General features: G+C 35.9%; 6 protein-coding genes and 1 long non-coding RNA gene across 12 annotated transcripts in view; 2 read left to right on the plus strand and 5 right to left on the minus strand.

Annotated features, from left to right (window-relative positions):
* Nucleotides 1-10,072: 10,072 nt before the first annotated feature.
* On the minus strand, nucleotides 10,073-13,172 carry LOC128025334 (uncharacterized). The gene is made up of 8 exons (XM_052611583.1): nucleotides 13,083-13,172; nucleotides 12,894-12,968; nucleotides 12,679-12,744; nucleotides 12,525-12,587; nucleotides 11,898-11,967; nucleotides 11,203-11,637; nucleotides 11,024-11,119; nucleotides 10,073-10,909 (listed from the first exon to the last, which is right to left on the minus strand). Exons 2-8 carry the CDS (start codon nucleotides 12,966-12,968, stop codon nucleotides 10,506-10,508), a joined length of 1,209 nt encoding a protein of 402 aa, XP_052467543.1. The 5' UTR covers nucleotides 13,083-13,172; the 3' UTR covers nucleotides 10,073-10,505.
* Nucleotides 13,173-16,855: 3,683 nt separating this feature from the next.
* LOC128025335 (pyruvate dehydrogenase (acetyl-transferring) kinase isozyme 2, mitochondrial) lies at nucleotides 16,856-23,888 on the minus strand. Its single transcript, XM_052611584.1, has 11 exons — nucleotides 23,662-23,888; nucleotides 22,704-22,845; nucleotides 21,540-21,611; nucleotides 21,046-21,230; nucleotides 20,876-20,965; nucleotides 20,631-20,708; nucleotides 20,393-20,469; nucleotides 20,199-20,297; nucleotides 19,182-19,292; nucleotides 18,576-18,689; nucleotides 16,856-18,216 (listed from the first exon to the last, which is right to left on the minus strand). The coding sequence occupies exons 1-11, from the start codon at nucleotides 23,777-23,779 to the stop codon at nucleotides 18,073-18,075; spliced, it is 1,230 nt and encodes a 409-aa protein (XP_052467544.1). The 5' UTR covers nucleotides 23,780-23,888; the 3' UTR covers nucleotides 16,856-18,072.
* A 2,706-nt stretch (nucleotides 23,889-26,594) lies between these two features.
* LOC128025336 (TANK-binding kinase 1-binding protein 1-like) lies at nucleotides 26,595-71,450 on the plus strand. Of its 2 annotated transcripts, none has more exons than XM_052611585.1 (10): nucleotides 26,595-26,749; nucleotides 45,231-45,472; nucleotides 50,743-50,868; nucleotides 52,128-52,232; nucleotides 54,344-54,488; nucleotides 58,331-58,530; nucleotides 60,585-60,646; nucleotides 65,072-65,187; nucleotides 67,327-68,111; nucleotides 69,121-71,450. In XM_052611585.1, the coding sequence occupies exons 2-10, from the start codon at nucleotides 45,248-45,250 to the stop codon at nucleotides 69,250-69,252; spliced, it is 1,896 nt and encodes a 631-aa protein (XP_052467545.1). In that variant the 5' UTR covers nucleotides 26,595-26,749; nucleotides 45,231-45,247; the 3' UTR covers nucleotides 69,253-71,450. The 2 variants fall into 2 exon arrangements, with proteins under 2 accessions (XP_052467545.1, XP_052467546.1); XM_052611586.1 differs by having other exon boundaries at nucleotides 52,134-52,232.
* Nucleotides 71,451-94,900: 23,450 nt separating this feature from the next.
* LOC128025339 (eomesodermin) lies at nucleotides 94,901-111,182 on the plus strand. The gene is made up of 6 exons (XM_052611592.1): nucleotides 94,901-95,672; nucleotides 105,192-105,346; nucleotides 106,451-106,572; nucleotides 106,732-106,890; nucleotides 107,231-107,292; nucleotides 107,600-111,182. The coding sequence occupies exons 1-6, from the start codon at nucleotides 95,140-95,142 to the stop codon at nucleotides 108,393-108,395; spliced, it is 1,827 nt and encodes a 608-aa protein (XP_052467552.1). The 5' UTR covers nucleotides 94,901-95,139; the 3' UTR covers nucleotides 108,396-111,182.
* Nucleotides 111,183-111,188: 6 nt separating this feature from the next.
* On the minus strand, nucleotides 111,189-122,373 carry LOC128025338 (oxysterol-binding protein-related protein 6-like). Of its 4 annotated transcripts, XM_052611588.1 has the most exons (24): nucleotides 122,269-122,373; nucleotides 122,094-122,193; nucleotides 120,270-120,482; nucleotides 119,806-119,949; nucleotides 119,664-119,717; nucleotides 119,463-119,576; nucleotides 118,804-118,959; nucleotides 118,477-118,579; nucleotides 118,253-118,371; nucleotides 118,084-118,170; nucleotides 117,761-117,784; nucleotides 117,060-117,210; nucleotides 116,802-116,932; nucleotides 115,951-116,043; nucleotides 115,570-115,735; nucleotides 114,914-115,200; nucleotides 114,181-114,318; nucleotides 114,032-114,095; nucleotides 113,863-113,941; nucleotides 113,629-113,773; nucleotides 113,373-113,523; nucleotides 112,534-112,660; nucleotides 112,284-112,406; nucleotides 111,189-112,206 (listed from the first exon to the last, which is right to left on the minus strand). In XM_052611588.1, the coding sequence occupies exons 3-24, from the start codon at nucleotides 120,399-120,401 to the stop codon at nucleotides 112,098-112,100; spliced, it is 2,697 nt and encodes an 898-aa protein (XP_052467548.1). In that variant the 5' UTR covers nucleotides 120,402-120,482; nucleotides 122,094-122,193; nucleotides 122,269-122,373; the 3' UTR covers nucleotides 111,189-112,097. The 4 variants fall into 4 exon arrangements, with proteins under 4 accessions (XP_052467548.1, XP_052467547.1, XP_052467549.1 ...); XM_052611587.1 differs by having other exon boundaries at nucleotides 122,094-122,341; XM_052611589.1 differs by lacking the exon at nucleotides 117,761-117,784 and having other exon boundaries at nucleotides 122,094-122,341.
* A 4,419-nt stretch (nucleotides 122,374-126,792) lies between these two features.
* Nucleotides 126,793-133,640, minus strand: LOC128025340 (uncharacterized). Its single transcript, XR_008186134.1, has 6 exons — nucleotides 133,287-133,640; nucleotides 128,597-130,531; nucleotides 128,018-128,180; nucleotides 127,764-127,928; nucleotides 127,544-127,681; nucleotides 126,793-127,028 (listed from the first exon to the last, which is right to left on the minus strand). It is a non-coding gene; the product is annotated as an uncharacterized LOC128025340 (long non-coding RNA).
* A 7,503-nt stretch (nucleotides 133,641-141,143) lies between these two features.
* LOC128025341 (uncharacterized) overlaps nucleotides 141,144-144,179 on the minus strand; it is a 5,307-nt gene continuing 2,271 nt past the window's right edge. Inside the window, exons 4-8 of one of the 2 annotated variants that reach the window (XM_052611594.1) lie at nucleotides 143,990-144,095; nucleotides 143,797-143,906; nucleotides 143,659-143,757; nucleotides 142,458-142,644; nucleotides 141,144-142,367 (exon numbers count right to left, since the gene is read on the minus strand). In XM_052611594.1, the coding sequence (XP_052467554.1) occupies nucleotides 142,201-142,367; nucleotides 142,458-142,644; nucleotides 143,659-143,757; nucleotides 143,797-143,906; nucleotides 143,990-144,095 (669 nt within the window). In that variant the 3' untranslated portion in view covers nucleotides 141,144-142,200. Of the gene's footprint in view, nucleotides 142,368-142,457; nucleotides 142,645-143,658; nucleotides 143,907-143,989; nucleotides 144,096-144,179 lie in introns of both variants that reach the window. The other variant, XM_052611593.1, reaches the window with a different exon arrangement.

A 144,179-nucleotide genomic window follows, 5' to 3' on the forward strand; every position in this document is an offset into this window, starting at 1 on the left:
TAATTTTTTCTTAACAGCAAGGTTAAGCATAGAAATGGCAAGAAGGGATAAGATCTGAGATGTTATTTAACCAAAAACAGGAAACAATCTCCCAAAACAACAAGGATAGATCTGAACCCTTTAAGAAAAATAAAATTAAATAAAAAAATAATAACTATAATTTTCAATAATAAAACTGGTAAATCGTAATATTCAAAACTGCAGATATATAAGTACAATTACTATATGACATTTTTTTCTGATTTGACATATATTATTGCAATTGCAACATAAACCTGAACAGTTTTGGATACTTAGATTTTTCCCTATTCAAGTAGACAGAAGCAGTACTTCCATATCTAGTTGTACTTGCATATCAATACCATTTTTGTAAGCTAATAAGTAACAATCTCATCTACTAGGAGGGTTATACTGTCTGTGTTTTTATTGATAGAAAAGAATCCATAGCTGCAAGTAAGTGTGGAACTCAAAGCAGGACAAGAAGTACCATGCATTTGTCAAGATCTATTAGAGTATCACAGAACAAATCCTTTGGGCTTGTAAAATTTATATGGAAAGTATTTTTCCAGTGGCATTCTTTCTTCATCTTTTCATCTTTCACACTGAGGGCCTCTAAAAATGAGCAGTGCTGGTCAAAGTACCTAAATATACACATAAAGCACTGACCATAAAAAGATATGTAAATGTATCATTATTCCTTCCTTGCAGGCTAAATCATATCTTAGGAATATAAAACCTTTGAGCTTGTTTCTGGCCCTGCGCAGTGCACCTGAGCTCTGAGAGGACTTTGATCCCTGCGCAGTTCGCTGTGCAGGATGGGAATTGGGTTGCCATGTGTGGCAGCTGGACTCAACGTGGCCCTGCTGTTAAAGTAACAATTGAGCTTTTATACTGTTGACATGGGAGAGGCTTAGGTTTATTCAGCCAACACATTCATAGAACTGAAATTCTCAAGATATGACAGGAAGATCAAATTCAAACAACACTATTATAAATGGTGTCTTTGTGATCTTCCCATGAGAACATATAAAAGGTTCATTTCATTCAAAGTCACATAGAGGTTGGAATTCATTTGCTTGCTTGAGGTTATATTTGTCTCCAGTTTGTATTTGTCCAGTGGCACCATACTGTAAATACGGAACAGAAACAAGGATATGGGCTCAATTTTCACGATTTCCTGTAGCATTCTTTAAACCTAACCTTAGACCACTATTTACAGTCATCATCTGGCTGATTTTGCTCAACAAAGACCCTGATAAAAAGCTGTGAGGAAACTGCACAGATTTACAGCTTCTTCTTTAAAAGTCTCCCTCATTTGACCACACAACACAGCACGTCAATTTTTAAGCAATCATCTGCACTAGATGTGTAATTATTATTAGAAAAGTGGAAGAAATAGACCCCTGTGACTATAAAACTGAAAAACAGATGACTAGCAAGATATATTACAAGTGTGGTTTTCAACTTTGCTTCAAGATGCAGATTTTGTGTTTCACATCTAGTTACAAAAAGTTGGCAAAAGTTATCTAAGTCAATAAGATTAAATATTAACTCCATAACAATTTGTAAAATTACCAAGATGTTGGTGTATTGTTTTAAGTGGGACCATATGAAGAAACAAATACCCAGATACTGTAATTTTACTAAGTGAGAAAAAAAAGGTTGAGGTTTTCAAAAAAATGTTAGGCAGCACAACTGTATTCAAAATTGATAATAATAAGAATCATGTGGCCCTGAAGACTGGAGTAATGACTGCTGAAAACATGAATTAAAATGAATTAAACAGGAAAATAGTTGTAATAAATTTTAATAATTAATAATTTCACAAAATAACTTGTATTATATACTGTATTATTAAAAAACGTGGGTGTGTTCTCTTTTCGGTCAAAGGTATAAGCCTAATATATTCTGCCTTTTGAAATATGCATAATTACATGGTTAGTTGCTTCTTTATTATTTGCATTCAGAATAGTTTTTTCCCTGCTGTCTGTGACAACCATGACACACAAGTTAAGAACCACTGCAATATACAATAATAAACATTCAGTCAATCAGTGGTCAATTTTTTTCCCAGTTTCTCACTTTAAGAACAACCAAAACAGTAAGACTTCAGAACAATCAAGCCCATTACACTAGCTGCTAGTACCTTAAAGAACTGTGAGGGTCAAAGTTTACATCTCTAGTACAGGAAAATGTCAATAGGAAGAGCTGTGAGGTCTCATAAGTTGCCAATACTCTTTTCCTGAGGCCATTCTTCCTGTCACTTCTAGCCACTCAGTGCAACTACAAAAGAGTCAAATGTTAAACTCATCGCGAAAATGTCAAGACTACTGTTTATTTATACATTACATAAAGTATACAGTACCACAAGTTCAAACTATGAAAATTACTAGTATGCTGAAGACGTATTTAGACTTGACTTTCATCTGAATGATACATAAAAAAGCTGGAAGGCTCTGCCATGGCATGCTGATTATCAACTATTTAATCTGCAGTATCAGAGCCAGTGTCTGGGAGAAGTTGGAACATGGTCTAAGGCAGCACGAAAAGTGCAGATGATTGCCAAAAACTTCCCCAAGATCCTAGGGCAGACAAAACAACACTGCCATATAAAGTCATGCCATCGGTGCACATCAAATTAAGCTGTTATTTCAGAGTGCCCACACAAACTCTTGTTCAAAAAATGATGTGTAAAAAGTCATGAGCAGAGTTCAAATCATGTTGCAGTGTACAGTAGTTTTCAGCAGTCCTGACATTTTTAAAGAGCTTAAACCCTAAAACACAACTAAACAGACTAAAAAACTGCTTTAAATATTTTTGTTAAACGTTCTGTTAAAACTTTTCATAGAAATGCTGCAATTCCCAGGCTGACTATAAACAAAGCTTATTTCACTGGATAAAATGTATATTCATTATCCAAATGAGCTTTCCTTTGACATTACATATGTTCTTCCTGCATTCAAAGCAAACGGCCTTCAAAAGCCATCACATAAATAGGGATTTCCAGTTCAACAGCACTCTTGTTTATCACTCCAGAGGGCACAGGATGTAATTTGGCATCACATAACATGGTGCTCTTCCAGCTGAAGCCCCAGACACAGATGTGGAGACTGAAGAAGCAGGAAGCATGGCCGGGTCACACCCTCTGCAAATAACAAACTGCACACGCCAGCTCACCCAGAAAGGGAGAAAATCAGGCCATGTCTGAGATGTGGGAAAAAAACAGGCACCTTGTGCTTTTTGAGTCGCTGGAACCAATATGCTTCCCCTGTTGTTAACTAATGGCCAAGTTGTTTATTTGCATCCACATGGTGTTTGAAAAAATATTTTTTTAAGCAAATGTTGCATTATAATCAAAATGATGATCGAGTCACTAGGGATGTAACGATATCAAAATCTCACAGTACGATACAATTTCGATATTGACCTCACGGTACGATATTTATTGCGATATTGTGTAAATGCTCACGGTATTGTTAAATAGTTTACGATAGTGTTTGTGATGATAATAGCGAAAAATACTGACATTTATTCTGCATTGCCAGTCAACAGGTAATTTATTGTTGTATTTATGGATCCATGACAACATAAAACGCTGATCACATAGTGCTTTTAAAGTTCAAGTTGTAGTCAGGAACATCAATATTCTGTATGGTAATATTTGGTTGCATAACTGATTCTTCTGTACAATGTTCAAGTTAAGAAGCAACTAGAACAATTGTAAACAATAGGGAATTCCCTTAAAGTGCAAACAAAGATCAAGATAAGTCAGGTTTAAATGTGCAAGGCAAATAAAAGCAGCCTTTTAAAACTGGTATTTAGGAACATAACTTAAACTTAAATAAAATAGTCAGTATAAAAGCCTTTTAAAAAACACTGACCTATCATTTAGCTTATGTTCACGTTTTTCATCAGAAAGATCAAAATATCTACATTGCAAGGGAGAAGAGAAAAACAGTAAAAAAAATCCTTAACAGTCTGGCAAAAAGCCTTCAGAAAAACACTGAACTATCCTTTAGCTAATGTTCAAGTTTTTCTTTAGACACTTTCTTTTCCGCTACGAACTCCCGAAGTGATTAAAATGATTCGCGAACCCGCTTTGGACTCCCGAACTGACTCAAATGATTCGCGATCCCGCTCCGAACTCCCGAACTGATTCAAATGATTTGCGATCCCCAAACTGACTCAAATGATTCGTGAACCCGCTACGAACTCCCGAACTGATTCAAATGATTCATGATCCCCAAACTGACTCATGTTGCTTGTGTTTCCTGTGTTGTATCGCAGTTTACTGTGGCAGTGCTTGCACATAGTCCATTGTCTGTACACAACCTTCTCTCCTTTTTGCGTTTTTTGACCCGGCGAAACCAAAATGTTTCCAGACATCTGATTTAAAAGCTGCAGGGGCTGGCACAATCTCAACTTCGGTTTTGTTGTTTTCATCCAGTATCGCTGTCGGCCATGCTGGCTTGCTGTGAGCTTGTGTGGACAGCGTGCAATCCTATTGGCTTAACAACGGTTGCTGTGACGACGCAGCGCAAAGGATCATGGTATATGTAGTTAACAATGATTTGTTCCGCGGGACTGTGTTTATTCCTCTTGCTTTTTGGCGGAGACCTGTCCTTTTAATATTGTAACCCAACCACGACGATATCGAGACACGTTTACCACCGTGATCCCTACGAGTCACATGCCACTTAAACTGAGGCGAACACAGCGATCTGTCATGCCACATTAAAGAGCATGAAAAACATATTATTGTAAGACATATTGTTTGTATTTGCAATAAAACTGACAGAATTTAAAAGCTAAGACTTTGTTTTATATAAATGTACCAAAAGCAAAAGCAAGTATTCGAAGACTTATATAATCCCACATATATTCAAATTAGTTGGAAGGCCACCAGAATTTCTCCAGGTGCTCCCAATCCAGACCATTTGCATGTGCAATATAGCCTATACTCACAAAATATGATAACTTTAATCTTGTAATTGCTACTAGAGGTCGAACGATGTATCGGTTTTGCCGATTAATCAGCACCGATAGTTGATTGCTGGAACAATTGGTTATCAGCAAAAATCCATGCTGATAGTTTTCCGGCACCCATTGCTGGAGCAGCTGAGAAGGGCCGGTTTTCATGGTACACTGCAAGAGCTGCCTCTAGTGGTTGAAATCACTGACAGTATGTGCGGTTTGTTTACTGTGCGTTCACACCGCCGGCGTCGAGGGCGTTGAGAGCGTCAAAGCGGCCGGAAGTCATTCATTTTCAATGTAAGCCGGCATCGAGCAGCGACGAGGAGCAGCGGTGCGACTTGGCCATTGAGAGTGTCGAGGAGAGTTGAAATCAAGGCAACTTTATGGTAATGAGCTATGGGCAGCTATGGGTTGGGCAGCAACCAATCGGAATGTAGAAGTCCACCGCTTGAGAGGATTCCAGAGAACGCAGCTCCGACCATTAGTTCCCAAGCACAATGGAGGACAGGTTGATTATTGCTGTTTCAAGTTTGCAATTATCTATGAGGTGTCCCTGTTTGCGTACAGGGACATAGCGTACAGGGACATAAAAAATAAATTAAAAGTGATACGTTGACCAAGGTGCCTGATATTTGTTAATTTTAAGTAAAGGATCTTAATAGTTCGTCCACAACAATATGTAATGAGGTTAACTTATAACGTTACCCTCCTTGTGGTTAGTCTGCACGAGATCAACAAGCGTGTTTGCTTTGCGGCCACTTTAAATACAAAATAAGCATTCGATCTACGTCAGAGCGTCTGAGCGCTCACGAATCTTTCTGCAGCGTCGTGAGCAGAGCGGCAAGAGCGCTTTTTGACGCTCTCGACGCCGGCGGTGTGAACGCACAGTTAGACACGCGATGATGCACGCTGAACAGAGCAAGAAACTTCAGACCCAGATTTAAATGCAGCTGACAGATCCTGCCCTGCCACAGACAGCCATTCACATAGTTTTCAGTTAAACTACATTATATTAGCCTGAATTGTTGTTAACGTACATAATAAATTGTATGTTGAGCATTTTCATCAAAACGTTTGTCTTTCTGTGGCTCTAATAAAGTCTGTATGCTTCATTCATAGGGCAATAATATAGATTGCTCTTTCTGTTTGCTCCGTTTTTTTAAACACTGAACTTAAAACTTATCTATGCCTCATTGTTCATTCATGAAGTAAACTTGTGTCCGTTTGGTGGATAAATAAACTGTTTTAGTTCTAAAAGTTCCCCTAGACTCAGCGCTGGTTTTATTTTGATTAGATAATCATTAAGTGTTCAAGGATAGAAGCAGTTAAAGTGTGAGAGTATACATTGTGCTGGAATAATTACGCGTACGAAATCGCAAAATCCAATCATAAAAATGATTTCACAGTTTAGCGCGGAATGACGCTTGCGGTGATTTCAGCGTCTGCCGTCTCACTAAATGAGAATGAAAACACATGAACAACATCTCCAGAACTGCTCGAAAATCACTTCATGAGCATTTTACCATTTGATATGAACAAAAGCATCATATCACATGCACAGAATTGTAAAGGTATTCACGGCAACCCATCAAAATAAAAGTTCGGTTTGATTGAAAGTCTATTTTTTCAGTAGAATGTACATAGCATACTACTAAAATGAAACAGACATTTTTTTTTAAGGAATAATCACAAAAAAAATTCTTCCATGTTTTAATTTTAATAGTAAACCCCCTTTGTTTGCCAAAAAGTTTGCTTAATTTTCAGTAATTAAAAGATAAATAAAAATTAATGTTTCATGCCTTGATTTGATAACAATAAAAATTTAAATACACACAGAATTTTTAAGGGGACAAAATCATTAGGCTTCTATAAGAAAAAAAATTATTAATTAATTAAGTTGTTTTATGTGTTCAAATAATTATACATACTAAAACACAGAATTTGGTAACAATCAAAAATATGGTGAAAAAATAAAATAAAACATAAAACATTCATAGGGCCCTAAAAATGTAATTTTTAAAAAACTTTTATTAAATTGATGTGAAAATTTATGGTTTTAATTTCATGGTTTTAATTAATTTGACTTGCTTTATGATTAATAAACTTTAATTTAACTATTAAAAAGGAGTGGAGAAAAATTTTAATAGAAAAAACAGAATCCAAAAAAATTGAAATGGAAATAACGGAATTTGAAAAAAAAAAAAAAAAGAATTTAGGAAAAAATAAACGGATTTCAAAGGGCCCAATTAGAGTGGGTAATTACAACATTTACTATTATTATTATTATTATTATTATTATAACTACTACTACTACTACTACTAATATGGTTCAGTACTGTTTTTTTTGTTTTTTGTTTTTTGTTTTTTTATAAAGCACTATTTTAGTTTTTGTTTAGTATTCATTATAAAACTATTGGTTAATTGATCGGTATCAGCCAGTGTGGTCCAACCTTTGTATCTGCAAAATCCACTATCGGTCGACAATTTAATTCTTGTAATATTGACTTTAATAGTGTACTTTGGATTGTGTTCTGAAAATATTTTGACTTTATTCTCAAAATATTAACTTACAACTTTCATTTCACAATGTTTATTTTTTACATGGCACTAAAATGCTGTTGTACAACATAAATTATAGAAATAAATTATATATTTATATATATATATATATATATATATATATATTATAGAAAATAATTTTAAGCAGTAATCATGATTTTCAGTATTACTCTTTTTACTGTATTGTTACTGTAGCATAAGACATGAAAACATGAAATATTCTAACTGACCTAAATCTTTGAACAGTAGTGATTATGGTTTTAAAAAGCAGCTCAACTTTATGACTGACTTCAATTTCAGTGGTATATACATTTTGAAATTATTATTATTATTATATCTTATTATGTACTCCCAAAAATATATACCTCAACTACCTGGAAAACACTACCTTTACTATAACCAGAACTATAAGTTAATTAAGTGTCATTGTAAGAAAACAACATATAGTTCACTATCACAAGAGACATTACAGAGAAGCGATATTGTGATTTTATGACATTGTTATATATTAACCATTAACGAAAAAGTGCCGACTTGTCAAAATACATTCACCTTTGTTTTATAAGAACCTGCAAGTCATTTATTGACACTGTGCTGATTAGGAAATGTAATCCACATCAACAAAAACATAAAACACAATAGCAGGATATCCAGTGCAAACTTGTTGAACAAGAAGGCTCATCAGAGGGGGGTGGTGCCATGGCCAACACACCTCTAAAGCTTTCATACAGTACTCTTCTGGCTCAGCAGGTGCAGCAAGTTGTATTAAGTTATTTATTTATTTATTTTTTTGTATTATTTATTATATATATTGAGATTCGACTTGAAAATCCAAAGCAAAAATACAGAATACAGGTGTCACTATAAAAGCACGTGGCAACTGGGATCCCAGTGGGTGAATTATCTTACCTGAGTTTGAGGTTGCCCATAAACTCTTCCGAAGACACATTGTCCAGAAGAACAAAGTCCGCCTTTCCGAACTCCAAACTTTCGTGCTCTGCCATATTAACGCCTTAGTAATAAAGAAATGCCTAAATGTAAAGCTAACTATTAAATATACCACGAATAAACAAATCACTTGAATAAACAAGTCAATTTGACAACACCAAACCGGAGGTATAACGCATCTCCATTCATTTGTTTACATTTGCCTAGCGCGCTACTCGTCGGCTTCTTATCATGTTATTAGTAAATGATTAAATAAACAAACATTGTTTATTAATAGGCTGTTGTCGTCTTTCCAAAGACTGAAATTCCTAAAGCTACACGCTCCTCGGTCGCCTTCAGACAACTTTTCGAGACTCCCGGTGTTTAGTGATAGTCCGCTACATCGAGCGTCGCACCTCTCATCCGTTTTTCCACGAGCTTCACTCGTCTCGCCTAAACATACAGTGGCTTCGGTATCCTGCCTGTCTCGCCGAAGCCCCTCCCCTGTTGGGGCGCGAGCTAACCCGTTCGCGCTTACCTCAAAACATCACAAAGGTAGATTAGATACGTTTAGTGTCGAGTCGACTATGGCCAGCAGCAGGCTATTCACATCTCTTACCTAAACCTATCAACTTTTTTTTTTGTTTTGTTTGTTTGTTACTAGCAGGCTACCTATTTTTATCACGTAGGCTAACCCAAAATTTACAACAATCATAAACTAGTCAGAAGTGAAACTTGCGCTGAACTCAATTCGCCATAAAATTAAACAGCGAAAATGTGCGTTAATGCTAAAATCATTAGCCAAAGTTAACATTAAAATGATCAGTAATTTTAAGGTGGTTGTCACATTTGAATTGTGCAAAGTTAGCATTTCTTTTAGACTAGTCATCATCGATGAGTTTTGAATATCCCTGGAATGTCCGTCTCATCTCTGGCCATATAAGGAAATGGATAAAATACCATTCGAGTGAACTGTCTCAGGGTGGTTCTGCATTTTACTTAATTACAACAAATCTGACAACAGAACTAACCAAAACCACATTTACAGGTGCTAACATGCAAGCACAATAATGGTTAAAATTGAAGTTAATAAAACACATCTAGCCTACTTTCTTAAGTGATTTCGTCATGACACGTGCTGTCAGCATGTCTGTAGTGACCTCAAGACACAAGGTGTTTAAGTTTAATGAGGACTGAAGATCATGTTGCTCTTTGCAGTTATCAGTGGCCAAGTGACATCCTCCCTGCTTAAACACAATGGGAGGACTCTGCTGCCCCCACCTGTGTCTCTATGAGACTGGGACTATTATAAATACTATTCCTGAAAGTTACATAAAAGATTTTCATAGTACTTATCTACTACAATTACATTGATAATAGTGTAAAAGAAAAAACAAAAGTTGTTAAAAAAAATATTTACACAAACTTATTTTTTACAAAAGATAAAAATGTTTATATTGTATTATATATTATTGATATCAGTAATATATGATATTTTAATTATATAAAAAATTTATACTATAAAATGAATATTTGTTGATAATATTACTTACAAAATATAACAACTTTAAATATAATTAAAAATATTACATATAAACAAGACAAGAATGTTTCATGATCATTTTTAATTTAAAAAAAAACAATGTAAGAGTATATTCATTTGGAAATATATCTTTCAGCAAGGGATTTTGACAAATGTTGTTTTATTTTACAGTATTATTATTGTTTTTGTAATAATTATAAGTATTATGTGTACACACACACACACACACATAATAATAATGACAAAAAGTTGTTGTTTAGTCTAAAATTCAGAAGATTTATGGCAAAGTAATGTTTATAGAAAAAATTTAAGGGTTAAAAAAGTTAAGGGTATTTGCAAGTCTCAGCAAGACATGTTTAAAGATAGTTAAAGCAATGCATAAACACATATTTTACCATTGTGTATATTACATAAGTCAATCCAACTAGTTGGTACTATTAAATTGACCTATAAATAAACTATAAATGTTCAGATTTTTGTCTCAGATGACTTTAACATTCCTTTATATTATTCTCTCCATAAGCAATGAACCACCAAAAACGATGGTGTTGGATGCACTACTGGCCCAAGAGCGGCCGCGGTTATGGCTCACATAAACCGTAGCACCCTTGCGCAGTGTCGTCATGTAGGTAGAGAGATTCCCAACCGAGCTGTTGCCCTGAACATTACTATGGGACATAGCCACAGAGTAATTATTCACAACCAGCCATAGATCAGTTGCCCCATTCCCTCCATTCTGTGTGGAAAAGAAGAACTGATAGACGCCAGAAACTGGAGCTTTAAATATCCCGGTGCGAGTGTCGAAAGCCTTGCCTTGATTCACATACACTTTCCTGTACATAATCCTATTCACTTTTCCTGAGATGCTGGCCGGGTGGGTGACAAAAAAATGGACGTTTACTTTAACTACAGGAAAGAAAATGCAGCATTATTTTCCTTAAAAGGTAAATAATTGTAATAATAAGTACTACATTTCACAGTGTTTAGTCATTTAAATACTGATGAAGAAAAATTACTCACTTCTCAGTTGGTTTTTCTTACACATCCAGGTGATTTTGTTGCTGCTGATGCAAGACTCAGTTTTTCTGCACTTTCCACAGACAATCGTGTTAATATCTGAAAGTATGGTGTACAACAGTCAATAGCTTATATATAAATACCAAAACTTTATCTGAAAATCCATGTACACCATATCTTACCTGCACAATATGCCATATGGCAAGCTACGGGTTTGACAAACTTGTAAACGTAGTAGTTTCCCCTACATGCTTTCACTTGAATGGGAGGAGATTTGAACAAACAGCAGTTGTTTTTCCAGTTTCCACACACCTGGCGGGTGACAACCCCGTCTCGTTTCCGGGGATGATCTCCGACGAGCCACAGTGGAGCGTGCGTGCCACACATCTCTTTCATCACACACCTCTCAGGCATCTGAATGGGCTTCCCATGATAGAAGAGACGGTACCACCCCTTCCACTGGACACGACGGTCACAAGTAACATACTTGCTGGTGTAGTTTGAGGCTCTCCAGGCTTGGTCCAACACTGTATAGTGATAGCAGGGGTCAAGGGCCTCATGACTGTCTTCATCTCCATCTCCATCCTGGGTGAGGGTATACAGCAAATGGTTGCTGCCTGTTAAAGACAGACATAAATAGTCCTTTTTTGATGAGAAAAAAACTGGATAGTCATGAAACAAGTGTGTCCAAACTCATCAAAGTAATTCATTGATATGCTCACATTTTTTATCCTTTGAATAATTTTTTCGAATGATTTATTATTTCATAGTATTTAATATGAATAATATGAATTTAATATGAAGGTTTCTTTCTTTCTTTCTTTCTTTCTTTCTTTCTTTCTTTCTTTCTTTCTTTCTTTCTTTCTTTTTAACTTACCTGTTTGTAGTGATGTCAAATTCATCTCCACATCTGTATCAATAGGCTTTTGTGAACAGTCTGCAAATGCCTACAAAAAAAAATCATATTAATTTCTGAAGAAAATCATTTGTCTCACAGTAGGATCATTTTTTGACATTGAAATGTACATTTAATGGAACAATTAATTTGTAGGTAACACTCTAGAATAATGGTCCATTAGTTAATGTTTGTTAAATACTTTAATTAACATGATCCAAGCAAGAACAATCCTTCTACAGCATTTATTATTCTTAGTTGATGTTAATTTCAACATTTACTAATGCATTATTCAAATTAAAAGTTGTGCTTGTTAAAATTTAGTTAATGCACTGTGAAATAGCATGAACTAACAATGAATAAATGCATTTTCATTAACATTAACAAAGATTAATAAATACAGTAATAAATGTATTGTTCATTATTTGTTCATGTTAATTAATGAATTAACTAACATTATCTAATGGGCCATTATTCTAAAGTGTTACCAATTTGCATATATTATTCATAATATATTATTTTTTGTAACTTTTGTTTGAAACTTTTTGGAAATCTTTCTTTCTTTCTTTCAACCAGCAAAAAGTCTTGAATTATCGTCTTTCATTTTACCTGGCTCAAAGCTTCTTGCTTTTGTATCATTACTGCTTGTTCATGTTTCAAGCTTTCCATCTCCTAAATAAAAACAAAGAAAAGTTGCTTATACCACTCTCCCATTAGATACTGAAATGCTTAGAACACAAAAGCATTTTAGATTCACCAGTACCTTATATACAACAGCAAGTTGCTCCTGCAAAGGCTGGTCAACCATAGTCCAAGCTCTGAATGTATACTGGAAGACAGTGCAATGAAATATAATGAAATAACGCTCTCTGCTACATAGCACAGTTACTGTGCAAAGAAAATTATAATGTGAGAATATTGTAAAATGTTGGTCTTATTTTTTTGTACTGTTATTATATTATCCAGATTAATGCTTACTGAAATATCTCTGTTTGCAGCGTCGGCTGCACAGACAACCAGCACGGCAAACACTTGAACGCATAAGGAAAGCATCTAAAAGTGAGAGTAAAAAAACTGCATTAGACTTTGTATTATTTATCTATATAAATATTTGTAAATAATAACTTGAGGTTTTCAGATTTTTAATTATAAACATTTGAAGCTTACCTTTTCACAAAGAGCAGATCTCTTTGCGTTATGTAACTCAACTATATAGAATAGAGTTTATATACTGCACCGTATAATGGGTGGACACTACTGCCATGCAAAAGGAAGTTTCTGGTTTGACTTTCACACCAATTTTCTCTTACATGAGACTCTTCACAAATAAGGTGCTAACATGCACATGAAAAATGGCCACAGGCAGTTTTTGAGCTCATGAGGTCAGCAAAAAAAATTATTGTGCAAAAATCTATTTGCATATGTATAGGCAAAATATTGAAATAAGTTGCATGAGTCAAACTTGTAGAATGCCAATGTAAAACAATAACAAAAATGCATTAAAATATTTAAAAGAGATCAAGATCGATTACTAGGTTAATATTTTACACTTAACTGTGTATAAAAACTAAACTCTTCTTTGTTTTAATTTTTTTTTTTAAATCAATTAGCTTTTTATGCTTGACTATGTTTTATTTATGAATTACCAAGTTAACCCTTACTTAAACTCACATTGCAATTTAACAAGTTATTTGACGGTTTGAGTTATGCCATTGCAAGTATCATTCAGAAACCACATGTTAAGTGGTTAAAGCAAAAAAAAAACAAAAAAACTATTCTTGCATTATCAGCAGAATAGTGACAAAGCCTAAAAAGTAAAAAAATAAATAAAAATTGTGCAACACATGCATTGTGCATTTTGTTTAAACATAGTATATTAAATAACACTTTAAATATGGCATGCTTTGCTGTCTGATGTGTTAGCACAAATGCATTTAGATTTCTATGAGATTACTTTAAAAAGATGTAAAAGCAACGAAAAAAGTTTTCAAAATTACCAGCTGGGAGAAATACACCCACTGAGGAAGATCTAAAGAGTAGCAACAAAGCATAAATGATAGAGAGTAGGAAATAATTTAATGGAAAATATGCACAGTGAGTGAAAGATGCGATTGCTTTGACTGGTGCAAATGACTGCCAGTGTCTGGGGAAAGGATGCAGTAAGCTCTTGAAATAATAATCAGTATTTGCACCACCAAAAGTCACCACTAGGTGGTGACCTCTAACTTATCTCAAAACATTGGGTTTTACAATTATACTAACTATCCACTTTATTTAAAAATATAATGGTGAATTTGTCTTATTGCTGAATGATCACAAACCAATAATGAATAATATTTATTAGTCTAGTCCACATTATTGTCTTTGCTGAGAATTTTTTGCACCCTTTTTTATATTGTATATATTGTTCAATTTTATTGATGTATTGTTGTACTGTTGTATAACAGATTTCATGAGAAAAATGGAAGTAATGCATTTTACTGGTGGCTTATTAAGTGAAAAATAGGTATAAAGATGTTGCTAAAGCGGTTCTCTAAGGTACAAAAGCTAAAACATGCATTTGTGTATCGTTTTTACAACTAAAGATATTAGTTATAACTTAAAATTGCACATAAGTGCCTAAAATGTACATACTAATACTTTTAGAAAGGTTACCACAGTAGTGATAATTTTGTACCTTTTATTATGAGTGTTCAGAGTTCTTTTAAATAAACTGAATCCACTCTTATCTCATCTGGGCATATTAATGGAATAGAGTCACCAGAACAGTGTGCTTTCTGGCTCATTCCTTAACTGTAAAAACTATGCCACACATCGTTTGGTAATGCATTGAAGCATTTGGCAGTAACTTCAGCTCTCACTGTCAGCAGAGCAATGAGCAATCAATTGTGTGATTAGATAAGTACAGTCCAGTCAGTTCAATAGTCCACCCAGGAAAACTATGTTCATGTTTTGATGTGAATCACAGGCCTCAGCCTTTTTTACATACAGTAAGCAGGAGACATCAGTAAACAGCCCTGGGGAATGTCATGCCAGAATGAGAACAGCTGCCTGGAAAAAAAACAGTTATATATGTTTGCATACATTACCCCACCTGCTGCACATGTGCACTCCGTTGTTTACGGCCTGCTTTGAGGGTTGTACTTTTCCTATCAAGGTTCCTGGAATTGTAGCCTATATGGTTACTCATTGCTATTCTCGCACGTCTCTGAAGATTGTAGCACATGAGGGTTCAGTCTTTAACAGCTATGTTACAGGGCACTCTATGGAGGGAAGCCATCTGTTTGAGGTTTTGGAGTGTGTTTCTTTTAATGCTTCGATACCCATGCAGTCTTCGGCACCTTTGTGGGTATATAAGGCAATTAAATCTATGAAGCACAAATATTACTAGGGAATATCAGTAAAATGCATCAGAAAAGTTAATAAAATTAGTATTTACTTAACCTCATGTTGCTCCAAACCAGTACAACGTTCTTTTAAAAGAAAAGAATTTGAGTAATGTCTCCAATGTTGTTGTCCTTCCAGTGAAAGTCAATGGGGTCCAAAACAACATCAGATTTTTCTTTGTATGGACAAAACACTGAGACTTTTTTGAAAATATTTTCTTTTGTGTTTTACAGAAGAAAGAATGATATGAGTGTGAGTAAAGGCCAGTGCACACCAAGAACAATTACTATATTAGCATCCCCACCAACAGATGATTCAGTTTATTATATTACAGTTTTAGTACATTATATCAAGGTATTTAAAGTGTGGTGGATTCTGATTGGCTGTTTTTATTGTTTATCAGTTAGAAAAAAAAAGCTCTGAAATTGATTCTAACAGTATCACTACTGTGGCACTATCATTGTAGCCTTGGTGTGAACAATATTCTAACAAAGTCAAAACTATTAGACAGTCATAACTATTGCATAAATTTTGAAGGATAATCCATTAAGAACAAAGTAGTCTCTGTGGGCACAAAATGATCCTGATGTTATTTTCACATTCAGCAGGAAGCAATTTAGTTCTATAACTGTATATCTGACCTTCATTTACTGCATGACAAACGTGCCAAGTTCAATGTTTCTTCCAGGCTGTAACCTCTGACCTCAAGTGGTTTGTTGTGTACTATGAAATGTAACCTTTGCCTTACTGGGCAAAGGATCAATGTGTAGTATCTTGACACCCATCAATCATCTTTGAAAACATGCTTGAAAATGTATGCATCCTCAGGCAATCTAACATCTAGAATGATGTTTCTTTATCAGAACAGTTTTAAAGAAATTTAGCATTAGATCACTTGCTCACCAGTGGATCCTTTTTAGTGAATCTGTGCATTACAATGATCCACAAGTAACCCACATGACTCCAGTTCATATGTTAACATCTTGAGAAGCAAAAAGTTATTAAGAGCATTTTGACTTTAAACCAATGCTTATTGCCAAAATACCAGTCCTTAATCCATGATCCATAACGCTTCCAGTGGAAAAGTTGCTTTTGAAGTGTAAATTTCTGAAGTGCATATTTCTGATTCAGATGAGACTTTTTCACTGGAGAAAGCAATGTTATAGATATAAGCCAGAAGCAAACAGTTTGGAGTTAAAAATGTCTTGATGGATTTGTTTCTTATAAATGCATTTTTTTATTATTATTATTCACAAGACGTTAATTGATGGACTGGAGTGGATTATTTTGGTGTTTTTAGCTGTTCTGAACTCTCGTTCTGATGGCACTCATTCACTGCAGAGAATACAATGGCAATTAAGTTATATAATTTCTCAAAATCTGCTCTGAAGAAGAAACTCATCTACATCTTGAATTGCCTGAATGAGAGAACATTTTTCACTTAGATGGGTTAAATAGATATCAAAAATTCTGAGTATGGGTCACCATACTTGGCCACATGTCTCTTCACTCACTCATTCAATCTTTAACTCATAAATGACTACACTGCAGTGTAAAATTTCTCAATTTTTTTTTATTTAAATTCTATACACATAATATGCTTAACATGAAAAAACTTACAAAAATAAAGTTTAGCTTTTGAAGGGAAACATGACAAAAAGCAAAATATAAATACACAAAATAATGGTCCTTACATGTAAGGTTGTATGGTGCAAGTTCAAAGCAAATGGTTGGTTTAATACAGATCCAATACTGTTCTCAAATGAGACGGCGTAAAATTAGAAGCTCTGATTTCATGCTGTATAATATTCACAGAGAACTAGTGGCCAAAGGCCCACAAAACTGAAAAGGCCAACAGCTGAGCAAAGGTTGTTGAGTTCACAAACTAACGTCAGTCAATGAGGTAGCTAAAATACTTCCACATGTTTAAGAATAAACATGCACAAAACACTGTGCTTGAAATGCTCTGTGCATATAAGTTGTAAGTGTTTCAAGTTTAAATCAATGAGATTACTTGTACATTCTAACTACTGCTTAACAAATTTACATCTATGATCCCCTTTTAGTGCCTTAAACTGTAGTATAAGGAAAATGCCAGAGAACAAATTGACATATTTGGCCACACATTAATAAGTCACAGTTATGGCCTCCAATGATCTCTTTCTCTTCTGGCCATTCTGATTAGGAATACTTCTACAGCAGCAATCAATTTCATGTTGTGTTCCTTGATTTCAGAATTACTAATATTAATTCTAATTAACTAATATTAAAACTTTAACATAAATGGTTTGATATCATTTAACATCATTGGTTGCATATTGTTTTTTATCACTCCTTCCTGGCCCTTAATCTCTGAATTCATGTATTCTTAAGTTTCTTGGCACACGCCTGTTGTTATGTGCTGGTTCAACTAGTCTAGATGGCTCACTTCTCCACACTGGAACTTCCACTTGACAGTCTTCCAAAGGAAGAGCAGTTCAGTGCAGATTAACTTGGCACTTTGTCCCACTTCATACTGTATGAGTCAGTAAGGTTTGCAGGTAACACTGTAACAGAGCCTAGTTTCTCAAACCAACCAAAAGCTAATGAAACAGTCATGGTTCAGAGGAAAACTAATCACATGCGCTATCTAAGGTATTGCTGAGAGACTATGTGGCTTCACAGTGAGTGGTGAGCTGGGGCTCGGCCATTTAGACACTATGGCCAACCGTGTTCACTCATGTCAGTCGGTCATAGAACTGTCATGTATCCTTCCTGAAGCTGCTCCTTTTCACTTGGACAATCTGAACACGGCCAGATCCAGAGGTTCTCGACTGGGGACACACCAGTCATCTGCCCCCTGCGTGACTTCATAGTTCCGTCGAGCTGTCTTATTAAACACTGGGAGTCTCTCGACTGAGTCCGTGGATAAAGCCTGTGGAGAAAAACACATGATTTCATCTGTAAGAACACAATGCAAAGTATTATCTCATTTACAACAAGTTTCCAGCATTTTTAAACCGTAAAAAAAAATGTGTTACAAAGATTTTCAAGGAGCTCTCCACTTTTTACAAAAAATAGGCTAATTACATGATTGTGGACCTTTATACAGCACATGCTATTGTAAAGATAGACTAAAATGACGAGACTTTTAGTCGACTAAAACTTGACTAACAAAAAAAGATATGTGAATGACTAAATATGACTAAAACTAACAAGGACTAAGACTTAGACTAAATTAAAAAAACATAGTGACGAAAAAAGGTGACGAAATTAACACTATTTAAAATGTACCTTCAAGTGAATGACTGCATCAGTGCCATGGCCCTCCATAGAGTATAGCTGAAGATCACCCTGGAAGTACTTGGCGTAGAGTCGAGAAATGGGCAACCCATAACCAAACCCAGCCTGTAGACAAAATGTGGCCAAATTTATAAAAAAGGCAGTGTTGCAAGTACCATTGAGATATTCCTATTATTAATATTTAGTATTTATTTGTACATCTTCAGTTGTTATTTTTATATATATATATATATATATATATATATATATATATATATATATATATATAGTGTTTGTATTTAATAAGCCAGTTTCAGTGCGTTATTTTAGTGCATTAAGATAAACAAAATGAAAATGATAAATTGTGCCTTTTTGTAAACTAGCTGAAATACAAGCTAGTTGCTGAAATACACAGCAACGTCATATAAATTCCTGCAAATGTCCCTCACACTTTAGGATATAATAATTATTTCAGTTAATGCTTATTTTATTTCAAGTAACAAAAAAAGTTATGATTTTAGTTTTAGTTAAATATAATAATCATTTAAAGTGGACACTTTAAAACGATGTACCTTGCAATCCTATTTGTATTTAATGTGTAATGCAGTGAAGTCTCACCAGGGGAGCCCTATGCTTATCATCTATCTGGGGTTTTGGTGCCGTGGAGTACATGTAACTGAAGAGATTCTCCATCTTCCTGAAAGGTACTCCACCACCTCGGTCACTCATCTACAAAGGGATAGATGACATTGTTAGAACAAAAAAAAAAAAAGAGAAAAAAAATGAGTGAGTGAATTAGCACAAACAGAAAAAAAATTAGTTAACAGTGATGGGGCGAGATGCCAGACAGACAGACAGGCACTAGCCGTGACCCTGACCCTGATCATGACTGGTTAGCATGTGCAGGACTCAAATCAGCATAGTCAAGGTGACCAAACAACAAGGTCAGTCTGCTTTCATGTACTATGTTATGCAACAGCATGTGTTTCACTGATGGGGAAATGACTGATGGCTCTAGTAACATCAGACTAGAATCACATGAACAACCATAAGGTAAAAAAAAAATTACAATTCAATTATTACAATATAAATATTTTTTTATTAAATAATTTAAGAGCAATACATATGCAGGGATACATCTCACCACAATATGTATATAATAATATTTTAGTATAGTTTCATAATTTAATAAATAATTAAGCTTATGTTATGGATATGTTATTGCAATTAAACATACTCATTCCATCACTGCAACAAAATGAAAATCTCATTATTGTAATCTAAATATATATATATATATATATATATATATATATTTGTTTTTTTTTGTTTTTTTTATTATTATTATTATTATACATTTTTACTTCTACATCATTAGTATGTAAGCATACATTAATTTATGCTAGTTTAAATAAAAAAATCAGTCGCATACTTGAATGGAAACAAGAATAATAATCAATCATTTAAAATAATTTGAAATTAAACCAAGAATATCAGAATTAAAAACACAAGAATGAAAATTCACTGGAAAATTTTCTGAATTGTCATTAAAATGTCTAAATTTTTATTTTAGCACAACATCCTGTAATAATGCTTCTGTGAACAAATCATTCCAGTCTTTCAAATTAAAATGACCTTTATAGTGAGGTCCTCTCCTCCTATAGCCACCATAACTTGAATGGGTGGAAGATTACAGCCTTCATTATGGTTCTCAATGGTCGCCCTCATTGCATTCTGGGGAAAGAAGCATATCGTCATGACAACATCCAACTTGCCTTAAATAAACAGCATTGTTTCAGGACTGAAATATGAGATGGGCTACAGCTCACCTTGAACAGTTCAAATAGCATATGGTACAGATGGGAAGGCACGTACACTATGTTAATAGGCTGGTTCCTGTTATTAGCTGTAAATAAAAGAACAAAGTCACAGTGTAAATATTATCTATAGCTGCTAAAACATATTATCACTGCTCAAAGTGAACCAACAGATGGAATAAATTTAGTATCAGGTGTCTTACTCAGCCTATTTCTTGTGACTATCTACGCTAGATATTCCCGTTCTTACTGTTAAGTTCTTGAAGCACCAGGTCAGGTGAGCTGAGGTAGTACTGATCACACCGCATCTTGGCACTTTCATATGCGTCTACATGAGAAAAAAATAATGGCAATATTTTAGAAACATAAAAGAGTGTATGTGTATTGACTAAACAAATAGGCCACTGATTTCGAGAAGCACATCTGCAACAAACTCCCACTCTACATGTCTGTGGTATTATCAGATTGAAAGTAGATATATTTTGCATACTATACCTTTAACAACTTCTGCCACCTGACAATGAGGGTCTATGCTGCCAATGGTATTGGGGTGAACTGGATTTGTGGCACCATCAAATACAAGAGCTGAAAAATCAAGTAAAACAACATAAATACAAGCAACTTCAGAAACGGGAATTATTATTTGGTCTGAAAATGATGCCTACTGTGCTGGTTGATGAGCATTCTGATTGATATCCGACTCAAGTAGAAACGGTCCAGGAAATACTGAATATTCTGATTAGTGACTGGATCTTGACCAAATACTTCTTTATATTCAATCACACCCTGGGCCATGGTGGGTAAAACATCATTGTGCCTGTTTCGGATGTTTACCAGAGCATTCACAAACCTGTGTGCATATTCAAGAGTGTTAAAATGTGCAATAAACAATGAAGAACTGGGTCATATTTGACCCCAAAATCAAAAGGAAATGAATAAAAAGTATTTTTAACTAAGAAACAATTGCCATGAAAATAAATGTGAAATGTTTATATATATATATATATATATATATATATATATATATATATATATATATATATATATATATATATATATATATATATATATATATAATATCTTGTTTTTCATTTGATGTTGAGGTCAATCGTAAAATGTGTGTTTTTTTTTTTCTCTGACCCATTTCATTTCTACTTACTCTTCTAATATACTTTGGTCATCTGGACTTTTCTCCAAGTATTCCAAGATCTCCATCAAACTCTGTACATACCTTAGCAGACAAAACAAAAGTGGGATTGAATTTGCGTGAAGAAATGTAATAATATTAAAACAAATTAAACTCTATATGAGCACTGTATTCAGGGAGAAATATGTTTATCCAGTGTTTTCAGAACATTAACTCTTCTTGACACAGCAACGTCATATAAATTCCTGCAAATGTCCCTCACACTTTAAAATACGCTCTGATGTGAACTAAATGTGTGACTCTGGACCACAAAACCATTCTTAAGTTGTTGGGATATTTTCAGCAATAATTAAAAAAAGATTGTATGGGTCAAAATGATTGATTTTTCTTTTATGCCAAAAATCATTAGGATATTAGTAAAGATCATGTTCCATGAAGATATTTTGTAAATTTCCTACCATATATATATAAAAACTTAATTTTTGATTACTAATATGCATTGCCTAGAACTTCATTTGGACAACTTTAAAAGTGATTTTCTTGGTTATTTCTTAATTTGATTTTTTTCTTTTTTTGCATCTTCAGATTCCAAATTTTCAAATAGCTGTATCTTGTCCTATCATAATAGACCATACATCAATGGAAAGCTTATTTATTCATCTTTCAGATGGTGTATAAATCTCAATTTCAAAACCAATTTGGTTTTGTGGTCCAGAGTCCCATGCATAAATATATACAAATTGCAAATCTGAGATTTTGGAAAAGATAAATGGTAAACATATTACCCCATTTCACAGAAGCATCTACAAGAACATTAACCTAATATAAAAAGTCTCATAGCACGCATATTAATTGAAGACTTTTTTTTTTGGCTATGTCTGAGTTTCCAAGCTTCCTCTCTTCCTAAAAAGCATCAACAAGCACGAGGTAGTGAAAGTAGCACAAATTTCACAGCAGAATCCCTCCTTGAAGAAGAAGTGTAGCTCCCACCCTGACGCTCACCAAATTCAGAGTTTGGCGAAGTCTCAAGTAGACCGTGGAGTTTACTTGTCATATTAAACATAAACACCACGTTTCTGGCCATCTAATTGCCTTATGAACAATATGTCATTTTTTTTAACAAATCTGGTTAAAGTAAATCAGATTATAAATGCAGTAAAATGTAATATAACTCACCAGCTTTGAACCATTTGTACAGAAGGAGTGGTAAGTAATCTTTTAGGAAGCAAGTTGATTTCTTTCATGATGTTGGACAGACGCACGGGCAGCTCTTGTCTCAGGAAAACAAAAGACGTTTTCTCACATGCGTTGGTAGAACCTGGACAAAGGTAATGTAAGAAATAAATAAGGCACCATGGTAAACACATGTGTTCTAAATATTAATTAGTATATTTGTATGCGACTTGGACTAAAGTGTAAGCACATTGCTTATGAATAATGCAATTATTGTGCATAAACATCGCAGTGATTGCAAACATACCAACAGAGGTTAAATGATGTAACATTGCACCTATGAACAGTATGTTGGGAATTCCGAGTCAATTCTTTCGAATCGGTTCTTTCGAACAGTTCATTTAAAGAACCATTTTAGAAAACGGATTGAGCCATAAAGTAATTCGTTTTTGACGTGCTGTAAAAAGATCAAATACAACGTTTTATGTTCTCCATTTCTGCTGTTAATCCTTTTAAACAATTTGGTAGTTCTTGGTTTAATCCAAATTCTCTTAATATCAGATCAGTTTTCAGGTTGAAAATATATAGTTCAAATGTATAGTTCAGTCAGAGTCATAAAGAAAGTCACTGAAAAGATCCGAATCAAAGAACAATTTGTTCCCGAATCGGACATTCTGTAGATACACACAGCTGGTAGAGCAGTACCAAATCATTTCTGCATCAAACATTTAAATAACACGCAATGCGGTTACATCGTCATTCACGCGATCATAACGTACTATGGTGCAAAATAATAATATGAAGTTGCATTAATACAACCGTCTATTCTGCATCTAACCACACACGGCCACTTTCATGGGCAATGATAATAAACAGCGTTTAAATGAAGCTATTCCTTATCAGTCTAGGAATGCATGCGATTTTATAAATGAACAAATAACACAGTAGAAAAAGCACTCACCAAAATCCAAAAACTGTTTCATAGAAAGTGGAGAAGGTGAAAATTTCGAGAAGTGTTCAATGTGTTGAGGCGCACTGGCCAATGCAACATTCTTCATTATAAACCTGACGAGCTTCATTTCGATGACTGGGTCGAAACCGAGAGATATAGCCTATCAGGTGCAGAAATCCCGTTTTTTTAGTGTTTAATAATACATGTACTGCTATGTGGGCTATATGATGCAGCTGTTCTTCCAAGAACACTCAACAGCCAATCATAGCACGAGGTTCCTATTACTAATACAGATCCGTCCAATAGCATGTGGAGGCGGGGCCCCGTGCTGCTCATGGCCCTATAAATATAAGGATTCAGTCAGGGTCATCATAAACACGTGCGCGTCATGACAGAGTAGGCCTGTTCCATCCAAAAATGTGATGATCATTATGAAAATCATTAAAGCCATATGAATATCAGAATGGCAAGTATTGCATTAATAATAATGTAGGCTACCTATTAATTTGACCTCACTTTACAAAATCTCTAGTAATATTGAAAATTTTTGTTTAGTTGCTGCCTTCATCTTTAGGGTAAACAAGTGCAAAAGTTACAAATTGGTGTAATAAATTAATAACACTTTTGTTAAGTGATTTGAATTTGATGAAATGAACTTGATTCACATTAAATGAAGTTAAAATTAAGTTAAACTTAAGATAAATCTACGGGGGAAAGTTATCCTATATCAAATAATGAAAATATATTTTAAATGTGAAATTCAGTATAGCCTCGTTTGAACTTTATTTTACCCCACTGATCTTTTTCAGGACATGAGGACAAGTCCATGATGTGCATTATCTCCCTGTTTTTTAATGGTCAATTTGTGGTTGAGGACATTATGTTCTATGTAAGGCTCACATGCCAAATCCATTCTTGCATAACAAGGAAGATCTCGATAAGAGACAATTCAGTCATGCATATTTCAGTCTCTCCTTCCAGCCAACAGTCAGCTGAATAAATAAGAGATGTGCTTATTTTATGGGTTTGTGTGCTTAGATGTCTATTTCTTTTAATGTGCATCTTTAAAAAATAATAAACTGAGATTAGACAGCATATTCCATATGCATTCAGTATAAATATGTGCAGTGCCTCTCATTAGATGATTTCTCACAATGGAGACCTAGATAATCAATTTGTAGCGACTCTTTCCATGATTAAATCATTACGAATAACGATTCCCATATGTTCATATATACAGCTCCACGATCGTGAGAAACTGCGCCACCTTGAGACCAGCTTTGTAATTTTCAACCTTTCACCACCGTTAAAAGCGGACTTAATCTATTATTTTAGAGCATTAAGTTTGTGGTGTTTCTGTTTGGACACACACACACACACACACACACACACGTTTGTTTTTGTGAAAGGTGGGGACACCCCATATAGGCGTAATGGTTTTTATATTGTACAAACTGCATTCTGTGGCACTAAACCCTACTTTCTCAAAAAAAAATAAAAAAAAAAAATAAATAAATAAAACTCATTCTGTATGATTTCTAAATGTTTTGATAAATGGGGACATGGGTTATGTCCTCATAAGTCCACCTCTCCTTGTAATACCTGTGTCATACCCATGTCATTATACAGAGTTGTGTCCTGATATGTCACACACACACACACACACACACACACACACACACACACACACACACACACACACACACACACACACACACACATACTTCTATTTTAATGTTAAAACAATGACTGTTAAAACAAAAAGAAGTGTGTCAAATAAGTAGAATGTGAGAAGTGTTCATGAAGGCAAGAATACAAAACTGCTCCTGGGGTGGTAACCTTTAAAAGTACACTTTAGATACTAATATATGTACTATTAAACTACTTTGTTCCATTTGTGGGTAAATAAGGTACACAGATGTACCTTTTAGCTTTTGTACATTATGGTAACACCCCAGTGATGGCTTTGTACCTTTTGTACCCTTTGCCTGAGAATGCAGTACATACTTTGCTGAAAAGACATCAGATTTTAAAAGATGAAAATGTCTTCATATCACTCACCAGCAGAGAAGCAACATCACATATATGCATGTTGTTATACTGAATATGTGGCACAATCAATCACAGCAAAGCTCATATATGTGTGATATTACTTTTTCTTTTGTTTTCTTTTCTTTTTTTCTTTACTATATTTTTCAACAGTGTACTTGTAGGAATCAAGCTGATCCCATACTAAACCATTTCTTTAATAATGCTTTTCTTTGTGTAAAAAGGTTCCAGCTTAATGAATATAACTAGGTTTTATAAAGATAATATTTTAAAAGGGAAAATAACAGGACTATATTCTATAATAATGATTATTAGTTTTACCCTTAAGAAACAAAAACATATAGCAGTATGCTGAAAAATATAATGCTAAATAATACAGTTATATAGTGCTTATAGATTTCAATATTCTGCACAATATACATAGTCCATGTATAGCTATAAAAAATGTATTAAATGTATTTATTAAAAACTGTACTACTTTTTTTTTTACATGTATAGCTGTATTGAAATGTTATATTAATTGATTTATCTTTCATGAGTTAATGCATGTTTATATAAAGATGTAAACATATTCATACATTTTAATCTCACTTTATTGCATAAACATTTCATATATGAAAATATGTGTAATATATAACAAACATAAGTGTGTGTGTACTTATGATTATGTATTGCACTACATGTTTATGGATACACTGTAGGTTTTTACTGAATATAAAATCAATTAATATATTGATCGTTAATTTGTGTATAAATACATTTTGTTTGCATTTTGTCCAAAGAGCAAAGGAGTCTCTAGGACCGAAACAACCAGGAAATAAAGCCCATCTGAACAGGACATGAGTGTTATGTAGTGCTGTGTCGGTGATGTTATATTGAATCCTCGGCAGTGGCGCTCAAACTCTCTCTGATCCCTCACTGAGAGCATCTGAACCAACAACAGCAGCGAAGAGCAGCAGGCACCCGCTTCATACAATTACCCAGCACTTCTTGGGTGCCTGGTCCTTCACTGAAGACATGTCAGCAAAGGACGGACCTATGACACACCGTGAGTGCTCTTTCCTTTATTTTTGGTGGATAGCCTATGCGATTTGGTGTGTATAGTCGGAGTATTGCGGTGAGGGTTGCATCATTACGGGTTGTACAGTGGCGAACAGCGCACAGCCATGTTTTACAAAATGCTGTAAACGTCCGTGTAATTACTAGGCAGGGCGACGTGGGAAGCGTTGCATGTTCAGTATGTATTTACATATTTTCATATAGCTGTCTTTAACCTCTATTCGTTTGTGTAAATGCAATAAATATAGTCAGTTTTTGAAACAAAAGAAGACGCTTGCGGTTTGACACCAGCATTGCTCAGCCGCTGCAAGTAGATCATCAAATGAAGACGTTGCGCTGGAATGGATATGATCTTTACGAAACCGTACAGCTGATTAAGATTAAACGACCATGGAAATGATATTTAATAACTTGTTTCAGACGGTCAACGAGATTCATAATCTGATTCAATTATAGAATATAATAAATAACCAGTCTATAGGGAGAACGGTGGATTATGTTTGTCCCGTACAACACTATAAATAACTTTTTCCTTACTGTAGAGCAGCAGTGCATGAAGGATGCTGTTCAAGATGACATTCCAACGCACAGTTTTGTCATTAATCGAAGGAAGGGTTAAGCTTATGATGCGCTACAATTGATATATGTCGGAAACGCTGGGAAAATAGAAAACTTTAGCCATGAAGGAATATATCATTAGAATCATCAGCAGGTTCGCTGTGTTGTGTAATGAGACGACAGTCCCTGCACAACCGCATTATAGTGAGCTGATGTGGCGAGTGATACTGTGATAAACGATGAAATTGTTTCAAAGCGCTGATTTGTTCAAGACTGACAGCCTTTAATTCTTAAAGGACTGTTGTTGAAAAGTGATGAAACACGGTTAGATTTTTTTAGTCATGTGTAGGTCGTGTGTAATGTGGTTTAGCAGACATTCATTTGTAATGATGTACTGGACAGCTCCAGGTGCTGAAACGCTTTTAAAGAGTACTCGCTCATAATTGGATAAGAAATGTAAGATTTAGCTTTGCTAAACAGGAATGACATACTCAGAACTAATAGAGCTTAATTTTTTATACACACAACAGTTTATTCGTGTTTATTTTCATTCATATTTAAATTTCAGTGTACCAAGAATGCAAATGCTCCAGTTAAAGACTAGAGGTTAAAACAATATTAATTGTGAAAGTTTTATATTTGAGAAAAACATAGTACATTTTTTTAATCTTGTAATTTGTTTAGGGAGGGCACTCCTTGTGATTATTGGGTTATTTTAGTGATATATTTACATATTAATATTAAATAATTTAATTAATGGCGTATAAAGTTATAAACTGTAATGCAGTCACCAAAATCTTGTAATATCAGAAACATTATCACTGTATTTTGAAGTTCTGAAAACTAACTGTCAGTTTAACAAAAAAACAAACAAATGTATAGTGTATCCTGTATGGAGTATAGTAATGTCTTAGCGTGGAGTGATGGTACAGTCAAAAGATGCTGTCTGATACATTTTTATTCTGCAAGTGTGTAATGATTTCTGTAATAATATATATTTTTTTATATAAGTTCTCTCTGATCTCTGCATTGGTCTGCTGAACTCATTTGCAATTTAACAAAACAAGACTATGCACACAGTGTTGATTATGCCACAAAACAAGCTTTGTTTTTGAAAACATCGATTTCCACTCCTGACAGGCATTGTTTTCCCAGTTACATTGCATGTTGAAAAGTGATGACTACATGACATGTTTTAAAAAGTAATTGAAAGGAAATAGCTACTAAAGAAAGAATGAAAGAAGTGGTAAATAACAGTGGACTGCCCCATATCTTTTCATTTTTCCTCTTTCTATTCGGACTTTTGACTTGATTATTGTGCACTTAATTAGCAGCACCACCTTTTTTCCTGGTAGGAGACTGTCTACAGGAGCTAATTTCAGGGTCTGACGTTGGTAGGTGAATCATGTTAGCCTCTCAGCTATTCCCAGTCACAAAGCACTCACATTGCACATTTTTGCAACATGTAATTATGATTTATGCTGTTTTGAACTGGCTTTTGTCAGAGCTGTAAAAAAAAAAAAAAAGATACACTGTTTTGTCCTCTACACTTTGCATTTCCTTTATTTTTTTATCCACCCTTAAGAAAATAGCCATCTGTGGCAGGTCAGGAAGTGTGTAAGGTAAGGATCAGTTTGGTGGAGAAAAAGCAAAAGGCTGAAGAGGGTCATTTGTAAGTGGCAAGAGATTAGCCTTGCCACCCGTGTCTCCTCTAGAAAGACACTTAGACCTGACTGTGAAGTCCTTTACCTCCTCTTGTTTATACAAGTGGCGTAATTTAGTATTGAGCTAAATAACAACAAAAAGCTAGCCACATTTTGAGCTGCATGTTTTAGACAAGCTAGGAAATTTGTGGATTTCATCTTGCATTAATTTTTAATCTTTGTAAGTCTTAATGTCTAAAAGTGCAGCTACAGTCCCATAGGAAGTTCTTGATTGTCTTCTGTTGTATTCCTTTGATAATAAAACAGCATCACATTGAGTGCTAACCAGACACGACCATGACAAGCAACAAGTGATAGTACATTTTGTCATCTCTATAGAGTGGAACATGGCCCTGGTTCTCAAAGTATAATTCATTTTTCCTGTTGAGATTAAAAATAATAATATAATAATTAAATAAATATCAATGCTAAAAACTGTTTAATATGTTTGTGGATATTGCTAAACTGCTTAATATCTTGTGGAAACCTTGATAAATGTTTTAGGATTCTTTGATAAACTTTATTTGAAATACATTATTTGTGTAACAAAACAACCATCTTAACTATGAATTTTAATCAATTCCGTGTATCATTGCTGACTAAAAGTATTAATTTCTGTGTTAACCCAGATACTGTAGCTTAATCTATCTCTTAATCTGGAAAGCATCAGTTATGTACAAACATCTGATAGACTTCTCTAAGATCTCAGTTTTACATACATTCTAAATCATAAACATCTTAAAGACATTTTTAAATGCCTATTCGACATCTGATAGGAAAAATTCTAAAGATATAATAATATATATAAATTGGTCAGCTCCTTTATATATATATATATATATATATATATATATATATATATATATATATATATATATATATATATATATATATATATATAATTTTTTTTATATATATTTATTTATTTATTTATTTTTTTGGGGCAGACCAATTTTATTACATTATTTGTGGTGTTTTGTTGGAGTGGCCAGAGCTCAGGGCTCATTTGCCACAGTATGCTAGCTGTGACTCTGATTGTTGAAATTTTCTTTAAAGCATCATGGTTAATGAAGGGGATTCCACTGTTAAACATGATTATTTAAAACATAAGTTAAAATAATGCAAACTGATGGCTTCAACAAAAGCAAATACAATTCTCACAGTAGGTCTGTCTTTAAAGGTTTATAAGTTATCATAAAAAATCTGTTTCACTTTGGAGCAAATTAATGGCATTTTTACTTCCGGAACTGGCATCAATCCTTTTAACCCCACATAACATGAATTTAATTGCCCCCCCCCCCCCCCCTTGCAGTCACTAATTTTAATCTTTGATAATCAAAATTACTTATTTAAACTTTTTTCCCCATTAAAATAATTTATTTAAGCCCTAAAATGGCTTGAATATAAATTTGTGACCCTGGACCACAAAACCTTAAGTGTCAATCATCTGAAAGTTGAATAAATAGCTTCAGCTTTCCACTGATGTATGGTTTATTAGGATCTGACAATATTTGGCCAAGATACAACTATTTGAAAATCTGGCATTTGAGGGTACAAAAAAAAAAAAAATCACAATTCTGAGAAAATTGCCTTAGAAGTAAATAAATAAATTCTTAGCAATGCATATTACTAATCAAAAAGTATTTTTTTTTTAGATTTATTGTAGGAAATTTACAAAATATCTTCATGGAACATGATCTTTACTTAATACCCTAATGATGTTTGACATAAAAGAAAAACTGATAATTTTGACCCATACAATTTTTATTTTTTTGGCTATTGCTACAAATGTACCCCAGCGACTAAATACTGGTTTTGTGGTCCAGGGTTACATTTAGTATACACATAAGCATGAATATGCAAATTAGTCCCCACCTACACCCAATCAGACCAGCTCGGACTATCTGCTCCTAACTGTAAGCTGACAGTATTGATTATATGTTTGTTGCAGTAGGAAAAGGGCTGTTTCATACCTCAGTTTTGAGACTGTTTTTGACACACTGGCATTTTAAGGAGAAAAGCTGTGAGGTTGTCTGATGAATTTGCACGAGGATTGTCTTAAAGCATATGAAAAACACCATACAGACACGTAAACAACATTAAAAACTTGATTTTTAACCACAGTGAGTCTTTAAAGAAATATCTTCTGATTGACTGTAAATGTGTCACATCTCATAGCAATTTTTGAGTGAAGTCTTGTGAGGAAAATAGCTTTGGACTTGCAGTAATTGAATTTATTTTTATTTCATGCTTCATTATTTTGTACTTCAAACAGGTTAATTAGTTGTTACCCACCTGAAAAAAATAATGCATTTTGATTGAAGGGATCACTTATAATTATGTTTTGAACCAAAGGTGATTTCAAGTTGTATCAAATTAAAAGTGATTTCATTAAAAGTGGAGCGTTTCTCATTTAAGATCTTTCCCAGTGGTATTCAGTTCACTGAGCCATGAAAAATACAGAGCTAAGCACTTCAGCATGCACACTTGTAATACACTTACCAAGTGCTTCAGCACCCTGTGGACAGATAATCATGATTCATGGCCAAACTGGTATGATTTCATTATTTTCTCCTGTTCTTTCATACCTCCCGTGCATAATTTAGGGAGACGTTTATGAAAGGTACTTCCAGCCTGGCAATTTTTTTGCTTGTGGGCCATAGCAACTCACAAGCAGCTCTCCATTAGGATGGAATATTCATGAACGCCCAGGCAGGTCATTTAGTCCGATATGAGAGCCAAAGAGATACGGCGAGATCAAAACTGAAATAGAATGAGTCGCTGAGCCCAAGGTGATTTGTTGCTTTTTCTCCAACCTTCAGACTTTTGACAGATCTCACAAAGCTGTCAGAGAATTCAGTAGCTTCTTCCTGTTTTTTGTTCATGTTCCTTTTTTATTATTATTATTTTAAACAGCCTGAGGTCCCTCAGTACAGAACAGATGGCAAAATGTTCCTTTTGATCTTCTTTTCAGGTTTCAAGAGTTTTTTGGCTGTTGCATGAATCACAGACATCCTCTGGTTGTTTAAAGACACAGTTTGTTTATAAGTGCAGAGCATTAATTGGCAATAAGTATTCAGATGCTTTTTATAGTTATCAGGGCTTCTCTTGCTATCTTGTCTATGATAGTCTGGCACTCTGCGATTCTAACCCAGGCCAGATTCATAAACAGTTTGTAAGTGACAAACTAAAAAGAAATGCCAAACTCAACCAAAATGTTAGAGTATTTCCAGCCAGTCGATATAACTGTTACTTACCTTATCAGATTGTTGTTGTTGAAAAATTTTTAACTATTGCTGTGTATTGAACATTGTTGTCAAAATAATCTTATTGAAAAAAAAGCCACCAAGGTAACATTATCTGATTAAATGTCTGATTATAAAATCTGATTATATGATTAAATGATTAAAACAAAGATGAGATTTTTTTTTTTTTATAAATGCCAAGAATGACTTGTGACCCCTGCTGATCTGTAAAGGTACTGCAGTAAACTTTACCGCTTGAATGCATCTGTAATGATGTGGGAAAAAATTATTTTGGCTAAAAGTTTCTCCTAATGCAGAAATTTAAGAGCAACTCTTAAAATTTAGCGCTAGTACATTTTTAATCTAATTGTATTTCACAAAGCATTTTATTGCTAGAAGTAGCTCCTAAACCTAGGACAGATTACAAATCCTCCTGAAGACTTCTAAATCCATAAGAAAAACTCAGAAACAATCTGAAAAATGGCTATTGTTTTTAATCTGTGGTGCAATTGAGTAAATATTGGAATATCACAAAGACAATTACTATTTTTAAAATGAGGTAATAAGCAATAATAAATGTTTATTTCAAAATATATTTTTTTTCTGACTACATACAGTATACTTACTGTACTTATTTGTGACCAAGCCAGAGAAAATGTATGCAGGGTAAGTAAAAAGCTGAACTGGCCCAGTCAGCCCTGCAGAAATATTCTTCTGGTCAAGAGTTAGGCAGTTTTTTCTGCAGTTTGAATCCTTTTTGACAAAACTGATTGATTGCCGGCATCACTGCTTGGCAGCAAGCCGTTTCTTCTCATTTGTGAGTACTTGAACATATCAGAGTCTAACAGATGAGTGATTTTTCAAAGATGACATCTCCATCCTGCCCCCATCCATATGCTATTCCCACAATTTGCATTCATCACCGTGTCACGATAATGCTGTGTCCACACACTCTGAATGCAGGTCAATAGCAAGGTTACAGTCATCTGATTGAACCCTGACCAAATGTTCCTCCGCCATGCTGTTACTTTGTAGGCAGATATTTATCACGTAGGACCCATCAAAGGATATTCAGAGTACTTTAGAATGACCTCTGGATGTGGTTGGGTGGACAGACTGATGCCCTTTGTATTCTCCCTTTCAAAACTCTGACGTTCTTGTGGATATATCAACTCCTCCTCTCTTTCCATTTCATTCTCCTCGCTTTGTTATCTACTACCCATTTTGTCTTTCTCTGATAGTCCTTGTTTGTGCTCTGTTATTTTCCCTGCACATCACCACTGTGTATTTCTGTTTATCTTACATAACTGGAATCAGAGGTGATGACCTTCACTCTTCTCCAGGTAGGTCTATCTCTGGGAATTGCTGGCCATAAACAAGCCAAAGGAACTGCTGTCTCCTGTTTGCTTCCTTATCTGAACCTGGCTCAGGATGGTTATGAAAGACATACAGTATCACAGATAAATACAAAATATTTATATGCAGGGGAAAAAAATACATATTTTCGTAATCAGGGTTATCTAGACTATTAGATCTTAAGCCCTTTATAATTAGGCTGGTTTACATTCAAATGGCTGGCTGGTTTAAAGAGCTTAAAAAATGATTAAACATTAATATACTATTGTGAAATACTATTACAATTTAAAATTGTATTGTTGTCTTTTTTAAATATATTGTAAAATATAACTGATTGCTGTGATGGCAAAGCTACATTTTCAGCAGCCATTATTCCTGTCTTCAATTTCACGTTCTTCCAGAAATCCTTCTAATATGTTGATTGGGTGTCCAATATTTATTATTATCAATGATAAAATAGTAAAAGTTTAATATGTCTGTGGATATTGCTAAACTGCTTAATATTTTGCCGAAACCTTGATAAATGTTGTAGGATTCTTTGATAGGCTTCAAAATAACTGCATTTATTTGAAATACATTATTTCTGTAACAAAACACCCATCTTTGCTATTACTTTTGGCAAATGGATAAAAAATGCATTTTTCTACCATAAGTGCATATTAAATTCATCAGCTTTTTATTGTTTTACATCCAAAAACTTTCCAACAACAAAAACAAGGCTTTCTGAGAGTATTTTATACAAGTTGAGTAAATAAATGGTAGCTTGGAACAAGCACTAATACCATGGAGAACAGGAAAACATAAGAACTTCAAAAATACAAGTGTTACGATAGGCGGCTCCATGATGTAAAGTGTGTATTTTCCCAGTCCATCCATGTTCACCTGTCTCAGTCCAACTCATGTCACATTTCATGGCATTGCAAAAAGCAGTTCCTTTCAGCTGTGATGCAGAGGTGCAAGTCACATTTGCAGCCAGGGTATTTGCACTTCCCTTTCTTCTCCATGACACGCCAGTGGCTTGTTTGGTCCAACCTGACTTGATCAGGCACACTGGGGGCCACTGGGCCTCTTCTTTGTTTCCCTTGTAGGGTTCCTGTCATGCTGTGTATTAGAAGTCTTCCTTTACTTCTGCTTCTGACTCTAAAGACACTTCTGCCTCTGAAGACTCTCCCTCACTGCTTTCATCCTCACTGGCCTCATTCAACTCCAACTCCTCCCAGTCACTGAAGGCTAATTCATCCTCACTCTCATCACATGGAAGAGCTAACTCTGTACTCTTCCTATTGCCCTTTCCATGCATTTTCTGAAAAGAAGACATAATTTTGTTTTTTTTTATACATAAATACAACTATACAACAATAAACACTTCAAATCAATAAATAACTGTGATAATTTTATTGATGCTACAATCTATAAAAAATCCCAATGGGAAAATACATTACTGCAATTCCACTGTGGTAGAGAGTTGCCATATGGAAGCTTTGACATTTTCTTAATTTACAGTAAAACTATGTTAGCCAACATTGATTTGTGAATGAAAATATCTAATTTACTTACCAAAAAATCCCCCTTGAGAAAAGATGTTTAGAAATTAGGTAAATAGAGCAATTTCTGGAGCACTTCAACAGGTGTCTTCTGTGTGAGGGTGACAGTGGGAAAAGGAGTGTTGGAGGGACATTCAGTTGTCATGTCACTTAAAAACAATCATTGGCTACCTTAAGGCCTACCGTTTTAATTCCCATAATGCAATATATTGTAGTTTTTTCAGAATAACAAGGAAATGAGTAAAAATTAATTGTTACCATATGGCAACTCCGTACCATAGAGGGTTAAAATGGATTAATTGTGACTAGTCGCTCATCTTGACCCATCTCAGGCCTTTATGTGTGTTTTTATGTTTACCCCATTGCAGCGGGTATGGATTGTGTTGTTGCCTGCACACCTTTAAAATGCATTCAGACACATTTCTACCCAATGCTTTTGAGGTTCAAGGTTTTCTTTAGATGCAGTTGCTAAGTGTTACCGAGTTGCTTAGCATTGTTGCCCTCAGTGATGCCATGTTGTGGTTGTGATGTCGTACATGCAAACCCAAGCTTCTGATTCTCCAATTATCAGGAAGAACACCTGGCATTGGCTGTGTGAAAGTGATATTGCTCTGTTAAGTGATGGCTTCAGTAGCCCACACAAAGCACAAGGCCATACTGTGGAGGTGTAACATAATTTATCTGCGTATCTATGAACGAGGAAGAGCGAGGGAGCATGTGGGGGAGAAGAGGGAGGGCAGGTTTATGAGACGCACATTAGGGTGAAAAATGAAACTAGGGAGGAAGTAACGAGATAAGAGGAGAGAGAAAATTGACAGAAGCGAATGAGGTTGAAAGATCGAGGAAGAGAAACGCAGGATGACAGTGACAGCGCGTGTTTGCAAGACATCACTCTGGAATATTCTCATCGTGCTTCACTCTTAAGGAAAACCAGGTTACCCACTTGCATTGCTCTTGCTGCCGGACTGCTACGATTCCCCTAGGTAGCACTAAAAATAACAGAGTCCACTTTTCCACAGCATTTCCTCTGCCTTTCTCACTACCCCTCTGGCAGTTCATATTGTTGACAAAGATGTTATTGGGAAAATTAAGGATATTGCAAAAACCAGCACACAGAATTGTCACAAATAATCTAAGCAGAATTATTAGCAACCCAGGCTCATTGAAGATACGTGCATGTGGTGACATTTTCTAAAAGAAAAAAAGGAACCTGGCGATGTTTTATTGTGTCGATTGTTGTATGTATCACAGTTTGGAAATGAAATGCCTGGTGAGTAGCACTAAAAGCTTAGTGCTTTGAAGCGTTCAGAGGCCAATTTCACTGCACAGACAGAAGCAGACCAATGCTGACAATCACCAGAAAACAGAAATCCACTTCTTAGATATTCCAAACGCAGATTCCACATGTTCAATTAGCGATACCAAGCAGCAACCAATGCCAAAAGAACCCGATAGGGATAACTCCCTGTTCTGAAAAGAAACTTGATGAATATGTCTGTTTCCGTTTGTCTGTGTCTGTCAGTGTTAACAAAGGCAAATGTGAGATAAAAATGTATTTGCTGAAGGAGCACTGCCATTTTAGCAGTTTTTGAGCAGTCTTTGAGCTTTTTTATCGTGGCTAATGTTTTAAAGGATTTGTACCCAAATGCTCTGTATTATAGCAAGCGTAGTGCTGTACCAGGTGAGTAACTGAGCAAGTTTACCATGTCAGAAAACTCATACATATGTGATATAAATGTCAAAATATATCAGATTTAAGTGGGGACTTGGTATACAAATGGTATATAAATAATTGGAGATCCATTGTTAACCCCTCATCCTGACACTAACTAAACACTCATGTCTGCAATTCTCAAGCACTTTTGAAGACTTTAAGTATGTCCAAAATCATATACTGTCTGAATATGTATAATACATTTTTCCATTACAAGCTTTATGACTGTTAAAAGGTATGTTCTATGTAGTGTGGATGTGTGTGACTTATGCTGTCAGTTGTGTCGCTTCACTGCCAGTCACAACCCCTTTCCCATGGCCTCATGGGATAGTAAATATGTCAGTCTCAGTGGAAGTAGTAGATCATCTTTTCGCCTACTGTTTTATGAATATTATGACTACTACATAGTAGGGAGGTAGGCATGTGATGGCTTCCTATCTGCCCAGGAACAGGTGATAAAATGTTCTTTACTCCTAAGCTGGAAATAAAGTAATTGTCCACAAAGGAATCCGCTTCTTGCTTTGTTCCTTTAATTAAATAAATGCAGCTTACAATAAAAACATGTGGATTCATAGCTCAAGGAATCTTCGATACTATAAGAACCACGTATTCCTGCCACCTGTTCACCCCATATCAAATGCCATAATAAGAGGCTTAAATGTCATATGTCATACACCAATATCTCCCTCTTCACACTGCCATTTAGAGGTTAAAAATTACATTTGTCGCCTCTGGCTTGCTTAGTTGGGGTCACTTCATCTACAGCGATATCGTTGACTTGATTGCAAATTAAAACAGACACTATTTCAACTGAACAGAGATGACATCAATGAATTCAATGATGAACTGCCTTTAACTATCATTTTGCATTATTGAGACACTGTTTTCCAAATGAATGTTGTTCAGTGCTTTGGCGCAATGTATTTTGTTTAAAGCACTATATAAATAAAGGTGATTGATTGATTGATTTGGCTCCTACAACGTTTCAGATGAATCTGCCTCTAAATGGCACATAAAAAATGTATTGTGTTTGCTGTCTTAACATGTCAGCCAGTATTATTGTTTGTTTATTTGTTTTGTGCTCTATACGAATATGTGGGGTCTCAGTCGGTTCATATTTAATGAAAATTGCATAACAACAAACATTTCACTAAGCAACAGCTTGAGTCGCAAAAGTGTTATTTTGCCATTTTCTTCTGATGAAATAGTGCCTGGAGTTGGCATATGCAAGCTAAATATATATGTATGTTTATAGGTGTTTGTTTGTTTAATGGCTGTCACAATGTTTTTATGGCATTTTCTGTGTGTGTGAATCAGAGAGCCATCATGCGGCCACTCACACTTCTCCAATCACTGCATGAGTTTCATCTTCTCCACTCAATGTTTCTGATCTTCGTGTCTCTTGGAGTGTTGCACGACCAGCCATCCCCGGGCCCCCTCCTTCACATTTCTCATTTCTCTCAGAGAAAAAAATAAAAACGACAGAGCAGATGCTTATCACCACTTCTCTCCACATGCGTGCGTGTGACGTCAGAGCCCGCCTGCCTGTCTCTGATTGTCTCCGAGGCATTCATTGCAATGTGTTCATCTCTGCGGGGTTCACTGGTGTGGGTGTGCGACTACAACATCCTTTTTGTAACATCCAGTTTATGGCTATTTAATCAGAGCCAATTGTTTATTATTTCTTACCTCACTTCGTCCTCTTTCTCTCTCTCTCTATGCTCTCTGGAGTCTGATTTCTAGTGTGAATATTTTGGAGACATTCACTGGAAGTGTTAAATGTCCTCGCCAAGGACATTTCTGAGCTTTCATTTAGGTAATGCAGTAATACATCAACTTATAGAGCAGAAAAACAGACACATACATATATGAAGTGAGTGCATTCTGCAAGACCAAGCCAATGTTTTCCTCCTCCCCTCCTCTTTGCTGAAGTTGCTATGTGACAGAACGATGAACTAGAACACCTAGTCAACAGCGCTCAAGGTGCTGACTTTAATTATTGAATTTGTATTATCACAGAAACGCTGCTAGGCCTGGAGAGGGTAGTGTTCATTTTATTGATGTGTGTCAATACTGAATATATTACATTTGTTTTGAATAGTGTATCCATGAGCTTCATGTGTTTTCAGCTTAACTTTCCATTGCCCACCGTGTTCATTTCTCACATTTTTTTCAGTGTTGCACAGTCTAGATGGATGGATGTCTATCTAACGTAATTTTAACCTCATTGAGGAACTCAATTCGAGGGTTAATTAAATGACTGATGGCTGTTCATGTCTGTGCAATTTCACGTATTGCTGTAAACTTGGGATTCCAGATTTCCATTCTCTTACATTCATTCTTGCCTAACGTTTCTATCTTCCTGCAACTTGTGTGAATGTGTGAGTGCGTGTGCTTATGTGTTAGATTAGTTTATATGTCTTAGATTTATCTAATAAAGCCATATTCATATTAAAAGAGAAGTTTGTTGTGTTTTCTGCTTACAAGTTAATGTCTTAAACTGCCGATCTTGTTACTGTGCTAATCAATATGTTTCCACTATAGTTTGGATATTAATATTCAGTGCCGATTTGATGTTAAACGGCTCAGTGATCAGTCATGAAACAGTGATTCTATTCAAATTCCCTTTAAAATTTGAGCTAAATTTAAGTTTCCCTTACAGTACATTGTGCCCTATATTTACAGATTGTTTTAGAGTGTAGTTAAATATGTGCATTTTGGTTCATTTAATTCTGTAGACAGACAGACAGACAGACAGACAAATAGCATGTACTTACAACTTTAGTGCAGGAATACATTCTGATCACAGAGTAAGAATTTTCTGTTATTTTCCTAGACTCATTCATCTTGTGAGTGAACAGATTTTTTCTAAAGCATTTATTTTTTCTTTAGGGGTAAAACTTTTTAATGAGCAGCAGATTACTGAGTATATCATTAGTGGCTTATGTAAAATGTTCTCTTTTAAAGGTATTGCTGAACTTTTAATACCAGCGGCCAGGGAGGTTTGTAGTTACATACCAAAGATGGAAGGAAGATACAGGCTAATAGTTAAAGCGGAAATAAGTTCAAGAAAAAGGAGAGCTGGAGATAGAAAGGTCAAGATCTCAGTAGATGAATAGACAGAGTGTGAGTAAAAGCTAAACCTGGGAAGAGGATGACGAAAAGCAGTATAGTTAGAAGAGAAAAAGGGACGCTACATAGTGAGCTGTAAAATTTAGCTTAATCATTTTTCATTTCTTTCCCACCATCCATCCTCAGTTGCACCTACAGATGCAGCACCCACACCCGCTGTGCCTCGCTCACCTTCTTTATTAATTTCTCTGCCCTGAATACATCACACATGCATCTGTTTGTCTGCTTAAAAACCAAGCCTAAAGGCTTCAGTGGTTTACAATGTTTACATACAGGCTACATAACATCATGTTTCAATGTGAGACACACATACTGTATAACATTGAGTTCCGCAAACCTCTTTTACATCATATGTTTCACGTCATGAGAATACCATATACTAGCATGAACACCAAAAAGCCTGTAGTTTGCAGTGGTGACTGTTGTAGAATCAATACCTCGCTTACTCCCACTGCGTGGTAAAAATACACGTGTACATGCTCTGATTTGCCCACGAGGCTCAACCACAATCCCCTCTGCAACACCCACTCAGTTGTGTTGCTGCTTGTGCCAACTTGTGCCAACCCAATCTTCACTCCAAACGGAGGCGTTTTGCTTTCAATACGGTCAGTACAGTAGCCCATTGCAAAGTGAGTTACACGCAGGGAGCCTGTTGCAGCAAAAATGGCATTACAGTAAAATTTCTGACTGTAAAAAAAAGTTTTGCTTTCAGATTAGCTTTTCTTAATCCACTAAGTTACTAAAAACTCAGAGGAAAACCAAAAATATGACTAGGAATTTTCTGAGAGTGTCTTGTAACTAATTTTTTTTTTTTTTTTTTTTTTTTTTTTGCTTTGATGAACATTTTGACTGATGCAAATCTTCAGAAAGACTTTATCAAGTATTTACATTTGGGTTTCTTCAACAGAAATGTGTAATTTGCATTAAAATACTTTGATGGAAACCCATCATTTGTATTTGCATGCCTTGCAAGCATAAACATTTGGTTTACTTTGATTATCATCAGACTGCTGTATCATCACTCCACAGAACATGTTTTCATTGCTCCAGAGTCCAGTGGAGGCCTGCTTTACACCACTCCATTGACGATTGGCATTGTACTTGGGAATGTGAGGCTTGCATGCAGCTGCTCCACCATGGAAACCCATTCCATGAAGCTCCCGCTGCACAGTATTTGTGCCAATATTAAAGCCATTATTAATAGCTGTGTTTATTGTCTTAGGAATTTTGATAATTTAAATACAGTGCCAAACAATGAAGGATGTTTTGTTTGACACATATATTGTGTTTTTGGTTTTGCTCTTTTATTGTCATCCCATCTCTTATATCCTATTACATTTGGTCATGCTTGTGTTATGGCTGTTTCTCTCAATAAAGTGTGGGAGGCATAGATATGTGTGTAGGCATATGTATTCTTGCTTGTGTGTGCGTGTGTGTATGTGTGTGAACCAGAGTGGTCTTTTTTTTTTTAATCACAGGCAGTCACACTTCTCTTGAGGTCCTGCTAATCGTCCACCAAATGAGAGGCCACAAGCCATGCCAGAAACACACATACACATCCCACTGAAATAACAGGTGTGTGTGATGTGTGTGTGTCTGTTTGTGTGTGTGCGCCATAATATCTGCATTGTAGCAGCCAGGTTCCCTGTGACAAAATGGGCTCGAGTCCGATACGAATGTGTCCTGCTGTCTGTAATTGCATGCTGAGGTAAATGTTTAGGATGCTAGCCAAATCCATGAGCAATTGTGACTGAAGGAAATTATGCAATAGCAATGTCTGCAGAGATGGATTCTGGTGTTCCTACATTTTGGATGGTTTGACAGATTATTAAATAATTCAGAAATTGTATGTGTCGTTCTCTCTTGGACCGATTTGAACATTAGCATCATTTCAATAAAATGTGATGCCCACCACATCATTAAACCAAATTATATTCATTTCAATCTCATAATGATTTTGAGTGGGACTTACAATGAGTAAGTCTAAAGTGTTGTTTTTGCAAACAAGGCACAATGAAGAAGAAATGTACACATCTTACCTCAATGATTGTGTATTTACATATAAATGCAGATATTAATTAAATGGCATTACATCTCAAATTGCAGTGGTGTGACATAATTCAGAACAGAGCTTTAAAGATTTTTTTCGTCATATAATAATGATGAGCTGCGAATGAGGTGCTGAAAATATCTCTGTAGAAATGTGTGTGTGTGTGTGTGTGTGTGTGTGTCTGTGCCAGTGCCATCTAGGCCCCAGGTAACAAATGACTTCCTGTGGTAATTGCTGTAATGAAGCAGGGAGGAGAGCTGTGGAATTCTTAATAGGTGTGCCAGAGTGTAAGTGTTCACAAAATTAGGTACAGAGGAGAACGAGACAATAGGTGAGATGGGAAGTGAGATGGGAGTAAGATGGGAAGATTGATGTCTGGTGAGCTACCCATGGAAAAACTGTCATGTTTGTCTGTTTTCTCTTGCTTCATGCCAAGGATTTGAGCTCTAACAAATTGTCAGAGCCGTGTTATAATCCCTGAGCTTAAATTCTTGTTTTCACTGAGACTGGGATGGCTGTATGTTTGTGTCAGAGCATCACGCTTGTCAATAGGAGACAGGCGCATCATGCACCTTTTGTTGTAGAGGGCACCAGTGGCAGGAATAAAATCATTTTAACAACGTAGTAGTTTATTTTACATGTGTAAAACATGTATGTCCAGTGATAGTTTTAGAAAAAAAAAAACGACCCAGATAAAAATCCTGGTTATTTTATATTATATTATATTATATTATATTATATTATATTATATTATATTATATTATATTATATTATATTATATTATATTATATTATATTATATTATATTATATTATATTATATTATAAAGAAAATGATATTTCTTAATATTAAAGATATAATAATTATTTCATTTAATAAATAAATATGTATGTAGTGAATACAGTATGTATCTTTATACACCAAGCAGCTGTACTCAAGAGACAGTGAATGCTATTTTTATTGTATGAAAAAGAGCCAAATTGACATTTTCATAACAATTCATGTTTTTGAATTTCAACAGGAATTAGCAAATGTATGCCTATAAATGGGTGATTTCTGGCTGCTGAGCTTTAGCAAAATATTTGTACCTTCGATATTCATTCAATCTAAATTATGGGAAATAAAGGCATGTGCATGACCATTCAATATGTTTGCAATAACACAGATGTCACATGAGATAAGTACATTGTGCTGCAGCTCCTTATCAGCACAGAGAGATTCCTGGGTGAGAACACACTTGAATTAATGTAATGGGTTGGAATGTCTCTAAAGTGATGTTCTTCCACCTACACACATTCACACCTTCTTCAGAACAGCAATCTCTACCCCCATGGCCATGCTGCTTAACCATGCCTGAGCAAATGTATTGGTGTGAGTGGGTGTTTTTTCTGGATTACCCTGAAGGATGAAGAGAAAGAGCGAGAGTAGAATCGAGAGAACACCCAGGAAAAGGTCCAAGGCTTCTTTGTATGTTTTTGAACAGTGGTACGCAAGTGATCAAAAATAGCTCACTAAGTAAGGAGCATCTGACTCATTTTGTGTGCAGTAAAATCTCCTCACATCTCCATGCTGCATCAGATGGCCAATGTGATGCTGCACGCATATCCATATCATTTTACATAACACATTTCACAGTGAAGATGTTACTTTTTTCTGCTTACTCTGTGTTATCTACCCATGTTTGCATCCTGCCTTGTTGTTGAGGCAGTGCTGTCTGGTGCGAGTGAGTGTTGGCCATAGCACTTCGTCATGGTGTAGACAGTGGGGGCTCTGGGGACTGAATGGCATGAAGGCAACACACAGAGGAATAGAGCAGTACCTCTGCAAACATTTCTTTCTGAAATCTTACAACAAGCACATTTCTTGGAGCAGTTTGTACACTTTTCTTGTTTTATTTTGACACAAAAGCTTCATTTCAAAATCAAGAGAGCTTCCAAACCGAGTAATTGTAAGCTTGCGATGCAAAAGCTGTTCTAAAATTATGGGATGCACTGCACAATATATTGGTACCACACTAGTAATTGTCCAATACTGTGTGTATATATATATATATATATATATATATATATATATATATGCATATATATATATATATATATATAATGTAGCAAAACTTTAGGTTAAATGTTGCCAATTGTACACATCCATATACACTTTCTATTCATCAAAGAAAGAATTCTGAAAACAGGTTTCCATCAAAATATTAGGCTGTGTCAAACATTAGTATCACTGAGAAAACAGTTAAAGTGTAATAATATTTCACAATATTACCATTTTCACTGTAGTTTGTAATAAAAAAAGCAGCATTAGTAAGCACAATGATCTTCTTAAATTTTTTAAATCAGTTTAATAATAAATGTTTTGCATTTTAAAGTTGCCAACATGCTAACCACAATATATTGCTATCAATTGTGTCATGTCTCCTGTGTGCTTTGTTTGAGGAGCACTATTTATACGAGTTACTGCCTCTATAGAGCGCTCCAAATCAGTCACTTTAATTCAGACAGGATGCTGCCTTGACAGCTAGGCAGCTCATTAGATTTAGGAAAAGTTTATATGCAACCTTTCAATAAAAAATGTATATTATAGCACTTGTGTGCATTTTTTTTTTCACCAGTAAACTTAATGTCATAACGCTGTATTCACAAATTTTGCTGATCCTGTAAGCGCTTGTAAGAAATGGCATATACAGTATACAGGTGATCTCAGAGACTGTTTCTAGGCCGTGATGTCATTCTCTTAGCAGCACAGCGTGTACTTGAATCAGGTCATGCAGCTCCACTCTTTCAAGTATCTGTAGCCTTTGTCTTCCTGAATTATTAATGATATGGTCTGTTGTCTGTGCACATTGTAACCAAAAAGACCAAAAATGTCCAGAGAAGATAAAGGACACATGGTTGAGAAACAGAAAACCTCACTGGCCTTTGGTTTTTGTTTGGTGTGGTTTGGTGGTTTTGTTCGGACAGTGGTGTGGATGTCAATGCTAATGAGAAACGCAGTCGCGAAAATAAATAATTATCCTGAGAGCGGTGAAGTGGAGCTTGTGCATGGCAACTAAACCATCGAAGAAGTAAAAAATGATGTTCAAGATGAAAGAGCGCATGTCCCAAGGTTAATTAGCTCACATGTTTGATTCACATGAACAATCTTTCTCTTTTTCATCTCACAGGTTGAGGATCAGGAGTCATGGAGTCTCTCTTCGGGGGCCAGTTAGGCTTGCTGGGGGGTAATGAGGGTCTGAAAGAAGATGGCTGTGGGGTGGGCTGGTCGAATTCTCCCTTATCAGAAGACATGTACTCTGCCTCCCATTTCGCCCTCATCAGCGCCTACCAGGACATTAAGACTCGACTGGCCGGCCTTGAGCGAGAAAATGCAGACATCAAAAGAAAACTCAAGATTTATGAGATAAAGGTACAAAATGCCCTATAGATGCTTTAGCCTCAGATACTGTAACAGATATCAGCGGTCACATATCAGTAAGTGGTGCATCTACTGGCAATGCAGGCTGATTTGTTTTATTTTTTTTCACTGAAGAATTACTTTTTCACTCAGAAATTGCAGTCAAAAAAATTATATATATTTTTAAGAAATTAAAAGTAGCACATTTAATTAATGTGTTTTTTTTTTAAGATAAAGATTGAAACAGTATTCCAATATTCCAATAATTCAGCAATTTTGAAATTTGAAATCCAGTTTTTACAGAGTATTTGGCTTTGTAGTGTTGTACGTCTACTACTGTACAATATAGATTATATGGAATTTATGCTGTATAATATATTTGTAGAAGCTTAATGATTAAAACACAAAAAATGTCTGACGTTACTGTTCTGCACTGTCTCCTCTAGCTACTTTCTGTCATTATGTATTCATCTATGGAGGCCATATATTTAAAAACCTATAAAACCTAGATTATACAGTGAAGTCCACTTAAAAACTATTTGTGAAAATGCTATACAATTCGTCAGCAATTATTTTATATGACAAAAGCTCTAGATCTGCATAAATCCCACAAGCTCGTGTAAAGCCTGATGATCATGTTATCCAGATTTATTTGACAATGATCCAAAAAGTATCTTGTGCTACAGTGGAAGTACAAATAACTTTTGATTAGTGACCCAGAAATAGTGCAGAATCTTAAATTGCTATTATGTAACTTTCCTTATTTAAAACTGCCAGCTTATTTCCAGGTTTAAATGAAAAACACCCAAGATTTTCAATGCGGTCTTGTAGATGTAAAGATAAAATAGTCTGTTAAACATGATTAAGCTCATTCAGCTATCAAATTAATCATTTTCAAATGTGATGGCCTATCAAAATTAACCTGTGGTTTTTATTTTAACAGTGTAGGATTTTTGTTAGCTAATATCGTATGTATAACATAATTTTCTAGTTAAAAATATTGTTAGACATCCTTGTTAGCCCCAAACTCTTTCTCATGCTCCTCGCTGCTTCATCTCGCATTAATGCAGAGACAGTGACACGGTCACAGACATACTAAATAAGGCATTTGAATGGAGTACAGTAGTGGACACACTAGAGAGCAATAATATGAATATCTGGCACAGAGAAAGAGCATAAAGCAATAATTAAACTAACTAGTTCTTGTGTCGAGGAAGCTTAGTTCAAACTACGTTTCTTTAATATATTGCATACTAGTCTCTCAGGAGAAAGTGAGAGATTCAAACATCCTAAATGTAATCGAGTACACAAATACATTTTATTAATCTAGCCTGTCAGAAGAAAATATGCATTGACAGGTATAAAGCCTGGTGGAAAGTTTGAGTAAATAAAAACATTTTAAGTTATATTTTCAAGTAATTCAATTCAAGTTTTCAATTCAAGTTTGTTTGTATAGCGCTTTTTACAAAATAAATCGTTACAAAGCAACTTTACAGAAAATTATGTTTCTACAATATTTAGTAGTAGCTAGTAGTTTGTGCACATTTGACAGAATTTTAGAAAAAATAATAATAATAATACAAGACGTAGTCAGCTAGACGATGAACTATCAATATTATTAAGTTATTATATGATTCAGTCACACATTTAGCAATAATTGTTAGTTCTGTTTGTTGATTCAAGGTTAGCATCATCTGGGGTCCTCTGAGGGTCAGCATCATCTCTTCTCAGGTGTTCTGGATCCAGACTGGAGCTTGTTTAAATCCTAGTTACCACGGGATGTAAATCCCGTGGCGAAACATAGAAACAAAATACAGACATCATTAGCATAGCTGCTGATCCAACAAAGTAAAATTAGTTTAACCCAAGCTAATGAATAAAAATGCAACTTTGAACAGATGCAACTACACTCACAATTAAAAAGAAACATTATTCGAATGCTTGGCGAAAGAGATGTGTTTTTAATCTAGATTTAAACAGAGAGAGTGTGTCTGAACCCCGAACATTATCAGGAAGGCTATTCCAGAGTTTGGGAGCCAAATGTGAGAAAGCTCTACCTCCTTTAGTGGACTTTGCTATCCTAGGAACGACCAAAAGTCCAGCGTTTTGTGACCTTAGGGTGCGTGATGGGTTGTAGCGTGGTAGAAGGCTAGTTAGGTACGCTGGAGCTAAACCATTTAGGGCCTTATAGGTAAGTAATGATAATTTGTAACTGATACGGAACTTAATAGGTAGCCAGTGCAGAGACTGTAAAATTGGGGTAATATGATCATATTTTCTTGACCTCATAAGGACTCTAGCTGCTGCATTTTGGACGACCTGTAGCTTGTTTATTGAAGAAGCAGGACAACCACCTAGAAGTGCATTACAATAGTCCAGTCTAGAGGTCATGAATGCATGAACTAGCTTTTCTGCATCAGAAACAGATAACATGTTTCGTAGCTTGGCAATGTTTCTAAGATGGAAGTAATGTATATAGATTACCATAAACTAAAGTTTGAAATTGTCCTTCAGAAAATATTGTAATGTGCTGATTTAGTGCTCAAGAAACATGTGACACTTAAAACTGGAGCAATAACTACTGCAAATGTTCTTTGCAGTTTCCTTGTGAAAAATTGTGACCTATGAGTGTTCAGCTGTTGAATACTGATATATAGTGTTGTCAGAGTTTATGTTTAAGCATGTAACATTGAGTTGATTAATGACTGTGTCTGCCTGCTTCATGTATGAAACAGCTTTATTTATGGCCCAGCTGACACGTGAGCCGAGCTGTCCATAAACAAATATGCAGGCTCTCTGTAATCAACATGTCAGACTCTCACATGAAAACACACAATACAAGATGCTCCTGATGCTGTTTAGATCACTCCATTGATAAGAAGGTAGCTCACATCTAAATTAATCTTTAAAAATGTAACTTAATATTATTCCCATGAGATTTTCGTTTAAAACTGATGATCGGCAATCATAAGTGATAGCAATGATTGAGCAAGAAAACACTATATGCATAATATTTTGGCATTATGTCAATTATAAGCCAATATTATATTTAAACTGAAATGTATTAATATAGGCTGATGTTGGACATGTTATAATTCATTCTCATTTCCACTTTATACATTTTGATAGCCATCATCTAATGCACAGTTAAAGTTAATATGCAATAACACTGTTAAATGTCATCTTTAACCAATCTTAATATCAATATTGGATTGATATACAAAACTGTCAAATATTATGGCCGACAACAAAATACTTCCTAATTGTAGCATTGAAACAAGCATTGCTGTAAAGCTTCTTTTTACAGTATTGTGAAAAGCACTATGCAAATAAGCTTACAAAACTTCTGGGTCTTTTGATGTGATCTTTGGGTACAGCTTGTTAAGTTGGGCAGCTGCCAGGCCTCTGGGGAACTGCAGGTAGAAGTTTCTCCAGATTGGATGTCTTTAAAGCTTTTTGGATTGGCCCTGCCTAGATATATGCATGCATATGCACCAACGACGGCTAGCCTCTGAAGAACAGCTGTTTTTGCAGAAGGCGAGAGAGAGCGCCCCCAGGGTTCTGTGTTCAGTGTGGCTCACTGCCTATAAAGGGCTAAACGTGGGGAAATAATGCACGACTCTTTAGGCTCGTAGGAGTAAAAATATAGGAGATCCTGCACATCAAAGCACACAGCATCTACTGATGCCAGTTGGTAGAAGATGATGTAGGAGCTGAACTTGTAGCATACAAGAGCAGACCTCTCGAAATGGAAAGGACTGTTTGACACCCAGTGACTAATATATATCGCTTCGTCACCAACTTGCATTTATATATTTTCTAGATAGATTCTGGCAATTACCTTAAAACATAACTAATGCTGGTTTTATAGATGTTTTGCAATTGTTAATAATATATTGCAGGCTAACTTCATCCCATCTGGAGTTTTTTTTATTTTTATTTCTTTTACTGTTGCCATATTGTCGACAAGTCTAGGATAAGTGAGGTTTTTAATTATTTTTATGCTCATAAAGGCTGCATTTGACTTAAAAGTGATATTAAATAACAACTTATTGTAATATTGTGATTTTATTATAATAAAAAATTACTTTAAAATGTGATGACAAATCAGATTTTACAGCAGCCATTATATACGTTTATTATTATATAAAGCAATGTATATAATTTTTGTATAATTATAAAGCTTTTCATGATTCTTTTACACCGTAATATATATATATATATATATATATATATATATATATATATATATATATATATATATATATATATATGTATATATATATATTTTTTTATTATTATTATTATTTTTTTATTATTATTATTATTTTTTTTTTTTTCAAAACTGTGAATAAAAAAATCTTATTGGAGTACATTTACAGGACAATACTGTTTCAGTTGTTTACTTCAGAATTTCATGTTTCTTTTAATTTTCTTTCTTTCTTAATTTTCTTTTCTGTAATTATTTGTGAAATTTAATAGAAATTTCTAAGTGAAAAAGGAAATCGTAGAGCTTTTTTTTAAAAAGCAGAATTGCATCATGTATCAACAAAAAGTATTGTATTCACTCCAAAAAGATAACCAGTCCATTCTCAGGTGCGTAAATCAAGAAAATTTTATCAATCAAAAAATAATAATAATAAATATCCAAACACTGAATTACATTTAATTAGAACAAGGCAAGGATATATCAGAAAAATGACTTCAACATCTACAGAGTGAAAAAAGTGCAAAAAAGTTAAAAGTGCCATTGTATATGCAGGTATTGTTTTTCCAACGTACAATAGGTGACAGAGACACATAATTATGTATATCACATGTGTAGTTTAACATGTAATCAATTGTTTCATTTGATAGTTTTTGTCATAAATTGGGCGTGTAAAAGATTTACATTTTATATAATAAAGACAAGCAGTGCAGTCTTTACATGGAAAGTTTCCTTGGGCATCTCAGAGGGTCCCAGGAGTGGTTTTTCACAAACATCTGTTTTAGAATTGTTTACCAACTGCTTCCTGTATAACTTAAAATGTGCTGAATTTGGTGAATAATGTGCAATATGTAGACCTCTTTTGCATATTTGTGCTGAAAATAATGACAATGACTTCATTTAAATACTCACAATGCAGCATTAAACCAGTGCAGACAGCTAGATTGCTGGTTGTTAGTTAATATGATGTTTTTTGCACCAAAAATAGTGAAATGTTTATCATACCCATTATAATTATGGCAGTTAGTGCATGTGATGACCCCTCTGTCACTTTTTTATGTATGTGTGTGGGCAGTTTCCCATGATAAGCGAGTTTGGAGATGAAATAAACTCCTACTGCTCCTTCGAGCCCAAAGACACAGTGCTGCTCCAGTCAGAGAATGGAAGTCTCCAACAGAGAGTCAACATGCTGACCCTCGAGGTGAGAGGAAACATACAGTATATATACACAAACACACACCTAAATACACACACAAAACTCTTTCTGGACTGGATTTCATCTGATGTTCTGCTGATTTCAAACCACCGCTTCTTATATTATTATTATGGCTTGGCTATATTGTGTTGTAAATCTGGATTATGTGTCACAAAATGGAAAGATTAGAGAGGTAATACGATTAGTAGGGAAATGAAGGACAACTTCAGATGGCCAGTCATTCACGACAAAAGGCCTTACATAATCTAGACCACAAAGCATTCATTTTTGTGTGCCTGAAGTCTGCTCTAAATCGTCTCTCCCGGCTGACTGTGATGTGAAGTGTAAATGGGAAGATCATACTCTCTCTCTCTCTCTCTCTCTCTGCATCTCTCGGCTCATTGCCTGACGAAGCATCTCATTAATTAATGATGATTGTTAGGTGTTTCCATAGCAGCCTTCCCTCCATCAAAGTACCAGATTTGTATTTGTCATCTGTTCTTCTCTCTCTCCCACACCTCCCTCACTTTTGCTGACGTTTGGTACTTTGTGAGTACATTCCTTATTCTTCCCCATCCTCCTCCTTTAACTGTGGCCTTCCTCCTTGATTCGTATCTTGTTGTGTTTCATTTTCATACTTTTTTTTCAACACCCATAATTTAGAATTCGCAAGCTATCACTGAGATCTAATGCAGTTGCAATTGAAAGTAAATAGTCTGTTCTGTTATTTTTTCTGAAAATAAGCTACTATTATTTGTGAAGCCAAAGGATCACTGCAGAGAGGTGCACTATATGATAATTGAAGTAGATGTTTATGTGTGTCTGTATTAAAATGAAAGTGCAGACAACAACACAAGTCCACTGTTTAATTTTGTATTTATATATATATAGTATATATTAATAAATTTAGGTAATGTGTCTAGACCCAGACAGCTGTCAGCAGAGCAGATATTGTTTTTGGCATATAAAATCCATAATGTTAATAAAAAAAGCCAGTAAAAAGAAATGTGACAAGAAATAGCTGACAAAATGAGAATGTTTAAAAATAAAAAAAAAATTATAGTACACCTGCCGTACACCAAATGTTACAACAGCTTGTCATTATACAGCCCAAAAACCTCCCAACTGTCCTTGTAATTCAAGTTCTTATACACATTAATGCAAAAAGTAAAAGTGCAAAAACTGTCTGTGAGAATTTACAGTGTAAAAAAGCCATAAAGCGAAAGGAAAGTCCTTGTGATGATAGGAATGTTTGTGTTCTCCAGCTTCAGAAGAGCAAAGAGCGAGAGGAGCAGCTTGAAGATGTCATTCAGGCCTATGAAAAAATCCACATGGAGAAGTCCAGCCTTCAGCGAGACCTAGACAAGATGGTGAGAACTCTTGTAAAACATTCTTTCCATGCTAAGTTTGGCTGCCAAGCGGATGGGCAGTTGCGATAAATAGCCTCTCCTTTTGCTTCAAGCTTTTATCCAACCAGGTGTCCACTTGATTAATCTTGTACTCTCATACATCCTAACTGGGCTGTGTGAATCTAATTGGGCTCTTATATTACCCAGCCAGTGGATGATGCTGGATATCTGTGATCATATATGCACATTTGCAGCCTCAGTTTTAAATATGGGTCTCAAATGGCTTCAAATGGATTTAGCTGAGTCCAAAATACTGAGTTCTTGAAAACAGTATGTTGCAAGCATTTGTATGAAGGGCCGTGCAAGCCATAATATATTCTGGTGTTCTCACACACTTGTAATCTCTTTTCACATACATATAATTCTACTCTCACACACACTTATATATTCCTTTCACATGCATTCACATGCATTCCTTTCACATATTTAAACAAACACATTGATACATTTTTGCTCTCATAGTCACATATATACATGTGACGCATACATTCATACATTTTCCTCTTTATATTCACAGATTTTACGCACACATTCATACATTTTGGACACATTTAATATTATAAATAATAAAGTTATTTAAGAAGAAAATGCATGTATGTGTAAAGAAAATATTTATATGTAAGAGAAGAATTTATGTATGTGTTAGAGAGTATAGTGGAAACAGAAGGCAGGTTAGGACCGATCATTGTTACGTTTAGGACAGGTCCTGATCAGCATGGCTAAGGCAGATGAGGTGGCCATAGAAGTATTTCAGTAAGTTAATTGGGTTTTAAAAACTACTATAATCAAGAAAAGTTTACATCTTTGGCCTCGTCCCTTGAGCAAGTTGTGATTGAGGGGGTTGCCAGATACACATATTATGAGCGTTTATCGATGTGACAATTTAGGAAGTGAATAAGGTGTGAAGTATCAGGTTAGGGTTAGCGATATCTTTTTTTTTTTTTTCAAAGCTCAAAATTTAGACCTATTTTGTTTTATTTCTTTCTAGATTTTTTTATTTTTTTTTAACAATATCTGTCAACACTTGACTGATAGTAAACGGCCCATAAACCGCGCGGGCAGATTGTTCCTGACTGGTTACCACATTCGTAACACAAAGTAGTGAACATGATATTATCTGTAAGAAACGGTATCAACCCTGGGCAAGTGTGACACTCTCGGGACAGTTGATGGATCTGTCAGTGGCTGGACATTCAGCCCACCACTGCATCATCACAAAAAATATATTGTGGCAAGGCCAGTGAAAGATTTTTCCAGGGCAAGTAAACAATTTGAATTGGGCAATTAGACAATTTCCTTAGCCCTGTAAACACTTTCAAAATCACTATCATAACACTTGTACGCAGATCTGTAGAACAAGTATGTTACACTGTACTTGAAAACAAAAGAGGATGACCTTGAATAGCATAACTGTATTGTGTTAGGATGAGCTGAGCAAGTATATATATATTTCCTTGTTTGAGAGTGACTTCATGCTTAAAAAGGAAGTAATGTATAAAAAAAGATTAAGTAATGTATAAAAAAAAGATGAGTATATTTACATTTAGTCATTTAGCAGATGCTTTTTGCATGAGTGTGAAGCATATACAGTAAATATGTGAAAGTGACAATATATGTACAGTATGTGAGTTATAAAGTAGGCTTGTAATAATAAAGAATACATATGTGGGTAAAAGTCATGAAAGCAGAAACATGTACGTGAAACAAGAATTTATGTGTGAGAGTAGAAATATATGTATGCAAAAGGAGTGTGTGAGTGCGCCAGAATGAATTAATCCTTGCATGGCCTCTCATACGTTTGAACATCTGCCGTTTCTCGTCTCTGAAACATGCAGCCAGCAATCAGCTGTTACATCTACATGTTCTCTTTTATTGCTGACAAAAATTCCACATGGACGCAAATGTCGGAAGAATCTGTATGACCTCTTTGCCCTTGAATATCTTTTGATCAGTCATCGCCTCTCTGTACTTGTTTCATTTGGAATCTTTTATAATCTTTTACTTCTGTGCCCATCTCTTTCCTTTTCCCTCTTTCCTTTTCTCTTTCTTCTCTCACTCTTTCTCGGGCTCAGACATCTCTGGTGGAGAAACATGTTGAGCGGATTCACAGTTTGGAGGGGGCTCTGAGGCAGAGGGAGAGCTCACTACACAAACTCAACACACAGCTGCACAACAAAGACATGCAGTATCTGCAACTACACAGCCCTGACTCACATAGTAAGTCTTGTTTTGTCTGTATGCATGCAGGTGTCAATTTATAAATCACTCAGTGGTCTAGGACATGCAGATATTTACCTAAAACCGCTACCACTGACTCATTCAATGCACAGCAATTGTCACATACAGTCAAAATCAAAATGAGAGAACAATGTATAAAGACTATTTATTTTTTGTTAATCTTCATCGCTCAAAATTTGAAGGAATATTAGCTTTAGGTATACCACTGTCAAACAAGTTTGACAAAATAACCAAGGCATTTCAATAAAAACCTTCATTATATGGAAAACAGTGATCAAAAACCACTGTAGCATGAAAGAACATTACCACTAAAATTTTGGAGTGTTACAAGCTGTCAGAAATTATTAGGAATAGTTGATGCCCCTGTTGATAGCCGCAGGATATCACTAGTTTCAATGATAAAATCTGTAATTTGAGACCCAACAAAAGCCCTTCTCATACTGAACCCTCAATCCCGTCATTGCATTTTACTTCATGTGATGTTTTTGAACCTATTTATCTGCAACTACTTTAATATCAAATCATCTTTTTGTTTGTTTTTTTGATATCATACACCTTAAATTATTTAAATGTATTGTTGATTCTGTTGGGCCGGGATTGGGGTTTCTTTTTAATAAGGGTCTTCATACTGGCTCTATCCCTGCTGCCTTTAATGTGGCTATACTGTCACTCATACTCAAGAAGCCTTCACTGGATTCTTCTGTTCTGAATAACTTTTGTCCTATTTCTGTATTACCATTTACCTCTGATGTGTTGGGGGAAAAAAATGTGTTTGATCAACTCCAGTCTTTTCTCAGTTGCAATGATATTACTGAAGTTTTTCAGTCTGGCTTTAAGTCTGCACATATTTTATCTATGGACTCTGGCGACTCTGTGGTCGTCATGCTTTTAGATCTAACAGCAACATTTGATACCGTTGACCGCTCTACTTTGGTATCTAGATAAGAGTCTTATGTGGGGATAAAAGGTCTTAAGTGGTTTCAGTCATACCTCAACTGACAGGAAATTCTTAGTCAAGTTAGGTAACTTTTCTTTTTCTGTTGCTCATTTAGCTTGCGGTCTTCCTCAAGGCTCCATCTCTCTGTGTTTTGGTCGCAGTTGAGGAATAAACTCCCTTTAGAGATTAGACTTGCCCCTTCTCTGTCCACTTTTAAATATCTCCTAAAAACATATATGTTCTCTTTGGCTTATAAATCATTTTCTGTTTTGGTCTTTGCTTAGACTTCTAAGGGTTTTATACCTTGTTTCTCTTGTGTTATTATTATATTTACTGATTTTTATATTGCTTTACTCTGAATCTATGTATAACACTTTGGTTTGCCATGTGGCTGTTTTATATGTGCTATATACATAACTTGAAACTTGAAACTTGAGAAATCACAGATTTGGAATGACTAGCTTCTCTCGCAATGGCTTAAAGGGTCATCCCTTTGGCCTTTATCTGGACAACTTCCTGTCGCCATCACCTTAGAGCAGCCCACCATCTTGCAGTCTCAATGAAAAATAAAGGAATGGTGCCATTTAGAAAGGATTTGTCATACAATTAAGAAAATTTGCACCAGGTGCCAGATTAACACAATTACTTGGAGGTATATGTAAGTATTCTCTAATTTTGATCAGTGTTTTGACAAGCTGCAACTTGATTGTTCTATCTCTCACACACACACACACACACACACACACACACACACACACACACACATTGTATGTGTGAAATAAACATGTGGGACCCCCTAAATCTGGAACTGTGTAGCCTCCATTGCTTTTGTGTAGTGAGGGGGGCGGGGGGAATTGGGCCATTGGTTCTTAGCTCTGCTTCGATACCCTCATGTGGGGCAATGAAAAGTTCTGAAATGTCAGAAATGTATCTGACCATCAGATTGTAAGTCAGGAAAGGTTAATTGTCTCTCATTACCCTCTATGCTGCAAAACCAACAGAGCACAGCAAAGCAGAAATTCAGCTTAATTTTAAAAAGGGGGGTCAAACTATTTTTTTTTATGTAGAATACATGTGTAAAGCACTTTGGATTTCCTTGCATAATATTATATTTTATTATAAAGTATATAGTATTATTTATACATCATGTTGTTTTTTAGCATACAACCTTGTTCATTATTTGTAATTTTATGTGCTTTTTTCATTTGTATTCGACTCCAACAACAGATTGTGTATTGGGGTCTTTGAAGTGTCCCTTTTCATTATATATGCATCACATTTTGTATCCAGTTTTCAATTTATTTTTTTCAAAGAGCACCTCTCCTATAAAGGACTTCAAACAGGGCCAAGCGTCATTGCTCTTGTCCTTTTGGTCCTCTTAGTTTATTCCCTAGATTACAGTGTTGTGTTGCAACGCTCTCATTTTACCCAATTTCCCACATCCTTCCTCTTTCCATTCACTGCCTCTGAGGCTCAGAAAAAAAAGATTCTTGCCTCAAAGAGACTAAGTAACAAAAGGGAAAGTATATTTGCGAGAAAAAGTTCATACCTTTCCCCTGTGACCTCTCTCCAGGATCTAAAACGTTTCAGTCAAACTCAAAGGCACTGAACAGGAGTCCAGAAATTCAAGAAAACTCAAGCAAATTATGTTTTTATGTAAATTATGCAACAAAAATGTTCTGTAACCCTGTCAGAAAATAATACAAGAATGATGTAACTTTTTTGTGTACTCATGATTACAAATATTACATGCAAATATGAAAAAAAAAAGAATAAAAATCATTTCAATGCGGTTTTGGTGTGAGATGTAGGCGTGCAGGGGTGTGTTTTTTCAGCTTGCTTATTGTTGAACTGTCACAATAGCTGCTGGCTCAAGGACAGCTTTTCTATGAGCTGCTGAATCACCATGCCCACGCCTGGGGTGAGGAGCAGGATGCTCTGACAGGAAATAGTTCAGTCTTGAATTCTCCAACTTCAAGGTTTCATAGCTACATGGAGTAAAGGACGTGTGAAGGGACACTTTAGGTTGGATTTCCATCCTCTTAACAATGTTGGCCCTGACGTGGCCACCAAACCTCCTGTCCAGACATTTACATAACATAAATAAACACAAATAAGATTTCTGTTGGTCTGTTTTAAAGGACAGATGTGATCAGAGAAATCTGCTTCTTTAAAGACATGCTGTCAGACAATTTTTCTGCCGCCTCATTTGACAGAGAACTTTCTGAGTATGCTTAAGGAACACCAGAAATGTATTGAGAAATACTTTAATATGATACTCCATATTTTTCTATGATTTTTTTCAACTCTAAACATGTGCAAACTCCACATAAACTTTGAGATTGCTGATTAATTTCAACCTTCGATGACCACTGTATTTTAAAACTTTAATAATTTCAAAGTTGAAAATCTCCTTTTGTTCAAAATAATATTGCTAATAATGACACTATAATATCTGCTCAATATTCAGCAAAGTTCTTTTTTTTCTTCTTCTTCTTTATTTGCATACTGAATTAGACTGGTCTATCATGTACATTGTGGCCCTATATAAGCAGAAATATATATATATATATATATATATATATATATATATATATATATATATATATATATATATATATATATATATATATATATATATATATATATATATATATATATATATATATATATAATTTTTTTCATTATTTTTTGCACATTTTTTATTGCTTTGGCTGTGATTACTTTATCTAAATATTTTTTGGATTATCTTACTGATGATTTTGCAGAGTATTTTATTAAAGAGTGCATGTTATGCTATCCTAGCAATAAAAGGCAAATGCTGGATTTATTTATTGACGCAGTGTGTTTGGCTTATCTAACCACAATAACTGTCCATCTTTAGTGCTAGACTGCCCCATGACCCTACAGAGCTCCCGAAGTCTGGACACCCTCTCTGACCTCAAACTGCAGCGTCTGGAGGCGGAGCTAGAGGGGGCAAGGCACGAGGTTCAGGGGGCGTGTCAGAGGGAGGAGGAGCTAAAAGCTGAATGTGAGAGGTTAAGGGAAGAGCTGAGAGAACTGCAAAGCAACCAGAGGCAGAGGGTCAGTAACACAAACACACACATGCTTAAAGACTCAAATAGGTACTACACTGTCAAAATTGATTTTTGTCAGGTCTCTTAAGACTTTGTTTCTTATAGACATCTATTTTCAAAAAACTGTGTGTGGTAAGTAATAAACCAATCAAAATATTCTCACTTTGATAGCATAGTAACTGCATTTTACTTTTGCATCAGTGTATCAGTACTTTACTTAACTATTTATTTTTCAGACAACAGTTTACTTTCATTCCTTACATTCTCACCACAAATATCTGTTCTTTCTACATACATAACTACTGTTTATTTTGGTGGCGTGTTCAAAAATATTTCTTGTCCTTAATTGCCTTTTTCATAATTTAAAATATGAAAACCTGACCCCCATTGGTCTATTATTTTCTGGTTATCACACACCACAGACGAAGGCTAGTCTACGAAGCTATCAGTGTGCAAGACAAATGGCTAATGTTACAGATGAGACAGAGGGTTTAGCGTTGTCGACATGATTGAGAAATTAGAGACATTCCCAAAGCTAAAACATTTACACTGTCTTCACTCCTCCTTTACCCTTCCGGAGCTCCTTTTGGGACTCGAGACCAGTGAGTGGCGCAGGCCTCACTCCACAGGCCTCGCTCCTTTCCCATGGCTCCTTTCCCAGTGCGCATGTGCATGAATGCCTAAAGGAAAAACCCCAGAGTTTGACATAAGAGGAACCCCGTAATGATTCAAACATCAAATAAAGCAAAATTAGTTCAATACAGCTGCATCTCAGAGATCTCAAATCAGTTAATTAGCAGAAGTTATTATACCACCACATGTGTGTCATGTCATTAACAATGTCCCTAGATTGTTGAAGTAATGTGGTTCAAACGACGGAGATGTGAATGTGTTCAGGAAACATGACTGGTTAGTTAATTTCCACAACTAGACAAGTGTTTTTGAAGCTGCTGCTACCAACCTGAACGAGCTCACAGACACTATAACATCAGTTGGGTTAGTTTCTGTGAGGAAACAGCACTGTAGCAAGAGTGGAGTCATTCAGATTACTGGGAATCACCATTTCTCAGTACCTGAAGTGGGATTTCTACAAAGATTCCATTGTCGAAAAGGCCCAGCAGAGGCTGTACTTCCTTCGCCAGCTGAGGAAGTTCAACCTGCCACAAGAGATACTGATACTGAAGTTTTACTGCCTGCAGTCACTGAATCCATCTTGGTTCAGCTCAGCTACCAAAACTGACCTCAGAAGACTGCTGTACAGTGGATAGCCCGGAGTGCTGAGCGAATCACTGGTACAACCTTCCCTACTCTCAAAGAACTGTACTCATCCAAAGGGAGCAAAAGAGCTGGATGTACAGTGGATAGCCCGGAGTGCTGAGCGAATCACTGGTACAACCTTCCCTACTCTCAAAGAACTGTACTCATCCAAAGGGAGCAAAAGAGCTGGAAAAATCATTCTGGACCCCTCACATCCAGCCCACTTCTCTCTGACCTGTTGCCGTCTAGTCGGCACTAAAGGGCAGAGTGGAGTATATTGCTATTTCTTGTTACTTATTCTGTTTGAATTATCTGTGTCTTGTCACTGTCATTCTGTTTGTGCTGTGGAAGCTTCTGTCACCAAAACAAATTTCCATAACAAACTTGAATAAAAACATTTTAGTCAGTACTTCAACTTTTATTAGAGTCTTTTTAAACATGAGTCTCTGTAATTCTATATGAGTGAAGGACGTGTGTACATTTGCCATCTGATTGATTGATTGATTGATTGATTGATTGATTGAAGAAATTGCCATTTTATTTAGCAAGGATGTGTTAAGTTGCACAAAAATATAAAAAAATGACTTGTTTGTTTTCAATATTTATAATAAGAATGCTTCTTGAGCATGAAATCAACTTAAAATAATTATTTCTGGAGGGTCATGTGAAACTGAAGACTGAGATATTGGCTGCTGAAATTTTAGCTTTGCCATCCCAGAAATAAATTACAATTTAAAATATATTAAAATAGCATATAAGTAATTACAGAAAGTATGAAGCCTGACATGTTGCTTTTTTGCACAGGAGGTGAGTTCCACATGTGGACAGTGTGATGTGGAGTGGATAAAGAAAGTTGGAGATGAACAGTGAGTGTCTGTTTTATTGATTTATAGCCTACAGCTGTTCAAAAGCATTTAAGTTAAATCTATTTCATACAATTTTGCTGCTGTATTTTTAAGGCATTGCATGGCTAGTTAGTTTCCTTTGGACATGTGGGCCATGGATATTTGCCAGTAGAGGGCAATATAGCTATTGGCAACAATCCAGATCACAGTCTCACAAAAGTGGTCTAAATAGTTATCTTAAACTGAGACTGAAGAGAATACAGGTGAACTGAAAGGAACCTGTGTTTAACTGAAATGGGGATTCTTGGAAAGGTCACAAGTAATGCCTACGTCTATAGCACCTCACAGTTTCACACTTTACTCCCCCTCTTTTTTGAACTGCTGGTTCTTGTAAAAGTCGTGATTTAATAGAAAACATCCAAAACCTTACTTGCAGTTACTAAAAAAAATTACGTTTTCATAGCCACTGATTCTAAAAGAAAGACAAAAGATTTTTTTCCACAGTGTTCAGTTTTCTTTTAATTGACATTGGCATCCCTATCCCTATGTGTGTGTGTGGATGTTATATTATTTTTCTTATCAAGCAATGCACAGATATTATCCAATTAACCATGTATGTTAACCTAGTCAGCATCAATGTGTGAAGTCATGATTTGAAATCATTGCTAATGCTTTGACACTTGAGATATTGTATTGATAAATCAGTTCATATAAATTTCATTGGCTATGTCGGTAAACATTTTAGTGCATTAAGTCTTTACATGCAGAAACATCCTTGGATGGAAACCTGGGTAATGATGCATTGGCAGTTAAACTTACTTAACTGTCTTTTTGTGTTACGTAAAAGGTGTTGTCCCAAAATAAACACATCCATAAATCTGTGTGTCAATTAAATATTTTTAACACACACAGACATACACGCTTGAGTATGCATGCAAGAAGGGCTTTGAAATGTTAAAAATAGCTATCATTCAGCACGTATTGGAGTTGTCTGGTTTGATATCAGACAACAAACCTTTAAGTGCACTATTGACCCCAACATTCTGATTCGAAGGGTTAAGAAGTTTTACAATTATTATAATAATAATGCTTTCTGGGAAAAGGTACTTATTTGTTTCTGATTAGTATTTATAGTCTAGAGTGTGGACTCTGCTGATTAAATTATTTGGCTGCTTTAGATTGAAGTTTGGCTGAAAAATAGAAGGTAAATTCATATTTCATATAGCCGACATTTGTTTGCATACAGAAGACGGATATCATAGATACTAGTTTCAGAGTAAAGGTCAGCAGCCCACATACCCATGCCTCCCACACTAGATCATCATCAATATTCAGATAAAAAGCACACAAACACACACACACCTTTTCTTTTTTTCTTTTCTTTTTTCTTTTACACATTTTCTTATAATTGTAGTTAATAGTTCTGCAACTGCTAAAAAAATCATATTTCAATAGCTGTGTTTTATCCTTCAATGTACACACACACAAAGATAGATATTTAATGTGTGTATACAATATGTCTATACATGTGTAAGAAAGACACAGACAGATAGACAGACAGATAGACAGACAGACAGACAGACAGACAGACAGACAGACAGACAGACAGACAGATAGATAGATAGATAGATAGATAGATAGATAGATAGATAGATAGATAGATAGATAGATAGATAGATAGATAGATAGATAGATAGATAGATAGATAGATAGATAGATAGATAGATAGATAGATAGATAGATAGATAGAACAGAAACAGGACATGCAGGTGACACTACTCTTGTTTCATTGTATATATGTCAATAGGAACATTCAGAGAACGTTTCAGTTAACAGTCCAAAAGGTGATGCATTCATGTGTGTGTGTGTGTGTGTGTTTGTATGTGTGTGTGCAAACTTGTGTGGAGGTGAGAAAAAAAAGTCACACATCATCTAAATCTGCTGTAAATACATCTTTGATAGATAGTGTCTATCAAATGAGGATGACACTTGGACAGCTGAGTTGTTGCTCAGGCGTCGATAATGATGGAGGAGAAAGACAACTCATTACTGCTGAGTACCATGGCTGCTTGAGCCTGACTGTGGATGCTCAGGAGCCCAGAGGGCCAAATGAAGGACACAATGAGCACAACGGTAAGAATATCCAATGCTATGGCTCATTGGCCAGCAACAGAAGACAACTTAGCAGATCATTGGTGGTGTGTGCTGGTTAACAACGATAGACCTGTGGTTTCTTTTGACATGTGTTCTACGAATACAAATTAAGGCTGAACATCCAGTACTTTGTTTATATTGAGGTTGGTTTGTTCTTTGGTATTAAGTATTGGTGTTAAGATACAAGGTAAGATTGTTCAACAGGGCTGCTGGTTCTCTCTTACTCAGCTAAGGCAGATTTCTTTGGGCCATATGTCAATTTGTGTGAGTGTGGGACTGAGAAAGAGGCAGAGAGCTAAGTTGTCCACCAACTCAGAGAGAAAATTTATGAGTTGTGACCTTGCACCAAGCGGATGATTCATTTAACTCATCTTATTAAAATGCATTGAACTTCTTGTGTGTGTGTGTCTGTGTGTGTATGTATATATATATATATATATATATATATATATATATATAGTCCTTATTGCCATTTACAATTAATCAAAATGCGCAGTATACATTATACTGCCAGTACATATTAAAAATGGTAGCTGACCTTTAAAGCTTCTTTTTTTTTTTTTTTGGAGTGAGCTGTTTAATATTTACTTAAAAAAAAAAAAATAATAAAAGCACCAAGAGTTGGTGTTGTTTACACGACTTATACTATATTTAATTATCTGTGGTTGTCATATTCATGCGAACATATGCATGATCATCACTCAACTGTACGGTGTCCTTGAGTGCTCTGAAAGGCACCTTTAAATAAAATGTATTATTATTATTATTATTTTATTATTTTATTATTATTATTATTATTATGTTAAAAAGGTGATTGGTTACACGTGCCCAGTGTAAAATGTAAAACTGAAATGTCTCGTCTGATATATCTAACACCATCTCAAAAACTATTAATCTTTTTATAATAAAGCACCAAAGGTTTTGGTGACTTTGGTCTACACATTAGTTCATCTGATGACAGTTTCTGTTTCTTTGCATCTAAGATAGCTGGCATGTTTTACCATAAAACATTCTTTTTGATGATTATCATAAATGTGTCAGACTTATTTGATTGTTGTGCATTTTAATTATGAATCTTTTGAGTAAGCTAGATAAAAACCAAGAGACAGAATCTGATCATTTTTGTTGGTAGAAATAAATGAGTATCAATGGAAGGAAGGTTGTGAGTTAAAGGAGTAGTTCACTTTCAGAATGAAAATTCGGTCATCATTTACTCACCCCCCACTCGTTCCAAACCTGTAAGAGTTTCTTCTGTTGAACACAAAATAAGATATTCAGAAAAATTCTGAGTTCCATGGTAGGGGGAAACAAATACTATGGAAGTCGATGGTGCTCATCAACTGTTTAGATCCCAACATTTAAAAAAAATATTTTGTGTTCAACAGAAAAAAAGAAACTCATACAGGTCTGGAACAATTGTGGGGTGAATAAATGATGACAGAATTTTCATTCTGAAAGTGAACTACTCCTTCAATGTACAGTCATCCAGTAATTACTGCAATATAAACCACACTGATTTATTTTATTATTGATAATGTAAGAATAATTATTTAAGATTAAAAATTGATTATGAGTTCAATTTATTTTATCACGTGTGAAGAAAGAGAGAGCATAGTGCTGCGAAAGTCTCACAGAGCTATGTAGGAAATCACTTGCCAATTTTTGTGATGACTGAGGCTTTTTAGAAATTGGGTTGCCATGGTGAGTTACTGCAAAGTCATATGATTTGAAACTACACTGTTCTTCTCTGTGCCAGTCATGCGTTATGTTCTCACTGGTGCAGTGACACATATCACAGTTAAATAGTGTTACCAACTGTCATAAACATAATTATCAACCATTGTTATGTGCTGAAGCTATATTATTGCTTTTATATGCCATACAGCTTAGTACTAAGGAAATATTGCTGGTACTTTGAAAGTAAGGTAAGACAGTTATGTGTTAACATACTAAACGTTACTGCTGTGTAGATGAAGTGCAGTTCCTTCGTAGCTGATTAGCAGACTCTAATAACACCTAGTTTTGTCAATTGATGTGCCAACATATATTATCTTTTTAAGTATAAGATAGAAAGAATACACAACACATTTAACATAGAAAGAATGAAACAGTGAGGACAGAGAATTTATTCAAGTATGATGCAATGCTATTTCAATGCATTTAGGACCTGGTCAAACTTGATTGCAGGTGGTTATAAAACGGAAATGGTGTCATTTACTGACTCTTAACTTGTTTCTCTCTTTCTCAGTCACTCCCTTCTCATTCTCTCTCTTTCTCCTGCTCTCTCTACAGAGTAAATCTGGCTTTGGCCTATACTGAACTAACAGAGGAGTTGGGCAAGTTACAGGCTCTGGCCTCGAAACAGACAGATATATTGCGGAAAGTCTCACAGGAGCCGGCAAGCCCAGGTATGAGGACAAGGTCCTGGTAAAGTCTCTCTAAAGGTCGTCCATATGTAAACATTCAGTCAGAGACATAGATATTATATAACAACTTGAATTACACTGTTAATATATATATATACTATATATCCACAAGTATGTAGACACCTTCTAATTATTGGTTTGTACAGAAGAAAGAGCTCTGTGTTTTTTCTAATGTGGCGTTATCACAGGATTCCATGAGTAAAATATTTCAAAGATAAATATTAGATAAAATATGTTTTTATTCTAAAAAAATATATATCTATACTAACCCTAACCCTTTTTCTAAAAATATTTTAGTATTACTTAATATTCTAATGCCGTAACTGTTGGACCCACGGCACTCAGTGAAGTCCTTTGAGATGAATTGGGACATCCACTGCCAACGCCTGACCTTACTGATGCTCATACATTTTGCCATGTAGTGTAATGAAGACCTGGTTTAGGTAATAATCATATTTTCATACTATAATGAACCTCTTTTGTAATAAAACCAATTTGTCAAACTCATCAAAATTCAGCACAGTGGGTGTGTAAACAGGCGCTTTTTTTTAGCACTGCATGCTTGTTTGCTGTCTGGTTAAATTCCACAAGGAATATTTTTGCTGACGTGTCTCTCATGTTGCGTGTCTCTTAACAGTTTGAGAACATAAACATCTCCCGCTTATCTTTTTAGCACCTCTGCTCTCAACCACACAACCCATTTGATATAGGAAACCATACCAAAAAGCAGAAGCGGAGATGGAGGGGAAAAAAAACCTTACTGATTCATAGATAGAAGGACGGATTTCTCTAAATAGCTGATTGCAATCTTACGATTGCAGGAAGCTGAGTATATGCACATTAGAAGTATTATTGAGTGACAGATGCATCTTCTGTACAGGATCTTGTTTGCCTGTTGCTAGTCAGAAAGTTGTTTCGAAGTAGCCTACAGCAGGTGCTGGGGTGAATGAACAGGAAAACAATATGAAAATATCTCAAAGAGGAAACGTGAGGGGAAAAAGGAAGTCATAATAGACGTCTCTCTGTCCATTAGGGACTGTGCTCTTTACACCGCCTTTTAAAATATTCATCTTGTAATAAAATGAACCATGCTAATGAAATCAAATATTTAAACATTTTATACGTGAAATTAACGATATAAATTTAGCAGAAACTGTGTCATTGCGCATGTTTTAGTTTGTTCTTGCATAGACCATATTCACTATGTGTCTGAGTTCAATTGTGTGTGTTTTTGTGCAGATGCAAGTTGTAATATGTTGTGTGTGTGTGTGTGTGTCAATGCAAGTTAATTTCTTGTGTCGCATCATTTTAATCAACAGTATTTTAAATGAAACAGCTTAAATATTGGCATGATGCATTTCTCGTCTTGTCTGTGTTACTGTCGATGAAAAGAAATTATGATTACATTTGCAATATACGGAGCCCCGAAAATATATTTATCGTGGCCACAAATTAAAATTTGTTCACACAACTTATTCATTTGCTCCTTCATTTTTGTAAATGATGGCCACATCATACTAATTCATTCCCCCATTTTGATTTTATTAGAAATGAGGGAACAAATTATGCATGGCCTTGGTTTTCTAAAATGAGGGAACAAATTCTTAATGTGTGGCCACGATTGAAATAAAATGAGGAGATGAATTAAAAAGTTCTGGAAACAAATTTGAACTTCGTTAAAATGGGGCTTTATAGCGATAAAACAGATGTAGCATCAGATTTTTGTTGTGACATACATCCAAGTCTAACAGATTATAAATAAAAAAGTAGGATGGGAAAATCGGTTGTTGATAGGATTTAGAGATGTGGAGGAGGCAAAAATTGAGGCAGGTGTATGTGAGATTGCAGAAACAGAGTTTAAGCTAACTAAATAATGGAAAAGTCCAGTATACATCACCAGAGAGAAGTCTTTCATCTGACCAGTATAGTTATATTTTGATTAAATAAATGACTTATATGACTAATATATGTGGCTGACATTAGAGTAATTTCATCAGTGTTGACAAGATTTACACTGATCTCAAGCATTTAATCAGTGTGTTTGATTAAACATGTCTTGTGTCTTATATTCATTCTGCAGAAGGTTTTTGACTTTTTTTATGTCCTGTGTTTATTTTCTAGTTCAGCGCCACTCTCCTGTCCCTCACCAGAGGCATTCTCCTATTCCACAGCGACATTCCCCAATCCAACAGCGGCATTCCCCCATTCAACAGCGTCATTCTCCTGTTCCCCAGCGGCGCTCCCCTGTTCTGCAGCGTCTCTCTCCGGACATGCACCGTCGCTCACCTCTGCCTGAGCTCAGCGATGGCCCCGCATCCTATTCCTGCAGGCCCACTTCCCACCACTTGAGGGCCAGTTTCCAGGGAAGACGCAGTTACTCTGAAGTAGCCGATCCGTCGGCTTATCAACGGCCCCCACGGTTCACTCTGGACCCGGTGTCCACTTTGCCGAAACCTCGACCATATGTCGACAGCTACCACAAGCAGCAGCAGCAGCAGCAGCAACAACAACAGCAACATGGAGGAAGCCAGCACATGTTAGTTCAAAGACAGAGCTCTCAATCCGGGGTTGGAGGTGATGGGGGATTGGCTGAATCTCCTCGGCTGAACAGGGAGCTGTCTTTCCACCACTCGGATGTGTCCCACTTGCATTTTGAACCTCAGCCAAGCCCTGCTCCTCTGCATCCATCCTCACAGCCTGCACAGTCCTCAGAGGATGAGGAGGAGTGGTCCTGCCCTCATCCCATCAGTCCTCCACGAACACTGGGGGTGTCGAGCCCCTCATCAAGCTCCAGAGGCCCCGCCTCTTGTTCTGCTTTCCCCATTCCTTCCCGTCCCAACACCCTAAGCTGTCACCCACCTGGATACCTGCACGCAGAGCACGCCCAGTCTTGGCCATCCATCAATGTGAGTAGCAAATCACATTCACCTGCCAGACTAACCTACCTAGGCTCATTGGAAAAAATTGTGCCTGTGACACTTCTGCTAAATTATTATACGTTGCTTCTGGCTCATTTTGCGATTTAATTAAATTGAGAATATTTTTAATAACTTAACCTAACTTTTTTATATTAAATACATTTGTAGAGCACTTTAATTAGTGTTCCTGTAGCTCAATTGGTAGAGCATTGCGCTTTCATGTGGACGGTTGGGGGTTCGATTCCCTGGGAACACATGATAGGTAAAAATTGATAGCCTAATTGCACTGTAAGTCGCTTTGGACAAAAGCGTCTGCTAAATGCACAATTTTAATTTAGAGCAGCGTGGAATAACAATTAATTTCCCAGCATACCATTACTCATCAAATATTTTGAAAATCCGCTTCCTGTAATCCCAGTTCAACTTCCTGTAGGATTCCGCTAGTTTATTCTAAATGAGAACTTATAACTTGAAAGGGAGATTCCTAATGCACAACTGGGGGTTGTCTGTTATTGGCTGTACAAACAAATAACCCCGCCCCCAAACTCACTCCATTGGTCGAGGCACTGTTGCTGTGTCTGACTGCTCTAACCAACACAGAAATATTTTGAAAGCACCATGGAGACACATTGTTTACAGAGAAAATCATAATCAAATGGCTTACGTATAGCTGTCTGTCTGTGCGTTTCCTGGCTATTGAACCCACAACCTTTTGCACCACAAACACAATGCTCTACCACTGAGCCACAGGAACACATATTGTTAGTTCCCATGATTGTTTGCATTACTTACACTTCATTGTGGTCATATTAGGCATATGGAAAATGGTTGCATCATCTGAATTTCAGCACTTAATATAAACACTTAATATCCAGTTTACCTTTATCAATATAACTAACATTGAGGAAAAAAGTAAAACCTTATACTGTAGATATAATTTGATAAACGTGGATTTGAAACATTGCGGCTGTCAAACATATTACGGTTTCTTTTACAGCTGTGGATGGAGACGGAGGAGGAGGGTGACGTCAGGAGCTGCCCGCTGTGCCAGCTAATCTTCCCTGTTGGTTACCCTGATGATGCCTTGATCAAGCACATTGACTCGCACCTGGAGAACAGCAAGATCTGACACCCACAGCCACTCCATGACCTTCTGTTGTTACACAGTTACATTCACTCTTTGCTCCTGGTATTTTTAGCTGGGTGCCTTCAGACAGAATGTAGGCAATGCACCTGTGGCCATTCTCATAATTTGGCTCATATATCTATATATCTTGCTGCTTTTCAACACAAAAATCTTGAAAAATTGTAACATTCTTTTTTTTTAACACTGTTTATCAGCACTGACTGAGCATATTGCAATATTAAGGCTCTCATTTCAGATTTTAACTACAGTTCCCATGACTATTTGCATTATTTACACTTCAGTGTGTTCATATTAGACATATTTCAGCACTTTATATAAACAATTAATATCCAGTTTACCTTTATCAATATTACTAACACTGAGGCAAAAAGTAAAACCATATAGATATAATTTATTTTCTAATACTTCAGGGTCTTACCCTTAAATATGTCTTAGTTTGGCAGGACTTCCCTTTAACGCGACTGGATTATTTGTAATTAGCTGTAAATTCACAATCACATCTATTTTGTTTGTCTTCCGGGGCATTTGGTTGTACAAAAAGGGACGTTTTGTTCTTTAAAATATTCTTAAAGAATTTCCTCTCACAATATACATAATGATTGCAGCTCTGTTCACACAGTTTTGGCCAACCACTGACAAAACACCAGTTACTGTTGTTTCTTAAGACAGTAACAGTGTGATTTCCATAGTACACTTAGACAGTGGATGATCATTTGATCATTTTTAATGTAATTACTTAAGACAAATTGCTTTAACAAAATATATTTGTTCTTCTGATCACACCACAGAGCGTAATCTGTTTTTTTTTTTTATGTACTGTAAATGTATACCTGTATTTAAAGCCTATTATATGTATTAACCTGTAAATTGAGCTATATGTAATATAGATGTGCATTTTTCAAGCTTGGATTAGAGCAAATGGATTGCTGAAGATTAAAAGAAAACTACTGGAACTGCCAATTCAACTTTTGTATTGCTGTGATATAAATGATCACAGGTTGAGTGTTTAATCATATTACTGTTCCCTATTCTTCCAGGTGTACCTTATATTATATGTTAAAGTCTTCTTTGTATTTTCCCTGATTCTGCAGACTTTGTGTTAATGAGGGCACTGGATCTGCTACTAACCCAAAAACAGATGAACTAAAATGGGAAAGTAGCACAAAGAAGTCATCACTGGTGCACATGTGCAAAATTACAACGCCAAATGTAGTGAAATGCAAAATAAGAAGTTGTCTGCTATCTATCAAATAACTGGTTGGAGGTTTCATTCAATTGGCCATCTAATTTTACGTGGTAATTGCTAATATCCTGGAAAATCCCATTCCAGATGTTGTAAATGTATGAATTGTCTATGATGTCACCATTCAATATAGTCTACAAGAAATAAATAAAAAAAATACAAAATAAAACAAGTGCAGATAAACTGAAACGCCATCAGTACAACCAAAGACACAGCCTGCTTGTTTTTTTATTTTATTTTTTCACATGATTGATGGCCAAGTACCACTTCTGAATATTACACAGAAATATGGTGCAACTGGAACACATGGAAATGTTTATTTTTAATGAATAGTGTGCAGACGTGGATAGATGCAGGTTAAGTGTAAAGAAAATACATTTCTGCATAATCACCCACAAGTTTCCATATATAAATATATATAACTTGCCTTGCACCCTTGTCCATGAACATGCAGAGAAGCAAAGTAAAACTTCAGCCACTATTCACAAAGATTCACTCAGGAGTTATTTAAAGAGCTATTGATGTTACCTTGCTCCTCAAAAAAGTGTTTTTCTTGTTAGTTTTTTTTCTGCAAAGGCAAATTAGAAAACTGAATGCTTTTCTGGATGCTCTATGACAAGTGTATGATCTTTCTTTTGCCCTGTATTTTGGTGTGTGGTTTCTTTGTGATATTCTTTAATAACTCAGGGGATAAAACTTTGTGAATATGGCTCCGTGACCATACACAATTAACTTCCACTGGGACAATGTGAGAACCTGCTAAATCTATTGAAGATCAAGACTCGATTGACTAATGGGGTATCGATATTTTGTCATACCAACAAGGTACTTTCTAGAAAGAAAGAGAAAAAAAATGGGGAAAGACTTTAAAATGAATGCATATTGTGTCAAAAGAATATTCTGTAAATTTTATGAAATAAACTGGAACATGCACTGACTTGGAGTCTATTTGTCTCATTTGGTGAGTATGGCTAAAATTAGCCACAAATAATAATAATAATAATTATTATTATCATTAAAAAAAAAAATTAAAATAATGTTCACTCAAAAAATGAGGTGCATTAGCTTACATCAATAAGGCTTATGATCAATCAGCTCCAAGAAGAAATACAAAAAGTGCTAAATGAAATAAAATTTTGCTTGAAAATGTGCTTTAAGATACATGTTGATTGTTTTAATATTTTGTTCATACAATGCCATTCAAACATGTTAATGTGGCATAAGGTAATAAATACATTTTGAGACAACTATCACTAACATCGACATAAAATAATCTTTTTTGTAAAATGTTATAAATATAAGAACATCTGAATTAACGATTACAACAAAACAGTATATGCATAAAAAGTATTATTTATTCATTTATTTAAAGTATTTATTTTTATTTATTTTTGGGGGGGATGGGGGAGTGATATCTTATAACAGATATCTTAGAAAGAAAGCATTCCTCTCTCTCTCTCTCTCTCTCTCTCTCTTTTCAAAATCCACGGTGCTGTTTTTATTTACTGAACTGATTGCAACAATACAGATGGTTTTGTCAAAGTGCTGTTTTAAAACTCTCATCTGTTTTCCTCTAATTCCCCCACCCCACTTCCGACCCTTTGTGTCATTTCTCTGCCACATGCATACACTCTCAGTGAGAGATACACTTTTTTCAAGTTCACAGGATGGCCCGCCCATCCGCTCAAAACCACATGCTCTCCGTGAAGAGCTCAGTACTCTGTCTTTCTCTCTTTTCTTTTTTTTTTTTCTTGAGAGACTCACACAAACACACATCACATAGGCAAATGCCTCCACCTCAAACATTTCAGCAGATATGGGTCATAGGTTTTAGAGGTATTCATTAAAACTAAAGCACAGAGGGTAATCAAAGACAAGTGGATTTATAAATTATAATTAATTTGATTAAAGTCGGATTGGCATATATATGCATTTGTATCACCATGGATAAAAAAAATAAAAAGCAACATAAACACACACTATTCATGGCCTTAAATATGAGGAATTCAAAACTATTGGCATTAATAGTGAGTTGGTCTTTTGCTGCTGTATCTTGGGAGACTTTATCTGTGAAGACAAAAGCCACAGTAAGTGTCTCAGTTCATCCAAAATATTGTTCAGTGCTGTTCACATTTAGGTTTTTTGCTTACCAGTCAAATTCTTTCACACCGGTAAATTATTTCTTTATGGATCTCACTTCTATGCCCAGTCATGTTGTCATGCTGGGACAGGAATGCATGATTGATTGTGTGCAGCTGCTAGTATTGGGTGCCGTTGAAATAACAAAAACCTGTTAATTAAAAGGGGATGGGCTTTGTTACTCTGTCCCTTATATTAATCTCAATAGTGAATTTTTTAATGAAAGAAACAAAAAAGAGGTATACATTTTACATCTTTAGATGAAATCATAATAACTTCATTATATATGAAAGCCTTTAGGATTTGGGCTCAAACTTTAATTTGCTTATTTGATTATCTGATAGCTAAAAGGTACAGCTTTGAAACTTATTTAGAGAGAGAGAGAGAGAGAGAGAGAGAGAGAGAGAGAGAGAGAGAGAGAGAGAAAACTTTATTAATCCCGAAAGGGAAACTGGTTTGCCACCAACTTAAAACATACAGCCAACAAGCACACCACATAGCTAACACACATAAATAAATATCCAACATTTAAAAACTATGAAAAACATAATTAAGAGACCAATGAGACATGATTATAACAAGATACATGCTACATTTTAATAACTTAAATGTAAACAAAGTTATGTACCTTTTTTCTAAGACTACACCAGTTTAATCTCTGGACTTCACTCTCAGAAAGAAAGATCCCAAGCTGGGGCGGCACCTTTTCAAAACCTATTAATATGTACTCTTTAGGTACACATATGTATGGTTCTAAAGATACTAAAATGCACCCTTTAGGGGTAAATCATGTACCTTTTGAAAAGGTAACCTCACCCCCACAGTAGCAGCTAAAAGGTATTTTTTTAAAGCAAATGTTCAATGCTACTTACACAACACATTAAGCCTAAACATTTGAAAATGCATAACAAGAGCTATAAAAAAAAATTTGTTGCATGTTTTGTGTTTTGCTGTTGAGGTTTGGCCCAACAGCACTGGCCAAAAATAAACTAGCTAGCTGTCAATAACACTGTGCATCTATTTCCTTAATACCATGCAATTTAAACGGGTTAAGTTAGCAGAATAATATCACATCTCACGCTTAAACCCATTGGCTTCTGTATCCCTGTGGCTCCCACATTTTCCACTAGATGGCCAGGAAGATCACAAGAACAAGGTCTTTTTCACCATCCATGTGCATCAAAGACAACATTCGGTGTGGAGAATAACACAGAGATAGACAGACAGACAGACAGATAGATAGATCTATAGATAGATCTGCCCATACAGTATGTCCTCCATGTAAAACAAAAGAGTGTGATAGTATGCTAGAGGATCAAACAGAGCAGGGATCAAACAGCGGGGAGCAAAAGTGAATCTGTTTGCACAATGAGCCAATCAGAGCAGTGCGAGGCATCAACACGGAGCATGAGGCTGTGACCTGCATTTGAACCACTGACCTGTGTAACTCACTCCTATTGACACACACTACCACACTTCCAACATAACGCTTCAGCAAGCACAGCAAGGCCCTGGGCAAGAGGGATGGAGGGGGGCAAGGGGGAAATTGGAAATTAAAGGGGGGCAGTGTAGTGTTTATCAGGATGTAAGTTTATTTTGTGTTTAACATTGAAGTAAAGACAAGAATCAATCTTCTCTGCATCTCTGGTCTAGTGACAGGGAAATGAGACCTGTGTGGTAAGAAATGAATTATAAAGGTAATGTGTGGTTGATGCGACTTCTGCTATTGATAGGTGAGTCAATTATTTTCAGGATCAGTTCTTCATCCGTGACTGATGAACCCTTGACCTCAATCACATAATAAAATGCAACAGTGGCAAAAGCAGTGTTTAAAGGGGTTCTGTTATGCTTTGTTTTCCTTTTTTCCTTTAGTTAGTCTGTAATGTTGCTGTTTGAGCATAAAAAAAGATCTGCAAGGTTATAAAGCTCAAAGTCCAGTTCAAAAGGAGATATTTTATTTAACAGAAATCACTTTTCAAAAATTACAGCGAACGACTCGTTTGGACTTCAACGTATATTTTCCTGGATCTGTGATATCACAATATCAACGAATGGGACGAAACCTGGTTTAGATGCACTAGATAAGGCAACTAGTGTTTTCACTATGTCGGAGACATGCTAGCTTCTCAAGTCAGACGAACTTTAAAGAAAAAATAAATTTGATTGAGATTTGATTTGAATTTGATGCAATATTTACACTGTATTCATATTTCAGATGGCAGGCCTTAATTTGCTACAGGATCTATTGGAGTCATGCCAGACTGGGGAGAGAGGTGTTGCAATAATGTAAAATATGTGATAAATAATGTGTTTGTCAAACAACCTTGTATGAGAGCCTGTTCTAGTACACCCCCAAAACAAAATCAAGACCATAATAGGACCCCTTTAAAGATTGTTTTTGGCCTTTCACTGATTTCTTTGAAAATCATGATGTTAAATATTCTGTGTACAGTTTGTATTAAATGTTATGTTGTGCAATTCACTCAAAAAGTGTTTTTTGTTTTGTTTACCAAAATGCTTTTTTACATAATTTTGCTTCTCAAGAAAATTTTTCTTGATTTAAGAATGATGAGATATTTGTACTCGTCTTACATATTTTACAGCACATTTCATGCCAGAAATGGAGCACAATGCACTAGTATGAAAGTAACCTCCACATGCTCAACCCTTTGCCCGGGTGACCCCATTTTTATGGCAACAATATGACCTCATCAAAAGGATTTTATATTGCAGTATGGTTGTCTCTTATTTTCGAAATCCGCAAAACACACAACAAGAAACAACATACAGTACTATCAAATTATCAGTTCAGCTGCACAACTGTGTGATCTAAACATCTAAATCGTTGGTTTCTGAAGCAGATTAGAGGTCTGTTCCAAAGATGAACTGAATATCTGTGGAAACCATACTGTTTTCATTAGGCTTTGTGGTGAAACATTGCAAGTTATGTGGGTTTTGCACAAACCCCCTTTCCTTGTTGGTGGCATAGCGAAGACCTATTCTGACCATGAGTTAGTTTCCACAAACAGGAAGAGTGACTCACAGTCCCCAGTCATGACTGCTCAAAACAGGATTAAAAAACTCAAATGATTTTGAATAAATCAATTCATTTCATAAAAGTTTTCTCTCATTTTAAAAACTTTTAGTAATCAGCCAGGTGTTTTTGTAAATTGGTTTCATTTGATCTTGTGACTTGTATCGCTGTATTATCTGTCAGGATGCATTTCAGCTCAGTTTTTGGTGCTCATGTAGCGCAACTTAGCAGTGCTCATCATTAGCTGTTGCTGCATGGCAAACGGGTGGCGCAGCCATTTTTTCCATGCGGCAGTATCACAGCTCCGATCTATCACCCTTTGCTTGCCTTAATGTGTGAAAGTAAGACGTGTTGCGCCTATTAGCACTTTCTGGCAAGGCTGGCATGCTGATCTGTCCTCCCTGGGGAGCCAGGCAATATGGTGGTCTGCACTCTGGGCCTGCCAGACAGGACACCCACTGTCATTCCACATCAGCTTGACATCAAGTGCCTGGTCAGGGAAGCTATAAACACATACACACACACACACACACACACACACACACACACAAACAGACATAAGAATCAAAACAGAATTAATTTCTATTAATAAAATGATTTTAGTACCATCAAATTGTCAGGTTTTATTGATATGTACATGGGACTACATTTATGTTTTTTGCATTTAACACATGCATTATGTTACATAATGTTTTTGTTGATTGTTTTTATTATCAAATAAATATTTTTCCCTAATAAAAAAAATAGCGCAAATTCAAATATGTATACATTTTTTTAAGATCAAATACATTCATATGAGATCAAGAGCCTAGTCATATAAGGAGCCTAATAACAGTTATTTTAATCTACATGGAGCAGGTCGCTTTATGGTTTGAGGTCACATATCCAGCAAAACACTGCTCAGTTAAATTTTTGTATCAAAATTGTATTTACACAACTTATTAAAGGGATAGTTTTCTTAGAAATTACATTTTGGTATGTTTTAGCTTACCTCAAAAAATGTTTTAGTTTAACCAAAACGAGAGAACAAATTTATACAACATGGCCACAGTTTTATTAAATAGCAATGGGAAATATTTAGTACTTTTTTTCTGCATGTCACGTTTGGGCTCCATGTTTAACAGTTTCCTAATGTAAAAAATAAAAATAAAAAATTAAATGTTTTTGAAATAAAAAATTTAATTGTGTACTATTGATTTACTTTAGTAATTAATTTGCTTAATAAATATTTTTGTGAAAATGCTGTTGCACTTTTAAATCTATGTCCTCAAAATCAGAGTTCATGGTGTCTGAATCAGTGGTGGGAAAAGGTTAAGTACCTGCCAGCAAGGTTAGCGACCCTGATCTCAGCATGCTAGACCTGATCATGAACTGCCTCTGAGCAGAAACATTCCACAGGTCTCCTGTAACACGTACGCATGCGAAACCTCCGCATAGACACAAGCACACACACAATCCACATAAATCCACCTAAATATCCCTGTTTAGAGGGTCAATTTCAGTTCATTTCAGCTGGCTGAAGTTTCAGTTGTAAATCATGATTCATTGTGATGAACTGAATCAATTAAACTGGCCCTACTGGACACATGCAATGCTTTAAATTCACTCACACACAAAAAAAAATAATCATGCTGGTGAAGCAGCTGGGATGATGTGTTTGGGAATGAAGGAGCAGTTGGTGCATCACAAACACATGAGTACACGCAGACACACACATCATAACGGTTCACAAACAGCTCGGTTGATGGATAGAGGGTGACAGAAAGCAATGCCTGAGCATGACAAAACTGAACTTTCAGCACTCGACAGCTTTAACAAGAAGAGGGCAGCAGGCGGTCACCAGGGGCATTGCTGCGGTCACCAGGGAATGACACGGTATAGGAGAAGGATCTGGAGAAGGAGAGGAGAAATAAGGGAGGAAAGATAGGAGGCATCACAATGTCACTCTACCGCCAGGCCATGTCACTTGCAATCAGCATTGGATATAATTTTCTGAGCGATTAGAGTACTTATATTCAGAGATCTGGCTGGCAAACAGGAGGTCCTATAGCAGCAATTCAGGTAGTAGCATGGGTCACACACACATTTACTTAGCTATCTTTGAGGAATTAGTTTTTTTTAAATACCACAATGCAAACCCTACCTAAAAGAAATGTGTAAAAAAAATAGTTTTATTTGTATTTAGAAAGAGAGATTAAAATAGATATCCTCCAATAAAATGAAATGAAATATGAAATGAAATAGAGAGAGAGAGAGAGAGGCCATGCATATTCTTAGCTCTTCACTTTTGTTACTTATCAGTCAATCCATCATACATTACCTAAGCTAATATTTTCACCTGATTTATTTCTCATCTGTCAGTCAATGGCAAGTACATGAAGGATTAATATGAACTTCAACTTCAATAATCTACAGAGGTGGTGCTGGTCAGTTAATAACAGTAAGTGTGGGTTTGATATCTGGAAACACTGAGTAAGGGTGATGGGTGTAGATGTATTATTGTGGGGAGACTGCTTCTATCATCACACAAGTTTTTTTTTTCTCCACCCAACTGGGGTCTCTAGAATGATTGCAACCCTCAGTGTGCATTCCCCCACTTTCCATAGTATTGAAAAATGAAACTTCACAATGACTGAATGAACAGATAATGTTCCATTTATGTCAATACCCGTTACATACAATTAATCAGCCTTTGCTGGGGCAACATATTACATATTAATAATTTTTAATTCATGCTTACAGTAACTATTAAACTATACCCTACTCATTCCAAAAATCTCTTTTTCTTTTAGGTCTTATTTCAGTAAACTGTAAAATATATATGTATATCAAAATATATATCAAAGCTGTAAATAAAGATTATTAGAAGTAAAATATTTTTTTAATTCTACTTCAAAATGTCACATTAATTATTCAGTGTGTTACTTGTGGAAAAAGATGTAAATAGAACTGATAAAAAAAAGTGAATTTTGAGATATAAACTCAGAATTGTGCTGTAATAACCTATATATATATATATATATATATATATATATATATATATATATATATATATATATATTTATAATTTATATTTGAGGTGGAACCAGGCTTCCATAGTTTCTTGAAAATTATTTGTGAAATGTACTAGCAATTTCTGAGTTAAAATTGATACAAAGATCATTTTTTTTATTGCAAAACAATTTAGAAATAACAGCAGCATGAGAGAATGATAACTGTTTTTAACTGAAATATCTATTTACACTGTTCATTGTGGAACGTTAGTGTAATGATACATATTTTTACTTTAACTGTCATGCTGAAAATGTTATTTGTAATGAATGTTGTTTAATTAGAAAAAATAATAAACCAGCAGCGTAACAGTACAGAATGAGTCACAATGGGTGACAGAGCGAGGACAGAAAGGAGTGATGTGAAATGAAACAGGAAAGATGATTAAAGTATGGCAAAAAGAAGAGACTGATGGTGAAGGACATGAGAGTTCATGAGAAATTGAGTGATAAAAAAGGGTTTTCTTTCTTTCCTCTGAATACATGCTTCCAAACCCTGCCATGTTTGTGATTTCTGCTTGCCTGATTTAGTCAGAAGACACCAGCAGGGCAGGTCTGGAGATGTCTTCTGCCATCAGTTGCAACGTCAAAAAATCCCACAACTTTGATCCAGCTGCATTTATTCAGGTTGATACCTTCATAGAGGCTTAACATCTGTGAAACATCTCCGGACCAGTGGGTGTCGTACCACGTCAGGCCCCGTGTCTTTTCAGGTCTTGGGCTCATTTTCACTGCTTCATCTGGCCCGTCTACTCCTGCTGGAAGAACCCACATCACCAGCTATTCTATTGCCTGGACTGAGAGCTGCTCAGCTGGGCCAAAAGGATTTGTCACATTCAGAGTTTAAACTTGCATGCGCATATAAAAAGATGAAATGACAACAATACATTAAAGGCCTCAGTCATAATCAAAGATAAGGATACAAAGAGAAATTATGTGCTGCTTTAGTCAAATTAATGGCAAACAAAGATTTATATATATATATATATATATATATATATATATATATATATATATATATATATATATATATATTTCACAATATTACAGTTTAAAAAATTTTAAATGCAACCTTGGTGGGCATAAGAACCTTCTTTCAAAGGCAGTAAATATAACTTTTAAAGGATAGTACTATTAAGAAAACAAGAATATAACATATATATTGAAAATATATATAAATGCATGAGAACACCACAAACGAAGGAAGGAACTAAAAAGTTTGTTTCCTCTTTCAAGCCACATTGATATCAATAGTTACTTTATTCTGTTTCACACTAGCAACCGTTGATCTATTTCTTCAGTTTTCTATTTCTCTCTCAATTTTTCTATCACATCCTCTCTGTCCCCAGTGTTTTCTCTTCGATTCTCATTTTATTTGTCACCCCCCCCCCCCCCCCATTCTCTCTTGTCCTCCCTCTCCGTCCTGCCATCTGGACTAAGAGTGGTTGTGATGGCTGGGTTGGAAGGCACTGCCTGGGTCCAGTTTCATTCTGATCTCACCCACACCATGTACCATAGGTAAATATAAATACCGTGAGCCCATGGCCATGCTCATCCCAGCGGGACCCTCTTTGACCCTTTACCTCCCTCCCCGTTCCCCATCAGTTCTTCTGTCCCTAATTTGGATCTTGGGCTCGTTAGAAGTCGATGCTATAAGGGGATGGATGCTAATTTTAATACAGTTTAATACTACTGTACAGTTTTTTGTAAACCACAACAACAATCACCATCCAAATGAAAACATGCATCAGTTCAGGTGTTTTTGACCTCTTAAAAACAGAAAACTTAGAATAACCTGTTGATGACCCCATAATTCTCGCTTTCAATTATCTGCCTGTACATAAACTGCACATTATGCATGTATGCTTTAAAGTAGAATTTCCCAAATGGGGTGAGAAAATTGGAAGCGTTTTGTGAAATAATTAATTAAATTAAATTAAACATTAAAATAAACAAATGGGGCTCTTACAGTGAAGAGTGGCATTGTGGGGGAAAATTGTTGTCAATAGAAATTTATGAAGCAAAGCTCACTCACAATTTACTTTCAAACCAATCAGTTTTTAGTCTAATTTTAAGTTTTAGTACTGGAAAGAATCTCCCACCTTCAAAAGAAATTGGAAAGAATCTCCCACCTTCAATATCCACGACTGAGGTTCCCTTGAGCAAGGCATCAAACTAGTTTTTCCATGGTTGGAGCAAAAAAAATATCTGACCAAAATATCTGTGGTTACAGTGTGTGTGTCTGTTTGTATCTGTGTGGGTGTGTCTGTGTGTGGGTCTTCACTACTGTGTGTGTGCGCTTGGATGGATTAAATGAAAAATGCAGTGAACAAATTCTGTGTATGGAACACCAACCTGAACCCGATGCTTAAGCAAATCTTTTGCCCAAAGTGAAATTGCTGAGATTCCAATTAAAATGTCTCAAATCTGACCACAAAAATTCACTAAACAAAAGTAAACATGATCCACATCTTGAGAACGTGCCAATGAAAACTAAGGCAAATATCAAAATGTTGCAGTGAATAATGTGGAAGTCATACACATTTGAAATGAAATGATGTTAAGCAAATGGTTAAATCGTTTTCATTTTTAGGTGGACTATCCCTTTAAACACATCTGATCATTTAAAGGGACAGTTCCCTCATAAATTAAATTTCTAATGTCATTCTAAACCTGCAAGTATTATTTATGTAATACACAAAATGTCACATTTCTAAGAACATATAGCCATTTTTGAGTGAACTATTATTTTAAGCATAATAGTTTAGTTATCATTTTCCCCTTCAACTCCCCAACTCATGAAACTTGTTATGAATGTGAGAGGACTGTTGATACTTGTCACTATCAGAGCCAGTGTAATGGAGAGGCGAGAGCCAGATGTGTGTGGAGGATCCCAGCTGTGGCTTCTTTTAGTGCTCTGCCATAACTTCAGTCTGCGTGATGCCAAATAGAGCCCTTAAACTAACAGTGGTATTATTTTGGCTTCTGCCTTATCTGATTTGTCAGTAAGAGCCGGTATGCTTTATAGGCTCTAGTGGAGCTGCAGTGGGTATAATGGGCACTGCACACCCACTGCGAAGTAATTTAGACTTTAGAATTTTAAGTGACATTCATTTATGCATATTTAGTGTATTAGTAAATAAATGTGTCATGAAGGGTAAAGGTCAACCCCTCTTCTATTGGCTGACCTTTAGCATCACCTCCTCCTGCACACCTCACACCCTACCTGTGTCTTTTTTTTTTAAGTACCCCAAATGCTAAACATTTGCTCTGTATTCTACTCGCCATCATCTTATTCAATGTCTCCTCAACACGTCCCTCTGTGCTCTTCACCATCACTGTAACACACCCTCCCCCTCTTTTTTTTTCTGACCTATATTTAGCAGTTGATCCGGACTGGAAGGTTAACCCCTAGAGGGAGCACCTTGTCAGCCCTCCACCCCATCAGTTCACACACAAAGGGCACCCTTTGTCACTTCATATTTCCAGGCTTTCCTTACCTTACTGTCAGTTCCATTGTAATGGTCACTCTACCATCAGGCCTCCATCTCACCTTTGGCCAAAGTACAGTTATTGAAATCCTCTCAAAATTGTTGAAATTCTGGTCTGAGTTATACTGCAATTCTGTGATATCAGTTTTGGGTCAATATGTCTTCAAATGGATTTCTTTATTGAACAAGCATATGGAGCCAGTTTCTAAACAGCTTTAAAAGGAGCATTCTTGCCATCTATGCAACACACAGTGTGAGTGAGTGGCGCCAGGGCACGAGTGCTAGTGACAGGAGGAGAGCTTATATTGGTTATGGCCCTCCCAGGGGTCAGCACCCATCATGCATCGGACCCTAATGATGCTGATGAGAGAAAGACCACCCTGCAGGCCTGCAGTCCCTCAAGGAGTGGGCATTCAGCATAAACATAACCTGAGCTGACAGACACAAACACGCAAAAGCAAGCATGTACACTCACATACACACGGACAGGAATCTGACACATACAGACACACAAGAACAAAAACAAACACATATCAGAACACACTGCAAGACAAGTACAACATCACATGACACATACACACACAGGTTTCTCACTAAAGAGAGAAATAGAATTAATGTGGCACACACTGAAAAGTCATTTTAAAACTACAGAATAACAATAATAACAATGATTTTTAAACACTGACAAAAATGTATTATTATAATAGTATTATTATTTATAAATTATTGTTGATCTTCAGTTTTATGAAGAAGAAGAAGAAAAAAAATACAGATTTAAATTAATTATTATTTTATTTTTACATTAACATTATTGCTGTAAACTCATTTTAGTTTTGGAAAAAGATTTGAACATTCACTAACAGATATATTTGGTAACAGAAATATACTTCATATATTCAGCAAAATTAATTACAGGATTTATGAGAAACAAATTCAACCAGCTTTTGAATGGTGTTGTACTTAGAAAAAGTTTGTCAGTAAGGCACAAACTGAAAGATCCTGCTCATCACAAGCAAGACATCAGATTCACTCGAGCCCTTGTCAGCACTGTCTGTGAACATGCCCATGGAGCTTACAGTCTGCTCTCGAGCAAACTAACAGTCCTCAAATTAGCACAGTTTTTCCTCACCTTCCCTCAGCACAGCTGCTGTGTGTTCAGCAGAAGGATGCAAACTCCCTGCAAGTGCCTTCTTTGGGTGTGCTGTACATCTGAGGTGCTGCAAAACACACCTCAGTTGGAATTCCCATGAGGATCTGTAAATATATCATGTCAAAGCAGCAACATCACATTTAATTAGAATGATAACCTCATCAAGTGCGATTAGGTTATCATCTAACCCTATTATACACATAAATGACATGATTTAACAATCAATTTGTTTTTGTTTGTTTTGCTTCTTCATAACCTCCAATGGCTCTTTTAAAGGGATCATATGATGAGATTTCAATTTTTCCTTTCTCTTTGGAGTGTTACAAGCTCTTGGTGCATAAAGAAGATCTGTAAAGTTGTAAATACTGAAGTCTCAAATCCAAAGATATATTCTTTATCAAAGTTAAAACTCTGCCACACTCCCCAAAAAACGGCTCATGTAAACATGCCCCCACAGGTCTATGTCACTATGTGGAAAAATATCTGTTTTTTAAACATTAAAGCATGCTCTGTTACACCAAATACACAAAATAATGACCTTTAAAAGAACATCATATGACCCCTTTAATTGCTAATGGACTGATTTCTCCAGAAACCTCTGACCTGGGATTATGGGTGGTTAAATAATACTCAAATAATCTTTTTGTTTTTCATAATTTTGTACATATTTTTCATTGAACTTAAATAATATTGTATTTTACATTTATAGTCAGTGATGTATCTTTAACCGATTAATATTATATACTGTAAAAAGTATGTAAATAAAACAAAAAAAAAATCAGTATGTTTTACAAAAACTCAAATAGTCTCTACATCAGAATTTTATGTTTAAATCATTGTGTTACTTGCTGTTACTTGTAATTTTTTTTTCCAGTTTAATGTTGCTCATAATCATTTATAAGACAACAATAATTTAGCTTCAAATTAAAATTTGTAATGTGATTTGTTTGGTTCTTCATGTTAAAACATAACACATATTCGAAATGCCTTTATGGAAAAATATAAATGGAAATACTGACAAAATAATGAGAAAACCTATTTGAGGAAACCTTCATGTTTCCTACATATTCTAATTTTGTGAATTATTAATGTTGTTGTTGCTGTTGATGTGGCACACACAGGAAGGTACACATTTTATGACCACACAAAATGACACCCCAACTTTGTATTATTATTTGAACAAAAAATGTTAAACAAATCAGAATAACTGTATCATATTTTAGGGGTAATTTTCAAATAAAACAAAAAATATGCATTCATTACTATTGTTATTATCATTACGATAAATGTCATTTTTATTTACAAGTTTAGTTTTACAAACAAATGTGTATGTATAAATGTAATAATCTTGATGATGATATGATATTACTATGATATATTTACTACGCAGCAGGCTGAAATTGGGTCATTTTGATTCATCATATTACTTATGATTAATGGTAAATGTGCAATGCTTTAAAGATTTATTAATTTAGCTGACGCTTTTATCCAAAGCGACTTACAATTGCTATATATGTCAGAGGTCTCATGCCTCTGGAGCAACTAGGGGTTAAGTGTCTTGCTCAGGGACACATTGGTGTCTCACAGTGGATTTGAACCCGGGTCTCTCACACCAAAAGCATGTGTCTTATCCACTGCACCAACACCACCCCAATACATATGACATCAGGGGTCATTCTGTCTGATGGTACTTCTCAGTATTCCATTCATCAGCAATACACTGCAAAGCTGATCCCATGATTGCATCACTTTTATTCTCATGAACAACAATGGAGTTCTTGGGAAAGGCTGCTCTACAGTGTAAAACCAGACCAGTTGACCAGACAAATCAAGCATCGGCACTGAAGATTGACCCAACATGCCTGTACTTATCACTACCCTGTAGGATCCCTTAACAGGGTCTTGACCCTCTTAATTCACACCCGCTGCCAAACAGTCTGCCAGCAGCAAGCATTTTAACCTCCTGAACCCTGCATTGCAAGAAATACATGACCATGGCTGCATTTCCCAAAAGCATCGTGACCCTATGTAGATCATAGAGCAATGGTCTCTACGATCATCTTAGCTTAGAAATGCAGCCCAGAGCTTTTTCTAAACCATGAGCAAGTAATAATAATAATAACAATACTGAATCTGACCAATATAGTCATTAACTTATTAGTTTCATTTCATGCATTTTGTGAGGACACTATAAAAATAACCTCAAAAACATCTCAGAAATGGGTGTACGTGGTGATTTCTGATTTTAACATGCAGTAAGGCGTCCATGGAAAATTGGCTGTAGCTCTATTACAGCCCTAATTAGGCTTACGAGAAAAGAAAGGCAAGCGTGTGTGTGTTTGTGTGTGAGAGGGTGTTGTAAAGCAGAGTAGCTGAAGGGGTTAGCAGGCAGGAGAGCTGAAAGGAAACACCGTTGTGTTGATCTTTTGGAATGCAGCATGCCAGAGGCCTGGCTCAGCTGGCACCAAACCCAAATACCTTACCCACCCCTCTTCCTGTGCCTGTTCCCTTTCTTCCTCGTCTCTCCAGAGAGCCACTGCTACACTCCTTCTCCCAAACTGCTGCCCTCCACCCCCTGTGAAACGGGAGAGCCCTCGTCTCCACTTCCTCTGACAAGATCAGCAACCACCCTCCCCCCAGCAGCATTCCTGCCCTGGCGTTGCTGTTGCTGGCCGGCTGTCACAACTGGCCGGCCAGAATAGCTCTGTGATGTCTGCTGAGTTACTAGAAAATTGAACTCTCCCAAGAACCCCGGGAACAGGGATACGTAAACGGACAAAATGTGTGTGTCCACTTGTGGCCGCGCAGTCTCTGACACAGACACAGCTGCCCAGGTGCACTAGGGTCAAAATACACACAGAGACACACATGCAAAGCGTTACATGATTATTCGGTGGCGTTTCTAGACTACACTAATTAGGGGAGAAGGTTGTGCTTCTAGTGGTGGCAACTTAAATATCTGAGTACATCCAATGACATTTTTAACAAGAGAATAATAGAAATACCAAAATATAAAACAAAAAATTACGGTTTGTGAATCCTACAAACTGTAAATGTCTGATGGTGTTCTTTTGAATGACAAATAATGGAAAGTACAATAAGTGAAAGGGATATGATTTTACCAGCTCGTTTTGCTTTGCAAATAACATAATGATGTTTTATATATTTGTAATAAAATTGTATGCATTTGTACAATTTCTTTTCTTTATTTTTAAAGAATTACATTGGTGGGGACATAACAGCAATTTAGGGAGAGTTTAGAAGACACTGGATATTGGTAGGGACATGTTCCTAGCGTCCCTGAATGCACTTCACATAAAGATCCTCACAACAAAAGCAAAACACTTTTTTAGAGCATCTGAGGGAGAATGACACCACAGCTCAGCTCTGTGTCAGATGGAATGATGCATGTTGACTGGAGCCCTGGCTGCGTTTGTCAGACGAGGTGTCTGTCGTAAAATTGCCAAAGCCAGCAGACTGGCACTCATTAGTAAACCGCTGAGAGCCATTTCCCGGGGAAGCAGTGCAGAGAGACCATATACCACTAAAAATAAATAATTCACATGAATGGTACTGATAAAACCAGACGAATTAGAAATAGAAGAGAGCTCAGGCAAGACCTCTAGTTGGCAAGTTGTTGTCACTTGGTCCGCTTAAAGGCTCCATGACACCCACCACCCCCAGCCTCTTAGCGCTGGTGACGGCCACCCTCAAGCTGAGCCCGCTCTTCCTGCTGCCAGTCACAGGCGTACAAATACTGTAAATGATGCACGCCCCAACACACACACATATACACATCAATGTCTGCTTCATGCCACAGTTTAAAAGCAGAAGTGACCAAGGCCAAATCCTAGAGGGTGAATTGAGTAACACAGCCCCTCGTACGCACATTGCTTTCGCATACGCCATCATGAACGCCCTGCACTGGTCTTTTGCACTTTATATGGCTTCACAGGCAGAAAGGGCACCTGTCCATCACTGCATTTGTTCACCATCCCTAAATTAAGTCATTCATCATTATGCATGTCTCAGTCTGTCAATCATTCAATCAATTGGAAGATTATCACAGTAATTTAAGAATCAAGCCCTGGAGGAAAAAAAAAAAAACGGAAGAAACTTTGAAAGTCTTGGAAAGGTATAATTTTGTATATATTTATATATATATTTAATAAATTGTATATTTTGGTATGCATGTTTAATTTATGTATTTTTGTATTATTATTATTATTATTATGTAAAAAACCTTTTTTTTTTTTTTTTTTTTTTTTGGTATGTCTCTACATTTTTACTAGTTATCAATATGCACTTAAAGGACAAGTGTGTGATTTTATTTTTTCAATATTAAAATTAATTCCTGTACATATCTAAATGGGACAGTCCAAAGAATTATATTGTTTTATTACAACCTAACCCTTAAAATCTTTACAATAAAAAATATAAATAAATTGGATACAAATGTATAGTTAAGTAATATCATTACAAATTAAAAATATATAAATGTATTTATTTATTTATTTATTTCCAGTGGCTAAGGTCAACTGTTTGCTTACCAAACAGTTGAAAGAAGGAAGCTCGTAAAGGTTTGGAACACCTTGAGGGTGAGAAAATGATGAAGGAAGTTTCATTTTTGGGTAAATTATTCCCTTAAGTTTTAATTTTAGTTATGGTGCTGTTTTAGGAAGCTGACTAGCTGTAAAATAAGCTTTAAATCGTTTAATTTAGCTTTTATTAAATATCAATATTAAATACAATATAATTCAATTTAATATGTGTTATTAAATATAATTGCAGACTTACTCTGAGATGCAGTGAGATAGATTAAATTAGTTAAATAATATGTTGAACAAATAAAAACAGCAGCACAAAATAAAAAGGCAGAAGAGGAAATAGAAGAAGACACATATTTCATTACAGGATATGCTCCCTTTTTATGAAGAACTAATCTGTGCTCGCTGAAGGTCTGTTTTCCCACAGTGATCCTTCCCTTGATGTGGACTAAATAACCTGCACCCTATCTGCTGAAGGGTGTCTGATCCAGTCCAAATGTTGTAGGCTTCAAATCTTTGCCAAGTGTGTCACCATCAAGGGTCAGTATTCAAATAAAGACCAAAAAAAAAAAAAAAACTCAGATGCTCATAAATCTGATTTTGGCGTCAAAAACAAATTAATTCTTTATTTACAAAGGAATGTTTTTTTTTTTTGTTAAATTAAATAAATTAATTAATTAAATAAATGAACAAATATCTATGCAAAGTGTCTGTCAGTTTATCATTCTGTCTGTTTTTATTGGTCAAATCATTCCTGTGAATTTTCCCAATATTATGAGGTGACTTCCATGAGGCTGAAAAAAAAATGATTAAATGTAACTGACTGAAAGGAAAACTGCATCAGAAGTATCTTTTTGAACCAATCTGCTTTTATTTGCCTAAGTGTGTATTACTCAAATTTCCTATTTTTATGAACCTTTATTTCAACCCTTAGCCAAATTTTCTTGTACATTGCCCAGCAACAATCCAGTGTTGATGTCTTTTTCCATACTATATCTCTGTTCTGTTTTCCTCTTGTCACTCCCTCCCCACATGTATTAAGATACAAAACTCCTCTTACTCGTATACAAAAGTGGATTTAATGGGCTTTTGCAGTGATTTATGACTGTCACGGCTCACCAACGCAATTGAGACTTGACATTGGCCCACATACTTTTTCCAGGCTATGAGCCAATAGATACAGGAAGAGACATAAACTATTGCTCATTCATGATTTCAGTCAGAGCAGATGCAGTGGGGCACGTCAGATCTCTCATGCGGTTTCTAACATCTTTAAGAGTCAGCTTTCTCCAAGCAGCCCTGCTGGTTATTCCCAAGAGGCTGCTGACTCTGCATTACATGTGATGACCCTGTCTGACAGTAGGCATGACAGTGGTGATGATTTCTTAATGTTTGCCAAGTGGGTGACAGTGGGGGGCCCATTTCTGATGTTAGGGAGTGATGGAAGGGAGAGCGGATAGTATGGTCCTTTGGCCAATAAGAGGAAGCCATGCTTTGGGGGTGATCATTCTGGGCCTGCGGAGCAAGCCAGAGGAATGAGGGAGAACACAGCTGTCTTCTTCTGTCAAACACAGAACCTAAACTGTCTGAAGAATAGATAAGCTTGGCATTTCGTCTGCAGGACCGCTCCTCACCTTCTCAGGACAGACTGGTTGGCCACATAGTACAGTTCTACTGTGCTAAGTATTTCCCATTATTCACAGCATTCCTGATGAAATGCTAAAATGACATGAAAACGTGCAGTTGTTTCCTTTTAGTCAATACAATTTTCCTTACTTACTTTATCTAACAGAATTTTGAGGGAAGTGACGCCAGATTTCATGTATGCTCGCTAAAAACAATCTCTAAACAGTTATTTGGCTATTGCTTAACATTATTCGGTAGCCTGCATGTATTGACAGAGAGAAATAATTAAATTCAGAGTAAGTTATTTCAGAGCAAATTATTTTATTTAAATTTTAAATTGATTATTATGAAGACAGTTAACATTTAATCATCCACAACTAAGAAACTGCACACAAAAATAGGGATAGTTCAAAATAAAATGAAGACTGTGCCATCAAAATAACATTTAAATAAAATTTACTGTGTGTGTGTGTGTGTGTGTGTGTATAAAATCCATTGTATTTATATTTTTTCATTATAGAATAGAAATAGAATAAAATACAATGCTGTATATGTTTTATTTTATTATTTATAAACTTTTATATTATAAATGTAAAATTAAATCATTTAGATGTTAACACCTGCAGAACATTTTAGTTAAAAATTTCAGATTATATTTTTAAGGCTCTTTACTCTTTACAGTCAGTATACATTTTGTTATTATTATTATTATTATTATTATTATTATTATTATTATTATTATTATTATTATTATATTTATTTTAAGCAACTGAAAACTACCAGAACTGATACACACACACAAAGTTTTTTTTATTAATATGTCTGTGCTATTTTAAGCAACTGGAAAAATAAATCTGTTCTTGACCATTAGAATTGATACACACACACAAAAAGTATTTTTATTAATATTTCTGTGCTTTTATTTCAAGAAGACTTGCAGTAAGAAAGGTCATGTCTGTAACCCTGGATATGTCTGGATGTGGGTCTCTCCTCTGTGTTCAACAATGTACAACTTAGCGCCTCAAGCTTGCACTCAGTCACTGCATTTATGGAGGTGACACAGACAGGGTTCAGAGACTGGATGGAGAATGCACACCCCACAACAGCAGCAGATGTGCATTCAAAAATGAATGTACATGTGGAAAATCCCTTTTGATGGATGTGGATGAAGTAGGTGTTTACTCTCATTTTTAATGGTACGATCTGCCACACGTGTGCTTTAAGACCTAGGGACATAAATCGCAAAAATTGCTGATTGAAAGATTTTATGGACATTGACAAGTCTTCTCCCCTTTTGAAGAGACTCAGCATTGATTACCAGCTAATTATAAACGAAGGAAGTGGCAGCTTGTTTGATTCTAGGGTTGAAGTGGAATACATTTACACTTCTTCAGGAGATCATGTGATATCGGGTGAGAATTCCACCGAGCACTAAGTGCTACCTTCTCCGCTCTCTTCTTCTCCTTCACTCTAGTAGTCTGTCTTTCATTCCTCTAACGCTCTCTCTCCACACCTTTTAATTCTGCCACCTTTCCTCGCCGTTCCAATGATCCCCCTGCCCGCGTTCACAGCCCTTGTAGGTGGTGCCTCCCAAAAGCCTTCTTTCACACCCAAAGTGGGGTTTCAAATAAGCATATGTTGTGTTAATTAGGTCCCTGTGTCTGACAGGAAGGCCTAGTGTAAGGGCTTACTTAAAGAAACATATGCTGTTAAGTCTCTCTAATCAGAGCTACTCACACGGTGATTATTAGATATGTTGTACTCATATCCACCCACAATGAACACCAGCCAAACAATGTATTCTCTTTGGAGTTCATGTTAAAATCACATGTTAATTTGAGCTTCACCATCTGAAAGTGTAATAGAGTGCTTTCACCATCTGAAAGTGTAATAGAGTAAGCTAAAATGTACATACTAGTGCTGTCAAACGATTAATCGCGATTAATCGCATTCCAAAATAAAAGTTTTCGTTTACATAAAATATGTGTTTACTGTGTATATTTATGATGTATGTATAAATACACACATGCATGTATATATTTGAGAAAAATATATTTTTATTCATAGAATATTAATATTTATATATAATATAAATCAAACAGCAATGACAGCAGTATTTTAGATGTTGTAACTGGTCACCATTTAACTTTTTAATTTTGCTAATTAATGTATTCTGCCTATTATTTTAAACAATAGGACAGTTTTGACACATTGTTTCCCATATGCTAGCATACACAGAAGTAAAACTTTAACTGATTTTATGTTTCATCTTTCTATTTTGTGGATTCATCATGCATCTAATTCAATTCATATTAGAATGTAAAGCTCAAGCTTGAAAATCTAACTTAATTCATGTTGGGGTCCTGACGAGCAGCTTTTTTCAAGGATCACCAAAACATTGCCAGTTTAGAAATGGATGTTGTGAGTAACTCCACAAGTTTTAATAAATTATTGCCATTTTTACATTTATTCAGCAATATGTTCCAAATTCCATGAATTTTTGAAAATAGGCCAAAAATAGATAATGTTAATATATTTAAATTATTTTATTCACATTTGTCATTTTGATTTTCTACTGTATGTCAGTGTTCATAATGGCATCCGTCATACTGCAGGATAAATTATCAATTTTAATAACAGTTACTGAAGAAAAATTAGAATAGATAATTTCATGAACAAAATTTGTGTTCTTTGCTGTTCAAAAATAGAATATAAAATGTATTTACTTATTTTAAGATAATACAATTAGAGTATAAAACAAGCCTATTAAAGCTTGCAATGTTAATTATTTGTTTTAATAAATAAGAGTAAAGTGCAAAATGAAGTAAATAGGAAAACGAAGTGAGACTTGACATATTAAAAGCACTGTTTAGACAACACAGGGTAGCGCATATCATGACTGATGGCATCCAGGCATGGTATCGGTCCATCAAAGCATTAGGCGCGCTCAAGTTTCCGCAGGGCCTTCGACTAGGCCCTGTGTCCTCTCCCCTCCGTAACACTGAGACGAGAATTGTACGCTGTTGTGGAAAGAGAGTGCACAAACAGAAACTATCACAGCTGCATACAGCTGAAGGTATATTGCTTAACAGATCATCGTTGCTGATGGAAAATCTCAAATGTATAGATGCATCATTAGCACAGGATGAGTCATAGTTACACCTCTCAACACTAATCCACCACATGAAAACTCGAAACCCCCGAAACTGCAGGAAGAAGAAGTGTGATAAAGAAATCCAGCAATCTTTCACATCACTCTCTGATTGATCTTCAACTGAAAAGACATGATTTTAGGAAAGCTTTACTTTCAAAACCAAACATATCTCCCCAAATCTAAAATGAAAAATGAGGCCGGATCGTGGTCATATCATTCACACATCACACCTGTCACTCTGACCACAGATGTGAATATTTCCTCATAAAAATCGTTGCAGCTATCATTTACATCTTATGCAAAAGATAACAGTTTTACTGAGGGAACACCAACATGATATTCAGAAAAGAAGAACTGTATAATTTGGATTGTCATATCCTCTCAAGTTATTGCTACAATAAAAGTACAACTTTTACATATAGAGCTACATACAGAAACTGCTCTAAAGATGAGTTGTGCTAATATAAATTCCCTCCTCCTACACACTGTGAACAGAGAACTGCCATACACCTGTGACAACTGTTCAAAGCCTCTGCATAAATGCTTAAAAGACTGCCAGGCTGTGTGTTGTGTGTGTAGTGTGATTTGTTTAATTGCTGATATGGTAGATGAGGGATGTTTGTGCATACCATTTGTGTTTTGTATGGCCGCGGTGAACATTGCCTGCGGGAGATCAGCTTAACTAAGGCCTAAAAGGATCCTGCCACCCCCACAGGGCAGGTGGAAAGTATAACGCCCCGGTCTTGTGGACGCATCACTGGGGACAATACGCTATCATCCAGGGTGTCAACACCAATGAGCTCAACTGGTGACCTTGTGAGTTCACCTTGCTAGGAGAGACACAATCGTGTCATACCTGCACTTGAGGGACACTGTGTGTGTGTGTGTGTGTGTGTGTGTGTGTGTGTGTGTGTGTGTGTGTGTGTGGGATGTTTGTTTGTATGTTGGCGTATATGGAGAACTGTGATTTTCTTTTAGTAATTCACACTTTTGAACGAATACACCCTATTTTTTGCAAAAGATGTGTACACTCTATACAAATTACTTAAATGCAACTGAATATAATGAAAAGAAGACTAAATATCTGTCACAAGACTAATGTTTGGATGTTACAGCAAAGTAAAGAAACTAAAACATTATTAAATTGTAAAAATAAATATTCACCCAGCAAAAAATTATATTACGTTTTATAAGACCGTACGCATTATTTATTTATTTTTTAAGTCATTAAAAAGTAGCAGAAAGAAAATATAACAAAACGAAGGCACTACATATTCTTTAGAATTATGCTTTTGAAGTAAAAATCATTGTCTTTTGAAAGGAATTCCTACAATCCCCTGTACAAACAATATCATTTTGTATTCTGTTTAAAAAGTTCCTTTCTTATTTTTATATTTACACTATTTAAAGTTGCTGCTTTCTAAATGATTTATATTGTATTATTTTAGTGTTATGTGTGTTACCCATCTTTATGTTATTGCAAGTTGTTCGAAAGTTGTTGCCAGCTGTTGGAAAAAGTGTATTGCTTTTAATGAACTTTAAGGCATTATATGTGTACAGTTACTAAAATGCCATCCAATACTGCTGGAATAATTTTGTACATGTACAACAGAATGGTTAATGAAAATAAATAAATACATTTTTAAAAATCAGTGCATTCATGCAATATCTCATAAAACTTCAATAAAGATGCTCTTCTAGCGGCGGGGGGGGGGGGGATGAGTGCATGAGTGAGAATGAATGTCATAAACGTAAGTTTCAAAAACAAACAAAAAAATATATCTCTATTTAAAATAAGTGGGAAACGATTACTCACTGAGATTTTTATTTAATTAGGTCTTCCAGAAATTATTCATCAACACATCTAATGAGTTATATGAATTTAGTCATAATTTTGTTTGTTTGTTTTTTTTTTTAGTTGAAAGCGATTTGATTTTTATTAAAAACTAATACAAAATAGATTATTGAATACACACACATACCTTGATGCGCGTAAAGAATGACCTTATTTTAATCAGTACACACTCAGTGAATTTACATTATAAAGATTGTAAAGTTCTATGTGAGTATCAAACTGAAGCCCCCGTAAACAGGGGAAGGCCCGTCCTCGCGCATCAAGCCTATCACGCCCAGACTGAGATGTTAAGCCCACCTCCGGACCAATTACCATTCGAGATATGGATATACCATAGATTCTTATCATGTGTTTCAAGTTCGATTCCTATTCCAAATACATAGTTGCAATGACTTCAACATATTAAGTTAACCAAAATGAAGACTTCCCAAGTAGTTTAGAAGTAGATTACACGCTGCGCTTTGCAGACAAGCTCCACAACTTGCTGGCTATAGAGAGTTGTGTTGTAGTCTTATTTTAAATCATAAAGCACGGACGGTAAACCTATGACACATCAAGTGAGCTCGGTCCGGTGCTGCAGATGGGCGGCATAGGCAGGAATTTATTTCTCAATATGTTGAATGGAACAGACGCGCAAAGTTTCGCCAAAGACGCAGAACTGAACAGCCACTTGCACCGACACCGCGACTTCCCGGACTTCAAAATGGGCATCCAAGACACGAGGTTTTACTACCAGGACTCCATTCCAAATGGACAGGACAGTTTGACGTTGCCGTTCCACGCTGAACATCACCAAAGCGCCGGAGCGCAGACGGGGAGGTTTTACGCACCGGCTCAGCTCAGCAGCTGTCACTTCACCAGCCGGAGCGGGACGGGACATACTTACGTTCCAGGCGCAGCCGATGCGTATTCTTCAGCCAACGGTAAAGACGTGTACCCGAGCGGCGCAGACTGCTACCCGGCGACTTTTCAGCACGGGTTCCCTCGAGCACCTATGTACTCTTTACCTGGTCTACAGGTGTCCGGGAAGACTCAAGTGCTCCTCAACAACTACCCGCTGTGGGCAAAGTTCCACAAGTACCAGACAGAGATGATCATAACGAAACAGGGACGGTAAGAATACTTATGGATTGCCCATATTTAATATATCATTAGTATAAAAGTCATTATCAAGGCAAACATTTTGTACGCGATAACAGCATGGATCATAATAAGAAACTGGTCAAACGCCATAGTGAATGAATGTTTATTCATCTTACTTATGTACTTATCTAAATACCAGCTGTGTTAGCCAGGGCATGAAATCGAGTCCTTGACATATGTGTCTTAAATTTAGAATCCTAATTAAAGAGATCTGTTGATCTGATCTTTTTTTCGTCAGACCGCGACCTGGTTTCAGTTATTGCCAAAAGTAAACAAATACTGTAATTTGTCAAATTTTCTCACTTTGAAACATATCTGTCAAAATGAAAAAAAAGTGAATTGCCTCATTGACAGGAGTTTCCAAAAACTGATGATATTTTGGGTACGTTATTTTTAAGTAGCCTACTGAGAATAATGACGGCAGTGTTCTGAAAGAACGTGATGATCAAAATTATAGTTATATTTAGTGTGAGTGATAATACTGATTAAAAAAAATAACACAAAACACACTGTTAATTGAAAATATTGTGATTTATAAACCACTGGTGTTGTTCCCTGGAGACCCCAGGGAGGGAGGAAAGTGCTTGTGGGGACGTTTGACAGGTCACCGAGCATTAATCTCTAAATATGTCCCTGATCATAATAATCTACAGATGTCTATTTTACAGCTGCTTTTAAGGCATAAACTATATAGTCATGGCATAATACAGATTTATAATGTTGACTGATAAAACTACATAATTGTTTCTTGGTAGGCCCTTATATGTCAGTTTAATAAAAAAAAATATTACATCTAAAAATTATTTATGCAGATTCTTGCATATGATAAAAAAAAAACGTGAAAAATGAATTATAAACACTGATCATACCTGTCACCATAAAAAGTATTCCTGTTAAAATGTATGAGAATTGACAGCATGCGAAACACTTACACTTAATCCATAGAAAGAGTTATTTAATATATATATAATATATTCAGAAGACAAAAAATTAATTGTAGTCTGAAATTTACTCAGCATTTTAAGTATGCATTTAATACATTAAATATTTATTAAATTAGATTTTAAGAAATAATATGCATTTTAAATATGGTACTGAAAGCAGGTCAAACCTTGAAATGGAAAGGTGACATTGTTCTCTGTTCTCTCAATGTTTTTACCACCGACTGAATTTCACATACTACTGCTACACCAATATTATATTATAGCAGTAAAATCCTGAGCATGATATTGCTTAAAGAATTTCACACTGATGTCATAGTTAACACTTATAACTTTCAGTATTTTATTTTGTACAGTAATCTACCGTACTGTATGCACCACATAAAAACGATTCCTTCGTAATAAGTAAAAAAAATTGAAATAGAAATGTGCATTTATTTTTTCGTAATATTATTATTTGTAGTTTGGTAGCTTTTACGCTGATATGCGTGCATCTGTGTGTACAGTACGATTGTTTGTGATGGTGTTAGTGTGTGAAGGCATGCCTTTGTAACCTGTAACCTACTAGCAGGTCCCTTGAAATCTTTTGCAAACCAACTTTATTGCTGTGCTCAAGGCAGAAAATAAATGGTGTATATTATCTAGTTTGTTAATGGTATACATTATAAAGATGTTACATACAATACTTTAAATCACCCTTGTATGTGCGAATGATAATTAAACAGACTGTTGTGAGAACAGAATAGCTTGATTATTTAATATTTAACTTAAGCAAGAAAACATTGTTTGTTTTAATTCCGCAAATCGATGATTTCGTTTTTTGGCTCTGAATCCTGTAGGTATCTAATCTAGTAAAGCTATCTTTTCACACGCTGGAGACTGAGTCAGTTTATTTAAATACGCACTATTTTTTTTTTTGTGAATTATTATTACATTCTGGTTTTTATGGTTATTTTTATTGGTTCTCACTGCCAGTGAGTGTCAGAGCTCAGGTAATTCTGCCCAAGACGGGAAGTGTAAAAGCAATGAGGAGGGGGTGGTGCATTTGGGGGTAAAGTTGGTTGAGCACCACTGAGACTCTGATGGCCATACACTTCAGTGGTGGTAGCTTTGAAGTGCAGGAAATGAAGGAAGGCACTTTCTTCCTCTCTCTCTCTATCTCTATCTCTATCTATCTCTCTATCTCTCTCTCTCGCTTTTTCTTTGCTTTCTCTCCTCTGGTCTGGTACCTTGTGAGCGCATTGATGCACATTTCCTCAGAAGCTGAGGTGCAGTCCGAGTCAAGGCTTTGAAATGCACTGTGAGGCCCATAGCCTGAGACGAGAGCAGAGGTCTTCGGCCCTTTTCAAGTCAAACTTTAAAACTGGCCCCTAGCCTCACCCCTGCCACCAGGTTTCACAAACTTAAACAGGCATGAGGCCACCAGCTCTAAACATAGATTGGTGTAGGTGAGCGTTGTTTTGCTAATATGCTAGTCTGAGATCCAAATAAGGCAGCGAGCGAGTGCCAGACTAATGAATGGACTGAACATGTTTCATCACAGAACATCAGTGGGAGGGATATGAAACCACAGATAATCCATTCCACTGCATGTTCAGTGGCTGATCGATACTAGAGTGAGAGAAAAAGGTCTTGTCAAACACATCTACAACATGCCTAAGAAAAAGAGGAACTAGGGTTTTTCACAGTCATTATAAAAGTCAGTATATAAAGTTCTAAGAGATATTCGGGCCTCAGGTGCTTGCATAGGAGATGTGAATCAGTAGGTTCTTCGTAGGTTTGGTGGAGGAGTCATGGGTTTGTGCATTGTGTGTAAATAAAGATGGCTTTCTGCTTCAGTGGATTCACATGTCTCATATTTAACACCAAAAAAAGCTTAACATTTTCCAAGCATTTGCTTTTACTAGTGAGGTCTAAAAATGATTAGTGAAACTTTTAGAACCTTCTTAACACTTTCGATACTTACATAAAGCATTATCACCTCATGATATAGTGAAATATACTATACAATGACTACAAACCATGCAGTACATGAATCATTTATCTGGCCTTCATCTGTCCTCCCTTAAATTGCAGCATTATAGGTTAGATCATAAAGACAGCAGTTATAAACAGTGAAGACAGCAGTTATAAACAGTGCCCCCAAAAATGAAAGTTCTGTCACCCTCCCTCACGTTGTTCCAAACTTGTATGACTAACCCGTCTCTTGTGGAGCATGACAAATATTTTGAGAAATGTCTCTATGTTTGTTTGTTTGTGTTTAGTTTTTTTCACAAAAGCTGCTTGGTTACCTACATTCTTCAAAATATCTTATTTTTTCCATTTTGCAGAAGGTATAAAGTAAACGATGATGAATGAGTGAACTATCCTTTTAAGAATGCATGAATTCCATGAATTGCATTGCATACACTGTAAAAAATAAATAAAATAAATAATAATAATATATATATATATATATATATATATATATATATATATATATATATATATATATATATATATATATATTATTGGAGTACATTTTGCGAGAAAATTATATTTTAGTCCTACTTCAACATTTAGTTAATTGCAATTGCTTAGTAATTATTTGTGAAATTTACTAGCAGTTTCTGAGTGAAAATTATTTCAAATTTAATTCTTACCACATTAAAATAATATTTTTTTATTGTATAATAAAATAGCAAACCAAGTGGCATCTGTAAACCCTCTAACTAGGTTTTTTACTGACCCAGTTTTTCAATTACTTAAAGATGTCGAGGTGATTTTAGTGGATGTAGAAAGATAAAGTGTTTAATATTTTATTACATAATAATACATTTTTATATGTTCTACATATACTTTCTGGGGCTACTGTATAGGCATGTATGAAGGTTTACAGCAAGAGTAACCCATGTAATATCAGTGCTTCATTTGACTTAGTCCAGGCTCTGCATAAAATGCAGTCTATCCCCCTGCACCACTCAAGGCCTTTCTGCCTGTAGCATTTGAGCTTTCTTTCTTTCATTTTTCAACTAACAATAACTTCCTGTTCAGCTGTATATGGAGTATGCAGCCTTGCTGCAAAAAGTCAGACCTCAGAATCAACAACTTGTTGAATCGCCTTCGCTCAGTGCATGACAGACTGAGGCTGTGTATGTAATTCCAGCAGAATCCCATCAAGCAGCTTTGACAAAAACAGATAAGTTGTGACAGTAGCACATCAGTAGAACATCGTCAAGATCAAAGGGATCGCATGTAGCTGTGGTTGCTGCCTGCTCCATTTCCAGCCACTGTTTTTTAGCAGCCTTGATACAAGCTCATCACTATGATGGTTCTCCAACATCAGCAAATATATTGTGGTTTCTGAATGTAACCACATTCACATAATACCTTAACATTCCATGCATACTGTACATGTCAGTCTGCTTCTGAAGTTTGATATTTTACATTTATGTATAAAAAAGTGAACAAAAAAACAGCTAGACCAGCGCGTTTTCAGTATCAAGACTAAGAGGATGACATAAACTGGACCTGAACTTCTGTCCTGGTGAATTAGTGGCAGGAAGCCCTTCAGCAGTCGATATCCATCCTGTTTTTTCTAATGTCCCTTCCTGTCTTTTTTGCCCTGATCTCATTAAGCAGTTCTTCTGCTAAGGGGAAACACATATATGTATGGAAAACTGTACCTTCCTAAAGTCCTAGACAGCAGAGGAGGCATTTTTGTTTTGGCAACCACCTACTACCGTGTTCACGGCTCCATCACTGAGTCAAGGAGTGGCAGATAAGTTTCCAAAGGTTAACCACTAACTTTTTGTCGTAAACCTTAACCACCTACTCATGCAAAACATTCCTCTCAGTGGCAAACCCACTGGTTTCCCCCTCTCCAGGTACTGATTTCTTATAAATGTCTCATTTTAAATAAGCATGACAATTTCTGAGGCTCAGTCAGATTAGGAAAGTGACTGCCACAGGCGGTATAGTTATAACTCAGAGTGAGGGGGTAACGCATGAGCGTTGAATGATACAGAGACGATTTTGGTTTCTGTTTTCACTTATATTGACAACTGATGTGGAAGAAGAAACCCTTCACCTGCTCGGTCTCTTCACCACCACAAGGCCCCACAATGCCAGGGCTACATCTGAGAATGATGATTGATTACAGCTGACCATGGGTGGGCAGTCCGTCCTCTTGTGTCATGCTACCCTGTTACAAATGAGTGTCATCGTCCTCATGCTCTGATCCTCAATAGGTGTCCTTTACCCTACTTGAAAAGAGAAATTGTGAAACTGAACTTATTTCAGTATCTCTTAGTATCTCTTAATTCTCTTTCAAAGCGGTCTCCTTTATCATCCCTTTCCATTTTGTGAAGCAAGTGTAACTTCTTGGAAACACAAAATCAAATATTTAGCAGAATGTGCAAGATGCGCTTTTGCCTGAAACAAAAGGAGACTGTGGCTATGAGCTGTCAAATGTCAAAAATGATAAAAAGGTTCAGACAAATAACAATGTACAGATATGGTTTTAAAAAACTTTCCCTCAATTGTAGTTCAGAGAAACATCTTACACTTTTACATCCGCATCACATGTGCATAATTAGCATTTTTGGGTGCACTATTTCTTTAAATGATATACATAATTGCCAAACTTTAACCTTAATGTTTGTTTTAATCATAAATAGTCGTTTTCACATGGTTTTAGGGACAGATTTGCTAGTTTTGTTACTTACACAAACTTACAGGACAGTGTAAAAAAAAAAGGCGTCTGTAATATTTTCGAATGCTTTTGAAATAAGCTTCTTATAATCACCAATGCTGAATTTATTTTTAATCAAAAATTGAATAAAATAGTAATATTGTGAAATATAACTACAATTTAAATTAACTGTTTTGTATTTTATTATATTTTAAGATGCGATTTATTCCTCTGATGACAAAGCTGAATTTTTAGCAGCCATTACTCTGGCCTTCAGTGTCACATGATCCTTAAGAAATCTTCCTAATGTGCTGATTTGGTGATAAGAAACATTTCTTATTATCAATGTTGAAAGCCGTGATGCTTAATAATTTTGTGTGTTCGTTAATGAATGAAAAGTTCAAAAGACCAGCATTTTATATTTATTTAAAGAGTTGGTTATATGATATAAGCATTGAGGTCATCCAATCAGGTGCTCCGAGATGTTCCAAGAACTAGGTTAAAAAATAAAGGTGGCCAAGCTTTTTCAGTGGTGGCACCTTATTTGTGGAATAGTTTACCTTTACACATAAGAACTGCTCAGACTGTTGGAATTTTTAAGTCATTTCTTAAGACACACTTGTATTCCTTGGCTTTTATATCGAGCTGAGCTGTGACATTGTGATGTTTTAACTGTATTTGTCTTATTTGTGTGTGACTCTCTATTTTTCTTTTCTCGACATTGTTAAGCACTTTGCTCAACCATGGTTGTTTTTAAATGTGCTATATAACTAAATTGAACTGAACTGACCTGAACTGATATTTTAAAGTGTTCTAATATTGTGTTGTAGTCCCCTACAACAGGTTTAAATGCAGTTAAGGTCAGAAAACATTGTCATTTTCTCAGAATATACATTTAATATTAGAGTCATTTGCCAATGATTTGGAAACGATTCGTTCCAAGCAAGTTCGGAGCAAACCCCTCCCTTCCATAAGCCTTCTCTGCTCTGATTGGTCAGGTGACCAAGTCTGTTGTGACTGTCACTTAGAGGAGTCCTTGAGCCAACACTACCATTGACAAAGCACTTACATAAAACAATAATATAGTGCTCCAATCCATTGTTATAATAATGACATAAAAAATATAAAAGCACTTATGGAAGTGAACCGTGTCCACAGCTAATGTTTAGCTGTTAAACTGGGAACACTCAAAACAATAATGGTGGATATGTTATCCAAGTGCTAACGTGAATAACTGATGAAACAATACAGTTTGTAAACCAAAATATGCTTGCTGTAATGTGTATAAATGACAGACAAAAGATGCTCTGATTTAACTTTTAATCAGATCGCAGAACAGCTGTATCACTGGAGCACCAGCCTAACCTAACCTCTCCCACATTAACCCTATAACTGCCGGTGCAGCAAAATAATCAGCAATTTTACTATGATTTTAAAGTCTTTGTATTACACTACATTATTTTTTAATGAAAGTAATTAGAACAACATCAATCTACAATAATTGTCACATTCTTAGGAAATAGTGGGTTCACAGTGAATTATGAGAAGTACTTCAGTAAGACATTAATATCGTGCTTTGAAACCTAAAGCTGCATTAGATATATATCACATATTGGCACAAAAACGTGATATTTTGAGCACTCAATTGAAAACGTACACATAACGTATCAATCATACTTACAGCTTGTGGTTCTGAGAGTTTGTTAGTCCAAATGAAGATTAGAAACCAAGGAAGATAATAAAAGCCAAGATTAGAGAAGCAGTCCACAGTAAACTTACATGCACACAACAATAACTTTGAATTGTATTTCTTCTCGACATTATGTAAATACACTAACTAGTGGACATGTTTTTGGGCAGGTCAGAGTGTTCATATTTTGCGGGCAGGCGGAGATTATGCAAATGTATAGTGATGTACCTAGTGATGTATAAGTAATGGTAACAGGCAAAAGATTTGAAAATATTCATAACCGACTCTCTTTTTTGAGAGACAATATCGTTATTCATCACACACTTTTTAATGATTAACAACTTTTCAGATTCTTTTCATTTAAGGATAGCTACATTGTAAACTGCAATATATATATATACATACATATATATAGCCTATATATTAAACCCATATAACCTACTCTATAAATATACAATTTTTGTATCAGTGTAAAAGGCTTTACTGTCAATTTTGGTCACAGTGTAATTAAATAAAATGTATTTATTAAAAAAAAATCATTAAAACAATCTGACCCCCATATGCTCTTCTCAACTGGAAAAAGATGTAGAATTTCACACATCAAGCATACAGCCATAGGAGACAGAGCAAGAGAGAGTGAGAGATTTTTATAAACATACTTACAAACTAAATCCATTCTGAGCCATATACAAATTATTTGGTGTGTATCCAATTCATGGAACTGATACAGACACAGATATGAGCAGACAACTGCACTTGAGTGTCACCTAACAAGAGCATCCGGCCGAGGGGAAACATACAAGCATGAGCAGTAGCCCGCAACTGTTGAATATACTGAATGAGAGGCAGCCATGTAGCATAGACGTCATCTCTAGAGTGTATTAGTGAGACTGAAAGCATCATAGTATTGGGTGAGGTTGAATTAAAGCCAGCATGGCTGATGTCAAAGGTTTGTTTTATCACAAGTGGTGCCAAGGCAGAAAGGCACAGAATAACAGAAGCAGCACATTTCAAACTGGGTCTACTGAGTTTCTGGAAACTTCACACTGCCGTGGGACACACTGACCTCCCAGTTACCTCCACTCCATCTCTGTACTGTGATCAAAATCTGTCTAGCAAGGAAAATTACAGTAAACAAGCATACATCTCCCAACGTGTTTTATTAACTGTCATATTAAAGATTCACACACAGCATGCTCCCAGTTGCCTTTTAATGTCTATAACTATTGTTTACCACCAAATAACACCCATATAAACAACAAATTCAAATAAGCATGTCCAGATGCATGTTATATGGGGAGCATATCAAATATGAATTAATTTCATTTATTGTACTGGGTGATTTTGACCATTTCTGCATATTTTGAGATTGTTATCATCTAGCATGACCTTAGCATAAAGGATAGTGTAAGATTGTGGCATATCTTTATTTATTTTTAAGACAACTATTTCTGAAAGAGAAGGGTGTCACCCAGTTGTAACATCATTTCCTTTCACAAACTTTCAGAATGAATATTTGACCAAAAAAAAAAAAAAAAATACATTGCATTAATTAATACATAGTATAGTTATATACTGTAGTTTTTATATAGTTATATTTTCATTTATATACTAAGTTATATAAAATATAAAAAATCCTATTCTAGCCTAGTCGTTCTTTATCTAAACCCCACCTTTCATTTCCTAAATATTGCACTTAAATTATTAAAATATAGTGCAATAAAATATAATACAATACAAAATATACAAATATAAATAAAAATTAAACAAATACTACAAATAAATGACATATTTAGAATTGACAGTGCCATTTGTCAGATTTTTTTCCTTTTCAAGACATTAATGTATTATTTATGAAAGATAAAAAAAAAGAATATTTGTCACTTTCATTATAATAAGAAATATTTTTTAAGTAAACATTTCCTTTCACAAACATCAATATAAATATTATTTAAAAAAATATATATAGTAAATATATTAAAAAAAAACTAACTTGACTTTGACAAAAAAAGTATTTATTATAGTTATTTTACATATAATTATGTTTTAATTTATATTTGTATAAATGTATTTATTTGTTTTAGACAAAATGTAAATAAATAAAAAAGTATACATTTAAATATGAAAAAAAAGTTATACAAATATAAAAAATCTTATCTTGTGTTTTCTGATCTGTCTGTTAACAGGAGGATGTTCCCTTTCCTCAGCTTTAACATCAACTCACTGGAGCCCTCAGCTCATTATAACGTATACGTGGACGTGGTTCTTGCTGACCAGCATCACTGGAGGTACCAAGGAGGCAAATGGGTCCAGTGCGGCAAGACAGAAGGCAACATGCCAGGTACCCGACAGTCACATGGTGCATCTTTCTGCACACTACCTACTTTTACAAACAAGATAAATATCTTTATCTCCATTGTGGTTTTCGCAGTGTGAGTCTTTTCTGAGCTGTGCAAAAAGTTTCACATACCAATAGCTCTGTCTTTTTGTGGCTAGAAGTGCATGAGTGTTTCTGATACCACTGTATGCCACAATCAGAGGAACCTATAAGCATGCGGCCCACCACAACAGCTCTGCACTGCAACTGCTGTTCAAGGGTGAATGCATAGTAGTGTGAGTGTGCATTTGACAGTGCACTCTTAATTGGCTTATACCAGTCAATTTACAAAGCACAAGCATTTTAATTGGAAATGCACATACTTCTGCCTGTTTTAACCAAGTGTTTCCAAAACTCCTTACATTTCCTTGCCTAAAATTTGAACTTTTATAAATATAATAATTAAATAATATGATAATTATTTTTTAGAAAAGTATGAAAAATATGAACAAAAAATAAGAAAATGTAAAAATAATAATGACGATAATAATTAAAGAAAACATATAAAATATAGACTACCATGAAAAATTTTGTGGTCAGTAAGAGTTTTGAATTAATATTTTTATTAAGCAAGGATGCATTAAACTGATCAAAAGTGACAGTAAAGACTCTTAATAAGTAGATGTATATAATAAATGCTGTTCTTTTGAATGTTCCATTCACCAAAGAACCCTAAAAAATTTATAAAAGCATCCACAAAAATATTAAGCAGCTTTAATAATAAGAAATATTTCCTGAGCCCCAAATCAGTATATTAGAATGTTTCTGATGGATCATGTGACAGATAATTATTTGGCTTCAGGAATTAATTACATTTTAAAATATATTAAAATAAACAATAAAACAAAAAAGAAACAACATTTTTTTTTTTTTTTTTTTACTGTATTACTGTTTTTTTTTAATGCAGCCTTGATGAGCATAATAGACTTCTTTTAAAAATGACCCCAAGCATAAACTGTATTTTAAATGGTGCATATCAATAAAATACTTTGTCATTGAATATATAATTTGCATTCAGCACCTATATATTTATGCTTAAGTGCTTTTTTTTTCTTTTCTTTTTTACAGGAAACAGAATGTATATGCACCCAGACTCTCCCAACACTGGGAATCACTGGATGAGACAGGAAGTTTCCTTTGGCAAACTGAAACTTACCAACAACAAAGGCAGCTCTAACAATGTAGCACAGGTATTTTACTAATAAACTCCTACAGTAAAGCAGTCTTACTGCATCAGACCGGACTCATCCGTGTTGACATTAGAGATTACGCTTACCATTCAGGTTGAATTTATAACACTATAGCATATCTGCACTATTTCTCTGACAATTGCATTGCTTGGAAAACAGATGATAGTGCTGCAGTCGCTTCATAAATACCAACCACGTCTTCACATAGTGGAGGTGAAAGAGGACGGAACGGAGGACACCTTTCTGACCTCAAAAACCCAGACGTTTGTCTTCCCTGAGACTCAGTTCATTGCCGTCACTGCCTACCAGAATGCAGATGTAAGTCATGTCGTCTGAACGCATCATACAGTGGGTTATTTTCTTGTTAATCAGATTGCAACTGCCACATAACCACGGCTTACAATGAACAAAGATTCATGTAATCACAGTGTGGGATGTTTTATGTCTGCAATTAGAGTCTGTGATGTCTGTAAAGTGTTGTTTATGTGCTGAAGATGTTAAGTCTGATTGTAGGAAAGAGTATGAGTGTAATTCATAAATGATTTCGTAATGGCAGTGATCTATCAGTCTATCTAGGTTTCCTGTGCCCATGTGGCTTTACTCTTACCCCGTCTCTCTGCCTTTTCTCCAACCTCTTCCCCTGCCATTTCTTTCACAGATAACTCAGCTGAAAATAGATCACAACCCTTTTGCTAAAGGTTTTCGGGACAATTATGATGCGTAAGTACTGTATCTATCTATCTATCTATCTATCTATCTATCTATCTATCTATCTATCTATCTATCTATCTATCTACAGAATTTGTCTATTTATCTATAAGCCTATGAGCCTTCAAACTTCAAGACATCATTCAATCATCTTCTTGCAACATTCAACCCCATTTGCCTCCTAAATTCAAAAATTCAATGAAGTTTCAGGAACTGCGTTCTCAGTTTAATTAATAGTGCAATATTCTTAACATTAACATGTTAACATTTCGGAAGGGGTTTTGTCAGTTGACCTTTGACCATCTATTTTCTCATGTAGGCTGTACGCACTTCCTGACTCAGACCGCTTTACGCCTTCCCCAACCGAGAGCCAGCAGCTCCTTCCAGGCAGTTGTTACCCTCACCAGCCGTACCTGTCTGATCAGTACATGAGCCCCCTGCCTCAGAGTCGTTTCTACAGCCGCGAGCCGGTTAGCATGACCCAGCAGTGCCCCAAAGACCCTGCAGCCAGCCCTCACAGCCGCTTTTACCTGCCCAGCCAGCAGGGGGTGCCGCCGAACCGCCTTGACTTTAATGCGTACGAAAGCGAATACACTTCCAGCAGCATCTACAAGCCGTTTCCAATTCAGACGTCCCCACACCACCCTCTAGGCTACTACTCTGAAAGCCCCTTTGCTTCCGGGCCGGTTTCTGGTGCCAACACAGGAGCATGGAGCTCAGGACGGCCCTCACCGCAGTACCTTAACCACCCACACCACAGTAAACCAGGGTCCAGCCTCGGCTGGTTCCGAGCACTCTCGTCCCAGGCTACATCTTCATCTCCCTCAGCAGTAAACTCACGTTTCCATTCCCCCCCATTGCTCCTGGATCCCCAGCGCCAGCCTCAGCTCCAAGACAAGTCCAAAGAGTCTGGGGAGGACGCCTGGATAGAAGCCCCCTCAGTTAAATCGGTGGACTCAGCTGACTCAGGTTTGTTTGAGGGAGGAGAGAGTAAGAAGAGGCGCGTGTCGCCTTACACGTCCAGCACAGAAAATTCCCCTCCCAACCGCAGTGCAGAGGTTTGCGAAAAGGACAATTGCAGTGATGCAGGCTACTACGGCTTCTACACCCACTGAAGACCAGCACTCAGACTGTGCTCCCGCTGTCTTCCACCCACCGTCTGTCTGCATGGCCTGAGACACAGGGATCAAGCTCTCTGTGATAGTAGCTACAGTGCCAGGTGTTAGGTGGACCCTCTATGCTTCGTGTTCCCTGTGTTAGATGTTTGGGGGTCATGTGGAGGTGTTCTGAAGGTCACTGTCACACAAATACTGAAGACGATGTGACTGCGCTGAGACAATGGCCTGGAGACACACAGACAAACAGACCCGTGTGACTTTAGCAGCTGAAGATTTCACAGCACACCTGCTGTCCACTCCCCCAAATGAACTGTCTCTGTTCCCCTCGTCAGCCACAGACAAAAAAACATCTCACAAAAACCCACACGCCACATGCACGCTCAAACAAACAATCAAATCACATTCACATGGGTCTTTAAAATGTGGACTTAGAGGTATATTTCACAGAAAAAAGCAAAAGTCCCTCATGTTATGATCATTTCAAACGCTATTCATTTGATAGCTTTGGATGAGAAAAGACATGGAATTTAACTCTGACATCATCTGATTCTGACAATCATCTGACATCACTTCTTCTTTCATGGACCCACCAAAGGAAATGTCTTTTTCTCACCCAAAGCTATTGTGCACAATTAACATTCTGTTGTTACTTGATGGATGATCTCATCGAGTTGTTATCTGATGAGTGATCTCATTGGAAATAACACCAGAAATTGACATATTAAGCAGAAGAATTATATTTAAACAGATTAATGTTGCATGCACTTGTGTGCCGCATACACAGCTTTAATACCTTTTGCTTCTGAACGCGAGCCTTCATTACAGTACAACATTTGCGTGTCCAGTCAATCCCAAAATGCACCCCTACAGGGAGCACAATCAATAAGCACATTAAAGCCCAGGCCACTCAGACAACACATGCTGGAAATAAAATAGCCATGATGTCTGACAAACCATGGCTGTATGCACCAGCTGGAATTCCATCCTTTAATAGACAGACATAATATGGTTAATGGAATGCATGAGTTATTATATATGCTGTTATATTAAGTATCGATTCAAAAGTTTGGGGACTGAAAGATTTTTTTGACTTTTGCATCAATGTCGCATCAAAAAATGTAGTTCTTTTCAACTTTCCATTCATCAAATAATTCTATTGTGGTTTCCACTAAATGATTAAGCAGCACAACTGTTTTCAACATGATAAGAAATGTTTCTCGAGCAGCAAATCAGCATATTAGAATGATTTCTAAAGGATTATGAGACATTCAAGACAGAAGTATGGCTGCTTGAAACTGACTTCTTTTTTAAATATTACAAAAATCTTTAAACGAAAACTGCCCTGCTTCAGATAAACACAAACAGGCAAAGAGAGACAGGTTAAGGTTAATACATTTACATTTAAAATGCAAAACTGAGCCTTGAGAGCTATAGTAATTCGTTCCTGACCTCTCAAAATGTTTATAGTTCTATAGTTTTACTTTTCATACTGTAAAAGTAAATGGGCAACTTATGTGATGGTGATAGTTTGAGACAGGGCCTTGTAATCCTCAGGTTTCATTAAGCTAAAGTCCACGATTTAGGACAAACACACTAGTGTCAATCTGATGACCTGTAACAGGACATACTTAAACCAACAGCATCATGTCTTGAGGCGTAACCCCCTATGGTATACAGTTAGACAATGTGGAAAAATGGACACCTGGCAGTAGCTTCAGACTGAGTTACACAGAGGAAAAATCTAAGCCTGTCAGGCACCGCTGGCATTCAAAGGTGAGAATGACCTCAGATAAGGGGGTGACTCCACTTCTGGGAAACACCGGAAGCCCCTGAGCTCAGAACTGTTAATTTATAGAAGCTTCCTGCATCTTTTAGATCACAGTTGTGTGCATAGACATATGCACATGATCTGTGTCCTAACATGAAATCACCTTTATTCACATTACTTGTAAAATAGAACTATTAATTCAAGTGATGATTATTCAATATTCTGTGGCCACTCTGTGAACACAGGTTTTTGTTTGTTTTTCAAGTCAGCAAACTTACTCAAACTGCCTCTGTTTATTTTACATTTATGTATTTTGATGTAAAACCAAATGAGTAATATGGTTAAGACTGCGTTACTTTAACTCGATTAGAAAGCCATTTCCAGATGTTGCCAGATGCTTAGTTGTTTAGAATATACAATGCAATTTAGATGTTGGGAAATTTGTAATATTCTACAAATGTAATTATTTGAATTAATTAATTTGCTTACAGGTTTTTTTAATGGTAGCTATTAAGAAGTTGACTGATAAACAAAAAGCAAATGGCTGCAAGAGAAAGCAGCAGTATTATTTAACTGACAGACAATGTTACAGAACAAAAACATTTAAGTGCAATTAAAGTGTTTCTATGTTAATTTAAAAGATATGTAATTATTGTTCTTGTTTGGTTTCTTTTTATACACTGGAATGCACTGACAAGTTTGTTACTGTTGATATGCACTGAAAATAATGAACAAATTGTCTGTTGTTGTCATGTTTTGGCTGACCCCTGGTGGACATTATGCTCCTCATATCTTTGCGTGTCAACGGGAACCTATTTAGGTTACCTCTGACACCATCTTTGTCTGTCTGTTGAATTAAAAGAACAATTTAAGTAATTTTACTAAGAATAAAATAGGTGCTTCTGTAGTAATTTTCCTCAGCCAAGCAAACTGAGCCATAGACACAGCTGGATCAAAATACTGTATATATTAAATGATGTTTTTGATTCATTCTAAATGTAATAAAGACTGAACTATACAAATTCTTTTTTTTCTATTCTTTAATATTGTACATAATATTGAATTGTTTATTGCTGTTTTAAATAACTATACAAGTCACGATTATTATGTGAACATTTGTACACAATGATTTTTATCATCCAGGCCTACACAGAATGGTTGTTTCTGATGTCACATTTTATATAGGGTTTAAACTGTGAGCTTAATTCATACTTAAATGCCAATAAATATAACATTATTGTCTAAAATCAAAATATGATATTTGGTTCATAAAAAAAAGATGTGCAATGTAAAAGTGCTTTGGGCACATTTCAGAAACCTCCTTCAGTAAAAAGTCATAGAAGGCCCAAATTAGAGATAATTAATTTACTGCTCAATCCTGATTAGGATGAGATATGGCTTTGCAAGAGAAATAATGGTCCTTTTATAAACTTAACGTTAACGGAAGAAAAAGTTATGAGGTAACGTACCTCTGAATATTACATATTATCAAATAATCAATTTTCTTTATCCAGAGTCTTGTTGTTGCCATCAGCACATAAGTACTTAGAAAAAAATGAAAAGCAATTTAACATCATCCATAAAAATGTGTGTGTGCAATTGTTAAAACTAAACATCACCAGAACATTGCATACATCTTCTTTTACCTTTTGGCTTATATTTTATCCAAAGAGGAAGACAAGGTCAAACTGTCCACCAAGTTTCTGTGTCCTCAACCACGAAACAAATATAAATGTTCAAAATGAATCCCTCATCTTGCTGCTTGGTAAAAGCATCATCCTTGCTCAATGGATTCGGTTTAGTACAAAAGCCCTTGGCAATTTATCATTGCTCCCAAAAGCTCCAAGTTTGTACAGTCTTTCAAAAACTGTGTGCAAGCTGAATTTATCACAGGCATTAAGTGTCCACAGTGTTGCTCCAGTCTGCCTTCTTCACCATAATTCCAGGTTTTTAACATTGACAAACCCAGGATTCTCCCTAATCTTCCAATACGTTCCATTGTAAAGCCAAACTTCCCTTCCGGCAGCATCCAAAGTTTTCCTGTAAGATGAGATCATTTTAGCATTCCAACTATAATTCTTATGAATAAATCAGTTGTGGGATGGATGTCAGCTCACCTGAAAAAGCGAGGGATATGCTCCTCTCCTCTTTTGGCAAGAATCTTCCTCCTTTCTCTTTGATTTTCCTCCACTTCATCCTTCTTTTTATCGGTCTCCTCTATTTTTCCCTCCTCAAGAAGCCTAACAGCACCAACAGAGAGCAAACTTAAAACAGATGATCTAAATAAAGAAAAGTTTCATGGACTTTTTTTCATAGTTCTGGCTCCAATGTGAGTCTATTTCTCATTGTCTATTAGGAAGGTCTCACCTTTGGTCAGGGCGCAAGCGTGTATCTGTAAGGGGCAGCAAGGGCTTGAGGTCAGGGGTCAGCTCATTCATCTCGATTGCAAAGCTAGAGAAGCCATAGTAAAGCATGTAGTTCTTGGGCTGTGGATCTGTAAGGAAGCACAGACATTCTGACAACATCTGCCAACACAGAGATACATCTCTCAGCCACAAAATCAGAATGGACCCCATACAGACCCAATACATTCCTGGTCACACTTTATTTAAGGGTCCAATTCTCACTATTAACTAACCATTAACTATGACTTTTATTTACAATAACACAATGCTTGCATACATGTAATACATGATATTACATTTCAGAAAACCAGCAAATGCCACTGCGTGAGTTTTTACAACAAAACGGCTGAGGGAGCGATGAAAAATTTGACATCTTTTACTGTTCCAAACAACATAATCTATACCTCAATATTTGTTTCCTTATTTGGAAAGTTATAGAAATCAAAAAAAAAATGTGTTTGTTATAGAGGCAAATTGAGATAAAAAAAAATATTATATTTGTTGTGGTTTCTGTTCAACACTATAGAAGTTTACACAACTACTGATGACTTCAACCACCTAAATATGTGAAGACAGTACATGGCAAAATTAAAAATAGTTATTACATAATGCTGACCAATATCCAAATAGGCATTTAGCATTTTCTAATCCAATGCATTAGTTCTGGATAATTCCCAATGGATAAAATCAATTCTGTTTCATGCAGAAATCAAAAGTCATTTGGGATTGCAAACAGCGTTTCAGGTTGACTTGAAATACGACGACAATATTCAATAAAATAGAGGAAAGATGACTACTCACTTGGCTTCCAGATGCACTGTGGATTTGGAAGGGTGTCACAAAAGATCCCTTCATGCCAAAATCCACCGAAACGATGGACGACATTACCAGACTCATCAAGAACTTGACCCTGAACTTCGTTTTTGGAACCATCTGAACCCCAATAACGTGACTGAGAGAGGGGGGAAACATTTTCCGCATTTGTACAAAGACTTCATCTATATGTACTCAAAATGAATCAAATGACAACAAAATTTGCAATCAAAACTGAACACACCTTCACAAATGTGATCTTACAAGTACAGACCGAGCTTTTCAAGTTGCGAATAATGACCTCGCCGTAGTGCTCGAGGTATCGCTGCTGACTGAGGACATTGTGGATGCACGTCACCACTTTGTTCCATTCATAGTGGTCCCCGTATCTACAAGTAAGGTTTATCAAAGAGCAAAGTTTAGAATTTTTCTTAAACATTGGAATTCAAATTCAGCTGATACCAAAACAGATACTTGCTTTTTTAGAGTCACATTCACCATCCCTGTTGGCATGATCTCCAAAGATTTGCCCCAGAACTTGTTCTTCCATCTCTGGTCTGCTCTCAGCATGTAAGATAAAAAAAAATTATGAGATTCAAATTCAAACATACAGTTCATAATGAGACCACGCAGACTTTAAAACTTACCCTGCCAGAAGTTGAAATTGTCTGATTCTGCATGACACGCAGATATTGGTGGATGATGGGAAACCTGATGGCAAACACAAAACCACACAGTAAACAACTGCTTGACAGCAAACGTATCTGATGTATGATCAGATGTGATTATTAATTACCTGTTCACTAATGTAACGGAAGCCTCTGTCCTCTCTGATACACTCAAATGTCTCTCCCAGAACTGGATTAAAAGGTTTGTAGCGGTTGCGATACTGAGCCGTGGCATAGCCAGATATGGCAAAAGCAGCAATATAAACCTTTACAGAGACGAGAAAAAAAAAAATACATTTCCAACCTTTTTTTAAAGAAATATACAATACAATAAATAAATAAATGGGATTATAATAAATGCTATTCTATTGAACTTTCTATTCATCAAAGAACAAATGTTTTCAACATAACAAGAAGATTGTTTGAATGTTTTTTTTTTTTGTTGTTTTGTTTTTGTTTTTTTGCATCAAATCAATATATTAGAATAATTACTGGAGTAATGATTGCTGAAAATGCAGTTGTGCCAAAATTACATTTTTAAATATATTAAAATAGAAAATTATTATATTATTCTATTTGACAGTATATGAAATGAAATTTAAATTTTTTTTTCAGTAAATTGCAATAATAATTTACAATTGTACTGTTTTATTTTTATAAAAAAATAAAAGTAGCCTTGGTGAGCACAAGTGATTTCTTTCAAAAACATAAAAAAATCTTACCAGTCCCAATGTTTTGAATGGTGGTATATATATACAGAAGTAGTCATAATTTATTATTTCATTTATTCTCTTCTAAATGAATTACTCCTTTTGTGATAATTCAGACATATGCAGTTTTGCTGAAGTCTGTAACTATTACCATCCTCTGGTAGGGGTCATCGGTATGATTGGCAGTGTCCAGTAGGTCCGAATATTCCAGCTCCTCACAGAGTCTCTGCAGCAGGCACACAGGCTCATTCAGAGCTGCTGGCATGGAGACACGGGACAGATCCTTGCCTATGTTGTTGTAGAGGATAGTCATCAATCCTACATGGCTGTTGTCAGGGCAAACTGCAGGCAACGTAGTACGACGTCCAGTGTTCTTTATGGTGTTCAGCTTTGGTGGTGCCTTTGAAAGGCTGGCGCGGTACTTGCGTGAAGCCATTGCTGATGAGTTCATAAGGAAAAGTAAAAAAATACAGTGTATTAGATTACATGAACAAAAGTAGGCTACAGTTCAAAAATTTGGGGTCGATATTTTTTATACAAGTTTTTGAAAGAAGTCTCCTAGTTTGCATGAATTTGGTGCTTAAGAAACATTTCCTCTTAATATCAGTTAAAAACAGTTGTGGAAACTGTGATACATTTTTTCAGCATTGCAAAAGAACACCCTTTGAAATGGACATATTTCATATTTCTTTACTACCATTTTTGCTGAAAGTAATTCCTAAAAAAAAACTTTGAAAACTTGAACCCAAACTTTTGAATAGTAGCATATATATGGACATCTAAACACCACATTTAATTTTCACTAACCATAAGCCTCATCAGGCTCTGAATTACTGGATCCGTCACTTAGACCGGACTCATCGGACATCTCAGAAGAGCTTGCACACATAAGCTCATCACATGCGTCAAAATACTCTGCAGCTGAGTCAGCCACCGATGGCGCACGGAAAGAAAAACTACGGCCTGACCCGGACTGAGTGAAACAGAGACAGACATGTAGTCAGAAAATGTGAGCATGATTGCATCATACTGCTATAAAGAGAAAACTATGAGAGGATTAGAGCCTGTTAGCCTATGAAGTAGGTGAAACCCATCCACCTGTAAACAGAATAAAGAAGGGTGGAGGAGGGAAAGAAAGAGACAAAAATAGGAACAGGCTGAGTAGGTTCTGGGTAGACAGTGACACACCTTCCTTTGTAGCACAGTATGGAAGGACTCTTCTGAGGAAACGGAGGACACCGAGAGATTGTGGATTTTGGTGTGACGGGACTTAACATCTAACTGAAGATACACATATACACACACATACATCTATGCAGTAAAACATAACATGTAATATGCATTGAAAATAAACTATTAACTCAGTAGTTCTCAACCTTTTTGTCTCTAAGGCCACTCATTGTCCACAACAATATTCAAAGGCCCTATGACTTCTCCAGTTGTTTGATAATTCGCCCAAAAATGAAAATCAGCCTCAAGTGGATCCAAATCTTTTCCGAGTTTCTTTTTTTAGTCAGACATAAAGATATTTTGAAGAATGTGGGTAAACAGTTGTTGGTCTCCACTGACTTCCATAGTATGGAAAGAAAAATACTTGTTAATGGGGACCAGTAACTGTTTGATTACCAACATTCTTCCAAATACCCTCTTTTGAGTTCAACAGAAAAATTTAACTCATACAGGTTTGGAACAACTAGAGGGCAACTTAACAACTTAATTTTTCAATGAACCTTTAAAATAAGAAAGATCTTGATTTAAAGTGGTTTAATTTGTAATTATTTATTAACTTATTTTAATGCTTGTTTTGTCTTATTTCAAATCATTTCAAGTCTTTTTTAGAAGTTTGTTGAAACCCCTGGTTGAGAACAACTGTATTAAAGCATTTACTAGAAAGGGTGTTTGCTTTATGGTATAGAGCTTTTAGCTTCTTTAATAACAATATAACATAAAATAAATCTATTCTTTGCAAGCATGCAGATAATTTTAAGGCAATAGTGAAGCACTATAGTAAAGTAATACAGTAAGTAAGTCCTTGTGACCTCAGCCAGGCTGCAGAGGTTGTTGATCTGGGCAGAGGTGGTCTGCTGAAGCTCCCTGCTGGACCAGGCTTCCTGCAGCCTTTGGCGCTCCTGAGCTAGAGTCTCATGTGCCGTACGCAGAGAGGCATGGACTATACGGAAGAAGACACAGTGCTGACCTTCAACATTATACAGTACATCTAATACAGCAAATAAGCATTCACTGGGTTTAAATTTCAACTATGAAATCATTAAGGTGTTACTCTTATCCATTTATACCTTTCAAGGACATGGAGCAGATGTCTTGGTGGAGTTTCTTGTTTTCTGATGAGGTGGGGGTTGATGGGGTCGCCTGGGTGGAGACATAATCGGGGATGGACGAGACGGAGGTTCCAAGATGAGAAGAACTGTTCAGGTGGCTTGATGATAACTGCATTAGAAAAGTAGGTAGATAAGAAGTAGGAGTTATTGTTATCTAATCAGAGATGCATTCAACTGATTAAAAGTGAGAGTAAAGATATTTATAGGGTCAAAAATAATTTATATTTCAACTAAATGCTATTCTTTTGAGCTTTCTATATATCAAAGAGTACTGAAAACAAAGCATCACTGTTTCTTGAGAACCAAATCAGCATGTAAAAATGCTTGCCGAAGGATCATGTGACATTAAAGACTGAAGTAAAAATTCTGCCTTACCATCACAGAAATAAATATATTTTTTAAAATATTAAAATAGAAAACAGTTGTTTTTAATTGCAATGATTCTTAACAATGGTACAGGTTTAACTGTTTTTTTGTTGTTGTTGTTGAAGTTTTTTATCAAATAAATTCAGCCTTTGTGAGAATAAGAGACTTCCCAAGCCCTAACTTGAGTGAAAAAATTGAACAGGACCACCACATGGTGTAAAACATTTGATACTCGGTACAATGTGTCGAAAGCATCAAGGAATTTACAATCATTGTGTCTTGTGTTGACTTACCGATTTAGTAATCCCACGAAACGGCTTGATGTAAAAAAAGGAGTTGACTAAATTACTGGGGGTTTTGAAATTCTAATGCTTACTACACATTAGCACAACAGAAATGCCTGACTACAGTATTCAAAGCTAAAATAAAAATACATCTTTGGGATGAAACTGCACATGAATATGGAATCATTTCCATAATATCTTCCAAACCTTTGTGGAAAACATGAAACAATCCCAATGGCAGGGCAACCCCTGAGGGGGAAAAATGTGATTGCTCCCAAGGCTTTATCTAAGACATCCTAAAGTCAAAGAGAGTGTAAACTCAGCAGCCTCACCATTCCAAGAGCCTCAACTCGAGACAGAGTGCGAGAATGACCCCAAATTTTGCCAGTCTTCTTCTTGGGCTTGTCAAGGAGAAGATTCTATGGGTCAAACACATGTGTGAGCGCTTACTTGAAAGTCATTATAGTAAAGGCCTGTCTTAAGCCTGCTCCTTTTACTAACTTGCATGCTGATGATCCTCTGAAGGTCTCCGTTATTGACCATTTGGCCCGACTCTAGAGAGTGCAACTTTTGGACCAGCTGTTGCAGCTCAGTCAACTCCATTTGACAACGGGTGAGCTCTATAAACAACACCAAGGTGCGTTTTTTTATTTTATTTTTTTATCTTTGACTACTTATGCATCCTTTTGTTACAGTTTTACTAGTATTTTAAAAAACCACTGTACCTTGAGCACAGATGTCAGGTTCTTGGGTCTGTAGCCAAGCTGACACTTTCCCATTGATGGCGGGATTGACACACGGCAGAGGTTCACCGACATAAGACGTGCCCTAGAATTGTTCAAAAGACATTCATTTGCAATTTCCATCAGACAAACACATAATTAACTCACCGTAGCATGCATTAGTGTGCATTTACAGATAAAATTACAATCTGGGACTAGCCCAAGTCTAATCACTAATTCTTCTTGTTCTTAAGCTGTGAGGACACATTCACCTAATCCCTGGTGATTTAGAGGGCTACAGGAAGTCAATGTAGGAACCATTTTACTCACCATGTCCTGCATGGGACTGTTTTTGGGAGATAAATGACTGGCATGGGACAGGGCCTGGAGGAAGCCATTGTGAACGTTCGCAGCCTTGTTCTTCTTATACATCCTGTGGGCACTCAGCTTGGTGACCCATTTGTAATATAAATCTGGAGTCTTGGCCTAATTAGAACAGTAAATTAGGTTCAGCTGACATTTTTGACAGTAATTTTATTTGGTTTATTATTTGATAAATAAATATCATAATCCACCGGATGATGGTTTAAAGAAAACAGTCACAGAAAAAAAAATAAGATTTAAACTCAGAATTGTGAGATATATGATTGCAATTAAGGAAAAGATTTTTATTGCAACTTTTTTACTTACAATTCTTTTACATCTGCAATTCAGTTCTCTGTATCTCACAATTCTGACTTTTTTTTCTCAGAATTCTGAGTTTCCATCTTGCAATTATATTTTCTTACAATTACAAGTTTCCATCTTGCAATTCTGAATCTATAGCTCACGAAATTGCAAAAAAAAAAATTGGAATTGTGAGATATAAACGCAAAGTCACAGTTCCCTTTTATTTAATTCTTACCTTATCCAAGCTTCCATATAATCATATCTTTAAAACAAAAATTAATCAGTTCCATTCACTCATTGCAAACAATACAATGACTTACTTTCATGTGATACAGGATGTCTCCAGCATCCAGATCTATTCGTCTTGCTTTTTTGTTTACTGACATAACTGCGAGACTGACATCCAGTGCACCGTGCATTTTCCCTTTGGAAAACTGTTGGAAAAGTAAATCCCTCATTGTTAAGAGTCTGGATCCAAAATCTACAGTTGGTGGTAAAGAAAGAATTATTTGCATACTTACATCATGTTGGTTTTTTGAATATCGTAGGATACCATTATCCAAGACAAAGTATCTCTGTAAAAAAGTATAACTTTAAATCTCTTTGGATTTTCACAGTTCTATGTTTGTACCAACAACTACCTATTTTTTTTTTTCCTCATACCTTATGCCACCCTTTAAGAGGCCTCTTTCTCCTCTTCATCAAGTAGCCTTCACAGATTCCTGGAGTATTCACATCCTGCATGTTTTCAGCAGTGAGGTTCAAATCCGCTGGAAAGACATCCATTACTTCCCAGTCTTTAATGTTCTATTAGGAACATAGGGAAAAGGCAATTACAGTTCAAATACAACAGGGCGTATCCCATTTAAAATGTGTCACATATAACCCTTATAAACAAAATGCAACTGTTGAGCTCGGTAAGACACATAAATTCTTTGGTTTGGCCTTCACATTATCTTATGGGACATTTGTCAGGTGTTGGGCAACAGGTTTCAAACATCCAAAGGCAGAACTCTTTATGCTAGCTTTACACCTATGCACTTCTAAGGAAAATATTTAGGTGTGTCCAAATATCAGTTGAAGAAACCAGAGTTTGAGTGCATTCATGACAAGCAGATGGTACAAACCAGCCGTGAGTGACGTGAGGATGCTGTGCTGCTGCTCCTGGAATGAGTGGGCTTATGCCAGCTGCTAGACACCCTCTCCGCACCACTCGTCTGTGATTGGACCTGGTCCACCGAAGACCCGTGGTAGTCCATTTTGAAAATGTCCTCTTGTGCACTTATTAGCCGAGATTGGTGTGAATATACACTCTGCTAGAGACTCCTTCTCATTGTTCACTAAGGAACGATATGTCGGCAAAGCAAAGATCATTTATTGGTTATTCAGACAAGCACATGTTAATTGTATACTATATTATGCAACAAGGTTAGGAAAACTATCTGCCATATTGTTGATAACAGTGGTTGCCTTTGTATTTCAGAGCTAGCTTTGTGAATGTTTTGTACAATAAATGCCATAAAAAGCCAAGGCCGAAACACAGTCATAGCAAAAGTAACTAGCACAGTGACAGTAAACAAAAACAGAAGCAATACAGTGTCCAGAATCTAATTCAGTTATCTAACAGTAGGGACCTGCCTTAACTAACACTTCCTGGGCAGGACTTTAACTTCTGCCCTTTACCAGATCACATTGGTTCATCATCTCATGAACACCTTTCAAATGGCTTAATATGAAACACGAGCATAATGCAAAGCAAAGAAACCAAAATAATACACTCATATTTACATAATCTAAATGATGCAAAAACCAAGGAACACCTTTATTGCTGTACTTTATAGCCACACATACTGAAAGATTATCGAACAAATCCTTTTTCTACATATAAGCTGAATGGAATGTCATCAGAGGGAGTGTGACAGAAACCAAACATGTTTTCTAGAATCTCCTGCTGTCTTGACAACACTGACAAGCTCATACATGCCCATTAAACTAGAATGAGGGCAAATTAGATATTTTGTAAACCGCTTAATTTGCAGTTGACTAATGAACTATTTGATTACATAATTAGTAAAAGTATTTGGAATTATTCAGTCATTACCAAAGCTGATCACTGTTGATATGCAAGTTTTTAATTATTTTAGATATGGAAGACAGAATGTGCACTGTAGCACATGCATATGGCTAGTAACCTAACAAAGGTAACGATCCCTATGGGAGAAGCTTAGCGTCATTATGATAATTGGCTTTGAATGTCCCTTTTTAGCAGCCCTTAGCTTGAATAGCTTTTCACCACCGTGAGCATGCTGATAGGTCACAGTAAATATGGTGTATAGCATCAGGAAAACAATGTGACGTACACGTTTGAATAATCATAATAACATAAAAAGTTCATAAGTTTAGAGTCCTTCAGTTTATTTAATTGTAGATTTCACCGTAAATTATATGAACTGAACATGATTTTAAGAGGTATAATAATTGTTAAACAGGTTTGGTGAAATGCTTTGTGTGAAGCATCATCAAGTGTGTTGAGAAACTAAATAGTGACTTGTTCTTTGTAACCAAGTCAGAGCAAACATATAAAATGACATAAATGATGAACTCAAAACTGAAAACTGTATGTGTAGCCTGAAACTCTTACAAATCACTACAAGATCACATGCCGCCAATGTCAATAAATTATTGTCAATCTAAGACATTTAGCTCTTGGATTTGATTTAAAACTGTCACGCTTGAACAATTTAAAACATTTCATAGTTATAGTCAATTTGGGCTTGTGTTTAAGAATTACTTCTCCAGTTAGGTTCACTGTGCACTTAATAAAGGCTGTTTTTGATACATATCCACTGTTTCCAAACAGTAAATATATTAATCCACTTCAAACATACTTCTACTGCTACCAGCATTTAAAACCACAATGTTTCTTTAAGTATTGTAGCTCAAGGTCTTACCTGAGGTTCCTGCTCTTGGCCAGCGTGTGGTGTATCTCTGAGTGACTCCCTCCAAGCACCTGAGTTTCATGTTGCCCCATTTGTACAACCATGCGTCACTCTACTCACACAACATGAAACCAGTTCAACCACTTTCTACTAAAAATGAAAGAATGCAGATATTCCATGTGCATACCAGAACGATATATGGCAGACAGCTCCCAACTATCCTCCCCGGTGACTGAACATCCTCCAAATCCACCCAAGGCTGCAGCCAAATCATTATCCGCATTACTGTCTTAAAAGCTGTTGGAATTACAGACATGTAGGTGGAACTTCACTGACAGCCAGCCATTCAAATGCATTAAATCTGAAACTATTGAGTTGCTCTGCCATGACCTGTTCACTGAGACGGGATAACCTCCTAATGTACTCATTTTCAAGTGGGTAACCCCCTATTGGTTCATGTATTACCAAACACAGAGAACATTTGTTTTATTTATAGTGAGGTTTGAAAATTGACAAATTACCTTTGAGATCACACATAATTGCAAAACTGGCCTAAAATGAGGGTGAAGTGGTTTCAAAATATGAAGAACTGAGAAACTTCTATACTGAACTCAGTTATAAGCATAAAGGACTAACTGACCTAGATTAACATGAAGTAATCCAGAGATTACCACTAATCAGGATCCGTGACCACTAGCTAGTGTTTATTTTAGCAGCACAAATAAATTTTTCTAATGGCTTTTTTAAATCAGTTTAAACACACTTCCATTTGTTTAAATATGCAAAAGGTCATAAATCAGGGTCTCCAGCCCTGCTCCTGGAGAGCTACCGTCCTGCAGAGTTTAACTCCAGCCCTATTTAAACACCATAACCAGCTAATCAAGGAGTTCAGGGTTACCTGAAAATTAAGGGCAATTGTGTTGGAGCAAGATTGGAGCTGAAGTCTGCAGGAAGCAGACACTGGGAGAAGGGAGCAGGGTTGGAGACCCCTGGTATAAATATTGGCAATGTGCTTATTAATATGAATTGAAAGTTTCTGTATGTACTTTAAAGTCTAGACTAGAAAAAAGCTGTTGCATTTCCACCACTGATGCTGAAGACAAAATATGCAGTTCAGTAACTATGTCTGCTTATTGATAGCAAAATCTTGGAAGAAATATTAAAGCACCTTAAATTGTCAACCTGCTATATTACCACACTTCCCACATATTTTTTCAAAAGGGTGCAGAAAAATATTAGAAACAAATCTCTTAGAAGTGGTGAATGCCTCACTTCTTTCTGGGACTTTTCTAAACTCCCTAAAAAAAACTGCAGTGGTTAAACCCCTTCTGAAAAAGAGCAATCTGGATAACACCATATTGAGCAACTATAGACCAATATGAAATTTTATTTTTATAGGCAAGATCATTAAAAAGCTAGTCTTTAATCAGTTGAACAAATACTTAAACTCAAATGGATACCTGGACAATTTTCAATCTGGTTTCTGACCGCATCACAGCACAGAGACAGCACTCATTAAGAAAATAAATTATACTATACTTATACTACTAGATCTCATTGCTGCGTTAGACACTGTCAATCAGAACATACTACTAGACAGACTGGGTCGGGCTTTCTGGAATGGTACTCAAACAGTCCAGGGGCCTGTTCTTCGTACGTCGCTAACTCAGTTAGCTGGATTTGAATGTTGACGATTTGGCGTGGTCTTGGATCATTTGGTTCTTCGAAGCTCATCCCGGAGCTGCTGTCATAGCAACAGGTCCGTAAGCTTAAACCTGGTCAGGAGCAGGCTTATTTCATGTAAACAGGATTATATCGCTTCTTTTCAACCAGAACTGATACTCAAAATATGTCTGCTACCACCGCTACTTTATTACAAGAGTATCATACTGATCCAGGGACAATAATTTAAAATAATAATCATTTAAAAATTATTTATAAATAATATAAAATTGTTGTGTAGTCCATAACAGCCTACTATAGACACAGCCAGTTTTACTCACTGAAATATTTATTTGTCATAAAAATATTACTTCATAATTGTATTAGAGTCTTACACACATGCTATACAGATAATAGAGTCGTGCATTATTTTGAGTGATGACTGCTATTATAAGAGTGGCTTGATGGAGCTCAGGAGAAGCAGATAACATGATATTGACCCTTAAGAAACTTTCATTAATGCTGTCACGTAACAAATCTGTCCAAATATAAAATTAAATGAATAGATAATTTCTACATTAAAATTAAAATGTAAAGACTGCACAACTATTATAAATTGCGAATCTAAATAATTGGGAATCATGAAAAAAATTATAATAAAATAAAAACATGTTTCTATTATCTGTTTCATGTATCTATTATAACATTTATGTAGTTTTGTTTGCTTGGCTGTTTCCTTATAAAAGTCCAGAAATTTGTCAAGTTTTTCGTCGGGTGTCGTTTAAAATTATATGACGTCATTACATGGCCGTCTTGCCACTAGCCAATTGCTGCACTGCTGATCATGGTTTCGAGTATTGATACACATCCCCTTTTAAGCCAACACATGAACGCGCAGTTATCTCAGATAACTCAATCCAGCGATACTAATCATACACAACGGGTGTGTTCGAAGAACCCAATTAGCCGGATCATGATCAGCACGATGATATCATCTTGGATGTGTCATTTGATCTCGGATGTAATAAGCGACGTATGAAGAACAGGCCCCAGGTCATACTTAAAGGGGAGAGGTTATTACGTGTGTATAGGATAGCATAAGTCTAAGTGGACGTCCATGACATGCGGAGTCCCACAAGGCTCAACTCTTGCACCGCTCTTGTTTAGACTGTACCTGTATATGCTCCAACTAAGTCAAATAATGAGAAAGAACCAAATGGCCTATCACAGCTATGTTGGTGACCCAGATTTACCAAGCCTTATCGTTAAATTACCACAGCCCCATTGACTCCATCTGCCAATGCATTGATGAAATTGACAATTGTATGTACCAGAACTTTCTTCAGTGAAACAAGGAAAAAAACTGAAGAAATTGCATTTGGAAACAAAGATGAAGTTCTCAAGGTGAATGCATACCTTGACTCCAAGGGTCTAAACCGAAAATCAAGTCAGGAAACTTGGTGTGACTCTGGAGACAGTAGTTTCAGTAGTCATTTCAAAGCAGTAACTAAATCAGCATACTATCATCTAAAAAGCATTGCAAGAATTAGAATTAGTTTTTTTTTTCAGTCAAGACTTGGAGAAACTTGTTCATGCCTTTATCACCAGCAGGGTGGACTATTGTAATGGTCTTCTCACTGGCCTCCCAAGAAGAACATTAGAGAGCTGCAGCTCATCCAGAACGCTGCTGCCAGGATTCCGACTAGAACCAGAAAATCTGAACATATCACACCAGTCCTCAGGTCCTTACACTGGCTTCCAGTTACATTTAGGATTTATTTTAACTTTTGTACTTTTACTCATTTATAAATCACTATATGGCCTAGGACCAAAACAGTTGGAACTTAGCTTCCAGAAGAGATCAGATGTGCGAAAACATTAGTCACATTTAAATGCAGACTCAAAACTCATCTGTTTAGCTATGCATTTTTTGAATGAGCACTGTGCAATGTCCGAACTGATTGCGCTATATCTTATGTATAATAATTTTCTATTAATTTTACTTTATTTTAAACCTTTTAAATCAACTTGTAAATAATTTTCAGTGTTTTAAATTACTTATTTTATTGTTGTGATTATTTTTTTTGTATTATTGTTTTCTTTTCTTTTATGTAAAGCACTTTGAATTATCATTGCATATGAAATGTGCTATTTAAATAAACTTGCCTTGCCTAAAACATTGCCATTTTGTGTCTAGATATGGGGTGAGTTATCACAATGGAACCTGCTGTTAAATAGCCTAATATTGGTTTTTCAGCAACATTCAACAGTTCAACAATTATTACCAGTATACATAGCAAGTATTGTTAATCTTAAAAGGTACAATATGTAAGATTGTTTTTATTAAAATACCCAAAAACATTATAACACTTTTATATATTTTGTAGTTTTGTGTACATACATTATCCCAAATGTTTAGAAGAATATTTAAACCCTGAAAAATAATAAATTTTAACTAGTGGCACGTACAGTATCCATAGTGTCATTGTGTTGCCTGCTAATTTATGTTTCTAGTATGACAAAACAGAGCTGCTTTACTCTAAATACTCACACACGAAAACAGTCGACTGTGGCATAATGAAAGCTCTGCAGCTTTCTAGCCGTGTGTCACGTTCGTTCAGTAACCTCGTTTTTCTTCAACAGCTTTCAGCCTCAGTCTGCTTCATTCTACTACGTTTATAAATCATAAGCTCACCCATGAACAGGATGAAGACTACAACTCCCATGATTCCACACTCAATCACAGCGTCATCAGACTATGCCTTTGTTTCTTTGTTTGCTTTGCATAAGCGCCCTCTAGCGGCGAAAACTTACACATTGTGCCTTTAAATTTTATAAAACTACAAAATATATAATGAAATTTTACTTTGAAAGACAGAACTATTACTATTCTAATTTAATATAGTATTTGAACAAATCATTTGAAACAAACATCATTGCTACAGCAGAGATGTTGCCTTTGCGAAATGTAGCCCCAGTCTCCACCATATCTACAGTGAAAATTTACCTCCAACTTTAACATAAAAAAGACCAAACAGCAACTTTAATCCTTTATTGTATCTTTATCTGTAACAGCATTTGTGGAGTCCCCAGAGCCTTGCTGTTTGACATACTGCTGAAGGAGGGCGGAAAGGTGAGCTGGATGGTGAAGTAGCATCGAGACAGTCCGTGAAGTCATCATGGTTAGACCACCAACTAGATCACCCTGGATAGTGATCATAGACGGGAGTTTGGAGTAACTGAGAATGCCCTGATACGAAAGCAATGTGTTCTCTATACAAGCACCTGAAAGAAAATGGTACAGAAAGCCTGTGAGACAAAACCAACCTTTTTCAAAGATCTTTAAAAGAATAATATGCATGAATGCATGGGTTTTTAAGTCCTTATTTTTCTCCCGATGCAAACGAAACAACTTTCACTTTTCAAAAGAGAAAGCAATATTATGGATAGTGGACTATTTTAGCAGAAAACAAATGGCTTTAAGTCAAAAACACCCTAATTAAGGATTTGATTATTACAAACATGCAGCTTAATTCATTTCAAAAGACATTAACTGGAGACGTGAATTATTGCAATGTTTTTATCAACTGTTTCTATCTCTCATTCTGATGGCAACCATTCACTGCACAGGATTCATTGGTGGTCAAGTGTTGTAATATTACATTTCTCCAAATCTGTTCCAATGAAGGAACAAATTCATTTACATTTTACATGGCCTGTGGGTGAGTGTATTTTCAGAAAGGTTTCATTTTTGAGTGAACTACTTTAAGATTACAAGTTCATGCATAGGACACACTCACCTAACAGCACCATCTGAGGACTGTGTTTTAACGCTTGCAGCATCTCTTTAACTTTTGGCTGTTTACCAGCAAATATCACAGTCTGGCCAACAAATAGAGGCAACATGTTACTGTAAATGCTGTTACTGAGAAACAACCCTACAAAGAAACAAACAAAATGTTTCAAACAGCAGTAGCATACATCTCAACAGTGGTAATCATTACTATAACTTGGTATTACCTGGTTTGGGAAGAACTTGACACTGATATTGTGGCTTTTCAGTTTGTGTTTCAGCACCATGAGGTCCTCTGCATTGATTGCATTGCTTTGAACTACAGCAATCATCTTACATCCCTTAAACAAGGTTTCTAGGTCTCTTCTCAACAAAACTGCCAGAGCACATTCCTAAAAGTAAAGAGAGTAGATATAGATGTTAATGGGACATTAAAATGACACACTTGAGATAATGTTCTGTAAGTATAGCAATGATCGACCTCTTCGGTCAGTCTGATTCGTGGAGCCAGAGCAGCAGGAGGAGCTGCAGGTGTGGGGGGAATGTGTTCTGTGACAGCCATCAGCTTCTGCTTGAGGAAGTTTACTGGTTTTCTGTGACAAGTGACAGCTTTTGATCAATGACGAACACTCTGGCTTAATGGCCTGTAGGTACACAATGACATATGGTAAATATTGGTCAGAATAACATTAAGCATGAATATGAACATTCAAAGTACAATAGGAATGTAAAGGATGCAACAAATGATAGACTAATATCATGAGAGCATCATATGTGGTGTTTTAATCATGAAAATAAAAACAGGGGTTTGTCGAAAATCCTAAGTGGCAGCATGCATACATGGATAATAAAATGCTAAACATGAAGAGATGAAACTAATCAACAGTAAGTAAACAGAGAAGAGTTTAAAATGTTTTTCCAAGCACCTCAAATATGAATCACGTATTCTCTGATAGATTATGTTTTTTTTTTTTTTTTATTCAAGTAATTCACTTATAATATGTTTTGCTATAATATCAAACCAGAATCTTACCATAGACAGTAAAAGAAAGAATCTTACCCGATTTTGGGAGAAGCCTGCTACACAAGGTCGCTGCCATCTCACGCTGCCCATTGTATTTCATTGTTTTGTATCCTAGATTCGCATTGAAGGCACTGTAGAGAGAATCCCATATGAGATTTCATGTGATTATTTCCACTCAAGACCCAAAAGCAGTCAGATCGGTGCTGTTGTTAGCAGGCAGAGCACAGTAACACCGAGCCGACAAGTAAGTATCACCACGATCTATGAAAAATATTTGTTAACTGAAATAGCAGCGACTGTCACTAAAAATGCCACCAGGACATTAACTGACTAGTAAAGATATCATTCCATAATTATCCTGTATCCTAAACCAAAACAAAAAGGGAGATTTTATTTGGAGATAACTGTATACATGATCTTAGGAATATAAATCATGTTGCTTTACAAATGGTGCTTCGGTGCAGCATTTGTAAGCCTTCAAAACTGACCTCAACACATTCTTAATCTATTACGAGGTGCAAAGTCTGTTGAATGCCTAATGTTTATTAATAATTAAAAAAGCACAGTTATACTTGCAGCCTTAATTGTAGTTTCAGAGAACATAGACTTTGGACTTCTGTAACAACAATAGCATGTTGCTCTTTTTGAAGTTTTGCACATCTTTAAATGTGTTCATGACACAGCAAATATTCAGCAAGACAGATGGGAAATATTGAAATTAGATTGCTGTGCTAAATGTGCCAAACTTAATGTGGGCTTAAAGTAATTTTATATTTGACTGTAATTCTGCAATGAATTAGTGAATTTCTGTATATGTAAAACAAAGTAATAAACTCTTTAAATTTTGCAGCAATTATAATTTATTTTTAGAAATTATTTTGCCAGTAGATGGCAGTGGCATTCAAATAACTTTTGTGCTTAGCTTTTTGCACTTCTCCACAATTTAACACATCTAAGCAATGCAATAAAAATCTTTATTTTGCATATTTTAACAATAATCCTTAAAGACTGCAGTAAACAGTTGACAAGTACAGATTAAACATGGCAAATTACAGCTGTAGTGATAGTTGGAGAACTTATCTCTAACACACTGTGACTTTGACTCTCCATGCCCTAATTTAAACCCTTTTTATGGTAAATGATAAAATCAGAGATAAAGTCCTACGCACAACTGAGTTGTCCAACCACAAAAAACAGCAACATGAAAAAACACGTGATCAAGTGCTTATCAAAAGGGCGCATACAATTGCAAATCTGAGCAACAGTCTGTCTCCCACAGGTTTGAGATTAGTGTAACTCTCCACATGAATTTTTAAAATGAACGGATTGTGTGATTTATAAATGAGAGTTGGAAGAGTTTCTGTGCCTTTCTTGTCAAGTTTTTCCCACAATGATGATAATGCATTTTATGAGCATGACAATATTCTGTTTATGATTCACAGGAAACATTCAGTCCTTAATAATCATCTCAGGGTTGCATTTCAATTAAAGTACTGCTGGCAAAAATAATAATTTTCTGTTCCAGTATCTTCGCTGCATCAGTCTTAACTCCGATCCACATGCAGCCTTTCAAAGAAGAATTAGTATAAATGAGTTTGTGCATCTAACATTGTGCTTTGTCTGGATGTTATTTTTCCACATGGCTCTTGTCAGTCAGAGCAGGTTCGGGGAAAAGGCTTGGGTTTTCTGCCAGGGTCGCACGGATCTTTTTCTTCTCCTTAAACCGCCCAGAATTGGAGACTTTGACGTGACGGCCCTTGGTGTTCGATTTATCCACTATTTTTTCCAGTCTGGCATCTAAATTGCTGTCTGCATCATCGTTGCCCAGGTCTTTGTTTGCATTGTTGGTGCTGAAATCGGGTGGCATTTCATACTGGACCTTCGACTCTGACTTCTTTTTCTTCAGGAAGGTGAGCTTCCACCATGCAGGGTCGGCCATGACAGGTGCCAACGAAAGACAGCAAAGTAGACCTGTAACACGAATGGAGATTTGTTAGGTAGCTGGAGAAGAAATATACTGAATAATGTTTTAAAATATAGTTTCCAAGCCATCATAATTGAACAGCAAGCTCCTTAATTCTCTGTTCTCAGCGTAACACCAACGAACACATGGTTTTTGCCCTAGGATGAGCTTTTATGGAAAAAAAAAACATTAGCATAAAGGCCACACATTCTAAGCATCAAGACTATTCCTCTGTGAGGTCATATGCGTGTCTCCTCATCCAATGATTAGATTAGAATAACAAGAGGACACCTGACTCTGCTGCTCAGCTGTTTAATTAATGAACGGCACCACTGGATCCCCTGACACTCCCCTGAGATCTGAGATGCACCAAAATAACAGTGCATGAACCAAGACACTTGAACATCACCTTGATGGATATCTTTGTATTTCTTCCCACGAAATGATAGCGTATCATTTGTTTTGTAAGATTGGACAGACCGTGTATAGCTATTGTACACATCACAAAGCATGTACAATGATGTAGCCATAGCAATGGATACCCTGGAGACTCACACACCTGCATACTGGTGATAATAATGTGTATGCCTGGTTTCACACTAAGGTGTGTCCCTTAGCAACATTGTCATGGTCATCATTGAATGTATCAATGAAAATGTGATTGTCTGTCCAGTGAATGCAGCAGGTTTTTATAGCACTGGTGTGCGATAAGATTTTGATTATCAGATCCGAAGTGATCTTTAGAAGGCACGAATAAACACACCCTTCACTTGGCGGTTGCCACCCAATATACTTGAAACTTTCTGGTAGAATATTGCTAGGGTTCATGCAAGAAACAAGGCAGTGTCGCCACATGTATATACTTTTTGTGGCAAATGTGACAAAGCTTCTTTCTGACTTGTGGGTGCATTTCTTACTGTTTTTTTCCTCCACATAGTATAGATACAGCAAAAATATCCTGCATGTTAGAGAGATGGCCAAAGAAGTTCTTCTTATTTAGGGGTCATTGGTATAAAAAAAAGTCTAAAAACCCTACCATAAAGGCTCAGAAACAAAAACAGCTTTAATGCAACACATAAAACATTTTCATGTAATGGCACAATGTTTGCCAAATACAAAATAAGGGGGCATTTTCAACACACGGGAATACAGTCATTTTATGGGGTAACAGAGTCTCTCTGTGCAGGATTTGTCACGGATCCTCTGAAATTACGTAATGACAGGATTCAGTCACTTTTAGAAGCAGCTACTACTCTTTCACCTAAATTGCATTTAGTTTATTGTGGCCAAGTAAACTTTTGTGGAGGAGATCCTATTGGACTCTGAAAATGACTGTAAGGTTTAATCCTATAGGAGAGTCAGGTGCTTTCCTCAGCTATAGGGAGGCGAAGGTTCATTTAATGGTTTTATTGTTCTTGCCTATTGATTATGGCTTGATTATTTCAAATTATGAGCCACAGTTTGCATATTAAAATGTGCCAGGCTCGATGTGGATTACAGAATTTCAAACCAGCTAAACAATGTGCATGATAAAAATGACAACAACAAAAACATAGTAAAATATACAAATTAATTTAAAAATTAACAATTTATTTATTGTTCTTAAATACTTTTACAATATAATTATTATTTTATTTTATTTTTACAAAAATTTGCAGCGGATTCTTGAAAGTCACCTGACCTTCTACAAGACTCTCTGATACTAAGGAGTATATCCTTAGAGCTAGATAATAAGTTACTTTGTTTTCCTCCTTGTGTGACTGAGCAGCAGTAAAGGACCTCAGAGATCACAGGGAGAGTACACTGTATCTAAACCTAGGAAATCGCTAACCGAGTTCAAAGCTTTCCCGGTAATACAAATGTTTGAGGAGAAGAGAGGTTAACTCAAGGGCAGCCAGGCCCTGCCATATTCAGAGCAGTCATGGAGGGTGTCAAGTTTGCCTGCAAGTCTCTGCCTGGACATCATACTGCTGCCGTTTGTGTGCAGAATGTTACTGCTCTCTCATCTGGGCATATAACATGGCATGTCAAGCTTCCCATGTAGCCCACAGCCCCTCATAAGAGGCCTTCACTAGATCATTTGTTCGTAACAGGCTCTGTAAGGAGACTTCATGAACACAATTTCACATTCCACTCATCTATGTTCAGAATTACTGTGTACTGTTTGTTCAGTTCATTGTCCATAGTGAAATGGTTAAGAACAATGTTATTCTTTTATTATCATTGAGAAAGTATAGTTTTTATAAAATGTTTTGAATTAGTGTTTATTTTTATATTTTCCGTTTTCATTTAAATCTCAGTAATGTTTAGTAATACTGTTGTGTGTTCTTGTCATTTTTTTTTTAGTAACTGTTTTTAAAAAATATGTCTATGCATATGTTTTTTGCATAGACATTTCAGTTTTAGTTATTTTAGTACATCTAGTTAAACTCAATTAAAGTGAGAAAAACTGCCTTGGCAACCAACTAAAATAAAATCAGTTTTACTATATTTAAAGATTCTTAAATTTTATATTTCATATACTAACTTTATATGATTTTAATATTTAGTTTTAGTTTATTTTATGTATTTTCTTATTTTGTTTCATTTTATTTTGTTAAGCTAAATTAGTTTTATTTATAAAAAAAAATTAATTCATGCATTTTCTTATAAATCAGCCAAATTAAGAATGTGAACTCTAATGTTCTTGTATATGCAAAAAAAAAAAAAAAAAAAAAAAAAAAACTTTGAAAACACAAAAAGGAGCATTTGATCAGTTCTCACCTGAAAAGATGTGTTCAAAAGTGCTCTTTGGTTCAGAAGAACAGGTGTCCAGAAGTTATTAAACCATTCTTGCATTGACAGCCCCCTGTGTTCACTCACTAACTTCACTTTACCGCTCAAGTTCAGTCTGCTGAGAGCTGTTAATACCTTCTCACCTTTTTGCTTCCCCTTCTGTTAATTAACCTCCACACTACTGAATGTCTGCTTTGAGTGCTGCAGGTGCTCTCTTTCCCCCTTCCTCTCTCTCAGTCCCTCCCTTACTCTCTCTCTCTCTCTCTATCAGTCTTTTTTAATCTCCCTCTCCTGCTCAGGCAGCAGCCTATACAGCCTCACACAAACACAGTTTCAGTCCAAGTTGAACATTAGGTCCAACCCAGTGCAACATGAGTAAAAGCTACAGCCATGTGATCGAAAGAGGGAGGGCAATCCAAGTGAACGACCTCATGGGAGCGTGAAGTTGGTATAACATTTGCATGGTCAACCAAAAAGATATACTCACCTGCCCAAATCAAGACAGATTGCAGAGAAACTATTGCATTTATTTATTTATTTATTTTTCACACATTGTTTGCATTCTTGAATATGGTTTTTAAATATAAGAGATGTTTTAGTATTATAGGGGCTTTTATAACAACAGAACAATGCTTGCCATCTGAGCAGGTTCCCAGTTTCACCTCTGATGTTTAATTTCACAAGGCCACCAGACAGATGATGCTGACATTTGCATAATGTGGGGAAATCACAGACGAATACTGGATCCCCAAGCTGAGATAGGAGCAGGTTTGAATGTCATTCAAAATGTATGAAAATAAAGCACTGCCTGTTTGGTTCCCTTTAACTGTTACAGCCATCGTGCTTCACAAGACCATAAAAAAGCTTAACCGATTTGGGATTAAAATTCTGATTTCTGCTCTCAGCAAGGTGCTGAAATGGTCTGTTTGGTACTATGTACCTAAGTTTCTTTTCAATGGCCTCCCCTGTGTAAGTTGGTTATTAATTATAATGTTGCCCAAGATATCCAAACTTTAAGAAGCAGAACTACAATCCTATCTTTGATGTTAACATTGCATAATGTCATACAGCCAGGTCTTTATTTCAAACTTCAAAACTATTTCTGCTTGCTTTCTTTGCTGATTTTATTAATCTGCTTTGTCATAAAAAAGAAGAAGGATTACTCAGATATTTCTGTCAACTATATACAGGAGGAGTCTCTTGCTGGAAACACCTGAGACACCTGCAGTCATATTTACAGCTAAAGTCCCTTTAGAGGACACGTTAGATAAGGTGTGCTGTGAACCGGCAAACAGAAAAACTTATAAAACCACCTTGTTCAAATAAGACAGAGGAAAGAGCAGGATATTTACTGTAAATGTATGTCCACATAAAGCGTATGTTGAAATACTTTATGAATTATGCAAGCAATACAATAGAAAGGAAGCACAAATGCAATGCATGGTGCAAGAAAAGGTGAAATTAAAATTACAACTTCTGAATAATAAGGTTCTGTCTGCATTTTGAGAGATTTTTGAGATTCAAAGTTTTTGCATTCCATATACTTTATAGATAGAACCTTTTTGTTTTCTAAATAAAAAGTCTGAAAAAATGTACACAAAAAAAAAAAAAAACATGATGTAAATAATTAAAGGGAATAAGAATATGCAATAATGTCAGATAGAACCTTATAATTATATGGGGACGAATTTCCATGTTGTTATTGCCAGGCATCCTTATAAGTATTAAAATTTTTTTTGTAAAAGTGTATTTTTTTGTGCTTGCTGTTAGTGTCACACTATTTTTCTCAGTGGTGTCAATATAAAGAAAAATCGCTCCATCTAGTGGACAGACCACGTCTGCTGTTTGTCACTCAGTTAATCAATCAATTTATAATTGATATATGTTTATATTTGATGACACCAAATATATTAGTTTACCTTTTAAAAGTGAGCTAATTAATGTATCTTTTTTTTTTTACATAAATTACCAAAGTAAGACAAATAAAAACAATTTATGAAAAAAAAAAAAAAATTTTTGCCACTTTATTTGAAAGAACTTTATTTTCTGAGGAATTTAGTAATGTGTTTGAATATACAGCTTTTTGGATGTGATATAAATAACTTTTTAACACCGGACTCGTCATTATGGAAATAATGTGATAAAATGCAAAGTATAAAATGATAAAGTACACGTAATAACATTTTAGACACTGTATATCCTGTATTTACTGCTTAGGCACTTCTGGTTATATGCTAACTGCATTTCGTTGCCTTGTATCTTACATGTGCAATGAAAATAAATTAGAATCTAATCTAATCTAAACATTTATTATTTATTAATTTTAATAAACCTATAATACAAAGAAAAATAATGATAAAAAATTTATAAATAAATAATTTCTTTATTTTTAGAATTGTTGTACATTTACAGTACATTCCAGAAATGTTTGGGTTCAAGGAAGATACGTGACTGTAAAAGAAAGAAAAAGAGTAAAACTGCTACAAACGCTTTGAAGTGACTTTTATTTTGACGTTACATGGAATAGATACAGTCGGCATCTAGTCATAGCTGGGGGCGTGGCCGGCGTGGGGGAAAACACTGTCTGCCAGCATCCTGTGTATCTGAATGGCAAAATGCACATATTGAGCACTCATTCAAAGAGACACGTAGTACAATTGTAGTCTCTTTTAACTTTAATATTCATATACACTAGTCCATGTCGATATTTGATTCATTTTACAGCCCTAATATAGATGTATTCATTCAAAAATAGCCAAATCCTGTGACGTTCTGCTTTATACAACAAGTTCTATTTTTTCAAGTTCATTTATTTAAATTGTCGCCAAGGCAACGTTTTCCCCCACGGGCTAAATTCACATCACATGTTAAAGATCTGCTGAAGATTTAGGAGAAAATCATATACACCTATGACTTGAAGGGGAGTAATTCATGGGCCAATTTTCATTTTTGGGTGAACTAACCCTTTAAGCCTTGTAAAGGAAATTCAAACTGTTGCTTCTGGCTAAAATATAGGCCTAAGTCTTGTATCCATAATATTGCTTTCTACAGTGAAAAAGTCATCTCCTCTGAATCAGGAGAGAAATATGCACAGATTAAACACCATTTGATCATAAGCAAATATGTGTGTAAATTTTGATGGGGGAGGATAACAAAGTATAGACTTTTTCACTGGAGGAAGCATGGCTTATGGACTCTGTATTTTGGCCAGAAGCAATGGTTTAAAGTTCAATATTTCCGTTCAGTTCAATTTATTTATATAGCACATTTAAAACAACCATGGTTGACCAAATTGAACTGAACTGTAGACTAGAGGATCCAGTAGGGAGCAAATGATGTAATGCTATATTTCCCCAAATATTTTTTTTTTTGATGAAGAATTGATCTACATCTCATACATCATTTTTGAATGAACTATTCGTAACATAAGCTATTAGTCACATTTAGAAATAAATAAAATAAATCTATAGTTTACTGTTGATGTAGCTGATAAATCTGGTGTTCTGTGTATGTTTATGTCTTTCGAAGGAACAGGCCAAGCTGCCCCGCATTGATCTCCTGGCTGCTCGCACCAATGAGCTCCAGAAACTGGTACAGTAACTTGTTTTAATTGTGTGTTTGCAGATTTGTTTTAGTACAGGTTTATCATAATATATTTGTCCTATTACAGCAGCATATGATACTTCCTCTTTCATTTACTTCCCTTTCTCTGCAAAAGTGAAAATGGCACCTAAGCTAATCTTCAGATCCCGGTTCACACTATTACCCACTATGCAAAAGGAGCAGATGTTTGACAGTGTTAAATATAAAAGGAAATTAGGTTAATAGAGCAAAACAAAGTTAAACTAATGTGGTTAAATGGTGGACATAACATTTATTGAAAACTAAATCCTGGGTTGGCTGAGAATATGAAAAAAGCTTACTCTTTATCTATTCGTCTCTCTCACACACACACACAGATTGAAGCTGACATCTCAAAAAGATAAAACAACCGGCCTATCAACCTACTGGGAGTTCATGTGTGACCAAAAAGAGTATTTACATACTGTACAAATGTATTATTTTCATAAATATATGTTTCCCATTAAAATTGGGAGGCTAATTGTTTTGTGGTGATTCCTTTTTATGGTGGAATAAAATTGTTGCAATCACAGCGCTTTGAATATTCAAAGAAGGCTGTAAATAACTTGTGATTACACAGCTGGCCTCATTAGCCTGAAGTGCTGAATTCAATAAATGAACCGTCTTAAGAAACCAACATCTAAATATACAATTGCTAACCCTACTTTTTATAAAGAAAAACATGTGGCACTTTCCATGAATAGACTATCAAAACTCTAAAAGTTCCTCAATAATTGTTAAATTAATGCAGTATAACAGGGTTGCATGCAAATGTGGGGAACAGCTAAATATGAGATGTTGGGGAATTTGAATTGATTTTAAAAATGTTAAAAAAAAAAAAAAAAGATATCTTATGTCAACAGATCATGATGATTTTAGTTGAAATAAAATGTCAAACCTCTTCCAAAAACACAATACAAGCGATACAAACCCCTTTCACACTGCATGTCTGACCCGGCAAATTCCGGGAACATTGCTGGGTCGCCTTCTGTGTAAAAGCAAACATGTCCCAGGATTGATTACGGCATTGAAGCAGGGGGGCAGGGTTTCATATTTTTTTGAAGCAACTCTGGGCGCAGTACGCCCGCAGTACGCCCGACCCCCAGGAAGTGCGTGCTTCTAATTTACTTATTTTTTTTTCGTTGAATCCAATGGGGTCGCTGTGTCCATTTCTTTTGTCTATGCATTGAACCCGGGTCGGGGACCTAGTAACATTTCCGGGTTCAGTCCCGGGACGAGTACTGTGTGAACAAAAGCCAGATCTAGTGCAGTGTTTTAGTGATGACGCACGTTATTGCGCGACTCTTTTACCAGCTGTTTTGAAGGAAGATTAATGTACGCGACAAAAAAATGTGCAAACTGTAATGAAGCAGAGATCAGTTTGTTCCTCACTTTCTGCGCTGACGCTGAGATCGCTTACTAGCTTGAGTGAAAGTATAATGTGCCTAACATTTTCGACTCTTACATTACACGTCACACCCTGATGTCACGTGCCGTCACGGGATCTTTGCAGGTTGTGTGTGAAAGCACGCACATATTCCGGGTAATCACTGGCAGTGTGAAAGTGCAAAATCTAGCGACCCGGGAACAATTGCCGGAACTCTTTATCCGTGTAATTGCCGGAATGGAAAATAAATACTTTTTTCCATTTCAGCAAGGACACATTAAACTGATTAAATGTAACAGTAAAGACTTTACATCATAATTTTTTTTTTTAAATAAATCTATTCTTCAAAAAATCCTGAAAAAAAGTAACATGGTAACATGGTTTCCACAAAAGTATTAAGTAGCACTGTTTTTAACATTGATAATAAGAAATGTGCAACCCCAAATCAGCATATTAGAAAGATTTCTGAAGGATCATGTGAGACTACTGGAGTAATGGCTGCTGAAAATTCAGCATTGCCTAGCATGAATAAATCAATTTTAAAATAGAAAAGTCATTTTAAATAATAATACGATTTGTTTTCACTATAGTTCGGATCAAATAAATACAGGCTATATAAACTTTTGAACACTACAGAACATACCTAGAATGTTTTCCTTGTATTGTACACCTAAAAATGAATGCCATTAAAGCTGCGGTAGGTAACTTTTGACGCTCTAGCGTAGCGGTTAATAAACAGAACTGCTTGCGTCTTGCAGAAGAACATCGTAGCCGGAACTACTTCTCTCTGTTTATGTCTATGAAGAATCACAAAGGTACTGGGTTACTCCGCCACGGTACCCCTGAAGCAATCTGAAATATTCTGAATATAAACACTTATTATAGGTGCACACTAGTGATTCAGGACAAGCTAAAAACACGGTTTGGAAAATGGATTCATGGTGTACTCGCTTATTATATACATTTTTCTACATTTTGAACACAAACAAAGTTACGGACCGCACCTCTGATTGGTTACCGGGAGCGATGGAGTTTCTGCAAATGGCAATAGGACCACTGGGAGGAGCCTGAGGAGCTTGATTTTTTCACAGATTATCTGTCTCATATTCTACTGTCAGGACATAATGACAGGTTTAACAAATATGTAAAAAATACATTTTTACAAAAGTTACCTACTGCAGCTTTAATGTATTCTTTTGTAAACATATATTAAAGGGGTCATCGGAGGCCATTTCCCACAAGGTGATATGATTAATCATTGATATGTCTTATTGGAAAGTCTGTAACATAGTTTGGTTAAGATTTAACAATGGTAGTGTAAAACACCACTGATTTTACCATCGAAACAGCTCTGTCTAAAGCATGCTGTTTTATTGCATTCCGCTTTAAATGCTAATGAGCTCTGCTGACCCCGCCCCTCTCTTCCAAGCCACTCTGAGACTGTGAACTTTAGCCGCATTCATCAAACTCATTAACTAGCACATTACAAGGGAAGGCGATTTGCAAAGATTCATTAAAAAACCTTCTTCTGGTGGTGAAGCTGGATCATAAATGATTTGCACGAAGATAGACGCATTTAGGATGTACTCACACTCGGCACGGTTGCCTTGAACCAAGCCCAAGCGAGATTATCCCAGTATCCACAGTAGTTGATACTCTAGTGCTGAAACACTACGGTCAATCAAACAATCGTGGGAGGGGCCTGTTTGTGACGTCACACAGACAGGCATCTGAGATTGGCTTGATTTGAGAAAGGGGAAAATATTTAACGAGATTAAAAAATTAAAAAAAAAAAAAAAAACACTGGGTGGATCTTTATCATTATAGTTAGGGCTACACATTTATGACAAACATCACAATTGTCAATTATTCCCTTAAAATTGTAATTGCGATTAATTACGATCATCACAGTTTACATTGAATGTTTATACCATTGTTTGATGCAACTGCATGTCGAATTTTTATATAAAAAAAATAAACAGGCTGAAAACACTCATACTGAAAAACAACTAAGGCAAGGAACAGTGAAGCATTACAGCTCAATGTCATATCCAAATTGTATACCATATTGATATGGTATTGCAAACTTTGTATCTTCGATCATGATGACAATTAACCAAGATATTATTCAGGTCCATTCACACATTGGTTTGCAAAATCATGCACACGCATCCTTTCGTCAGTCTCTGCCTATCCCCCCACTGTCTCTGATGAAGCTTATGATAAGTAGAGGGTTGCGCTCAGCTCAGTCATTGCCTGTGCCATCAATCTGGCCAGACAGGCCCCTATTTACTGTGGAACGGAAGCTTAAAAACGCAGCCATTACAAAACTTTGTTTTCCGCCCAGTCGACAAGACGAAGGTCTAAGCATTTATCAAATATTCCACTGAAGCATCATATCGATGATCAAACAAAGACTAAAATTGCCACTTGGTGACAGACCTAATCTCTTTTTGGGCCATAAAAGCTTTTTGCCTTTTATTTTTTTGTCAAAAAGCCCACTCATCCCTGCAACAGGCAGATGCTTAGAGGCAATGGCCAGGGTAAGACCCAGATTGCTGTGGCCCAGAAGACTGAGGTTGCCAAGACAACTGGCCCAGAACCCCTGCTGTTGTCACTCTGACTGTGCCACTCAGTCATTGATTCTCTCCATCTCACCAGCTCTCCAAAAGTACCTTGCATTGTTCTCAACGGCCCTCATTGAGAAGGCGTTGTACATGATAATACACCGGCCAACTCTAGTCTCTACCATTCATTTCACTGCATCATGCATTAGCTACCGAATCTCATATTGAAGAAAAAAAAATATCTTAAAAGCTAATACTAGTAACAACACCTGTGTTTTCAGTATTTAATAACGAAAAAACACAAACATAAAGCTGTTGTCATATAGACCAAAGAACATCATCAAATAAGAAATACATTGAAAATGTACAACGTAAATAATAGTCACAGCCTATTACACTCCTCACACAATGTTACGTCCTGAAGTCCTACATCTGGTAAATACAAAGTATCAAAAAAACAGACGTTCACAGAGACACATCATTAAATATCTAAACATCTCAATATCTAAGCATCGACTGTGCTCGTTTCAGCCAAAGCCCTTCATGAATGCAACATTTGGGCCCCGTCCACACGGAGACGGAGTTTACCCCAATCCGATCTTTTTTTTCCTCGTCTCAAGAAATATCCGCGTCCACATGAAACCGCAAAATGATGTAGTATACATGCCAGACCAGTATGTGGCGCTGCAATTCTGCCACAGAGATACACTAAAAACAGAGAAGAAGACTTGGACTATGCTCATAAACCTTGCGCGTGGTACACAAACGAACATGGAACAATACATTTATTAATCAATGTTAATGTTAGTTAATAAAAAGACAATCATTCAGTGTTTTGTTCATGTTTTTGTTGCTGTTACATGACGTAGAGCTGTCTGACTAGGGGGGAGACGTGGGCTGATGACGTCATCGTTTCAGAAAATATACGGATTAGCTGTCCAGACAAAAACGCAAAGACGGCGTTTTCAAATTTATCCACTTTGGGACCCGGTTTCAAAAAATAGCGGTTTCACCTTGCGAAAACGCCGGATCAGTGTGGACGAAACGCCGATCCGATAAAAAATGTGTGCGTATTCACAGAAACGCATCTCCGTGTGGACGGGGCCTTGGACTTATCTGGAACCGCTCATTTGCATTTTCACATATGTAACGTCACAACTGCCAACAGCCAAACAGCTGCCGCAAGAGATCGTTGTGACTTTCTTTAAAGACTATTGTCAATGCACATCAACTTCACTCAGTCCACGACTCTTAAATGTAAGTAACACCGAATAAGGCTAACTTCATGGAGAACATACAATTGATATCCACTAACCAACCATATGTTTCAATTTTGGTCGATCATATCTAATGGTAGATTGAGACCTCTAGACTCGTATTGGCCTGAGAGTGATGGTTTCTTCCTCAGTCTCTTGGCTTCGTTTTGCAGTTTCTGTCGGATGTAGCCCTTGATCTCTACATCAGTCTTGCCAGGAAAGAAATAGTGAACGGTTCCTGTATGGGAATATTTCCGAAAATTAAGAATAATAGATTCAAATTATTCTACATTTTTACAATATTCAAAATGACAGGAGAGAATCTTACTCAGGATTGCCTCGACCTCTTCGGTAGGCAGAGCAGGCTTTGGCTGGCCTCTTTTATTGTACACAACTCCAGATATGGAGTGGGAAGCCAGGCATTCCCTCTCGTAGAGTCCACGGAGAAGGTCATTGGTCAGTTTTTGGGCAGTGGTGCCTGTGTTACAACTCTCCAAAAGTTCAGGAGTGATAAACTGAGAGAAAAAAAAAAAACACAATAGCTTGTTAAGAAACAAAGTTCTTATTTTATGTACGTAGGGAGTGGCCGATATGACGAATGTATAACAACTTAATCAAGCTGTTTTTGTTTTGTTTTTTTTACAATTTTTTTGCAAATTACTCAGCAGTACAGCCAAACTAATTGTTCTGTTTAAAAAATATAACACTACAATGTTACAGAGAAAAAAAAAGAACGATTGACCACTGAAAAATACAGAAGAGGATTAGGGCCAAGCAATAATAAAAAAATAAAACCATCTCGAGATTAAAGTCATTATATTGCGAGATTAAACTCATTAAATTACGAGAAAAAAAAAGTCGAAATACAATCTTGAGAATAAACTCATTGAATATCGAGAATAAAGTCATTGTGTTTCGAGATTAAACTCATTACATTACGAGAAAAAAAGTCGAAATACAATCTTGAGAACAAACTCATTGAATATCGAGAATAAAGTCGTTGTTTCGAGATTAAACTCGTTAAAATTCGAGAAAAAAGTCGAAATACAATCTTGAGAATAAAGTCATTAAATATCGAGAATAAAGTCATTGTGTTTCGAGATTAAACTCGTTAAATTTTTTGGGGAAAAAAGTAGAAATACAAACTTGAGAATTATAATACTATAAACCGCAATATAATGACTTTAATCTTGTGATGGTTTAATTTTTTTATTATTGCTTGACCCTAATCCTCTTCCGTAGAAAAAGCATAAGATGAAATGGCAAAAAAAAAAAAAAAAACTGTGCACAAAATTTTTTTATACTATTGTTGTAGGATTAATTTTTTTTAAACACTCAGAAAATGCTGGACAAATTCATAATGACAAATAAATGATTGAAGTATTACATTTTAGGATAGTAGGATGAAACTAGGGCATGACAGAAAATGAACAACCCAATTAGTAGAACAAATAGTGAGCCAATTACAAATAATGATTATTTATTTTGCAACCTGTGACTGTAAGGTCTAATTAACTTTTATAGACTACCTCTGTGAAGAGCCCATCCCTCAGAGCATTCTGAGTGGCCTTGTGAGGTTTCTGTGGTCCTGGACCCTGATTCAGCCATTGCCCATTCATAATAGCTGGAGGAGAACATACATCTGGAATCACAGCATCCACCTCGGCAGGTGCCTGCACCATGCCTTGAGTCCCGAGAGAGGTACCGTTGTTCCCATTTGACCACATCTTGGTCTTCTCGATTAGTATTTCCAGGTTTCTTCCTAGCTTTCCACATGCTGTTTCAGGTAAGTCAAATGAGAAGATTTTATTTATAAAATTCAATAAATCAAAATATCTAACCGAATAAAACACTACTGACCTGTTAGGCACCTAAGTTGTTCCTTCAAGTCATCCATTTCCCTCTGCATGCATAAGACTATGGCAATGAGCTCCTTCTTTGAATAGGACTGTAAAAAATGAGCCTCCTGCCATCAGAAAAAAGCACACAAGCTCAGGCCTAGAATCAAATGTCTCACAAGCAAAGAAGCACATCAATGTCTCGAATGCTG

This window comes from Carassius gibelio, chromosome A12, assembly GCF_023724105.1.
Source record: "Carassius gibelio isolate Cgi1373 ecotype wild population from Czech Republic chromosome A12, carGib1.2-hapl.c, whole genome shotgun sequence".
NCBI classification, from domain to species: domain Eukaryota; kingdom Metazoa; phylum Chordata; class Actinopteri; order Cypriniformes; family Cyprinidae; genus Carassius; species Carassius gibelio.

Bases quoted from the DNA above. Each gene is read 5' to 3' on its own strand.
- LOC128025334 (XM_052611583.1), bottom strand. From the start codon at position 12,968: ATGCTTTCCTTATGCGTTCAAGTGTTTGCCGTGCTGGTTGTCTGTGCA. The intron at 12,745-12,893 runs GTAAGCATTAAT...ACTGTCTTCCAG, and splicing joins CTGCAAACAGAGATATTTCA to TATACATTCAGAGCTTGGAC. The intron at 12,588-12,678 runs GTACTGGTGAAT...GTTTTTATTTAG, and splicing joins AACTTGCTGTTGTATATAAG to GAGATGGAAAGCTTGAAACA.
- LOC128025335 (XM_052611584.1), bottom strand. From the start codon at position 23,779: ATGAAGCTCGTCAGGTTTATAATGAAGAATGTTGCATTGGCCAGTGCG. The intron at 20,298-20,392 runs GTGAGCTGTAGC...TTCTTTCCCCAG, and splicing joins TGCTATTTGAACTGTTCAAG to AATGCAATGAGGGCGACCAT. The intron at 18,690-19,181 runs GTGAGACTTCAC...TTTTGTCTACAG, and splicing joins ATAAGCATAGGGCTCCCCTG to GCTGGGTTTGGTTATGGGTT.
- LOC128025336 (XM_052611585.1), top strand. From the start codon at position 45,248: ATGGAGTCTCTCTTCGGGGGCCAGTTAGGCTTGCTGGGGGGTAATGAG. The intron at 65,188-67,326 runs GTATGAGGACAA...TTTATTTTCTAG, and splicing joins ACAGGAGCCGGCAAGCCCAG to TTCAGCGCCACTCTCCTGTC. The intron at 68,112-69,120 runs GTGAGTAGCAAA...TTTCTTTTACAG, and splicing joins AGTCTTGGCCATCCATCAAT to CTGTGGATGGAGACGGAGGA.
- LOC128025339 (XM_052611592.1), top strand. From the start codon at position 95,140: ATGGGCGGCATAGGCAGGAATTTATTTCTCAATATGTTGAATGGAACA. The intron at 95,673-105,191 runs GTAAGAATACTT...GTCTGTTAACAG, and splicing joins ATCATAACGAAACAGGGACG to GAGGATGTTCCCTTTCCTCA. The intron at 105,347-106,450 runs GTACCCGACAGT...TCTTTTTTACAG, and splicing joins GACAGAAGGCAACATGCCAG to GAAACAGAATGTATATGCAC.
- LOC128025338 (XM_052611588.1), bottom strand. From the start codon at position 120,401: ATGGACTACCACGGGTCTTCGGTGGACCAGGTCCAATCACAGACGAGT. The intron at 118,171-118,252 runs GTTAGTAAAAGG...TTTGACCCATAG, and splicing joins AGAGGATCATCAGCATGCAA to AATCTTCTCCTTGACAAGCC. The intron at 114,096-114,180 runs GTAATTAATAAT...GTTTGCCATCAG, and splicing joins TCCGTTACATTAGTGAACAG to GTTTCCCATCATCCACCAAT.